This window comes from Rhinatrema bivittatum, chromosome 8 (assembly GCF_901001135.1).
Source record: "Rhinatrema bivittatum chromosome 8, aRhiBiv1.1, whole genome shotgun sequence".
In the NCBI taxonomy this organism is placed as follows: Eukaryota; Metazoa; Chordata; class Amphibia; order Gymnophiona; family Rhinatrematidae; genus Rhinatrema; species Rhinatrema bivittatum.
The window spans coordinates 10,670,525-10,798,382 of record NC_042622.1 but is presented as its reverse complement, the minus strand read 5'-3'; the positions used below and the strand labels follow the sequence as shown (position 1 = coordinate 10,798,382).

The 127,858-nt window shown below is 43.9% G+C and overlaps 1 protein-coding gene across 5 annotated transcripts; it reads right to left on the bottom strand.

The window, feature by feature from the left end:
- Positions 1 to 40,155: 40,155 nt before the first annotated feature.
- On the bottom strand, positions 40,156 to 115,132 carry YTHDF1 (YTH N6-methyladenosine RNA binding protein 1). Of its 5 annotated transcripts, none has more exons than XM_029614919.1 (5): positions 114,651 to 115,132; positions 114,140 to 114,194; positions 112,788 to 112,867; positions 86,487 to 88,016; positions 40,156 to 41,038 (listed from the first exon to the last, which is right to left on the bottom strand). In XM_029614919.1, the coding sequence occupies exons 1-5, from the start codon at positions 114,675 to 114,677 to the stop codon at positions 41,012 to 41,014; spliced, it is 1,719 nt and encodes a 572-aa protein (XP_029470779.1). In that variant the 5' UTR covers positions 114,678 to 115,132; the 3' UTR covers positions 40,156 to 41,011. The 5 variants fall into 5 exon arrangements, with proteins under 5 accessions (XP_029470779.1, XP_029470778.1, XP_029470774.1 ...); XM_029614918.1 differs by lacking the exon at positions 40,156 to 41,038 and adding an exon at positions 70,777 to 72,699 and having other exon boundaries at positions 114,651 to 115,130; XM_029614914.1 differs by lacking the exon at positions 40,156 to 41,038 and having other exon boundaries at positions 84,398 to 88,016.
- Between the last annotated feature and the right edge of the window lie 12,726 nt (positions 115,133 to 127,858).

Below are 127,858 nucleotides of genomic sequence, written 5' to 3'. Positions count from 1 at the left end.
CAAAACTGAATTTAGTGCAGAGGAGTTGCAGTTACATTGAAACAGGGGTACTGGAACTGGGACAGGAGAAAATACAGTAGAAAATTAACTCATAGATTAATAATTATTTATAGAACTGGAGTGGCTACATTCTTTGAATAGGAGGTTTCGGCAGGAAGAACATTTTTCTTCAACTTGGACTTACATTGTACATACAAACTCTTCTCACATGTACACCTTTCATCTCCTGTATTGCCTGGCATACACACATGACACAATGACGTCCCAGGACTGCTGGGGGATCAGAAGACCAAAACATTATTGTCAAAAGTAATGCAAACATGAATCACTCACTTTGAGTACTTGTGGAGCTACAAAGCACTGCTACCCACAAGATAATGTACACATAGAGCATTCATACACCTCCTTCACACAACATAGTAGCTTTCAGTTTACAACTCATATCTCTTCTGCCATTCCCAGTACTTCCAAACACAATACACAAAAGGTAACAACATACACAAAGAATACACAAAATATTTTAAAAAAAAATGTATTTCCCAGGGAAAGCAAATCCTTTTGGCTGCTTGGTTGTGAGTTTTTCCTTCATGGCTGAGAATTGGCAGGTGGTGTAGCTGTGACCAGTTTGTCATGTGTTTCTGCTTTATTATGCATTTTGAAGAGAGAGGAGAGGAAGTGATGAAAGGGAGAAAAGGCTGAGGAGGGAAGGGAAGAGGTGGAGGGAGAAGAATAATGAATGTGCTGGACTAGGAGAGAGAGCACCCGGGAGTCCTGCAGGCTGCATGCTAAGAGTGTGTGGGGGAGGGGCGGAGGGAGTGCACTTGCACTGCATTTTATCTTACACCTATTAAGAGGTCAGTTAACTGTTTGAGTTCCCCTGACTCTTTTATATGTTGCCTCATATCACCAGGTCTTTTAATAAGAGGCCTTCCTCTCTTGTTCCTGCTTGAATCATCAGCCAGTGAAAAAAAACTTTTCCAGTGTTAATTCTTTTACAGCAGCTTCTATTGATAGCAAGCTCTTTTTTTTTTTTTTTTTTTTATGGCCACAGCACTTCCGGAAGAATTATAAGATAAGAAGAATTTCCATTCCAGAAACTGTCTATAAAAATGAAACTATTAAATACCTCAAATAAAACATTTGGTTGTCATTTGTTTGGAGACATTTCTGCCCTCCAATCATCTGAAGCACTATTGCTTATTAAAGGTCTGTTTAATCCGTGCTACTGACAGAAATCGTTCTAGTAAATATTAATAAAATAAAATGAGATTGGATTCTTATGAAAGCTGTAACAGTATGTTACGATTGCACTAAAAGGGCTCATTTTAAAACGAAGGATAAAAAAAGACATTGCCTTTTTTTTTTTTTGTACTATTTAAAAGGAATTTCGAGAATTCTTTAAACTAAGAAACCACATAGAACTTCCTTCAAATTGTGGCTGGAGCCTGAGGACAGTGGTCAGCGACTCCAGTGAGCTGCAACGCCCAGCTTCTTACATGGCAAACAGAAGTAGGAGGCATTAAATCTGACTACAGCATCTTCTAGGGTTGACACACACACACCGAACAGAAAATGTATAAATGTCCCAAGGCAGTAGGAAATGCGGAGAATTCTATGAGAATAGAGGATTCTCTTTAAATTACTTTCCAAGAATTAAGAGTATTTTACTAATTTATATCGTCAGCATCTAGTATTTATAAATATGTACAGACACACACATATATATAAATCAAAACATGCAAGCAAATAGAATTGGTATATATATATATATATATATATATATATATAAAAGAAAGTGTCTTTGTACACAATTCTGTATAGGATCTGCAATATATACAATTATTGGAAAAGTGCAAACATCACTTTTACTAGAATTATTTATAAGATCTGCCACCCCAATATACACACACTCGTCTAGACTGTGTATATAAAGTACTTTCTCATCCATTCAAATCCATTATGTTTTTATAGCTATTAACGGACACGTAGTTTATATCTCCGGGTATAGTAATTGTGTGTGTGTGTGTGTGTGCGCGCCTATGTTTCTATGCATTCACACACACAAGCCAACATGTGTACTGCTGGCAGTTTATTATTTATAGAAGGGGAGTCAACAAAACAAACATTTCCTGCAATTACTGAAAAATTCCTGGAAAATGTATTTTCCTAATTGTTTTTCTGCTCAGACCCGTTTTGCCCACTGTCGCCTGTTGCATTCCTCCTGTTACCCGGGTTTGCAACTCCCGCAGGATGGAGAGCGCTGTACAGAGATGAGCAGCTTACTGAAAACGCGGCTCCTAATGCAGGATGGCATGAGCTTTCGTTTTCTTTTTGTATTGGAAATGAAAATAAAGCCTCGTGTATGAAAAATATGAGTCATAACAAAAACAACGTTGGCGATTATATCGGAAACATATATATATATATATATATATATCCTTAATGTTAAAGGGGGACATGCGTGTTACATGTGTGAAGGATACAATATATTCCAGTGGAAAGTCTGTCTGTAGATATGTATTATTATAATTTATACTCTGTGCTGGGGTGGGAACCGGGCTGTCAAGCCTTTACAGTAAAAGGGACGTTGCAGCTTTCCAACAATATATACAGAATTTACAAATAAACAAAAGAAGAAGAATTAGGGGGAAATGAATGAAGAACTTCTGCTCGACTGAACACAGGTTAAGTCCTCGGGAGATAGCGAATGTAAAATGAAGATCCGCGTTTATTACCAGCTAGTGGCCAACACAATATAACTCCCCTTTTATTCTCAGATACAAAAGTCCAATCTACTGCCTTATTATATAATGCAAGGTTACTTGTTACAAACCCGTGTATTAAGACACATTGAGCTGAGATAGGATGATAAGTATTTAGGCACACAGTTTAATTAACTTGCAGGCACACTGCCGGCTCAGAAATTTCTAGACACATTCGTGCCTGCAAAATGCTGAGACATCTGGAGAGGATGAAAAGACAGACAGACAGACAGAGAAACTTTTCTAAAAGAAAAAAAAAAAGTGGAAAACCTATTCCGCTAGCGACCTAAAAAAAAAAAAAATCTTAAAAGAGAAGGACCTGAAATCTTTCGTCCTTACCTCGAGCAGGGCGGCGCAGGACCCCTTAAGATGCTCTAATTTGTCGTTCAAAAAAAAAAGATAAGCGAGGAGTCCCTTTCTAAATTCAGTGCTGGAATATCTCGGGCTGCCACTGCCCTTTGGTTGAAGGAGAGCCTCTGCCCAGTGGCTGGGCTTGGGCAGCCTTTCTCTGCAGATCTGAAAGGCTCCCCTCGGCGCGCATTGTGCAGCGCAGGCCTCTGCAGGCCTCCCCCCTCCCCCAGCCAGCCCTGCTCTCCCGGAGGTGTCGGCTGCGCCTATTCACAACCCGGGGCTGATGGCACTTCAGGGCCGGCTCCGAGGAATCCGCCTGCCACATCACACCCTTTCCCTCCAGGAGCTGAAGGCCGCGCTTAGGAAAACATTAGCCAGAGGAATCATTGAATTAAAGAAGCTGAAGCTGGGGGGGGGGGGGGAAAGGGCTGGTAAAATGGAACAAAAACAATAAAATAAAAAAATAAAATAAATAAGCCCCACTAGCTATTTGTGACTTTATAGATGAAATAAATGTAAGTTGCATAAATATAATCTGGATCTTAATGCTGAAGAAACGGGTACCCTCAGTGTGCTGTGTGCACAGACGTCCACACAAACAGCAGGCACCGGGATGCAATTTTAAATCGACTGAACAATGTGTGTACTAGATGGAGGCTGTGAACGGCAGGAGTAAGGTTTAATGAAACAGGATGAGGATCTTGCCTTGCTTAGCCGAAGGAGTCTCAGCTTCACGGACAGAGACCCCCTGACACCCCTTTGCCCCGGCTGAATAAAAGTGAGGGGGGGGGGGGGAAGTATTCGGAGAGTGACAGGAGCTTAAGCAGAGGCTGGGCGGAGGTGGAAGGCGCTTTTCTCTCAGGCCGGCACCCAGAGGCCTCGACAACTTGCACACACTGTGCACACAGAAGCTGCGACAAAAGAAAAGGAGGCAGCAAGGAAAAGAAAATGTACTCAAAGCCCAGAAGTGGCACTTGGTCAGCGTTGGACTCTTCCTGCTGACAAAGCTTATTTTGAAGCTTTTGTCAGGATGCCCACATGCGATCTGCTTTCTGCTGCCACATAGTCTCCTTTCCATTAGGATAATGTAAATTCTCCAGGCTTCCTCAGGATTTAAGGTCCCCGGGTTAGGTTATTTGTGCTTCTGAGACCGTTTCTAGCTTCTTTACTCTGATTCATTAAACCCAAAGATTACTCGGCGGATCTCAATCCAGTCAGCAGGCTTAGAGCAGGCAGGACATTGTCGGCATTTTATGACAGTGTCAATCATATTATAGGGGGGTTTGAAAAAGGACAATGTATGAATAAAATTCATATTAGAAATAACATTTTTCAATTTTAAAATCCGTTATCTTGAATGCTCTTCTTTCCCCTTTGCTGTTAACAGTTTGTGTGTCTGTGTGTGTGTGTGTCTGTGTGTGTGTGTGTCTGTGTGTGTCTGTGTGTCTGTGTATGTGTGTCTGTGTGTGTGCGTGTGTGTGTCTGTGTGTATCTGTGTGTGTGCGCGTGTGTGTCTGTATGCGTGTGTGTGTGTCTGTGTGTGTGTCTGTATGCGTGTGTGTGTGTCTGTGTGTGTGTCTGTGTATGCGTGTGTCTGTGTCTGTGCGTGTGAGTGTCTGTGCGTGTGTGTCTGTGTGTGTCTGTGTATGCGTGTGTCTGTGTCTGTGTGTGTGTCTGTGCGTGTGAGTGTCTGTGCGTGTGTGTCTGTGTGTGTCTGTGTGCGTGTGTGTGTATCTGTGTCTGTGTCTGTGTATGCGTGTGTCTGTGTCTGTGTGTGTGAGTGTGTCTGTGCGTGTGAGTGTCTGTGCGTGTGTGTCTGTGTGTGTCTGTGTGTGTGTGTGTCTGTGTCTGTGTATGCGTGTGTCTGTGTGTGTCTGTGCGCGTGTGTGTCTGTGTGTGTGTGTGTCTGTGTGTGTGTACAGAGAGAGAGAGAAAGAGAGGGAGAGAGATTAATGATTGAAAGAGAAAAATGTACATAGGTGCATTACATAAACTTAATTTTACGAAGGCTGTAAGCATATTTAGAAAATATATTCTATGCCATAAATCAAACCACCGCTACTAGATTGTGTGCCAGGAGCTGCTGCTCACCTAACCGCCAACCTCCCAGATGTGAGCATGAAGGCGTTACATGCGTGCGTTATTTCACAGCGCGCCCTGACTCTTCTCCCTGCAAGCCCCACTCATGAAAAGACTACATCCAGATCTCTTACTCCTTTATTTGATGCCTCACAGCTATCTACCTATGAAAATATATGAATACATTATAAACATTGAATTTATTTTATGTACAAATTAAGGTTCGTTTTACTTATCCCTGTGTTCTCTTCTACTTGCAGATATCACATTTATTTTATTTCATTTTTTTGCAATATACACCTCAAGATTTTCTTCTTCGCACTCAGGACAATCCCGGATTTTTGTTCTCAGTAAATCGGAAAAAGGCACAAATGCTCTTTTCGTTGTAGGATTCCTTCACTACAAAGCGGGAAAACATTACAAACCTGTTCCTTCGGTTTGACTTCCCAGGCCTGCGAACTAATCCCCTCCCGAATGTAAAGAAAAGGCAAGCTTGGCTCTTATGGATTCCGTGTGTAAAACCTCTCCCTCCTGGAAGGGAAGATGGAGCAGGCATTGCAACCTCTGCCCAGTTCAGAAGTGCATCAGTCAGATGCACTACAACTGCTCCTCCGCCATTCCCTGCCATCTGGCTTCCTTGCTTTAGCTACATTTTCTGTTCCAGAGATGTTTCTGCTATTTCAGTAATCTACCTTTATTCCTTAACCACCTCCACTATTCTGTCTTGAAGCACTAATTAAACGGCTCAAGAATTCGTCTGCAAACTGAAATAAAAGTTCTTTTTAATATTGAGATGATTTGTGGGAAAATATAAAGTATTTTAATGCCCCATTTCTCGTTCTTCTTCCCAGGCACTGGGACTTTTTCCGGGAAGAAAAAAAAAAGTATAATTTTGCACAAATTAGAGGCTTCTATTTTTTTTTAATTATGATTACCATGTCACAATAAATAGCGTTTTTAAATTTAAATCCTGAAACGCACTTGAATCTGTGGCGACGAATTCGGGCGTGTGAACATCTCGGTTTAAATCAATATTTACCATATGAGCGAAAGCGATTTAGTAGTTACAAAAATCGCAGGACACCTGCCAGTGCTGGGAGTGGCCCTGTCGGAGCAGAAGCACAGGGAAAAGGCGTGATCGAGAAAAAGAAAAGCAGAGTTACAGGATAAGAAAACAAAACGAAACGACCCCCCCGTGCCTCGCTCCCAGTCCCGGTGACCTGCTTCAGAATAACGTCCAGCGCTTCAAAGGGGCAGGGGGAAGCACCGACGGCAAAAGGAAGGTTTTGTTGTAAAACAGCAGATGGACGCGCTCAGTCAATACAGATTTATTTTTTTATACGCACAGAATGGGAAACAATCCTTTGCAAATAAGAGTCCTAATCTGGAAACCCTATCGTCTAAACAGCTACTATAATTGGGCCTTTTCATGCGTCCTGCCTGGTTTTCACTCCTTGCCACGTTGGTGGAGATAACTTCCTTACAGCCTGAGTGACTCGAGAGTCCTTGAAAATGTCCAAACATTGTTTGCATTCTGTGATTGCCAAGCAGGAGAGAAACCCTCGCACTACAGTAGCTGCATTTTTAACAGTCAAAACCCCCGAAATGGCAAATGCCTGTATCGCTCAGCAGCCAGTGGCGCAAAGTGCACAGAGTTTCTTTCCCAATTAAATAATATATATGTGTGATTCTCCTTTCCTTAAACAGCAGGACAGCAATCTCTCTCTCTCAGACACGCACACAGGCACACGCACACAATTACACACAAACATGCACGCAGACACACATAGACACACACGCAGACACACACATGCAGACACATGGACACACACACACAGACACATGCACATAGACACACACACACACATGCACACACACACAGACACACACACACACGCATGCACACACACAAGGACACACACACATGCATGCACACACAATTACACATACACACATACACACGGACACACACATGCATGCATGCACACACACATGGACACATGCACGCACAATTACACACACACACACGCACATGCACACACACACAGACGCACACACACGGACACACACACACATATATGCACACATACACATAATTACACACACAGACACACACACACACACACACAGAGTGTAGTTTGAAAGCCTAGAGTGTCTGTCTCTCTCCTGTTGGGCAGGAGATTAGAAAACCATTAAGGAAAGATGGGAACTGTCCCCGTTTGAGGATGGGGTCTCTCCTCGTGCTCCTCCCGGGTGTCAGCAGTACAACTTGTTTGCTTCGGTTATTACATTTTACATTTGTAAGACAGTGAAAAGGAGAAGGGGTGGGGGCGACGCTGCTTCTGTGCTGAGCTTGAAATGTTCCCGGGATGCAGCTAATGGCCATTGTATGAGCTGAAGGCCGGGAGCGCGGGGGGAGGAGGAGGAGAGCTGTCAGTCCCTGCTATCCAAAGCGCGCTAGGAACGAGTGCGATTCAGGGGCCGCGCAAGCGAGCTGTGGGCAGAAGACGCGGCTTTTCCTGCAGCCGGATCTATTTTTTGCTTCATTTTATTTAAATTGTACTGCAGTTTCTGAAAGAAAAAAAAATATAAAATAAAATCAACAGCAGCCAAGGAGAGTAAAGAAGGAGCGAAAAGGAGAAGCTGACCGCAGTGCCTGCTGCGAGTTGGGTGAGTGACGGAGCAGCCCCTGGTGGGGACCGGGGACCCCGACTCCTCCACTAATGCCCTTCTTCCCAGAGAGACATTGCCCCGAACGCGCGAGCTGTCACCGCGGCGGCAGAGCTGGGCTTGCAGATGTCTTCCCGCTAGCAGGGCACTCAGCATGGTCTTTATTGTGTGTCTGTGTGTAATATCGGACCGCTTCGGAAAATGGGGAAAGGTGACCGATTTCAGGGTCTCTTTGTTCTGCCTGGAAAGCAGTGGGTGGCAGGTTAGGAAAAGACAAGGGCGAGAGAAGAGCGGGCATTTCCAAATCATTCCGCGGGCAGGCTGTCTTTTCAGGTTTTAGCAAACTTCAGGATGTGTGGGTTTCTGCTCTCTCTCACCCTGAAAGAAAGGCCTTTGAGGGAAAGGGTTGGTGGGGTTTTATAGAAAGAAAACAAAATCCGGGGCTAAGATAGGCGAATGCATAAATAAAGCACGAAATTCCTTCCAATAGGGATTTCAGCCCTATGAATGCTACAGGAAACATTTCGATGTTAGGAGGAATAAAATATAAATATTCGTAGCCCCTGCTGATCGGAGAAACGTACCCTAAAGCACCCTGTTTCCGAGTGCAGCGTAATATTAGCGCGTCTCCTGCAGGCAGAGCGAAACAGAACGCACGTTCCGATATCTTTCAATAAACCCTGATGATCTGCCCTTCATTCTAGAACTGGGATTATGAGAGAAGGTGGTGCAAGGTGAAAGTCTTTACACGGGAAATTCCTCCTTGCTTTTCAGTGAAAGTGGAAGGTTGGGAGAGTGAAGCAGGCTGGGGGTCTTCCGTTTCGAGTTTCGGAAACGAGAATTCTTCCGTTTTCATGGAAATTACATCATTTCGACTAAAGAAGCAATGGTTGGGGGTGAGAGAGAGAGAGAGAGAGAGACGAGGGGACAGGGGCGGGGGCAGGAGCTGGGAAGTCTCAGTCTCTCCATTCAACACCATGGACAGCGAATTCCTCTCCCGCAGAGGACGAGGCCGACCTGACGCGTCTCCTGCGGGACAGACAGACGGACAGCGGGCCGCAAGCTTCTTCTTTACCAGGACAGACGCCTTTAGCTTGCAATGGCAACATCCGTGGCGAAGAGGATTTCCGCAAGTCGGTTAAGTGCTGGAAAGCGATTGACTTCTGTGCAATTGCAGCCCGGTTTTTAAGCACCGGTTCCGAAAGCAGTCTCTGCCCAGACTCATGAAACCACAGTGCACAGGAGAGCAAGTGAAGCGGACGTTAGCCAGCATCTTCACAAAAGGCTCTTAAAGGAGGTTCTGCACAAATCCAGTCTTGGGATGGGATATTGAACATCTCTGTGCAAAGGGATTGTAAATATGCGCCCAAAAAAGCTCACAAGTGCATAGAAATCCATCGTATAAGTATTTCAGCAAGTTAACTAGATTTGCTTTCTGAAGTGTAGAGAACGAGGAAGAAATATTTTCGCTTTACCTGATGTACACATGTGCACAAATAGATGTGGAACGGACTGGAAATGTAATGATACATACAAATAGAAAACCAACGTCCTCAATATAGCGCGCGCGCGCGCACATATTCTATTGCATGTAATTATGTCTGAGAATATGCTGCTGATAAAACACCCTCATTAACTCGCCTTAAAATGCCGCTTCTAAACTTCTTTGTAGCTGAGTTCCTTATCCCTGTATTTCTGGGCATCCGCGATCAAACGTCTATAAAATAAAAAAGCAGTAGGAAGGGGGAAACAACATCTGTATGCTTGGGTGCCATTTCGGCTCCCAATGAGAGCACTGGGTATTCTTAGCCTGGGGTCCGCTGTATCTGCCTCCCCAGAGCTGTGGATGGAGTTGCACCCTGCGACCTGACGGGCACAGGGCACACGAGCAGCCTGTAAACAGGTCCTTATCAGAACAAAGGCGAAGCCCGGAAAGTCTTCATTGCAGGAGGAGCCGAGGAAGGCGAGAGAGAGAGAGGACGGGCTGGGCTGGCCACATTTCCAGACTTTGCTAATGCTCAGAGATTGCTAGCAAGGCCCCGCAGGAGTGAAGAAGTGGACGAAGTTTGAGTGGAGGGGACTGAAGCCAGCTCCACGGAGGGCCAGAGGGAAGGAGGTGAGCTAAGCTGTCAGCCGATGTCAGCTGGGACTCTGCTCTCTGTGCCATTTCGTCCCCTTGCAGGGGGCGAGGCTGGCAGACCCCCGGATCTCCCCCGGCCGGGCGTGCATTGCCCTCCTGGGCGGAGCCCGGCAGGCGCGTGCAGGCTTGCCCGGACGGCGAGAAGCCCCTGCACGAATGGGCAGCGGGAGAGGCAGGCGCCTGTGTGCCCCGCGCGCCTCTCAAGGGCGTCTTGGCTGAGGAGGATTTGGTTAATGGGGGAGAACGTGGGTCCCGGCGATGACGTCAGCGGGTCCCAATGTAATCCTCTGGTGCAGAAGGCGAGCAGCAGATGTGCCGAGAGCCTGCACGGAGAGAGGAGGCGAGGAGGGGAGCAGCGAGGCTTTTCTTCCGGGGGCGAAAGGCTGACATGCGAGCTGGAGGACTGCAGCCGGGCTCGGGGGGAGAGCTCTGCGCGTCCCGTCCCGCCCTGGGTGAGTTACTTTGCCCGTCTCTGTTTGCGTGCGGGGGGCAGGGAGGTGCCGAAGGAGCCTCTCTCTGCGTGTTCACAGCGGACCTTGATTTAATGTCCATACAATTAAGGCACGCGGTGAATGCCAAGAGAGGGGCCTCGCTGCTTCGTTCGCTGGCAGTGGGGAGCGGAGGGAGCCCCCTGCACATCCGGAGGCTTTCCGCCCGACCTCCCTTTCTTTCCGCGTTTCCTCTCTCCCCTCCCCTTACAAGGGAGAGTAACAATGGGGGCCGCTTCCCCGGCAGCTGTCCCCTTCGGGAAGGGAGGGGGGGGGGGGCAGTCGGCAGGCCTGACTCCTGGGGCGGGGGGGGGGGGAGAAGGGGCTTAGCCTGTGCAAATGAAGCTTGGATTCCTGCATTCAGCACAACAAAGGCACAAGCTGAGAGGCACAGGAAGAGCAGAGAGGCGGGCGGGGGGGCTGCAGCCCTGTCTCTCCCCGGAGAGAAGCTTTATCCCTGCTCCTTAAGAAGCCAGAGAGGGGGGGGGGGGGGACACGTTTCTTTGTAGCTGCTCTGCCTCAGATCACGCGCACACACACACACACACATATAGAGCTGTTTATATATAGCGCTCTGATATCCCCTAACCTTCAAGTCCCCTTCCTCCTAGCCCCCTGAAGGACTCGTACGCTTAGCAGAACTAATAAACATTTCCGAGATCCACTTCTACCAAAATGCTGTGTTTTGTACCTTCAAGTCATTAATTAGATCTTGGGCATGGTCGATAGTGGTAGGTACTAACCTGGGACCCAACGTTCAAATAAAGATGAACAACCTTTGCCCTGACTGGGTCTTGTTTTTGTTAGGGAGAGGGAAATGGGAGTATTGTTGCCTTATGAATGAGGTTGTACCCGAGAAAACGTCAGAGCTCGGCGCCGTTTGTAATCCGAAAGAATATGCGATGCGCCATTTAGTTCCTACAATGTGGCCTGCTCCTTCCCGCGTCTGCTACCCGCACAGCCAGGACAGTGCGGTAAGAGGCTGCGGAAGGCTGGACTGGGCTACACTTTTATTACACTCCGCTTCGCTCCTTATTGCGCCATCTGCTGACGCCTCTTACGCATTGCACACAGTCACAGTAGAATTCGCTTTGAATCGCACTCTGCTAACTTTTTATTTTATTGCATATCACTGTGATTATGGAAACCTCTTCATAACTATGATCGGATTAGACAGCTGCCTTTGCACGCACAGTGAAATTGTGGTGCAATGCCTTCTCTATTATGCATTTAACTTTTTCACCAATTGCACTGGGGAACAGGTACAAAATATACCATCCTGACCATCGTAATAGGCATTCAAGTCTATTTGAAACAACTTGGGGAGAAAGTTATATGCAATCACTACTGTATCCCTGTACTGGGTTCAGGCACAAGCTCGCCACACTACACTTTAAAATAAAATAAAAAGTCTCATGAGAGACTTTGAAATACGAAAGATTAGATTTCAAGTTTGACACTTTTTGGGGTAATGCTATAGGGCCCTTAACTTGACTTATCTTAGGACCTCAGCATATCTTGATCGGGCTCTCCACACCACTGAAACAGGCGTGGCACTTTAGAAGCTCTCCAAGCCCCGGGGTTTGCAGAAGGTCTTAATAACCCAGTACCTTTAATTCGTATCCCACATACAATCAATTCTGTCAGATAAATTGTGCATGCCTGGATCATGGGAAACAACTTAACAGGAGTGATATATAGCCAGGGAGAGAATCAGGTTTTCTTACCAGGATTCATTTAGAATGCAAATGTCTCCCACACATTCACGTGTGTTTATGTGAGAAACACACATGCATATATGTATAAGATAGATACTTCACTTTCAATGCAAAGCCAGCATAGCTCTCTGCTTCATCGGCAGGGGGGAATGAAGAAACGGGGATCTATATTCAGGCAAACAACCAACAAGGACTGAATTACATAGTCTGGATAAACAGATAAGCATGGGTGTAGCTTGCTTATTGCGGTGGTTAATACCCCTAACTAATTAAGCTATTTCACTTAGATGCAGTTCCAACACTACTCTCTACATTAATGGCCGGGGTGGAAGGGAAATAGAATAAAAAGGTTACTAAGAGCCAAGAGTAACAGATAAGTATGAGAGGAAAAAAAAGTGTTTAAGCTTGCAGACTGGACGGGCCATTTGGTCTTCTTCTGCCGTCATTTCTATGTTTCTATATGTGACTCCTTTTTTTTTTTTAAATATAAAAGGAGCTAATAAGTGTGTCGATCCATTCAGAGCTATGACATAAATCTATGCATGTAAGCTGTACTCAGAAGTGATCTAGCAATGACTTGCTATTTGTATAACCTATTCTTCATTTTGAGCAGCCGGGATGTAAAAAAATACATAGCTACTCACTATTTAATGAAACAGAAATTATATGCATAGGCACAAAAAACAAGATTTTATGAAATGACAATGTAATAGATGGAGAGACAGACGTTTTACCCTGCAGCGCATGGATGGGATGGGATGACAGAAAGTCCACTGTGCTAGAGATTGGCCTAAAACTTTTTACATTTGAGAAGTTAATCATCACCGGTTCCTTTGTCATTAGCAGTGTTTCAGCAAGACTGAAGTGAAAATGAGGACTCTGAACTATGAGTAGCAGGATTAGCTCACCATTTTTGGTCTTCTTTTAATCCTAACAACTCCACCACAATAACTACACTTCCAATTGACTTGTTGGTCTTGACTAGACTGTAAGCTCTATGGAGCAGGGACCGTCTTCTAAGTGTATTTGTAGAGTGCTGCGTGTGTCTAATATCGCTTTAGAAATGATAAAATGTAGTAGATTGTAATTTTGTGGCACAGTCAAAATGTCTGTTGAAGATTCTTGCTGGGTCCTTGAGTTCATGCTCTGTAAACTCGTAACAAGCAAATCTTGTTAGCATTGCTGAGTTTAAAACAAGATTTGGACAAGCTTCTAGAGGAAAAGTCCATAAACTGTTATTAACCAAGTAGACGTGTGGAAGCCACTGCTTATCCCTGGGCGTTAGCAGCAAGGACTCTATCTACTATTTGGTATCCTGCCAATTACTTGTGACCTGGATTGGCCACTGTTGGAAAGAGGAGACTGGGCGTGATGGGCCTTGATCCAATATGGCAGATTTTATATTCTTGAACCTTGTTTTGCCTCTTTCTATTTGAGTTTTGACTTTTTTTGTTTTCTCACTATTACCAAGACTACTTGATGGAAAAAAGATCTTTTCTCCAAATTTCTCTGGCCAGCACCTTATTCCCAACTAACATGGTAAGCCTCTCTTTATAACATCATGATATCTCAAGATGATTACAGGATGCAGATAGGTCTTATTAATGAGTGAGATAGTGGTGTACAATATGCCCAATATAGAATGGCGACATGCAATATTTCTAGAAAAGCACCCTTTGCAGGTCTAGTGGTCTTTTAAGTACATAATTTAACTAATCCTTTCTTCAGACATTTGATATTGAAGAAGCAGTACTAGATGCAATTTAGATGCCTACACACTTTAGAAAAAGAGGGACCAATGTAATAAGCTGAGCGTTAAACTATGCACTGAAATTCAGTGGTTCTTAGCATGCAAATTAAATTCTATCGGGCCGATACAGTAAAATGCACGGGAGAGCCAGCGCTCCAAGGCGAGCGCCGGCTCTCCCGATGCACGCCCAGGCCACTCTCCTAGGCATGCAATTTAGTATTCAAATGAGGGCCCACGGTAATAAGGAGGCGCTAGGGACACTAGCGCATTCCTAGCGCCTCATTGGCAGAAGAGGCGGCAGTCAGTGGGCTTAACAGCTGACGCTTAATTTTACCGGCATCGGTTGTTGAGCCCGCTGTCAGCCCTGGGTTCGGAAAATGGACGCTGGCAAAATTGACCGTCTGTTTTCCAACCCACGAGCCGTGGGCTGATTTTTTTTTAATTTTTGGGGCCTCCGACTTAATATCGCTATGATATTAAGTCGGAGGGTGTACAGAAAAGCAGATTTTTCTGCTTTTCTGTACACTTTCCTGGTGCCGGCCGGAATTAACTCCTGCCAGGAGTTAATTTCTGAGAGTAAAATGTGCGGCTTGGCTGCACATTTTACTTTCTGGATTGCGCGGGACTAACTAATAGGGCCATCAACATGCATTTGCATGTTGCGGGTGCTATTAGTTTCGGGGGGGGGGGGGGGGGGGGTTTGACCGCGTGTTTTCCACGCACTATTACCCCTTACTGTATAAGGGGTAAAAATAGCGCGTGGAAAACGCGCGACCAAACGGGGGCTAACGGTGCGCTCAGTTGAGCGCACCATACTGCATTGGCCCGTATGTAACTCCTGCTGCATTAGGCTAATGCCATACTAATTCATTGGGAGTTTAAAAATGCGCACAATTCAGAAAATGTGTGCAAAGGCTTAGCACACAGAGAAAGATGATTTATTTGCAGAAATAATATTTTATGGGTAGAAAACATGGTTTGTTATATTTTCTGTGCATAAAATATGATTTATGTGCAGAAAAAAATGCTTTTTGCACAGAAAGCACTTTTTGTGCACATTCATAATTTTGTGCACAGAAAATATAATTTCTGCAGATAAAATCCCAACTACATCAGAACTGCAGCTTCTGCTCATAGTCTAACATTAACCTGGAAACTGTTCTCCACCTCAGACAAGGAGTTAAGTTTCCAGCACTATGAGGTCAATGCAATAACAATTTCGGAAAGCGGGCGCTGACTTTTCAGCGTCCGCTTTCTTAACGCGTGCATGGCGCCCGCAAGGGGGGGCGCCATGCAATAAACAGATTAGGTCATGCTAGTAAGGAGGCGCTAGGGTCGCTAGCGTGACCTTTGCACCTCCTTGCTAACGCAACACCGCGGTTACCGGCAGTCTGCCAGTTGTGAACACTAAGGCCAATAAACTCGGCGTCGGTTTTCATTACTGCAGCTGGCCGGTTATGAAAACCGACTCCGAGCATATCGGCGTCGGTCTTCAAAGTGGCCGGCAGAGTTCTCTTTTTTTTAACTTTTAAAAAAGTACAGAAAAGCAGTTTTTTCTGCCTTTCTGTACTTTTTTTCAGTGCGCTCAACGTTAAATATGCGTCTGAGACGCACATTTATTTTTTTGCATTCGGAGTGAATGAGTAATAGCTTCATTCACGTGCATTTGCATGGGATGAGCGCTAACTCATTCACTCCGCGTCGGATGCACGTTAAATAGGCGCTAATCCCCCTAATGCATTAGGAGGTAGATTAGTGCCTATTTAACCTGTGTCCAATAGCGAGTTAAACAGTGCGCTCAGCTGAACGTACTGTATTGCATCGGCCCCTAAGAAAACATGAGATAATCAGCACACCTCTCTGCACTGGGGGTAATAGCTAACACCTTAATTAGCATGAAATTTCTATATGAGGGAGCTAACCTGTGCTCACATTTTTTTGTGCACAACACTCCTTGCTACATCAACAGTAAAGTTTGGCACAATGTGCGCACGACTAAGGGATAAAGTGCATACTCTGCTCAGTGCAGAGTGGGAAATGAGTGAGGCCCTGCTACCAAAGTTAAATAGTTCAGTGCACAGCAAACTGTATGCTCTTTTCCTCTGCATATTTATTTTAATCTCAGGGCACAAAGTTTCTTCCATCTTGTGGCCAGTTCAGGTATATCATGAATCTTAGTACAGGGAGCTGGGGCTGTGCTGAGAGTATAACACCAAGGATATGCTAGACAGCTGAAGAGTGACCTCAGGGATGGAATTATTATTTAAAAAAAAGCACAGTGGATTTACCTCTTATTCAGATAGACTATCACCTACATAATTAATATAATTGAAAGATCTTAAAAGCACATCCCTTTAGTACAAAAGGAACGTGGTGATGCAGAATGTTCTCATAGCAGCCATTACTTACCTGGGATCATGCAGGACCTGGGGAACGTTAGACTGAAAGGCCACTAATTGTCCATCTAACCTAACTTCTAGGGGAAGGCTCAGCTTCAGACTTTGAAAGATATTCTTTATTATTATTATTATTATTTTATGTTTACATTTCAACCAGATAACACGTGAACAAGCAATATAGCATTCAGGTGTATAACAAAATGTAATTCATCATACGATAGTAAAAGAGAAGACAAAATAAACCCAATTAGAGCATATTAGACCCCAAATCATTTATGAGGTGGGGAAAGAAATAGAAAAAAGCTTAACAGCAGGAAATCAAAGAAAAGGCCTTGGCATATTTGTCTGGAATGATTCAAACAATCAAAGGTCACTTGGGGTAAGGATCAGCACTAGCAACCTTTCTCTGATCTAAGAATAATAAAATGGTATCTCGTGCAATACATTTTCATGGGTACTGAAGCAGAACAAAAGTGCCCAGTGCAGGTCTCATGACACAGAGCAAGAAATAACTTTCTCCCATCTTACTAACATCCGGGAATGTCCAGACTTTCATTCCCATCAAACAAATGCAGACTTAAAAAACAAAACAAAACAATGTCATAACCCTAGCAAGGTCTTGCTCAAATACAGAGGAAGCAAGTTCCCCTCCTTCATGTGCAGGACCTTCCAGGATTGCAGCAATATCCGGACTATCTGAGGAAATGCATCCCCTTCAACTTTCATTCCATTTCCAAGCATGGAGATCTTTAAAGATGTTTTTACAAGCTGCATGTTTTATGGACGAGGGTTCCTTTTATGCCTATAATCCACTGTAACAAAATGATTTTGCAATTAACAGCAACACCAGGAAGAATGCCAAGATAGAGCCCGACTGGGATGGGTGTAGCTGGGTGCAGGGGACTCTAGGAGTGCTATTCTTCAGTTCGTCTGTCTGGTTTGTTTGAGAATGGAAGATTTTTAGAAAGCAGGGCTTGCTTTTTTTTTTTGCCTGGTCTTAATTACAACTGCATGAAATACAGAATTAGAAGAAATTAGTAAAAACATTAGAAGTCAGGTATTTGGGGACATTTTTAGTGTGTGAAAGAGATGATCCAGTTTTGAGTCTGACTTATACGAATCTGTAACCTTGACAATAAACCTTTACACTGTTTCTCTTCAGCAGATCGGTGGAACATCTCAACTGTACCAGCCAGGAAACTGCCACTATCAGACATCATCTGCTTCATGGAAAAGAGACAGATGAGAGGGTCATGATAGACAGTCATAAAAGCATGTGTGGGGTGGAACTGGGGACAGTTATTTAAGCTTTCAAATAACACTAAAACAAGGGGACATTGCATGAAACTAACAACCAGGAGATGAAAAACAGATCAGAGCAAGAACTTTTTCCACTCGGTGCACTCTCAAGCTGTGGGATCTGCTGGCAGAGGACGTGGTCAAGGTGATGAGCATAGCAGGGTTTAAAGAAGGTTTGGACAAGTTCCTGGAGGAAAAGTCCAGAACACATCGTTGTTCTTGGGAGTAACAAGAAATAGATTTATTTGTTGGGATCTGCTGGGTACTTGTGACCCAGAGGTGCTGGCAGAAGCAGCACAAGGATATTAGGCACCCTAGGTAAACTTTCAATCTCATGCCCTCTTCTCTTGCCCTGCTCAGCATCTGCCTCTCACTCTCTGCCAAGTCCTGCATCACCCTCCCCTGCTTCCTGTCCACAGTGACTACTATTACCTTTTCTCTATCCCCATGTCCAGCATTGCTCCTCCCCCTAGCAGTATCCTCATTCTCCTCTCCATTTCCTGCTGAGCTCAGCAGCATCATCACAATCTCTTTGCCCCTCCAGAATCCACATTCTCTCCACTCCACCCTCATCCACCCAGCAGGCCAGCACCCTCTCTCCACAACTCCTTCATCCAAGCAGCTTCCTCTTGTCTCCACATCTACCCAGCATCCATCCCCTTCTCTTCTGTGTGCTGTGCCTTAAAAGTAGGTAGGAACTGGAGATTTCCAGGGCTTTTGGCACCCAAGGAGGCCACCTAATGGAAGAACTTGCCCTGAATGATAGACTTGATCTGACCCAGAATGGTATTCATGTTCTTATGCATGCTTACACATGCAAATCCATGCAAATGCACACATGGACTGCACGAAGGAGGGCAATAAGCAGTAGGTTTAGTTTAGGTATATCACCGACATTGTAAGTATGAAATATGCAGCAGAAGGATGGACTCCATGATCAACTATGATCTAAAAGCTATTGCTTACATGAGATTTCAAGACTACAAAGCTCCCTTCAGGACAGATTTTCTTAATAACTAGCTATACAAATGCTTTGAAAAGGGTAGACTGCTCAGCCATTGACAGTGTTCATTGCTAAGTCTCAGACACATTCCATGGGGGGGGGGGGGGGTTGTCAGGTGCCAGGACAATGACCCCCTCCCCTCCTCCCATATCATCCAGGTTCTCAGTTTTAGCCCAAAAAAACTATCATTAGCTCATGGCTCAGTCTCTACACTTAATGTGGGTCAAAAGGCCCAGGAAGCAAAGAGAGGACGGCCTTTATACCAGAAGAAGACTGATGTTAGGCTGCTACTGAATATGCGGCAAAAGGAAAGAGCAAAATGGCATAAGCAGATGGCACAGAGTGGGAGAGAAGCTTCCTGCTTTTGAGTTGTTGATCCTATGAAATGGGCATTAGTAAAAATTAGAAGCCTTCTGTCTCAGACTGGGCAGAAACACAGCACAAACTTCTGACACTGGGAAAGTTCCTATGAGCCACAATTCTACATATAAAAACAATTATATTATAAACCAGTCAATTCTCTTGTGGTAAGTGTAAAAGGGATTCATTGATACAACACCCAGCTACCCAATATATATCAATCTGGTGCATATAAAGGCATAGTTATAATCATATCACACACAAAAAGCACCTGTAAAATAGAGTCAATTCAAATATTCAACATACAAAAACATATTAAAAACAAATCACCCAGGAAAGAGATCTAGGCGTCATAGTGAATAATCATTGAAATCGATGGCTCTCCTGGAGGAGCAGTCCACAAACTGCTGTTAATCAATAGGGAACAGCCACTGCTTGTTACGGCATCAGGAGCATGAGATCTATCTAATGTCTGGATACTTGCCAGGTACTTGTAGCCTGGTTTGGCCACTGTTGGAAACAGGATACTGGGCTTGATGGACCCTTGGTCTGACTCAGTATGGCATGTTCTTATGTTATGTTCTTATGTGATCAAATAATCAACACTTAATATCTTGCTATAAGATGCAATCCTTTATCTCTTCTCCCTCAACTTCCCACTGATAGTAAATCCCAGACTGGTAGTAGGTATAAGGATTATCTATATGTGTAGTGAATTCCCCAACTGGAGGTAGATGTGAGGATTATCCATGTATACAGTAAATCTCCAGACTGGAGGTAATTTTGAAGATTATCCACATATATAGTGAATCCCCATAACTGGAGGTAGCTGTGAGAATTATCCATATATACGGTGAATTCCCCGACTGGAGGTAGATGTGAGGATTATCCATATATACGGTGAATTTCCTGACGGGAGGTACATTTAAGGATTATCCATGTGTACAGTAAAACCCCTCTACTGGAGGTAGATAGGAGGATTATCCATATATACAGTAAATCCGCTGACTGGAGGTAGATGTGAGGATTATCCATATATATATATATATAGTAAATCCCCTGACTGGAGATAGATGTGAGGATTATCCATATATATATATATATATAGTAAATCCCCTGACTGGAGATAGATGTGACGATTATCCATATATATATATATATAGTAAATCCCCTGACTGGAGATAGATGTGAGGATTATCCATATATATATATATAGTAAATCCCCTGACTGGAGATAGATGTGACGATTATCCATATGTACAGTAAATCCCCCAACTGGAGGTAGATGTGAGGATTATCCATATATACAGTAAATCCCCAGACTGGAAGTAGAGGTGATGATTATCCATATGTACAGTAAATCTCCTGAATGGAGGTAGATGTGAGGATTATCCATATATATATTAAATCCCCTGAATGGAGGTAGCTGTAAGGATTATCCATATATACAGTAAATCCCCAGACTGCAGGTAGATGTGAGGATTATCCATATATATATATAGTAAATCCCCTGACTGGCGGTAGATGTGAGGATTATCTATATGTACAGTAAATCTCCTCAACTGGAATCAGATGTGAGGATTATACAGATGTACAGTAAATCTCCCAACTAAGGGTAGATTTAAGGATTATCCATATCTACAGTAAAACCCCTCTACTGGAGGTACATGTGAGGATTATCCATATAGAACAGCAAATCCCCAGACTGTAAGTACTTGTGATGATTATCCATATGTACAGTAAATCCCCTGAATGGAGGTAGATGTGAGGATTATCCATATATATATTAAATCCCCTGAATGGAGGTAGCTGTGACGATTATCCATATGTACATTAAATACCCCAACTTGAGATAGATGTGAGGATTATCCATATATACAGTAAATCCCCAGACTATAGGTAGATGTGAGGATTATCCATATATATATATATAGTAAATTCCGACTGGAGGTAGATGTGACGATTATACATATGTACATTAAATACCCCAACTTGAGGTAGATGTGAGGATTATCTATATATACAGTAAATCCCCTGACTGGAGGTAGATGTGAGGATTATCCATATATATATATATATATATATATATATATATATAGTAAACCCCCTGACTGGAGGTAGATGTGACGATTATCCATATGTACATTAAATACCCCAACTTGAGGTAGATGTGAGGATTATCCATATATACAGTAAATCCCCTGACTGGAGGTAGATGTGACGATTATCCATATATATATATATATAGTAAATCCCCTGACTGGAGGTAGATGTGATGATTATCCATATGTACATTAAATACCCCAACTTGAGGTAGATGTGAGGATTATCCATATATACAGTAAATCCCCTGAATGGAGGTAGATGTGAGGATTATCAATATACACAGTAAATCCACAGACTGTAGTTAGATGTGAGGATTATTCATATATACAGTAAATCCTCTGACTGGAGGTAGATGTGAGGATTATCCATATATATATAGTAAATCCCCTGATTGGAGGTAGACGTGACGATTATCCATATGTACACTAAATCCCCTGACTGGAGGTAGATGTGAGGATTATCCATATGTACATTAAATCCCCTGACTGGAGGTAGATGTGAGGATTATTCATATATACAATAAATCCCTTGACTGGAGGTAGATGTGAGGATTATCCATATGTACAGTAAATCCCCCACCTGGAGATAGATGTGAGGATTATCCATTTATATATAGTAAATCCCCTGAATGCAGGTAGATGTGAGGATTATCAGTATACACAGTAAATCCCCAGACTGGAGGTAGATGTGAGGATTATCTATATATATATATAAAATCCCTAAACTGGAGGTAGATGTGATGATTATCCATATACACAGTAAATCCCCAGACTGGAGGTAGATGTGATGATTATCCATATATACAGTAAATCCCCTGAATGGAGGTAGATGTGAGGATTATCCATATATACAGTAAATCCGCAGACTGTAGGTAGATCATCCATATATATACATAGTAAATCCCCTGACTGGAGGTAGATGTGACGATTATCCATATGTACATTAAATACCCCAACTTGAGGTAGATGTGAGGATTATCCATATGTACAGTAAATCCCCTGACTGGAGGTAGATGTGAGGATGATTCATATATAGAGTAAATTCCCTGACTGGAGGTAGATGTGAGGATTATCCATATGTAAATTAAATCTCCCAACTGGAGGTAGATGTGAGGATTATCCATATATATACAGTAAATCCCCTGATTAGAGGTAGATGTGAGGATTATCCATATGTACATTAAATCCCCCTCCTGGAGGCAGAAATGAGGATTATCCATATGTACACTAAATCCCCCGACTGGAGGTAGATGTGAGGATTATCCATATGTACATTAAATACCCCAACTGGAGTTAGATGTAAGAATTATCTATATATATATATAGATATATATAAATATATATATAGTAAATCCCCTGACTGGAGGTAGATGTGAGGATTATCCACATATATATAGTAAATCCCCTGATTGGAGATAGATGTGAGGATTATCCATATGTACATTAAATCCCCCACCTGGAGATAGATGTGAGGATTATCCATTTATATATAGTAAATCCCCTGAATGCAGGTAGATGTGAGGATTATCAGTATACACAGTAAATCCCCAGACTGGAGGTAGATGTGAGGATTATCCATATATATATAAAATCCCTAAACTGGAGGTAGATGTGATGATTATCCATATATACAGTAAATCCCCAGACTGGAGGTAGATGTGATGATTATCCATATATACAGTAAATCCCCTGAATGGAGGTAGATGTGAGGATTATCCATATATACAGTAAATCCGCAGACTGTAGGTAGATCATCCATATATATATATAGTATATCCCCTGACTGGAGGTAGATGTGACAATTATCCATATGTACATTAAATACCCCAACTTGAGGTAGATGTGAGGATTATCCATATATACAGTAAATCCCCTGACTGGAGGTAGATGTGAGGATTATTCATATATAGAGTAAATCCCCTGACTGGAGGTAGATGTGAGGATTATCCATATGTACATTAAATCTCCCAACTGGAGGTAGATGTGAGGATTATCCATATATATACATTAAATCCCCTGATTGGAGGTAGATGTGAGGATTATCCATATGTACATTAAATCCCCCTCCTGGAGGCAGAAATGAGGATTATCCATATGTACACTAAATCCCCCGACTGGAGGTAGATGTGAGGATTATCCATATGTACATTAAATACCCCAACTGGAGTTAGATGTAAGGATTATCTATATATATATAGATATATATAAATATATATATAGTAAATCCCCTGACTGGAGGTAGATGTGAGGATTATCCACATATATATAGTAAATCCCCTGATTGGAGATAGATGTGAGGATTATCCATATGTACATTAAATCCCCCAACTGGTGGTAGATGTGAGGATTATCCATACATATATAGTAAATCCCCTGACTGGAGGCAGATGTGAGGATTATCCATATGTACATTAACTCCCCCAACTGGAGATAGATGTGAGGATTATCCATTTATATATAGTAAATCCCCTGAAAGCAGGTAGATGTGAGGATTATCAGTATACACAGTAAATCCCCAGACTAGAGGTAGATGTGAGGATTATTCATATATACAGTAAATCCCATGACTGGAGGTAGATGTGACAATTATCCATATGTACATTAAATACCCCAACTTGAGGTAGATGTGAGGATTATCCATATATACAGTAAATCCCCTGACTGGAGGTAGATGTGAGGATTATTCATATATAGAGTAAATCCCCTGACTGGAGGTAGATGTGAGGATTATCCATATGTACATTAAATCTCCCAACTGGAGGTAGATGTGAGGATTATCCATATATATACATTAAATCCCCTGATTGGAGGTAGATGTGAGGATTATCCATATGTACATTAAATCCCCCTCCTGGAGGCAGAAATGAGGATTATCCATATGTACACTAAATCCCCCGACTGGAGGTAGATGTGAGGATTATCCATATGTACATTAAATACCCCAACTGGAGTTAGATGTAAGGATTATCTATATATATATATAGATATATATAAATATATATATAGTAAATCCCCTGACTGGAGGTAGATGTGAGGATTATCCACATATATATAGTAAATCCCCTGATTGGAGATAGATGTGAGGATTATCCATATGTACATTAAATCCCCCAACTGGTGGTAGATGTGAGGATTATCCATACATATATAGTAAATCCCCTGACTGGAGGCAGATGTGAGGATTATCCATATGTACATTAACTCCCCCAACTGGAGATAGATGTGAGGATTATCCATTTATATATAGTAAATCCCCTGAAAGCAGGTAGATGTGAGGATTATCAGTATACACAGTAAATCCCCAGACTAGAGGTAGATGTGAGGATTATTCATATATACAGTAAATCCCATGACTGGAGGTAGATGTGACAATTATCCATATGTACATTAAATACCCCAACTTGAGGTAGATGTGAGGATTATCCATATATACAGTAAATCCCCTGACTGGAGGTAGATGTGAGGATTATTCATATATAGAGTAAATCCCCTGACTGGAGGTAGATGTGAGGATTATCCATATGTACATTAAATCTCCCAACTGGAGGTAGATGTGAGGATTATCCATATATATACATTAAATCCCCTGATTGGAGGTAGATGTGAGGATTATCCATATGTACATTAAATCCCCCTCCTGGAGGAAGAAATGAGGATTATCCATATGTACACTAAATCCCCCGACTGGAGGTAGATGTGAGGATTATCCATATGTACATTAAATACCCCAACTGGAGTTAGATGTAAGGATTATCTATATATATATAGATATATATAAATATATATATAGTAAATCCCCTGACTGGAGGTAGATGTGAGGATTATCCACATATATATAGTAAATCCCCTGACTGGAGATAGATGTGAGGATTATCCATATGTACATTAAATCCCCCAACTGGTGGTAGATGTGAGGATTATCCATACATATATAGTAAATCCCCTGACTGGAGGCAGATGTGAGGATTATCCATATGTACATTAACTCCCCCAACTGGAGATAGATGTGAGGATTATCCATTTATATATAGTAAATCCCCTGAAAGCAGGTAGATGTGAGGATTATCAGTATACACAATAAATCCCCAGACTAGAGGTAGATGTGAGGATTATTCATATATACAGTAAATCCCCTGATTGGAGGTAGATGTGAGGATTACCCATATGTACAGTAAATCCCCCAACTGGAGGTAAATGTGAGGATTATCCATATATACAGTAAATCCCCTGACTGGAGGTAGATGTGACAATTATCCATATGTACATTAAATCCCCTGAATGAAGGTAGATGTGAGGATTATCCATATATATATAGTAAATTCCCTGATTGGAGGTAGATGTGAGGATTATTCATATATACAGTAAATCCCCTGATTGGAGGTAGATGTGAGGATTACCCATATGTACAGTAAATCCCCCAACTGGAGGTAGATGTGAGGATTATCCATATATATAGTAAATCCCCTGACTGGAGGTAGATGTGAGGATTATCCATATGTACATTAAATCCCCCACCTGGAGGCAGGAATGAGGATTATCCATATGTACAGTAAATCCCCTCATGTAGCGGTAGGGATGAGGATTATCCATATATATATATAGTAAATCCCTTGACTGGAGGTAGCTGTGAGATTTATCCACATATATACAGAAATCCCCTGAATGGAGGTAGATGCGAGGATTATCCATATGTACACTAAATCCCCCGACTGGAGGTAGATGTGAGGATTATCCATATGTACATTAAATCCCCTGAATGGAGGTAGATGTGAGGATTATCCATATATATATATATAGTAAATCCCCTGACTGGAGGTAGATGTGAGGATTATCCACATATGTATAGTAAATCCCCTGACTGGAGGTAGATGTGAGGATTATCCATATATACAGTAAATCCCCTGACTGGAGGTAGATGTGACAATTATCCATATGTACATTAAATCCCCTGAATGGAGGTAGATGTGAGGATTATCCATATATATATATATATAGTAAATCCCCTGACTGGAGGTAGATGTGACAATTATCCATATGTACATTAAATCCCCTGAATGGAGGTAGATGTGAGGATTATCCACATATGTATAGTAAATCCCCTGATTGGAGATAGATGTGAGGATTATCCATATGTACATTAAATCCCCCAACTGGAGGTAGATATGAGGATTATCCATATATATATATATATATATATAGTAAATCCCCTGACTGGAGGTTGATGTGAGGATTATTCATATATATAGTAAATCCCATGACTGGAGGTAGATGTGAGGATTATCCATATATATAGTAAATCCCCTGACTGGAGGTAGATGTGACAATTATCCATATGTACATTAAATCCCCTGAATGGAGGTAGATGTGAGGATTATCCATATATATATATAGTAAATCCCCTGACTGGAGGTAGATGTGAGGATTATCCATATATACAGTAAATCCCCTGACTGGAGGTAGATGTGACAATTATCCATATGTACATTAAATCCCCTGAATGGAGGTAGATGTGAGGATTATCCATATATATATATAGTAAATCCCCTGACTGGAGGTAGATGTGAGAATTATCCATATGTACATTAAATCCCCCAACTAGAGGTAGATGTGAGGATTATCCATATATATACAGTAAATCCCCTGATTGGAGGTAGATGTGAGGATTATCCATATGTACATTAAATCCCCCAGCTGGAGGTAGATGTGAGGACTATCCATATGTACATTAAATCCCCCACCTGGAGGCAGAAATGAGGATTATCCATATGTACAGTAAATCCCCTCATGTGGAGGTAGGGATGAGGATTATCCATATATATAGAGTAAATCCCCTGACTGGAGGTAGATGTGAGGATTATCCATATGTATAGTAAATCCCCCAACTGGAGGGTGATGTGAGGATTTTCCATATATACAGTAAATCCCCCAACTGGAGGTTGATGTGAGGATTTTCCATATATATAGTAAATCCCCTGACTGGATGTAGGTATAAAGATTTTCCATATGTACAGTAAATCCTATGACTGAAGGTAGGTATGAGGATGATTCATATATAAAGTAAATCCACCAACTGGAAGTAGATCTGAGGATTATCCATATATATATTAAATCCCCTGACTGGAGGTAGATATGAGGATTATCCATATATACAGTAAATCCCCTGATGGAGGAAGGTATGAAGATTTATTTATTTATTTTATTTATCGAGTTTTATATACTGTCGTTTGGTTTCGCCATCACAACGGTTTACAAAGTTACGATATTTAACAATGTTTCAAAAAACGGTTCATATGGTAGTTAACAAAGTAGATATCATTTATGAACTAGGTTTGTAGATTAATCAATACATATTACAGAGTTGAGTATTAATCGTAAGTTTCTTGGTTCCATCTGTTTTCCTGGTGTTAAAGGAAGGGAGCGGAGTTTTGAATCAGTGGGTGAGTTGGTAGGCTTTGGTAAACAACCCTGTTTTTAGTTCTTTTTTGACAGTTTTTAAGTTTTCTTGTATTCTGAGATCTATTGGGAGGGTGTTCCAGATTTTGGGGCTTCCAAGTGAAATTGCTCTCTTTTGAGTTGAGGTGAGTTGTTTGGATCGTGAGGGAGGGATCTTTAATACTCCTTTGTTTGCTGATCTAAGGTTTCTGTTTGGAGCGTGCAATTTTATGGTTGAAGAAAGCCAGTTTGATTGTTTTTCATTTATTATTTTATGTAGTATGGATAGAATTTTGTATTCAGTCCTAAATTTAATTGGGAGCCAATGTAGAGAAATACGTGTGGGAGTGATGTGGTCATGTTTTTTAGATCCAGTGAGTATTCTTGCAGTTGCGTTTTGCAAGATTTGTAGTGGGCGGATTGTATTAAGAGGTAAGTTGAAGAATAGGGAATTACAGTAGCCCAGGTTGGAGAAAATGAGTAGTTGAAGAACTGATCTGAAGTCGTTGGGGGTGAGGAAAGGTTTTAATTGATGTAATGTTAGGAGTTTGTGATAACCATCTTTGATTTTCGCTGTGATGTGATTTTTGAAGGAGAGTTCTTTGTCAATTATGACTCCAAGATATATATATATATGGATTATCCATAGTTAAAGTAAAGCAAATGTTGCTTACCTGTAACAGGTGTTGTCACAGAACAGCAGGATGTTAGTCCTCACATATGGGTGACATCAAATCACGGAAAACTTCTGTCAAAGTTTCCAGAACTTTGACTGGCCCCTACTGGGCATGCCCAGCATGGCACTAACTCTGCAGCCAGCAGGGGTCCCCCTTCAGTCTTATTTGAAAGCTACAGGCAGTGACAAAAAATAAAATAACAAAACGTTACGAACTCAACACCGCGGGGCAGCGGGTGGGTTTCATGAGGACTAACATCCTGTTGTCCTGTGAGAACACCTGTTACAGGTAAGCAACATTTGCTTTCTCACAGGACAAGCAGAATGGTAGTCCTCACATATGGGTGAGTACCGAGCTGAGGATGTCCGAACATGCACCAAATGTACCCAAAGGCGTGCAACAGGCACAACAACTGGGGTGGAATTTGGTAGAGGGCATCCTGAACCCCACCAGGCAGGCAGAAGGGTGTTGGTACATCACATTGTAAATAGGTTACGAAGGACAGACTGGCCGAAGATGGAATCTTGTCTTCCGGCTTTGTCCAAGCAATAGTGGGCTGCAAAGGTGTGGAGAGAACTCCAGGTAGCAGCCCTGCAAATGTCAGGAGGCGGCACCGATCGTAGGTGTGCTACTGAAGTCGTCATGGCACTCACAGAGTGTGCTTTGACACAGTCTTGGAATGGAATGCCCGCTTGCTGATAGCAGAAGGATATGCAGTCCGCCAACCAGGAGGAGAGAGTCTGCTTATCCACAGGCTTCCCTAACTTGTTAGGGTGGAAAGAGATGAACAATTGAGTGCTTTCCCTATGGGCAGCTGTACAGTCTAGGTAAAACGCTAGAGCCCGTTTACAGTCAAGGGTATGCAGAGCCTGTTCTCTTGGGTTGGCATGGGGCCTAGGAAAAAAGATAGGTAGTATGATGGATTGATTAAGATGAAAATCCGAAACTACCTTAGGTAAGAATTTAGGGTGAGTGCGGAGTACCGCCCAGTCCTGCAGAAGTTTAGTGTAAGGTGGATAGGTAACTAGAGCCTGCAATTCACTAACTCTGCAAGTTGAAGTGATAACCAAAAGGAAAATCACTTTCCATGTGAGATATCGAAGGTCACAGGAGTGAAGAGGCTCGAAAGGTGGTTTCATGATCTGACCCAAAACCAGATTAAGGTCCCAAGAAGGGGCCGGAGGACGTAGAGGAGGCTTGATATGGAGCAAGCCCTTCAAAAAGCGTGTTACAAGGAGTTGTACTGAAATAGGAACATCCCCGACACCTTTATGGAAGGCAGCTACCACACTGACATGCATTCTGATGGAAGAAGTCTTTAGACCTGACTCAGATAGATGCCAGAGATCGTCCAGAAACTTCGAGATTGGACAGGAAAGGGGGGTCAAGGGACTGAGAAGAGCACTATGACGTGAACCTTTTCCATTTGTAAGAGTAAGATTTTCTCGTGGAAGGCTTCCGAGAAGCAATCAAGACACGGGAAACTGGTTCAGAAAGGTTAAGTGGTTGAAGGATTAACCTTTCAACATCCATGCCGTCAGGGATAAGGTGTGAAGATTGGGATGGCGTAGGCTCCCGTCATACTGAGTGATCAGAAGCGGGTCTTTTCCCAAGGGAATGTGCCTGTGGATGGAGAGATCCTGAAGTATTGGAAACCACACTTGGCGTGGCCAGTGAGGTGCTATCAGGATCATGGTTCCCTTGTCCTGATGTAACTTCACGAGAGTCTTCGAGAGAAGAGGAAGAGGAGGGAATGCATAGAGCAGACTGGTTGCCCACGAGAGGGAGAATGCGTCTCTGGGTCGAGAGAGTTTGCTGCGAATGAGAGAGCAGTAGTTTTCCACTTTGCGGCTTTGTGGGGACGCAAAAAGGTCTATTCAAGGATATCCCCATTGTTGAAAAATGGAGTTCGCTATCGAGGGGTTGAGAGACCACTCGTGCGGTTGAAAGACGTGACTCAGCTTGTCTGCCAGCACATTGTCCAGTCCCGGTAAGTAGGTGGCCTTGAGGTACATCGAATGGGAGAGAGCTTCCGCCCAAATCTGTGCAGCTTCCTGACACAGAAGGAAGGAACCCGTACCTCCCTGCTTGTTGATGTACCACATGGCCACCTGGTTGTCCGTCTGAATCAGGATGACTTGATTTGATAGGCGATCCTGAAAAGCCTTGAGAGCATATCTGATTGCTCGAAGTTCCAGGAAATTTATTTGGTGTTTGGCTTCCTCTGGAGACCAAGAGCCAGGCAAGAGACAGACGGAGTGAGTCGGTGATGTGGACAATGGCCGACAGAGGCTAAATAGCTTGAGTCCATTGAGACCTCAGAGTCCAGTGCATGAGTCTCATGGCCAAGCGGGCCATTTGTGTGACATGGACTGAGGACGCCATGTGTCCCAGGAGGATGAGAAATTGGCGTGCAGTCACAGAGTGCTGAGACTGCAGCTGGTGAGCAAGAGATACAAGAGTCAGTGCTTGTTGTCAAGGCAGGAAAGCCTTTGCCTGTAAGGTGTCCAAGTCTGTCCCAATGAACGACAAGGTTTGAAATGGGACTAAGTAGGATTTGTCGTAATTGACGAGAAATCCTAACAAAATTAGAGTGTGTAAGGTTAGATTGAGGGACGACAGAGCAGCTTGCTGAGTGGGAGCCCTAATTAACCAGTCAACCAGATAGGGGTAGACGTGAACACCTTGTGAACCTGAGGAAGGCTGCGATGACTACGAAGCATTTTGTAAAGACTCATGGTGCAGAAGCTAGGCTGAATGGAAGCACTCGGTATTGATAGTGCTTGGGGCCTACTAGGAACCTCAGGTACTTGCAATGAGCTGGACTTATCGCAATATGGGTGTATGCGTTCTGGAAGTCCAGAGAGCAGAGCCAGTCTCCTCTTTGTAGAAGAGATAGAAGGAATCCCAAGGTGACCATCTTGAACTTTTCTCGCTGGAGGTACTTGTTGAGGGCCTGTAGGTCTAGAATAGGACGGACGCCTCACGATTTTTTGGGGATTAGGAAGTACCGGGAATAGAACCCTAGGCCTTGCTGACAGTATGGAATGGGTTCTATTGCTTTTGACTGGAGAAGGAGGGAAACCTCTTGATCCAGAAGAATGGAGTGTTCAGATGTTCTCCACGTCTGTAGAAGTGGGGAGTCCGGTGGCAGGGCGAAAACGTTCAGATGGTAACCCTGAGCAATGATTGCCAATACCCATTGGTCGGATGTGATTGAATGCCACATGTTGTGGAAGTGGCACAATCGCCCTCCCACTGGTATGTGCGGCAGAGGAATCTGGCTGCTGCTCTCTAAGTGGAAGTCAAAAACCTGAAGCAGCTCCTGGTTGAGGAGCTGCTTGTGGTTTTTGTTTACGGGCTTGACAAAACTGCGGTTTTTGATAAGGTCTCATAGCTCGGGATCTGGTTGGTGGCGGGTAAGACTTCTTCGGGTGAAAGAATGACTTCTTAGAGTCCTTTCTGAAGGGCTGTTTTGAGGAGAAGTCGGAAGGCATCAAAGAGAGATGTCTTAGGGTCTCATGATGGTCCTTTAATTCTGCCACCGTCCGTTGAATCTGTTCGCCAAACAGATTATCTCCGACACAAGGCAGGTCGGATAACCGGTCTTGTTTCTGGGCAAAGGTCAGAAGACTTGAGCCAGACCCACCGTCTCGCCGAAATAGAAGCTGCAGACACTCTGGTAGAAGTGTAAAAAATGTCATAAGATGTTCTAATCTCATGCTTGCCTGCCTTAAAACCCTTGTTTACTAGGGTTTGTAATTGTTCTTGAAATTGCTGAGGCAGGGAGTCTGAGAAGTCCTGTATCTGCTTAAAAATGACCCTGTTATATTGGGTCATATAAAGCTGATAGGCGGCAATTCGGGAGATGAGCATGGCCCCTTGGAATACTCGGCGACCAATGTTATCTAGGAATTTCTGTTCCTTTCCAGGAGGAACAGATGAGTGAGGCTTTGACCTCTTTGCCCTCTTTTGTGCAGACTCTACCACGACTGAGTGGTGATCAAGCTGTGATTTTTGAAAACCTGGGGCTCACTGCACCAAATAGGTAGTGTCAGCTTTTCTGTGTACTGGAGCAATTGATCCAGGATGTTCCCAGTTCTTCTTGAGGAGATCGAGAAGGGCCTGATGGATGGGAATAGAGGTGATTACCTTGGGGGCATCCAGGAATTGGAGCAACTCCATCATCTGGTGCCTATCATCCTGTTCCAACTGTAATTGAAAGGGAACCAATTCAGACATTTCCTTCACAAAGTTTATAAAGGAGAGGTCCTCTGGAGGAGAAAGCTTCCTACTCTCAGTAGGTGAAGGTAAATCATCGGTGTCTGTTGAGGTATCATCAGCCCAGGTATCATAAGGATCAGCACCCATCCCTCTAGGAACTAGAGGGGGACAGAGTGGTTGGATACCTGAAGGTCCCGATCTAGGCTCCGAAGGAATCGGAGGAATTCAGAGGCACCGATGATGGCATCGAAGGCACCGGTGCAGGCATCGACGGTATCGATGGATGACTCGGTGGCGCCGACGGACGTATCGGCACCGATGGATGGGTCAGTGGTGAGGGACGTATTGGCATCGATGGCTGAGGCAGGACTCCCGATGGAGGGATGCGGAACAGTGTTTCTCCTCCCGATGATGCTGACAGTGGGGAGGGCATCGGAGCCATCGGAGACCCAGGATCCATCGGTGGAAAATCAGCCATAAGTGCTTCCATCCTGGATAGCAGCGGTGCCAGCGCTGCCGGAATCAGGTCGATGATTGGTTCCACAGGCCGTGCTGGTGTCAGTGCCAGAGGAACCTGAAGACGTTGCATCGTCTTGTCGATGGCCTCCTGAACCATCCGGTCCAGTTCTTCTCGGAGACCTGGAGCAAGCAGCCCCGGCTCCGGAACAGAAGGAGGCAGAGGCATAGCCAGAGGGATCACCGTTAAAGGCGGAGTCACGGCTCCCAATCCCCGATCGGATGAGGGTTGCCTCGGTGACCCGGTCGCAGGAATGGTCGGTGCCTTTCCTGCACGGGGTTTCTTTGACAGCGGCTCGGACGATGGCGAGGTTGATGATTTCTCTCCCTCGATGGTCCGAGTCTTATGGTGTCGATGGCGATGTTTCTCCCTGCGATCCCCTCGATCCTGAGGGGGAGTAGAGGGTGTCAATGACCGAGAAGTCGTCGATGCCGGTCGGTCACCGGTCGGTGGTCGATGCTGGTGCGAAGTTGACGGTGCCGGTTCTGACGACGTCGATGCAAATATGTAGTTGGGGTTTGAGCACGGAAGAGAAGTTCCATCTTCTACATTCTGGCCTTGCTACCCTTCTGTGTCATTAGGGCACATTTGGTGCAGGTCAAGACATTGTGCTCATGTCCTAGACACATTACACAGACTTTATGGGGGTCTGTCATAGACATGGTGTGGGTACAGTCCGGGCACTGACGGAACCCCGACGCCATGGCCATGGAAAAAAATCGAGCTGTGGTACGGTCAACGGCCAGTAGGCCATGAGGGCCAAACTCTACGGTAATCAACGGGAAACGGGTAAAAACTTATTGGAGTACCGCAGACTGAGAAAAGTTAGAGGAGGGACCCCTGTGGGGCAATTTAACTTTTAGAAATTCCGTGAGGAAAAATCCTGTCAGGAATCTCTTCAGAGTTCCTTTACCGTGAGGCTACTGCTGCAAGGAAAAAGGAAGGCTGAAGGGGGACCCCTGCTGGCTGCAGGGTTAGTGACATGCTGGGCATACCCAGTAGGGGCCAGTCAAAGTTCTGGAAACTTTGACAGAAGTTTTCTTTGATTGGGCTCCATCCTGATGATGTCACCCATATGTAAGGACTACCATCCTGCTTGTCCTGTGAGAAATCCCCCGACTGGAGGTAGGTATAAAGACTTACTATTCTAGCAACGGTAGCATGGAATAGACTTAGTTTTTGGGTACTTGCCAGGTTCTTATGGCCTGGATTGGCCACTGTTGGAAACAGGATGCTGGGCTTGATGGACCCTTGGTCTGACCCAGTATGGCGAATTCTTATGTTCTTTCCATATGTACAGTAAATCCTATGGCTGGAGGTAGTTATGAGGATTATCCATATATGAAATAAATCATCCGACTGGAGATAGAAATGAGGATTATCCATATATACAGCAAATCCCCCAACTGGATATAGGTATGAGGATTATCCATATGTACAGTAAATCTCCTGATTGGAAGCAGGTATGAGGATTATCCATATACGCAGGAAATCCCCTGACTGGAGGTAGGTATAAAGATTTTCCATATCTACAGTAAATCCCCTGATTGGAGGTAGATGTGAGGATTATCCATGTATACAGTAAAGCCCCTCAACTGGAGGTAGATGTGAGGATTATTCATGTATATAGTAGATCGCCTGAGTGGAGGAAGGTATGAAGATTATCCATATATGCAGGAAATTCCCCGACTGAAGGTAGGTATAAAGATTATCCATATATATAGCAGGCACTCCATGAAATTAGCAAGTAGCTCATTTAAAACTAATCGGAGAAAATTCTTTTTCACTCAATGCACAATTACTTTCTGGAATTTGTTGCCAGACATTGTGGTTAGTGCAGTTAGTGTAGCTGGGATTAAAAAAGGTTTGTATAAATTCATGGAGGAGAAGTCCATTAATTCCTATTAATCAAGTTGTCTTAGAGAATATCCACTGCTATTACTGGCATCAGTAGCATGGCATCTAATTAATGTTTGGGTTTTTGCCAGGTTCTTATGGCCTGGATTGGCCACTGTTGGAAACAGGATGCTGGGCTTGGTGGACCCCTGATCTGACAAAGTATGGCAATTTTTTATGTTCTTATGTTCCGATCCCCTGAATGGAGGTAGATGTGAGGATTATCCATATGTACAGTAAATCTCCTCAACTGGAGTCAGATGTGAGGATTATCCATATATACAGTAAATCCGCTGACTGGAGGTAGATGTGAGGATTATCTATATGTACATTAAATCCCCCAACTGGAGGTAGATGTGAGGATTATCCATTTATATATAGTAAATCCCCTGAATGCAGGTAGATGTGAGGATTATCAGTATACACAGTAAATCTCCAGACTGGAGGTAGATGTGAGGATTATCCATATATATATATAGTAAATCCCCTGATTGGAGGTAGATGTGAGGATTACCCATATGTACAGTAAATCCCCCAACTGGAGGTAGATGTGAGGATTATCCATATATATATAGTAAATCCCCTGATTGGAGGTAGATGTGAGGATTACCCATATGTACAGAAAATTCCCCAACTGGAGGCAGATGTGAGGATTATCCATATATATATAGTAAATCCCCTGATTGGAGGTAGATGTGAGGATTATCCAAATATATACAGTAAATCCCCTGACTGGAGGTAGATGTGAGGATTATCCATATATATATAGTAAATCCCCCGACTGGAGGTAGATGTGAGGATTATCCATATATATATAGTAAATCCCCCGACTGGAGGAAGATGTGAGGATTATCCATATGTACACTAAATCCCCCGACTGGAGGTAGATGTGAGGATTATCCACATATATATAGTAAATCCCCTGATTGGAGATAGATGTGAGTATTATCCATATGTATAGTAAATCCCCTGACTGGAGGTAGATGTGAGGATTATCCACATATATATAGTATATCCCCTGACTGGAGGTGGATGTGAGGATTATCCATATATATAGTAAATCCCCTGATTGGAGGTAGATGTGAGGATTATCCACATATATATAGTAAATCCACTGACTGGAGATAGATGTGAGGATTATCTATATGTACGTTAAATCCCCTGACTGGAGGTAGATGTGAGGATTATCCATATGTACGTTAAATCCCCCAACTGGAGATAGATGTGAGTATTATCCACATATATATAGTAAATCCCCAGACTGGAGGTAGATGTGAGGATTATCCATATGCAGTGTAAATCCACTGACTGGAGGTGGATATGAGGATTATTCATGTATACAGTAAAGACCCTGGACTGGAGGTAGATATGAGGATTATTCATGTATACAGTAAAGACCCTGGACTGGAGGTAGATGTGAGGATTATCCATGTATACAGTAAAGACCCTGGACTGGAGGTAGATGTGAGGATTATCCATGTATACAGTAAAGACCCTGGACTGGAGGTAGATGTGAGGATTATCCATATATATAGTAATTCCCCCTGATTGGAGGTGTGTAAGTATATAGTTTTCATACCTATCTTCAGTTGGGGAGAATTACTATCAAGTGAAGGTCAAGGAGAATTTGCACTTGGATGACCAACACTTAGGAGGTCATTCTCAATAGCTTTCGCACGCGAAAAGGGACTTTTTGCATGTGTTAGGGTGATCAGGGCGGAGTCGGCCCCGGAAGAGGAGGAGTCGGGGCGGCAGTGGGGCCGACGCTGCAGAGGCATCGCTGGTGGCGAAAGGTAAATGACCCTTATCGCCGCCGTTTCACGCCAAATAACTATACCTTTTATGGTGTCGTTATTCAGTGCAAAAGCTGGCAGCCAGCGCACCACAGTGGTGCGATGGCTGCTGGCTTTTGCAGGCCCGCCCCCTGCTTCTCCCCCCCCTGTACCGTGCGATTTATTATTCTCTGTGAGAATAGTGAATCCAAGCCTTAGTTTGCTATTTTTTCAGTCCTCATTTCAGGATTTGTATAAAATGTTGAATTCTTACATTTCACAGCCAGGCAGGAGTATTTTCTATGAAGAGGGCAGGTGTGATGGTTTTAGCACAGCTACTGATTAGAACCATGAGGTGGCGCCAGTTCCTCATTCTCCAGCAGCCTTGGATGTGAACGATGCTGAGCGTTGAAACCCTATGCTGAAATTCTCACAGACACTCAGTAAAACATTTTTTAAACTCCCGTTGAGGTATGTTAATCCACAGAAACCCAACAATGTACATTAAAAAAATGCTTAGCATACATAGAAATGATGTATTCACAGAAACCAGGTTTTCTGCACAGAAAGCATTTCTTGTGCACATAAATAGTATTTTTGGTGTATAAAATTCTGACTGCAAGTCCTGACGCCAGAATTCTAGCTTCTGTCCGTAGACTTACACTAACCCTGAAAAATGTACTCCACCTCGGTCTAGGAGTTAGGTTTCCAGCTCTAAGAAAACTCGAGTTAAGCCAGCACACCTTTCTATATTGGGGAGGGGGGAAGGTTGGGGGCACTTAATAGCTAAAGCCTTTATTAGCATGGGATTTGCATGAAGGCCTGCTAACATGTATGCACAAAAAAAGTGTGCATAACAGCTGGCTAAACTGTGCACTGTGCAGAGTACATCAGCCGTTTAGTTATCAAAGGAAATGTTAACTTCCTTTAGGACCCAGATATTCACACTCACATACACACCATAACTATATGAGAACATTAGAACCTGCCATACTGGGTCAGACCAAAGGTCCATCGAGCCCAGCATCCTGTTTCCAACAGTGGCCAATCCAGGCCATAAGAACCTGGCAAGTACCCAAACATTAGATAGATCTCATGCTACTGATGCCCTAACAAGCAGCACCTGTTCCCTATCAATTAACAGCAGTTTGTGGACTTCTCTCCAGGAATTTATCCAAACCTTTTTTAAATTCACTAACTGTATAATATCAAGGGCTTCTCATCCTCAGGGTTTATAAATTGAAAATGTAATAGTTTGTCAGGCAATTAGATGTATTTGGTGGGTACTAAAAGTAGCTATTTATTGGTATCTTCACAGCACAAGTTGACATTTTTGGCACATTCTTAGGTGGAAACAATCTCAAATGGCATAAATCAGTTTATCTATCTATGCAGTGTTGCATGGTGTATGACGTGGCTCAGGGTTGGCACACCGTGGAGGGCTGTGCATGCCTTTGGAATTGGCTGATGGTGGTGGTGGTGGAGGGTGGAGCTTGTGTGGGTCCCTCCCCGTCCTTTGGAATTGGCTGATGATGGTGGTGGTGGTGGGTGGAGCTTGTGTGTGGGTCCCTCCCCATCCTTTGGAATTGGCTGATGATGGTGGTGGTGGTGGGTGGAGCTTGTGTGTGGGTCCCTCCCCGTCCTTTGGAATTGGCTGATGATGGTAGTGGTGGGTGGAGCTTGTGTGTGGGTCTCTCCCCGTCCTTTGGAATTGGCTGATGATGGTGGTGGTGGTGGGTGGAGCTTGTGTGTGGGTCCCTCCCCGTCCTTTGGAATTGGCTGATGATGGTAGTGGTGGGTGGAGCTTGTGTGTGGGTCTCTCCCCGTCCTTTGGAATTGGCTGATGATGATGGTGGTGGTGGGTGGAGCTTGTGTGTGGGTCCCTCCCCGTCCTTTGGAATTGGCTGATGATGGTGGTGGTGGTGGGTGGAGCTTGTGTGTGGGTCCCTCCCCGTCCTTTGGAATTGGCTGATGATGGTAGTGGTGGGTGGAGCTTGTGTGTGGGTCCCTCCCCGGCTGCCTGCAGCTCGCTTCTCCCACAGCACATCTCCTGCAGCCAGCAGATCGGAACATCCTGCTGTCCTGCTCCTGCCCTGCTGCTTCTTCCCGGCCCTATGGCATTACTGCACCTCCTAGGCTGGCCTATTTTCCAAGTTTTTTTTCTGTTAAAACCTAAAAAAAAACAAACCCCTCACGTGTTTATCAAGGTTTTTCAGTTTTAACTGAAAGGTCCTAATTCTCCGGGTGGTCAATTGCACCTGTCCAGGCTGCAATGCGTGCAGGGACTGGCAACTCGTCTGGGAGAAACAATAAATGCAGAGCGAGAGCCCACAGAGACTGCTGGATGAGATTCGCACACCCATGAGTTAGTGAGGGGCCGACAGAAACGGCAAGAAAACTGTCAAACTCCCGAGTCAGTGACGATATGGAGAGAGTGAGCAGCCCGCAGAGGAGGAAGCTGCAAAGCAACCGTGAAGCTGCTCAAGACAGCTGAAGGAGGTGTACAATGAGAAGTGCCCATTTTCCTGCACTCCTCACCCCTCAATATATATGTAACCCGCTGCCACCCCAGTCCCCACCCACCACCATTCACTCCCTTCTCTCACTCACACGACTGACACCATCCATTTGCTTCCTCACCTCAAACCCCCACCCAACCACCCCACAGCCATTCACCCCACTGCACACCAACACCACCCCCAACAGAATCCGCATCTCCACCCCCACACAACCATTCACACCACCGCAAACCTGCTGCAACAATTCTGCTTCGCACCCTCAAACCTACTTCCCTACTCCTGCAACTCACCCCTTACGCCACAAAAACATCCCCATCCACCTACAATTTGCACACCCACTCACCCCTTCACACTACTCAACCCCTCACACACCACCAATCATTCTCACACATCTACCTGCACATCCCTGCAAACCCAGCTGTGACACTGAACCCCCTGCACACCTAACCACCCACCACCCTCACACCTCCACACAACATCCCAAACACAGTTCCAACACTTTTCCCCTCCTCCACAGACCTACTTCTTGAGCCCCTTCACACCATAAAAAAAACATGCTTACATACATCCTCACCCAAACCCCAAACCAGTCACGTACACCATGGGCACCACTGGAAACCCTTGCATTTGCTCAACGCCTCCCCCTCCCCACACTCATTCACTTTACACCACCTACTCACCCCTCCCAGTGCACTCAGACCAAAAATTATCACCGATACATATTGCCCCAGACCTCCACTTGCACATTCCTGCAAACCCAGTTGCAGCACTCAACCTTCCTAGGCACCACAAAAATATATCTTCTATCACACAATCCTCACAGCCACTCATCCCTCACACACCAACTCACCCCCTCCCAGCAACTACGTTCCACCTATGCACCCTTCACCCTCATGCCCACAACACACACACAAACCTCATGGGGCCTGCAATAGAATTTGACTCCTGAAAAAGTCAGCAGATTTGTGTGGATTACAAATGGCAAACTTACACAGCTTGTTCCAAACACTATGTTTATTGCAAACCAGCATGCTCTTAAAGTAATGTTCAAAGTTACAAGTCGTTATTTCTCTGCATTTTTTGTAAAATAAAATAAAAAACTGAAAAAGTATTCAATCCTTTCAGGTGAGTACTTGGTAGAACCATTTTTTGCTGCAATAACAGCTCTAAGTCTGTTGGGGTAAGGTTCTACCAGCTTTGCATGGTGTTTGGGAGAGATTTTTACCCATTCCTCCTGGCAGATTTGCTCCAGGTTGTTCAGGTTGGTCGGATGATGCTTATCGACTGCAAATTTCAAATAGTGCTACAGATTCTCAATTGGTCTGAGATCTGAGCTTTAACTTAGGCATTGTAGAACATTCACCTATTTTTAAACTCTTTATTTAATAATTTTTAGGCACACAGAGTTTAAATACAGTATCAACACACAAATCAAGCAAAGGTTCACAGCTTCCTTACAGAGTCAAACAATCAGAGAGCTAAGGTCCATAAATCAAGTAAGGAAAAGATATCTTCTCACAAACAAACTTCATGTTGGCCCGAGGTGGGGTTAGCGCTACCTGTGAGGGAGGACTCCCATAGGTCCCCACCGTCGGGAGGTGAGGCCAGATGGGAAGCAGGGGCAAACAGGGGCTTCGCCAATACCAGCATACGTTCTCCGCAAGTTGAGCTCTTGGGTGCTGGGGCCGGCTGCTCTTAGGTGGGCCTCTGCGTGGATGATCCCGGGAGCAGCCAAGCAAGGAGCGAGACAAGGAGCCACAGTAGACAACAGGAGAAGACCGGTCCAGCCCGAGGGTCAGAGGCAGGCGGCAAAGTCGTAGTCAGGTCCGGTCCAAGGGTCAGGCGAAAGTTCATCCGAGGAGCAAGGCAGAGGAGAACTAAGGCAGGGCCAGAGAAGAAAAGAACTCAGGATCAGGAACAGTCAGGAACAAAGGCTGGAACTCAGGATCAGGAACAGACAGGAACTAAGGTTGGAACTCAGGATCAGGAACAAACTGGAACGAAGGCAAGAACTCAGGATCAGGAACATGGCAACTCAGGAACTATGCTAGGACAAGCCTGAAATACTCTGGGCCATGGATGTCATCACAGCGGGCTGCAGGAGCATTTCCCGCCGCGGCCCCTTTAAGTTTTGGTGCGCGGTGCTCGCGCGCGCCTAAAGCATGATACCAAGGATGGTGGCCGCACCAGTGTGGGCCATGTGTCGGCAGGTGCTGCTGGAGGGGAAGAGGTGCAACCAACGGAGAGGAACCCCCGACCACGTCAGAGGGATTGAGGCGTGCAGCGGTGGCACGGCTGCACAGGGAGCAGCGACTGCACGAGAGCAGGAGGGACCGACCTCGGGGCTTGGCATAGGAAGGTAAGAGGGTCTGTCTGAGGCCTCCTTGGCCCGAATTCATAACACTTCATGACTCTTTTAGACAGACATAGGTACAGACTGGCCATAATGCTGATGGTATATGGCCGATATTAAACTAAGGACTGGCCCTTTAAACCATATCAGAGCCTCTTGCAATCAGCCACATTTCAAACGTAAGCTCTCCAATGGTCCACATTTGGACTAAACGTCCAAAAGGTGGCAATTGTGAATCTAGCAGCTAAAAACATTTGGGCCTTAGTCTATGGTGTTTTTGAGGTATTAATGAACCAGTCCACCTTCCCAGGAGGCCTAATAAGGGTTTAATATGCACATGGATACTTAATCTATTAGCTATCTCCTGCACTACCTGTGACCAAAACTGGCTCACAACCAGGCACAACCACCATGTGTTTATAAGAACCCCTTTCCCCACACCCTCGCCAGCACAAAGGATTAGCCCCATGAATAGAACTAGAAAAATATAAACGTGTGCAGTATATTCTATGCAATAATTTAACCATAAGCTCTGTCCTCTTTGTTCATATTGATACATGATGCGCTGAATACCATGTTTTTCCAGGATCTAAGATCCAGATATACTCCTAAATCATCATTCCATTTCTCAACCAAAGAGGGTGAGGTGGTTGAACCAAATTTCCCTGTAAAAATACCCCTATACAACATAGCAATCCCCTTTCTATTAGACCCTGGATTTTTCTCTACACCACTTAGCTATCACATGGGCCCCTCTAAATTGAAATATTTTGCAAGAGCACCCTGTAACTGAAAAAAAGGAAGCACGAGAGGCTGTATCAAGTTAAAACTTGCTTTCAAGCTCGGAAAAATCCCATGAAAATATCATCATCCTACAGTTGGGAAATAAAACTCAATCCCTTATCTCTCCATTCCTTAAAAATAGATGAGAAGGTACAACTATCCAGGACTTCCCTATCAAGTCCTAAAAAGTTGAACTTGACTCCAAACTAGTAGAGTATGGGCAAGTATTGGGCTTGATCTCCCAATTTTACATCTCAAAGAAGAGGCAGAGGCTAGAAAGGGGAACATAGCTAGGTTAACCAACTCAGCCTGCTCCCTCTCAAGACCCAACCAAGGAGTTTTCTCCCCCACCCATTCAGGCAATCATGTATACTGACTAATCTAGTCGGTATAACCTCAAATACAGTAGAGTAGGACTTCAAATTACGAACGAAAAGTATTGGGAGTAAGCCAATGATGATGAATAACCCAGTGCTCTTCACCTTAAACCAAATATTGTGGACGCTGCACAGCTAACAATGTTCAATGACCATCATACTAGGCTTCCTCGTCTGGGCTTTCGCCAAATCAACTCGGCCTTATAAATAATCATAGGTCATATTAGTAAAGTTATTTTTTTAAAGAATTTTTCTCTTATGCAATTAAAATTCACCAAAACAAGGCAGTATTAAGCCTGAGGTAATATCATGCTTTATGCAAATCCAACATTGAAGATTTCAACTTATCTTTCAGCGCTTCAGTATGTGAAAATTATCAATCTTAAGCCTTAACAATAGTCGCAGTGCTGATGACCCGACACGGAGCCGTGTTTCGGACTGCTTTCACCATCTGTCAGTCCTTCTTCAAGGGTGGTAATTCTGCGTCAAACAATGAATTTACATCAGCATTAAAAAGTCTTAGCTAATCCATAGTAAATTTATGCGTGAACTATAGTTATCAGAGAAACAGCCGTCTGAGCGCACTAGTACTTACACAGTTGTTGAACTCTTTTCAAAAATGGCGCTTCAGCATTTTTCATGGCATTTCCAGTATCTCCCGGAACCCCTGCTTTAAATGAAACTTTGACGTCATACAGCTCCTCCTACCTGTCAAATGACAACCTCCACGCCCCGAAAATTAAATGAGCGTGTACCATTCAATGGAAGCATTAAGCCCAGCAGGGCTGACGGTGTTTAACCTAAAAGTCCACTGCTGTTCTTTTGTGTTGAGAACTTTATTGATATTTCCTCCTCGGGGATGATGTTGAATTTTTTCTAAAATTCTCCATCGCAACATGTCAAATGAATGTTGGAACTCTTTACAATGCATTGCCACAGGAGCTGTCAGTTTTTCTGTAGTGATACAGCTGCGGTGTTCTATTAAACGTGTGCGGATCATCCTCTTTGTTCTTCCTACGTAGCAGAGTCTGCACGGGCATTCAATAAGATAGACTACGTGAGTAGACCGACAATCTGTATAATGATGAGCAGTATGTAAATACCCTCTTGCCTCTGTCCAGGTCTCACCAGTAATAGCTTGGTTACACATCGAACATCCTGTGCATGGCCAGGTGCCATGTGGTAAAATATCTTCTGATGGTTCTTGTAGAAACGAATGTATCACTGTATCTCCAATATTGCGTCCTCTACTGTAGGCAATAATAGGGTTGTTCTGAAACAGGTCATTATGCAATCGTAAGACAGACCAATGATATAGGATTGAACGTGCGATAGAGGCAGCTCTGTCAGAAAAAGGAATTGTGCAGACCAAAGGGGAGGAATTATCAATGGTTTTATCCAACAATAACCAACATCTTTGTGCATTTGTGGCTCTTTTCCAAGCAGTCTTAATATATCGTATTGGATATCCACGTTGTAAAAGTCTTATGGCTAGTTGTTCTGCCTGTAGCTGAAATTGCTCCCCAGTACTGCAAATTCGTTTTAACCTCAAGAATTGCCCTATTGGCAAATTTTTCCGCAACTGATAAGGGTGAAAACTGGAAAAGTGCAACAGGGTATTACGTTCACAAGGTTTACGGAAAATCGTAGTTGCCAACTTGTTAGCATTCTTAGAAATATGAATGTCCAAAAAATCAATGTGCTCGTGATGGTATACCATGGTAAACTGTAAATTACTGTCCAAAGAATTAATCCAATTCAAGAAATGCATAAGTGTATCTTGATTACCGTGCCACAAAAAAAACACGTCATCTATGTATCTAATTGGTTACCAGCGGGCCCAATAGATCCACATATTAAAACCTATATGGAATTGGTGCTGTTGGATGTAGTTCAAATTGAATCAATGTATATTGGTCCCAGGTTTAATCTCACAAAAGGAGAATTTGCTGCAATGTTGTCTTTAAAGAAAGAACAATCTATCATTATTAAAAAAGCTGACAAAGGAGGTTCAGTAGTTGTTCTGAGTAAAACAGCTTATGTTTCAAAAGTGTTACAACACATACAAGATCCAACCAAGTATGAAGTGTTGAGCAGAGATCCCACGGTTGAATTGCAGGAACACATTACGATATTGGTTAATGAATTTCTAAATCTGGGTTGTCTCACCCCTAGAGAAGCGCGTTATCTTGTTGTTGAACATCCGATGGCTCCCACGATTTATATGGTCCCTAAAATCCATAAGGATATGGCGGACCCACCAGGACGTCCAATAGTAACTACTATTGGTTCTCTCCTGGAGCCTCTGTCTACTTTTGTTGATGTAGTGCTACAGCCTTTCGTGTCTCAATCGAAGTCTTTTTGCAAAGATACAAAACATATGCTGGTGAAACTTGATGAAATAGATAATGTGCAGGATACCCTATTAGTCACAATGGACATCCAGGCATTGTATACCAGCATCCCTCAGCGGGCGGCTCTTAATATTATAGAGACTACTTTAAATAAACGAGTACGGCCACATCGCATCCCCACCACATTTTTGATGCAGTTGACAGAGATAGCTCTCTGCCAAAATTTTTTTATGTTTCAAAAAACGTGGTATAAGCAGATACATGGAACTGCGATGGGGGCCACTATGGCCCCCAGTCTGGCTAATCTTTATGTAACACAGTTCGAAGAGTCTTGTTTATATGATGCTGTGGAATTTCTAAATGTCTCACATTGGACTAGATACATTGATGACGTGTTTTTTTTGTGGCACGGTAATCAAGATACACTTATGCATTTCTTGAATTGGATTAATTCTTTGGACAGTAATTTACAGTTTACCATGGTATACCATCACGAGCACATTGATTTTTTGGACATTCATATTTCTAAGAATGCTAACAAGTTGGCAACTACGATTTTCCGTAAACCTTGTGAACGTAATACCCTGTTGCACTTTTCCAGTTTTCACCCTTATCAGTTGCGGAAAAATTTGCCAATAGGGCAATTCTTGAGGTTAAAACGAATTTGCAGTACTGGGGAGCAATTTCAGCTACAGGCAGAACAACTAGCCATAAGACTTTTACAACGTGGATATCCAATACGATATATTAAGACTGCTTGGAAAAGAGCCACAAATGCACAAAGATGTTGGTTATTGTTGGATAAAACCATTGATAATTCCTCCCCTTTGGTCTGCACAATTCCTTTTTCTGACAGAGCTGCCTCTATCGCACGTTCAATCCTATATCATTGGTCTGTCTTACGATTGCATAATGACCTGTTTCAGAACAACCCTATTATTGCCTACAGTAGAGGACGCAATATTGGAGATACAGTGATACATTCGTTTCTACAAGAACCATCAGAAGATATTTTACCACATGGCACCTGGCCATGCACAGGATGTTCGATGTGTAACCAAGCTATTACTGGTGAGACCTGGACAGAGGCAAGAGGGTATTTACATACTGCTCATCATTATACAGATTGTCGGTCTACTCACGTAGTCTATCTTATTGAATGCCCGTGCAGACTCTGCTACGTAGGAAGAACAAAGAGGATGATCCGCACACGTTTAATAGAACACCGCAGCTGTATCACTACAGAAAAACTGACAGCTCCTGTGGCAATGCATTGTAAAGAGTTCCAACATTCATTTGACATGTTGCGATGGAGAATTTTAGAAAAAATTCAACATCATCCCCGAGGAGGAAATATCAATAAAGTTCTCAACACAAAAGAACAGCAGTGGATTTTTAGGTTAAACACCGTCAGCCCTGCTGGGCTTAATGCTTCCATTGAATGGTACACGCTCATTTAATTTTCGGGGCGTGGAGGTTGTCATTTGACAGGTAGGAGGAGCTGTATGACGTCAAAGTTTCATTTAAAGCAGGGGTTCCGGGAGATACTGGAAATGCCATGAAAAATGCTGAAGCGCCATTTTTGAAAAGAGTTCAACAACTGTGTAAGTACTAGTGCGCTCAGACGGCTGTTTCTCTGATAACTATAGTTCACGCATAAATTTTCTATGGATTAGCTAAGACTTTTTAATGCTGATGTAAATTCATTGTTTGACGCAGAATTACCACCCTTGAAGAAGGACTGACAGATGGTGAAAGCAGTCCGAAACACGGCTCCGTGTCGGGTCATCAGCACCGCGACTATTGTTAAGGCTTAAGATTGATAATTTTCACATACTGAAGCGCTGAAAGATAAGTTGAAATCTTCAATGTTGGATTTGCATAAAGCATGATATTACCTCAGGCTTAATACTGCCTTGTTTTGGTGAATTTTAATTGCATAAGAGAAAAATTCTTTAAAAAAATAACTTTACTAATATGACCTATGATTATTTATAAGGCCGAGTTGATTTGGCGAAAGCCCAGACGAGGAAGCCTAGTATGATGGTCATTGAACATTGTTAGCTGTGCAGCGTCCACAATATTTGGTTTAAGGTGAAGAGCACTGGGTTATTCATCATCATTACTGACTAATCTAGCCACCCAATAATATAGGTATAAATTAGGAAGCACTATTCCACCCTGACCCCCCCCCACCCCCTCTTTCTATGTAAATATATTCATTCTCATACCCAACCTGAATTTTCTGTAAATATGTTATGTACTATGTATTATCATTTTCAATTTTCGTAAATATGTTCATATTCCTCTCTGGCTCCTCCTCATAGCCCCTTTTCTGTTTATTGTTCTCATGTTTCCCCCCTCCTTGTTCAATGTAATTTCTACCTTTCATTATGATGTAAACCGATATGATGTGCATTTTAATGTCAGTATAAAAAAGCTGTTAAATAAATAAATAAATACATTTTGGGAAGCCATAATTTACCGTTTCATTCTCCCTCTCCATTGCCTCCAGATAAACTTAGCTATCAACTTGTGCACGTCTTCAAATACCCAAGCGGGTACATTGCATGGAAGGTGCTGAAACAAATATAGTAGCCTAGGCAAAACATTCATTTTGAGTAATTAATCCTTCCCGCTCATAAAACTGACATATGTTCCCATGCAACCAAATCTTGTCTAATTCTGTTCAATACAGGGCCATAATGTTTGTAGTACAGGTCCTTAAAATTATTAGTAATATAAATTCAAGGTACGTAAACCATCAACCACCTTACAAAAGAAACATAGAAACATAGAAATGTCTGCAGAAGAAGACCAAACGGCCCATCCAGTCTGCCCAGCAAGCTATGCACTCTTTTTTTTTTTTTCCTCTTACTTGTTACGCTTGGCTCTTAGTACCTTTTAGTTCTAATTCCCTTCCACCCCACCATTAATGTAGACAGCAGTGTTGGAACTGCATCTAATTGAATACGTAGCTTAGTTAGGGGTAGTAACCGCCTCAATAAGCAAGCTACACCCATGTTTTTGTTTATTCGACTATGTAATTCAGTCCTTGTTGGTTGTTTATATATATGTCCTCTTTTCTACATTGCCCCTGCCGTTGAAGCAGAGAACTATGCTGGCTATGCTTTGAAAGTGAAGTAACAGACTTTCTCTCCTGCCGTTGAAGAGGAGAGCTATGCTGGCTATGCGTTGAAAGTGAAGTATCAGACTTTCTCCCCTGCCGTTGAAGCAGGGAGCTATGCTGGCTATGCATTGAAAGTGAAGTAACAGACTTTCTCCCCTGCCGTTGAAGCAGAGAGCTATGCTGGCAATGCTTTGAAAGTGAAGTAACAGACTTTCTCCCCTGCCGTTGAAGCAGAGAGCTATGCTGGCTATGCGTTGAAAGTGAAGTAACAGACTTTCTCCCCTGCCGTTGAAGCAGAGAGCTCTGCTGGCTATGCGTTGAAAGTGAAGTAACAGACTTTCTCCCCTGCCGTTGAAGCAGAGAGCTATGCTGGCTATGCGTTGAAAGTGAAGTAACAGACTTTCTCCCCTGCCGTTGAAGCAGAGAGCTATGCTGGATATGTGTTGAAAGTGAGGTATCAGACTTTCTCCCCTGCAGTTGAAGCAGAGAGCTATGCTAGATATGCATTGAAAGTAAAGTATCAGGCTTATTTGGTTTGGGGGTAGTAACCGCCGTAACAAGCAAACTACACCCCGCTTTTTTGTGAATGCAAATCCTTTTTTTTTCCCCCCACATTTCCTCTTACTGTTGAAGCTTAGAGCAATGTTGGAGTCGCATTAACCGTGTGTATGTATATTGAATAAGGGTATTATCTCCAGGTAGTAGCCTTCATTCCCGCAAGCCACCCCCTCTTCATTCACGTCCTCTAGACTTGATGGATCCACAGTGTTTATCCCACGCCCCTTTGAAGTCCTTCACAGTTCTGGTCTTCACCACTTCCTCCGGAAGGGCATTCCAGGCATCCACCACCCTCTCCGTGAAGAAATACTTCCTGACATTCGTTCTGAGTCTTCCTCCCTGGAGCTTCAGCTCGTGACCCTTGGTTCTGCTGATTTTTTTCTGACGGAAAAGGTTTGTCGTTGTCTTTGGATCGTTAAAACCTTTCAAGTATCTGAAAGTTTGAATCATATCACCCCTGCTCCTCCTTTCTTCCAGGGTGTACATATTTAGATTCTTCAATCTCTCCTCATAAGTCATTCGATGAAGACCCTCCACCTTTCTGGTCGCCCTTCTCTGTACGATGGACAAACTTCTGGTAATGGCATTTTAATGTCTAAAAAGTATAATTCTGACTTATCAAAATTAGTAATATCCTGAGAGCTCTCCAACGTTCTGTAAAAGTGCCAACAATGCCAGATCAGACACCCGCAGTGCTGTGAGATATACCATGTTGCTGGCATACAAAGATACTTTATGCACCCTCCACCTAAGCTAACACCTTGAATGCTGGGGTTCTGCTGTATCGCCCTGGCCAAGGGTTTAATGGCCAAATTAAAAAGTAATGAAGATAATGGGCACCCCTGCCTGGTTCCCCACCAGTCTTAAAAAAGGGGGAACAATTACCATTACCGGTAATCAATAATCTTAGCCTGGGTGTTTTGTACATAGCCAGAATCCACGCTATAATTCTGCCTAGGATATCCACATGATTCATTACTTCAAAGAGAAAGGGCCATGACAGCCTGTCGAAGGCCTTTTCTGCATCTAAGGATAACACAGGATCTGAGATACCATTTTGCTTAGCCAGATGAAGAACATTAAATAGCCTCCTCGTATTTGATTAGATACCCGCCTCCTTAACAAATCCTGTTTGATCCTTGTGAATCAGACTGGGCAATAACTGTTCAATCCTCCTCTGCAAAACCTTAGCTAGAATTTATATATCAGAGTTAAGAAGAGAGATGGGCCGATAGGAGCCACAGTCTGAAGCATCCTTCTCAAGCTTAGGTATAAAAACAATATTAGTGTATGCCATATACCTTAAAGAATAATCCATCCAGACGGAGTTAAATCAAATGCAAAAACTGTACAATATCAGGGAAAAACTTTTTTTAAAAGTCTATTGGATACCCATCTGGATGAGGACATGTCCCCAGGCAGGTTGGCAACAAAGGATTGAATTTCTCTCAAAGTAATGGGCACCAACAACCCCTCAGCCTTATCTGCCCGTAATTTAGGGATATTTTGTTCACCGAGAAAACACTGTATCTCTTCTTTAGAGGCCAAAGTTGAATCAGTGTATAATTTCACGAAAAATTGAACAAAGGATTATTCAATTTCTTTGGGGTCTGAAGTAAGATGGACATCGGGTTTCTTAACTTTAGAGACATATGATTTGCCAGTCTTCCTCTTCACTGTTGTGGCCAGAAACGCCCCTGGTTTATCCCCATGCTCACAACATTTAAGCCACAAGAATTTTGAGGCTTTCTCTATTTACTCACTTCCAGAGATTGAAGGCACTCCAAGTCGCCTCTATCACCTTCAAAGGATGAGGGGAACAGTTTTGCTTATGCAGAGCTTCTAGTGCATGTATTTTAACCACAAGCTCATCAACTCTTTTTCTCTCTCTTTGGTGGAAACTAGAATAACTGATTATCTTTCCCCTCAGAAAGGCCTTAAATGCCTACCAGTGTCATTCACAGGATTGTGTTCTTTATATTCAGTAACAGCATCTTTTATTAATCACTGAAACTATCTCCCAACAATGAAGTGTTCAGCCTCTAAGATGAGAACCTGGATTTTTCCATCTCTGAGATGAAGCTGTAATTGTACTGGGTGGTGATGGGGGATAGTGCTAGGTAATATGTCACAACTATAGACTTGAGAGACCAGATTCTGTGAACAGAGATAATAATCAATACAGCTATACATGCCATACTTAGGGGAGTAGAAATTGTAATCTCTAACCCCACATTTTAACATCTCCACCCATCCACCAAATGCTGGTGAAGATATTCCCAGTACATTTAAAGAAAGACAATTTAGTGCCATGCTCATTTAAACTGCCCAAGTATACTAAGGAATCCAATGAAAATGCTTACCGGCCATCCTGTAAAACACCACCCATCATGACCACGAAATCTAATCCCAGACATTGGGGTCATGCCCTCAAAGACACATACTGGATCCTGGATCCTGCTCTCATTATTACAGAATATTCAACTTTTTGTTGTTCAACCACTTCTGTGTTGCTTTGGCCTTGTGCTTGGGATCATTGACCTGCTGAAAGGTGAGCTTTCTCCCAAGTTTTAGTTTTTTAGAAAATTGAAGCAGGTTGTCTTGCAGTATCTCCCTGTATATTGCATCATTCATCCGTCCTTCAATTTTAACAAGCTGCCCAGTCCCTACCGAGGAAAAGCATCCCCACAACTGATGCTGCCACCAGTATACGTTACTGTTGGGATGGTGTATGCTGAGGAATGGGCAGTGTTAGGTTTGTGCCACACATAGCATTTTGAATTTTGGCCAAAAAGCTTCATTTTTGTCTCAGCTGATCATAAAATCTTATTCTGTATTTTAGCTGGGTCACTCTGATGCTTTCTGGCAAACTCCAGCTGTGCTTTGATGTGGTTTTTCTTCAGTAATGACTTCTTTCTAGCCATTCTTCCATGCAGGCCAGTTGTATGCACAGCTCTTGAAATGGTTTACTCGTGCACCTCCACGCCAGTCTCACTCACTGAACTCTGTAGCTCCTTCAGAGTGATTGTTGTCCTCTCTGTGCCTTCCCTCACAGGTCTCCTTCTTGCTCTGACCTGAGTTGTGAGGAATGGCCTCGTCTAAGCAGTGTCTAGGTGGAATGATGCAGCTTTAATTGCCTCACAATTGATTCAACATTATTCACTGGGCTATCCAAGCCAAGCACTTGGACATTATTTTGTAACCTTCTCCTATCTTGTGCATGTCTATAACTTTATTTTTAATTTCCTATACTGCTCTTTAGTATTTTCACAACTTTCCATCAGATTCAGTCTGACCAATGGTACTGGAATTAGGGGGGTCTTTTATCCAGAAAAGCTGACCTTTTTCAATGATTCACAGGTAGAGACCAATTGTTAGGGCAAAATTTGATAAGATTGAAATTGGATCTGTGGAGAGAGAGAGTTAGGGATTTAGGAATCTTGTTAGATTCTGATTTCAATTTGGATGCACATATTGCAGGAGCGGCGGAGAGAGCATTTTTTAAACTGCGCCAATTACGCAACATGCAGGCCCCTGTTGAGTGGACCCATATTTTGTAAAGTGCTTCAGGCATACTTTACACCTGTATTAGACTATTGTAATGCAGTGTTAGTAGGTCTACCAGGTAGGTCAACCCGTAAATTGCAAGTAGTGCAGATTATGACAGCATGTTTGATCATTGGTTGCACAAGAAAGGTAAGTGCAGCACCTTTGTTATGCTGGTTGCATTGGCTGCTGGTAAGAATGCAAATAAAACTTAAAGTGTTGCTGCTGGTTTTTCAGGCAGTGAGGGGAAAGGGGGCAGGATACCTGCAGCAAATGTTGAGACCTTATGTTCCATCTCAAAGCCTTAGGTCTGAAAATGATCATCTCCTGCTAATTCCAAACCGGGAAAAAGGATGCAAAGTGAAAAGTTATAAGTGAATGTTTCCAATGATGGGGCCGAAATTTGGCACTCGGCCACTATATATATAGATATATATATATATATATATATATATATATATGTTATAATATACACACAACCTGGAATTATTCTTGTATAATTCTGCCTTCTGGTCTGCTGTACTAGGCCTTGCTAAGCCTGTGCCAGCACATGCCAAATACATGCTATGCTGTTTTCTGTAAGGAATGCAGCTAATTGCAACTACAGAATGTGGGCCTGGGTCAAGAAGAAGTGAAGGCCATCTCACAGGACACGTGTGCATGGGCCACATGAGATTCAACTACAAAGGAGAACAGAGACTGATAAGAAATGATCTATGTCTTTCTACAAAGTATTGCAGGAAAATGAAAAATAGCATGGAAAGAAAGAAAGGAAGGAAGGAGAAGAGATGTTGGGTGCAGGTGGTCTAGGGAAAATAAGCCAGGTCAGAATCACACATTTAGAAATGATCAATTCTTGGCAAAAGTAATTAGAAAAAATGTATATAAGCCTTGTAAGATTGTTACAAAGGCAAGGAGGAATTACAAGCAGTTCAGTATTCTTTACTGATCTGTATTCTCCTTCCCAGACACACATGCTGTGATTGGCAATCATTTATTTCCTATAATAAACATTTTACTAAATTACTAAATTTTCTCTGAGTCGTGTCTGGCATATGGGGCTAAAACCTTACATTGTTGGTGACCCCAACGTGATTCCCAGGTATGGCCTGGAGCACTGCAAAAGTTGTTTTCTCTGCAGGACAGAAGGACCTTGGATACTCTGCTTGAGACAGACGGACCTTGGATACTCTGCTTGAGACAGACGGGAAGTGCAGTGGTACCTTGGCTGAGACTTCTGAGAGGTAGTGAAGGACCTTGGATACCCTGCTTGAAGCAGACAGGAAGTGCATTTGATCCCATATGAAGCTCCATAAGATTGGAGAATGTAAGTCTAATTTTTCTTTGTTGTTTGTAAGTACAAGATTTTCTTTGGCCAGTTGTAGATAAAAGTGCACTATTTACTTTAATTTGGTGTGGGGACGACCACTCATTTTTAGATTCTTTCTAGCAAACCTAGTGAAAGCTTATTATGATTGACTGGTTTGTTTGCCTGTAGATTTGGTTTGCACAGCATTTCCATTTAATAAGCTTGTACTGGAACACAATACAAAGAGGTTCAATGCAGCAAAATCTAGCCCATGTTTGTGTTGATTACAAGGCCGGCTCTTTATCGACAGCCTTTCTTGCAGGGCTCCGAGATTATTTATAGGAGCATAAGAAGGCAAAGTCTCTGGAAAAACATTTGCAAGTTTTGGACTTGTGAGAGAACTATTGTCAGCCTAGTGAGAGAGAAAAGGATAATTCCCCCCAAAATTGTTTGGAATCGGGTTTTCTGTTTATGTCTGATTGTTCAACACTGAATGACTACTTTCCCTACTTCACAGAACTTATAACGCTAGAGATCTTTGACCATCATAATAGGCATCATTGTGTTATGCTTCTTTGCAATTTTTGCACTCTGCCTTATTTATAATCATAGGTCAATATTATCACCTCAAATTCTTTTTTATATTTTTCTATACTTCATCACCCGTGATATTAAAATATGTCCATGATCTATGAAAACTTCAACTTATCTTAGATTTCAATTTTGATGCTGGTGCAATCTTCATATTTACTCCGAACTCTCTGTAAGGTATTGTAATTTGTTGCAGTCTTTAAATTTATAGCCTGCTCCTTGTCCACATGTTGCGATCTCCTTGTCCGACACAGTGCTGTGTTTTGGACTAGATAATGTCCTTTCTCAAGGGCTTGTTTTATATATTCAACATGGTTTCTCTCGGCGTTTTCGGACATATTTTAATATCACGGGTGATGAAGTATAGAAAAATATAAAAAATAATTTGAGGTGATAATATTGACCTATGATTATAAATAAGGCAGAGTGCAAAAATTGCGAAGAAGCATAACACAATAATGCCTATTATGATGGTCAAAGATCTCTAGCGTTATATGTTCTGTGAAGTAGGGAAAGTAGTCATTCAGTGTTGTACATTTATTAGACCGACTATTTCCACAAAAAAAGGGGGCCGTGTAGCATCAAGAGTTATGTCTGATTGTTGGCATGGTATAACTTTATTAATGCATCGCAGTGAAGAACTGCTGTCTGCCCAAGTGGGGATCCACTCCAGGAATCACAACTCAGTCTCAATTTATATTTGCTGTGGAAGTTTTAGAACTTGAAAGGACACAGGAAGCTGGAGAGTTAATTGAGTTAGCAGATACGAGGAAGCAGAGGATTTGTACAGCTGAAAGTAATTCTCATACACAAGTAGAAATAGAGGGGAGAACTTGTTTAAATGAATTGATTTTTCTGTTTAAAAGTTATAAACAGACTGAAGGGGAATTAAAGTTGTGGAGAAATGAGTTGATTTTTAAAGAAAATGAATTGAATTTAGTAGATTGTTTAAGAAAGTCTGGTTTCGTTGGCAGTGAAGTATGTATACCTCTCTTGATGTCTAGTATTGAATTTGTACAGAAACGAATACGGTATGACTTCTTTAAACGATGGATAAATAAATACTTGTTTGTGAGTTAAAGAAAGTGAATGGCTTTGATCAAGAAACAGAGAGAGCAACTGTCTTATCCATTTTCTCTGCATATAGGGGCGGATTTTCAGAGCCCTGCTCGCGTAAATCCGCCCAAAACCGGGCGGATTTACGCGAGCAGGGCCCTGCGCGCCGGGAAGCCTATTTTACATAGGCCTACCGGCGCGCGCAGAGCCCCGGGACTCGCGTAAGTCCCGGGGTTTTCGGAGGGGGCGTGTCGGGGGGGGGCGGGCCCGAACCGCACGGCGTTTTCGGGGCGTGTCGGGAGCGTTCCGGGGGCGTGGCCGCGCCCTCCAGACCCGCCCCCAGGTCGCGTCCCGGCGCGCAGGAGGCCCGCTGACGCGCGGGGATTTACGCCTCCCTCTGGGAGGCGTAAATCCCCCGACAAAGGTAAGGGGGGGGTTTAGACAGGGCCGGGCGGGTGGGTTAGGTAGGGGAAGGGAGGGGAAGGTGAGGGGAGGGCAAAGGAAAGTTCCCTCCGAGGCCGCTCCGATTTCGGAGCGGCCTTGGAGGGAACGGGGGTAGGCTGCGCGGCTCGGCGCGCGCCGGCTATACGAAATCGATAGCCTTGCGCGCGCCGATCCAGGATTTTAGCGGATACGCGCGTATCTACTAAAATCCAGCGTACTTTTGTTTGCGCCTGGAGCGCAAACAAAAGTAGGCTATTCGCGCTCGTTTTAAAATCCGCCCCATAATGTATGTTTTGGTCCCGAATCAGACTGGAGTGCAAGTCATATGACTATGTTCATAAGTTTTTTAAAATTTTTTATCCTTATTATATGTAATGAAATATTATAGAAACTATTTAGTGAAGGACTCTACATTACAACATGTATCGTTGAATGAATTGAAAAACAGAATTTTCAGAGTGCTGTGATCTTTGAGCAGATATTTGTAGCAGATTCTACAGGGATCTGATAGAGATGATAAACTTCCTTTTTACTTTTCTGCTTTTTGCTTGCTTTGCTTAATAAATAAAATAGTATGTAGTTAGAATGGGATTCTTTCTTTTTTTAAGTTGTGTAAAATAATCACAGTAGTTTCCTACTTTTGTTAGAAATGAAAATGTATCCTATAACTGTTTTTGTCTTGCCATGTGATTAGATTTAAAAGATGAAACAAATTTTTCTTTGTACGTGAGATTTTATTTCTGCAGATTAACAAGATGTCTGCTCTGCCAGATGCAGAATCTAAAGAATTTTTCCCAGTATTTTAAACCGATGTTCTTTTATTTAATCTTGACTTTTGTTTTATTTTGGATCAATCCAAATACTTTTTTGGTCTAATTTTTTAGCTCAAACTTTTGTTAATTGTTGTCTGTCTTTATGTGTTTGTGTGTCATTACCAACGAAAAACCACAGAGTTTGATTAGAATGCGATGAATGAATTTATGTAGTCAGTTCAGTGAAATATATATTTTTATGTAATGTTTAAGTACCTAAGTTGTTTGTGGTTTTGAGCATTGTATGTTACCTTATAGTAAAGTGGGAACATTATGCAGATTAATAAGTATATGTAGGGATTATCAGATGCAGGGAGTTATTGACATTATGGAATTTTCTTATTAATTTAAATTTGTTTTACTCTTTTGTTTACTAATGAGGATGTTGGGGAGATACCAGTTCCGGAGATGGTTTTCAGGGGTGATGAATCAGATGAACTGAACAAAATCACTGTGAACCTGGAAGATGTAATAGGCCAGATTGACAAACTAAAGAGTAGCAAATCACCTGGACCGGATGGTATGCATCCTAGGGTACTGAAGGAACTCAAAAATGAAAATTCTGATCTATTAGTTAAAATTTGTAACCTATCATTAAAATCATCTATTGTACCTGAAGACTGGAGAGTGGCCAATGTAACCCCAATATTTAAAAAAGGCTCCAGGGGCGATCCGGGTAACTATAGACCAGTGAGCCTGACGTCAGTGCCGAGGAAAATAGTGGAAACTATTCTCAAGCTCAAAATTGTAGAGCACATAGAAAGACATGGTTTAATGGAACACAGTCAACATGGATTTATCCAAGGGAAGTCTTGCCTAACAAATCTGCTTCAGTTTTTTGAAGGGTTTAATAAACATGTGGATAAAGGTGAAGCGGTAGATGTAGTGTATTTGGATTTTCAGAAGGCGTTTGATAAAGTCCCTCTTGAGAGGCTTCTAAGAAAACTAAAGGATAGGAGGTGATGTCCTTTTGTGGATTACAAACTGGTTAAAAGACAGGAAAGAGAGAGTAGGATTAAATGGACAATTTTCTCAGTGGAAAAGGGTAAACAGTGGAGTACCTCAGGGATCTGTACTTGGACCAGTGCTTTTCAATATATTTATAAATGATCTGGAAAGGAATACGATGAGTGAGGTTATCAAATTTGCGGAGGATACAAAATTATTCAGAATAGTTAAATCACAAGCGGATTGTGATACATTATAGGAGGACCTTGCAGGACTGGAAGATTGGGCATCGAAATGGTAAATGAAATTTAATGTGGATAAGTGCAAGGTGTTGCATATAGGGAAAAATAACCCTTGCTGTAGTTACACGATGTTAGGTTCCATATTAGGAACTACCACCCAGGAAAAAGATCTAGGCATCATAGTGGATAATACTTTAAAATCGTCGGCTCAATGTACTGCAGCAGTCAAAAAAGCAAGCAGAATGTTAGGAATTATTAGGAAGGGACTGGTTAATAAAACAGAAAATGTTATAATGCCTCTGTATTGCTCCATGGTGAGACCACACCTTGAATACTGTGTACAATTCTGGTCACCGCATCTCAAAAAAGATATAGTTGTAATGGAGAAGGTACAGAGAAGGCCAACCAAAATGATAAAGGGGATGGAACAGCTCCCCTATGAGGAAAGGCTCAAGAGGTTAGGGCTGTTCAGCTTGGAGAAGAGACGGCTGAGGAGGGATGACAGAGGTCTTTAAGATCATGAGAGGTCTTGAACGAGTAGATGTGAATCAGTTATTTACACTTTCGAATAATAGAAGGACTAGGGAACATTCCATGAAGTTAGCAAGTAGCACATTTAAGACTAATCAGAGAAAATTCTTTTTCACTCAATGCACAATAAAGCTCTGGAATTTGTGACCAGTGGATGTGGGTAGTGCAGTTAATGTAGCTGGGTTCAAGAAAAGGTTTGGATAAGTTCTTGGAAGAGAAGTCCATTAACTGCTATTAATCAAGTTTACTTAGGGAATAGCCACTGCTATTAATTGCATCAGTAGCATGGGATCTTCTTAGTGTTTGGGTAATTGCCAGGTTCTTGTGGCCTGGTTTGGCCTCTGTTGGAAACAGGATGCTGGGCTTGATGGACCCTTGGTCTGACCCAGCATGGCAATTTCTTATGTTCTTATATTAGTCCTTAATCCGTAATATACACATCTAACTTAATGAGTTAAAAGGCTATGCTTTGATGTCAGAAATGCACCGTACTGTGAGAACAGTATACATTATTTATCATTGATGTCAGAAATCATCCCATCCTTTACCACAGAAGATATCGCGCACCCTTCATTATACGGATTGAAGTGCTCACACTTAAGCCTGATGTTCTGTCTTCATGTTTTTCTTGTTCTGTGGTGGTGGCCTTACCTAGACAGTTTTGCTTTATGAGGGAATATATCTTTATTTGACATGCAATAACTAAGAACATAAGAACATGCCATTCCCATTCCCTTCCTAATAATTCCCAACAGACTGTTTGCTTTATTGACTGCCACAGCACACTGAACCAACGATTTCAATGTGTTATCCACTATGACACCTAGATCTCTTCCTTGGGTGGTAGCACCTAATATGGAACCTAACATTGTGTAACTATTGCATGGGTTATTTTTCCATAAATGCATCACCTTGCACTTATCCACATTAAATTTATCTGCCATTTCGATGCCCAATTTTCCAGTCCTGCAAGGTCCTCCTATAATGTATCACAATCTGCTTGTGATTTAACTACTCTGAACAATTTTGTATCATCTGCAAATTTGATTACCTCACTCGTATTTCTTTCCAGATCATTTATAAATATATTGAAAAGGGTCCCAATACAGATCCCCGAGGCACTCCACTGCCCACTCCCTTCCACTGAAAAAAATTGTCCATTTAATCCTACTCTCTGTTTCCTGTCTTTTAGCCAGTTTGTAATCCTGCTCTGTGTATATGTGTGTACGGTTCCATACGAATAATCCACTTATATGATATACTCCTCCCATGATGTTATGTTATGTTAATAAGTTATTTTTGGTTACTTTCCACTCTCTGTTCAACCTCTCTCTTTATCTCTCACTCTATCTTTACTCACCCCCTGCCCACCACTTCTTCCCACCTTCATGCCTGCTCCCCTCTCCCCGTTCAATGTAATTTCTTTTCTTCTAGTTAATTGTAAACCAGCGTGATGTGTCCTACGAATGTCGGTATATTAAAAGCTCATAAATAAATAATCCTCGAAAGGACATCGCCACCTATCCCGTGACTTTTAACTTTTCCTAGAAGCCTCTCATGAGGAACTTTGTCAAATGCCTTCTGAAAATCCAAGTATACTATATCTACCAGTTCACCTTTATCCACGTTTATTAACTCCTTCAAAAAAGTGAAGATTTGTGAGGCATGACTTGCCTTGGGTAAAGCCATGTTGACTTTGTTCCATTAAACCAAGTCTTTCTATATGTTCTGTGATTTTGATGCTTAGAACAATTTCCACTATTTTTCCTGGCACCGAAGTCAGGCTAACTGGTCTGTTAGATTGTCATTAACTAGGTATATCATAGAAATATTTCGTTATATCTAGTTATGTACCTACTTGCAGATGCCATTATTTAGATTTTCATGTTAATGATAAAACTGCATTAATGCAGACTGTATTAGTGCTTACATCTCCATGTTCACAGTCAGCAACATATTCTCTCTCTATATTTATCTGATATTCAGGTAGTAATTTTTCTTTTTAGAGAGAACTATAATAGATTTTTGACACAGGGATTTTGTTTTCCTTTTTTTATTTTTTAGTAATTTCATAAAATGTTTATTATAGGAAATAAATGATTGCCAATCACAGCCTGTGTGTCTGGGAAGGAGGGTACAGGATCAGTAAACAACACTGAACTGCTTGTAATTCCTCCTTGCCTATGTAACAATCTTACAAAGCTTATATACATTTTTCTAGTTAACTTTGCCAAGAATAGATCATTTCTAAATGTGTCATTCTGATGGAGCTTACTTTCCCTAGAACACTTGCACCCATCTGTTCTTCTTCCTTTCTTTCTTTCATATCCAACTTTCCATGCTATTTTTCATCTCCCTGCAATACTTTGTAGAAAGACATAGATCATCTCTTATCAGTCTCTGTTCTCTTTTGTAGTTGAACCTCATATGGCCCACGCGTCTTGCAAGATGGCCTTCACTCCTTGCTGACCCAGGCCCACACTCTACAGTTGCAATTAGCTGCATTCCTTACAGCAAAGAGCATAGCATGATTTGAAATGTGCTGGCAGTCCAGCAGGCAGAATTATACATACATTGCACAGTAAATATAATTCCGATTAAATTAATGAATGAAAACAAGGAAGATCCTTTGAATTGTAGCAGAGGGAGCCAGAGCTGCTTCAGAAGGTTTTGGTAGCATATATATGTGAACAGTTCTTTTCAAGTTATTTACTCACAAGTCATCATTAGGAACTGATCATTCTTAGATTCTCCCCCCACCCCCTGCATTCCCAAGCACTGCAGATTGTGTAGGTGTGATTTTCACAAGAAATGACCAATTGTACTAGCCTAGCCTACTCTACCCTTCCCTACACCCATGATAGGGTGCAGCAGACTGAAGAGCAGCCTTGCACTACTCATACCAAACAATTATCAGCTACTGAATGATGATAGCTAAAGATTATAACTATCCATTTACCATACTCCTCCTTTATGGGGGGGAGTACACAAAAATGTATCTTTCAAAATAGTTTTAGGTATGACCATGCAAAAACTCACAGTAAAAACTTTAAAAAATATATCCGAAGCAGAAAGCCTGTGAGGGAGTCAGTTGGACTATTAGATGATCGAGGAGTTAAAGGGGCACTTAGAGAAAATAAGGCCATCACGGAAAGATTAAATGATTTCTTTGCTTCGGTGTTTACTGAACAGGATGTTGGGGAGGTACCCGTAATGAGAAGGTTTTCATGGGTAATGATTCAGATGGACTGAATCAAATCACGGTGAACCTAGAAGATGTGGTAGGCCTGATTGACAAACTGAAGAGTAGTAAATCACCTGGACCGGATGGTATACACCCCAGAGTTCTGAAGGAACTAAAAAATGAAATTTCAGACCTATTAGTAAAAATTTGTAACTTATCATTAAAATCATCCATTGTACCTGAAGACTGGAGGATAGCAAATGTAACCCCAATATTTAAAAAGGGCTCCAGGGGCGATCCAGGAAACTACAGACCGGTTAGCCTGACTTCAGTGCCAGGAAAAATAGGGGAAAGTGTTCTAAACATCAAAATCACAGAACATATAGAAAGACATGGTTTAATGGAACAAAGTCAACATGGCTTTACCCAGGGCAAGTCTTGCCTCACAAATCTGCTTCACTTTTTTGAAGGAGTTAATAAACATGTGGATAAAGGTGAACCGGTAGATGCAGTATACTTGGATTTTCAGAAGTCGTTTGACAAAGTTCCTCATGAGAGGCTTCTAGGAAAAGTAAAAAGTCATGGGATAGGTGGCGATGTCCTTTCATGGATTGCAAACTGGCTAAAAGACAGGAAACAGAGAGTAGGATTAAATGGACAATTTTCTCAGGGGAAGGGAGTGGACAGTGGAGTGCCTCAGGGATCTGTATTAGGACCCTTACTTTTCAATATATTTATAAATGATCTGGAAAGAAATACGACAAGTGAGATAATCAAATTTGCAGATGACACAAAATTGTTCAGAGTAGTTAAATCACAAGCAGATTGTGATAAATTGCAGGAAGACCTTGTGAGACTGGAAAATTGGGCATCCAAATGGCAGATGAAATTTAATGTGGATAAGTGCAAGGTGATGCATATAGGGAAAAATAACCCATGCTATAGTTACACAATGTTGGGTTCCATATTAGGTGCTACAACCCAAGAAAGAGACCTAGGTGTCATAGTGGATAACACATTGAAATCGTCGGTTCAGTGTGCTACGGCAGTCAAAAAAGCAAACAGAATGTTGGGAATTATTAGAAAGGGAATGGTGAATAAAACGGAAAATGTCAGAATGCCTCTGTATCGCTCCATTGTGAGACCGCACCTTGAATACTGTGCACAATTCTGGTCGCCGCATCTCAAAAAAGATATAATTGCGATGGAGAAGGTACAGAGAAGGGCTACCAAAATGATAAGGGGAATGGAACAACTTCCATACGAGGAAAGACTAAAGAGGTTAGGACTTTTCAGCTTGGAGAAGAGACGGCTGAGGGGGGATATGATAGAGGTGTTTAAAATCATGAGATGTCTAGAATGGGTAGATGTGAATCGGTTATTTACTCTTTCGGATAGTAGAAAGACTAGGGGGCACTCCATGAAGTTAGCATGGGGCACATTTAAAACTAATCTGAGAAAGTTCTTTTTTACTCAACGCACAATTAAACTCTGGAATTTGTTGCCAGAGGATGTGGTTAGTGCAGTTAGTATAGCTGTGTTTAAAAAAGGATTGGATAAGTTCTTGGAGGAGAAGTCCATTACCTGCTATTAAGTTCACTTAGAGAATAGCCACTGCCACTAGCAATGGTAACATGGAATAGACTTAGTTTTTGGGTACTTGCCAGGTTCTTATGGCCTGGATTGGCCACTGTTGGAAACAGGATGCTGGGCTTGATGGACCCTTAGTCTGACCCAGTATGGCATTTTCTTATGTTCTTATGTATCTTATAGTCAGAGTACTCACCTTATACACCTTGCAATAGCATGTGTGTGATACAAGTGTACATCACACCACATGAATCTACAGCAGGAATAACCAGCCCAGAGTTTAGGCAGATATCTGTTAAAGCCCAACTACAAGACAGTGACCAATGACTCCTGATTACTGTTGTTATTCCTCCAGCAGCCAGGAACTGCAGGCAGGGGGAACACACATTCGAGGACCTAGGAGGGAAGTCCTGGGGGGGAGGTGCAAGGGAGAATCTATCTGTAAATATATAGCAGGCAATCACACTGTTTTTCCAGTCATCCCTCTTCCTTGCTACTGTCCAGCTAAGCCAAATCTGCACCGTGTAAGGCCTGTACCAGCATGTGCAGAAATGACAACTGGGCACCTCACTATATTGTTAAATTAGCGATGAAGAAGGGCATTCCGCCATGCAGAGGAGCAAATTGGGGAGGGATAGGTCAGAATCTCTCTTCTTCCGGAAGTGACAGTAGCAATGCAACAGTGTCCAGCTATGTATTGGTAATGTTTAAAGGTGGGGAAAAGTGAACCTATGTACTCTCTGCACTGCCCATTGCTATGAAAGTTACACCTCTTGTACTGCATGAAAGAGCAGGATGCTTTCCACGTTGGTTATCTGAGGCTTGTGCGTCAAACCCTGTGACAACAGCAAGCAGCAACTGCTGACCTCGGTAGTATGGATAGGACAAGGGATGGTACGAAATTACTTGACTGAAAATTCAAAAGCACATTAAAATGGCAAAATTACAAGTTGAAACACTTTTTCCAATCAGCATTCGTCGATGACTAGCACACACTGACTCTGATGGGGGCCACAGGGAAGTCCATAACCAAAGTAAATGCTGTATCCAAAACGAAGACCTAGAAAACAACCCCATGCTGTCCCTGTACCAACTGTACCTCTGAATAAGGCCATTTAGCTTTAGGCAATGCCATTTATGGACATATTTTAAAAATAAAATACTGTCTTCACATTTTCAAACTAACCAAATTGAAAAGGAATGGAGAAATTACTTACCTGATAATTTCGTTTTCCTTAGTGTAGACAGATGGACTCAGGACCAATGGGTATAGTGTACTCCTGTTAGCAGTTAGAGACGGATCAGATTTCAATCTGACATCAGCCCCTAGTACATATACCCCTGCAGGAAGTGCAGATCCTCAGTATTCTTCCTTGCAAAGCATCATGGATATATGTTTGACTGACTGATTGATTAAATTTATAACTTGAATAACTTTATAACTTAATTAACATTAAAACTTGATTAACCTGATTAATAGATTGGTTGGTGAGCTATAGCTGGAGACCACCAGGGAGCTCAACCTGAAGCGTCGACACCCGGTAGGGTGGATATCCTGGGTAAATGAAAATCTGGCTTACCCTTGAGTCATGTATGTGTCCGGCGGCCAAGAGCGGGATACTGAGTCCATCTGTCTACACTAAGGAAAACGAAATTATCAGGTAAGTAATTTCTCCATTTCCTAGCGTATAGCAGATGGACTCAGGCCCAATGGGATGTATAAAAGCTACTCCCGAACCGGGAGGGAGGCTGCCCGTGACCCACTCAGTATTGCCCTTGCAAATGCTGTATCCTCCCGAGCTTGAACGTCGAGACGGTAAAATCTGGAGAAAGTATGGATGGAGGACGATGTTGCCGCCCTGCAAATCTCAGCGGGTGACATCATTCTGGTCTCCGCCCAGGACACTGCCTGGGCTCTGGTCCAATGGGCCTTAACCTGTAGAGGCGGGGGTTTTCCTGCTTCTACGTAGGCCGCATTGATGACTTCCTTGATCCAGCAGGCTATCATGGCCCGCGAGGCCGCTTCCCCTTGTTTCTTCCCGCTGTGAAGGACGAAAAGGTGGTCCGTCTTTCTTACGGGTTCCGATATTTCTAGGTATCTGGATAAGAGTCTGCCGCCGTTGAGGTGGCGTAGGCTCTGGACTTCTTCTGAATTCTTCAGGGCATCCGCCGATGGGAGTGAGATGGTCTGGTTAAGGTGGAAGTGAGAGACCACTTTGGGGAGGAATGAGGGAACCGTGCGTTGTTGTATGGATCCCGGTGTGAAGCTGAGGAACGGTTCACGGCAGGACAGATATTGTAGTTCCGAGATGCGGCGGGCTGAGCAGACTGCCAGCAAAAATACAGTCTTTAAAGTCAAGAGACGGAGAGACAGGCCTCGGAGGGGTCTGAAACTGTTTCCTGCTAGAAAGTCCAGGACGAGGTTGAGATTCCATAGAGGTACCGGCCACTTTAGAGGTGGGCGGATGTGTTTGACTCCCTTCAGGAAGCGTGACACGTCTGGGTGAGAAGCTATGCCGTCGCCTTTGCTCTTGGAGCCGTAGCACGATAAAACTGCCACCTGTACCTTGATGGAATTGAGGGACAGGCCCTTCTGAAGCCCGTTCTGTAAGAATTCCAGGATCACTGGAACTTTGAATGAGCGTGGGTTGATGTGATCATTACACCAGGCTTCGAATACTCTCCAAATCCTTATGTATGTTAGTGAGGTGGAGAACTTGCGTGCTCGGAGGAGGGTGTCGATTACAGCCCCTGGGTATCCGTTCTTCCTCAGGCGAGCCCTCTCAATGGCCAGACCATAAGAGAGAATTGAGCTGGGTCCTCGTGGAGGATCGGTCCTTGCTGTAGTAGGTCTCTGTGAGGCGGCAGGGGAAGAGGGTTCCCTGACAGTAGTCTTCTCATGTCCACGTACCACGGTCTTCTTGGCCAATCTGGAGCCACCAGAAGAACTAGTCCCTTGTGTAGCTGTATCTTGTGAATGACTGCGCCCAGCAAGGGCCACGGCAGGAAGGTGTATAGTAGAGTCCCCGGTGGCCAGGTCTGCACCAGGGTGTCGATTCCTTGAGAGTGCGGTTCCCGTCTGCGGCTGAAGTATCTGGGTACTTGCGCGTTGGCTCTGCTTGCCAGAAGATCCATGACTGGTGTCCCCCACCGGTTCACTATTATCTGGAATGCTGAGGCCGACAGCTTCCATTCTCCGGGATCTAGGCTCTCTCTGCTGAGGTAGTCCGCCGTTATGTTGTCTTTCCCGGCGATGTGGACGGCATAGATCTCCTGGAGATTTGCTTCCGCCCATGCCATCAGTGGGTCTATTTCTAGCGACAGCTGCTGGCTTCTGGCGCCCCTTTGTCGGTTGATGTAGGCTACCATTGTGGCGTTGTCTGACATCACCCTTACCGCTTTGTCCCAGATTCTGTGGGCGAACCGTAGGCAGGCTAGACTGACTGCCCTTGCTCCCAGGCGGTTGATGTTACCATCCTGCCTTTTCGGTGTTCCACCGCCCTTGGGCGGTTAACTCCTCGCAGTGTGCCCCCCCATCCTCGTAGACTGGCGTCTGTGGTGAGCAGGGTCCACGTCTGGGAGGATAGTCTTGATCCCCTGTTTATGTGGTTGGTCTGTAGCCACCACCGTAGCTAGGTCCGGAGCCTGCTCGGGAGTGCCAGCCGAACAGTGTAGTTCTGGGACCGTGGGCTCCATCTTGATAGGAGAGAGTGCTGAAGGGGCCTCATGTGAGCTCTTGCCCATGGCACTACTTCCAGCATGGATGCCATCAGCCCGAGGACTTGCAGGTAATCCCATGCTGTGGGACGAGGGTCGTTCAGTAGTGTTTGCAGCTGGTTCCACAGTTTTGATCTCCTCATGAGGGTCAGGCTGACCTTGTCTTCTTTGGTGTCGAATCGGACTCCTAGGTATTCCAGTTACTGGGATGGCTGTAGAGAACTCTTGTTTGTGTTAACCACCCATCCTAGGCTCTCTAGTAGAGTTATGACTCTGCTGGTCGCTTGGTGGCTTTCCGCTGGTGACTTCGCTCTGATCAGCCAATCGTCTAGGTAAGGGTGTACCAGGATCCCTTCCTTCCTCAATGCTACTGCCACCACCACTATTACCTTGGTAAATGTCCGGGGAGCTGTGGCTAACCCGAAAGGAAGCACCCGGAACTGGTAGTGGCGATCCAGGACCTTGAAGCGTAGATATCTCTGGTGTTCCTGGTGAATTGGTATATGCAGGTAGGCTTCTGAGAGATCCAGGGAGGTAAGGAACTCTCCCGGTTGTATTGCCTTTATCACGGAGTGCAGGGTTTCCATGCGGAAGCGGGGGATCCTCAGGTGACAGTTGACCGACTTGAGGTCCAGGATGGACCGGAACGATAAAGTAAATGGAATAATGCCCCATATTTGCTTCCTGTGGAGGTACCGGTATGATGGCCTTGAGAGCCAGAAGTCTGTTTAGCGTGGATTCCACTGCCGCCCTCTTGGCGGGGTCGTGGCAAGGAGATTCCACAAACTTGTCCGGAGGGGTTCGCAGGAAATCCAAATAGTACCCCTCCCGAATGATGGCTAGGACCCACTTGTCCAAAGTTATCTCGACCCATCTGCGGTAGAATAGGGTTAAGTCTGCCCCCTATGGCTTCTTCCTTTAGACGGGTCGGCTGAATCTCATTGTGGGGTGCGGCTGGGGCCTGAACCCAAGCCGGTTCCTCTCTTGTTGTGCTTGTTCCGAAAGGACTGGTTTCTGCCTGTGGAGCGTGGTGCTTGATAGCTGTTCCTGCTATAAGGGTTGAAGCGCTGTGATCCTCTGCCCCGGGATGATCTGGGGAAGGGCCGCTGGTTTCTCTTTGTCTTGTCTTCTGGTAAGCACGGCAATGGGGAGTCTCCCCATTTGTCTGCCAGTTTCTCCAGTTCGCTTCTGAACAGGAGGGATCCTTTGAATGGCATCCTCATGAGTCTAGCTTTGGAGGATGCGTCCGCTGACCAGTTTCGGAGCCAGAGTTGTCTCCTAGCCGCCACTGAGGACGCCTCCCCTCTGGCCGCTGTGCGTATGAGGTCGGAGGCAGCATCCGTTAGAAAGGATAATGCTGGTTCCATGACTTCTCCTGGGATGTTATTCCTGGCTTGGGATAAGCAGGCACGTGTTACCACGGTGCAACAGGTCGCGATTTGAAGAGCCATGGCGGTGACGTCGAAAGACTGTTTCAGGATGGACTCCAGGCGCCCGTCGTGGGCATCCTTGAGCGCTGTCCCTCCCTCCACTGGGATGGTGGTGCGCTTAGCTACCGCACAGACCATGGCGTCCACTCTTGGGCAGGTAAAGAGGTCTTTGGTTGCCGGGTCCAGGGGGTACATGGCTGCCAGGGCTCGTCCCCCTTTGAAGGTGGACTCCAGGGTGCGCCATTCCAGGTCAATTAGCTGTTGTGCAGCTTGTAACAGCGGGAAATGGCAAGAGGTCTGGCGGAGGCCTTCCAGTAGGGGGTTCGGCTTAGGTTCCCCTGGAGTGCCTGGGGCCGGGATGGCGAGCTCCTTAGAGACATTGTGAGACTAAGTCCGGGAGTTCGTCCCTTGCGAAAAAGCGTCTCATGGTGCGGTGAGGTTCTGTCCCCGGGGGGAGTTCTCCTTCTTCCAGGGGTTCGGCCTCCTCTTCGGATATGTCAGAGTCCTCATAAATGGGACTTCTGGATCTTGGAGGCCTGTATCTTTCTCGAGAGGCCTGGTGCATCAGGGTCCTCTCGTGGAGCATGTGGATGCGAAGCTTCAGTTTGCATTCGAACAAAGGTGTGGATCCCCTTGAAAAATTTCACCCATGAGAGCGACGCAGGGTCCAAGCCGAGTGGCGTCGGCTCTTTGGGGGTCCCCGGCTGAGGGGGTGTCCCTCTGGGATTTACAAGGTCCGGGGTGTCACCCGAGGAGCTGGTACTCGGCCCTGGGTGCGCAAAGCCTTGGCCTGGGTCCCCCAGGGCGTCCTCACACTGGGAACATAGGGCATCAGCCGCCTCGCTCTGTGCAGCCCTAATGTGGCATGCCGGGCAGAGATCTTGCGCTTTTAGCTCAGTTTCTGGTGGTACCATAGTTGACTGCGCGTAAATCTTAAGCGCTCCTGTGCGCCCGGGCCGAGTGTAAGATATGTGCGCGGCTGAGCGCCCAAGAATTATTTATGCGCACAGCTCGTGGCACACGTAATCTGTGCGTCTCGCCTATGTGCGTGTAGCTTATGCGCACAAGCTATGTGCGCGTACGTATGCACAAAAGTAGATTTGTGCGCCTAAAACTAACTTTGTGCGTTCGGTTGTGCGGCGAACGGAGCGGCGAATGAAGACAAGATGGTGACCGCCTCTGAGGGTCTCCACGTGGCAGACCCTTGGGCTAACCGGGGTCTGTCCCTGCTAGGGTGGATCAACCAGGTGGCGCTGGTCTCGTCGCTGACCTGCGCTTCTCCTCGATCCTCGGAGACCAGGTAACAAATGAGGATTTCTACCTTACCTTGTCTTCGGCGCTTCCCGGTTTCGCTCCAGGCGGTCTCCGGCTGCGGGGGGTGAGGGTAAATACCTTCACCGCCACGCTCGAGGGTGCACCCGCTGCCTCTCAGCCACGCCCGGCTAGGTCCCCGCCGCGATTCGGCCGCCGGACAGAGGGACCACAGAAATCACATCGGGAATCTCAACTGGGGGAGGGACCCGAGGGTATCACCACAGGAGAGCTGGGCTAGTCTTCCGTAAGTATCTTTTCTTCTTAAATTTGGGTTTCTTTGTAGTTTAGTTCTAACACTCTGAGAGCGTGCAGATAGTCCCTAACTGCTTTGGAGACGGAAAATACTGAGGATCTGCACTTCCTGCAGGGGAATATGTACTAGGGGCTGACGTCAGATTGAAATCTGATCCGTCTCCAACTGCTAACAGGAGTACACTATACCCATTGGTCCTGAGTCCATCTGCTACACGCTAGGAAATGTCACTTTTTTTTCCAGTTTGAAACTACACCAAATGTTATTGTAAGGTGGATATGATCTAAAGAAGTGAGCCATGTAGGCTCAAGAGTTCACATACCACAGCTTTAGCTAATTCTAAGAAGTGACTTCAATAAAAGTGATTACAGCCAGTAAGAAATCAATTTTCTCTAGGCCTGATACAGCTACTGGTGGTGGTTATAAATCAATGTCTCCATTGCATATTATACCTTTTCCACATTAATTCTTCAATTGTAAGGCCTATACTAAGTGGAATAAATCATCAACCTTGGTACAGTCCTGGTTTGCTAGGGTCTCACAGTTGAGAAAGCACCTGTTTTCCCACAGGCTGGAGGGTAAACAAAGGAACACCCCCCTCCCATGGGAATTAAAGACTTGTCCAATTTGTCCATCTTCAGGGAAAGGCTAGTGGTGCTCATTTAGTGACTGATCTACAAAACTTATTTCATATTGCCCATCACCTACCAGTTTCCAAATTCCACAAAAAGCTGTTCATTCCCACATAAGCACGTTCCATCAGTGTTTACACAGAGTGCTATGGTACTGTTCACCATCAGAAGCCCTGGATATTCCTTAATTTTACAATTCCAGCTTCATGTGGCTTATACAAGCTTTTGTACAAAAGAGATCTATGTGCCCCCTTCCTTGCCAGACCCAATCCTCCTGAAGTATAAAACTGTCACATCTGTATAACATAACCAAGTGTCTGTATCTAAACAGCTCCCAGGGGAGTTGGGGGTAGCGGGAAAAGGTCACCTAGCAGCCACCCCGGCTCACTGTAGTTGATTACATGGTTTAGGTAGTTTAGCAGCATTAAAAAAAATGAGCACAAAAAGGGGGAAGTACGACGTTCAACTTGCTAAATAGATATCGTTTATTAAGGCTTGTAAGTCTCCTAGAGGAAAGAAAAGTTAAATCCAATGTCATCCATTACTCCATCCAGGTAGCAACAGTCCGGAGACAGAAATGATACGAGCTAAATACAAGTCTAAATGATACACTTTAAACTTTCTTATTTAAATCCAAGGTCCTTTTTAGAGTAAATAGTTTTCAGAAGATATTTGCTTTTCTAATATAGTAAAAGATCCTCTACAATAAAAGGCGTGCAGCTTTGCGTGTGCTAGAGCATCAGAGAGGAGCACCAGCATCCCATGCGTTAGTTACAGATCCAGCTTCTGCCCCATCTCCAATACATTTTCCCTTCTTCATGTTCAGAGAAAAATTCCCCAAAACCAAAACAAAATTTCATTAAAAAAAAAAAAAAAGGTATTTTGCAATGGTGCCAATTAAATTCCATGTCCTCATTGGATGTGAATGCGGCCCTGGCATGCTTATCCGAAGAGCTGTTAAACAGGAGCCCAAGAATCTTCTTTCCAAAATGTGACCTTTTGTGATGCAGCATCCTTTCCTCCAGACTACTGCAGTCAATTCAGCTCCCCCCAACCCTACTGCCCCAAAACTCTGTCTACCGTCTAAGTAGCGAGCAATAGATTTATTTTTGGTAAAATCACAAGGACACCTAAATGAAGCATGATTTATTTTTTACTTTTTAAAAAATGTCCACGGAGGAGCTGTAGAATGCAGGGGCATCAGGAAACCAGTAAAAGATCTCATGTGAAGAGGCCAGTTAGGTTGTCCACACTAATTTTACCAAGCCAAAAAAACATAGGGGTGAAAATGGACCAGCCATACCCAAAGCACCACTCTGTTCATTCCACACCTCCTACAGTAACACTTATTTCAATTTTAAAACAAAATAATTGTAAATGGCAAAAAAAGAGAGGGAGGGTGAAGAAGACCAAAACGCCCCAAGCCTGACCAAGAGAAGGTCCTGAATGCTTTAACATATTGTCCAAAAATGGCCTGAAATGTCAGCCTCGCATTACTCGAGTCACAAACTCCATAGAAGCAGCATAAGGGCTGCCAGTAAGACAGCAGCACCCGTGCGTGGCAGCAGCAGTCCCCAATGCGCATGTGAGCAAAGGTGACAGCAGCTGAAGGAAGCAGACTCCTCGCAAAACTACTTCACCTATAGGAATCAATTTTTTTTTCTTTTAATCTCAAGGGGATTTTCCTGACCAGGTGAGAAGGGAGGGAGGAGAAAAAAAAGAGGGAAGATAGTTAATCAAAACCAGCAAGTTAATTTTGAAAGTTAAAGACAAAATGAGGGGTGGTATACAAAAGAACGTCAATATTTCTTAAATGTGGAAATGTTTTATATGCAATGTCACACACGCAAAAAATCAAAGGTCCGTGTAGAATGTGCATGAGGTTTGGGAAGTGAGTGAACAGGAAAAACCAGAAGCATAATTTCTGGCAAATGAATATTTTTAATTTTTAAAAATCTTTGGGAAGCAACTGAAGTTGCTTTTCCTAATTTTGTATTTGGTAAGCATTATTTACTGCCTTACAAGCGAAGAGGAACAACAGATCCACCTTTATTAAACCGGATTCTACAGAATTTTTAGAGCAATACATGAGCACAGATCCACCTGGGTAAGAAAACGGGAGGAGGGGGGAGGGGAGAAGAGGAGCACCCTCCTCTAAGTAGTACAAAGCGGGAGGGTCTTATTTTCCCCTGCAAGAGATCTTACACAGAAGCAAAAGCTTTTGTCTGTCCCAATGCCAGGATCCAGCACCAGAATTTCAGTTTAATTCTATTTTAAGAATATTTCTTCTCTCCCCCTCTCCCACAGTTGAATCTGAGATCAGTTCAGGTTACACAGAACATTGAATAGGCTTATTGCTATTGTTTGTTTCGGGTCTGGCGCTCCTGTAAAAGAAAAGATAGGAAAAAAGGTTATAAAAGCTGAAAAGGAGGCATGAGAATATTGTGCAGCTCTACAAAGCAGGCTGTGGGAAGGACACCAAGGAAGGGGCAGAATGCAGTACGGCCTCACGCCCATGCATGCATACAATCCTGTGACTGGCACTGCTTCCTGACAGGGCGCTGGACTACAAGAAGCAGAAAGTTATCTGACTCAAAGCTTCACTAATGCTCTTAGTCCTGGGCAGGGCACTGAAAACACGGGATGCCTTTGATTTTAAAGTTTATATGCCCCTTTTAAAACTCAGAGTCAAGTAAGGTGGTTACATAATATTAGACATTACAGCACCACAGTTTCCACTGCCATGCACTGCTCAGTATCAAAGGGAAGCGTTCACAAAAATATTAAAGATAGTCCACTGGTTCCATGTCACCTCAACTTAGCAACAGGCCTAGATGCACCCATGGGTGATGCTACTGTCATGGCCTCATATGCATTTGTAGGGGCTGAATGGTAGGAGAATGAGGAACGATTTGTAATGTGACCCATATTCCCAAGCTGCATTGTCAGTGTACAACACAGTAAGGGCTACGGGACAAAAAAAAGGGAAAGAAGCCTCAGCTGTCAAAAATGAAGGCCCACAACTCCTCCTCTAATATCAAAGCTTCAACTGGACTGGAAGTCCAGCCACTTGAGGATTTAAGGTACTCCTCCCTCCCCCTCTTCCCCACAAAAAGAACTAGATGATTACAGCAGAACTAGCAGAAGTAGGATCTACTTGTAAGGATGAGGGGAAACAATTCTGGGTTTCTCAGAATAATGTATGGCACATGCCAAGGCTGAAAAATCAGAAAATTCTAGATGCCAACATAACACTTAGGAGCCACATTTTCATTGAGTAGATCCTGTAAGCCTGTTTGCAGCACATAAGGACCACGGTTCTTCAGCTCTGAGTCAAGGAGACATGCACTATCTCCTCTCCCCACACTGTTCCTCTTCCCCATCATCTCACAAATATGAAATTGTAAGGTCAACAGCAAGGTTTCCGTGGACTAGCAGGACAGCAATCACAGATGGGATACATGATCAGACTGCGTCCTGATGCACAGCTGAAACTTCTGGAATCATCCCGTACCGCTGCAGTAGATAGGTACCAAGAGCCATTGGATGTTGCATATTCCTCCCTCCTCAATTGCGTTCTGTCCGCTTTCATGAACAGTTGGTTCTATTCTTTTCCCATTTTGTTGCCTTACCCGAGGTAAGCTCCCGCAAAGGGATTTGTCCTTTCCATCTTTGTTCTCAATGCCACAAAAATGTCATCGAGGGATGTTTATGTCTGTCTCCCTCTGCTTAGGACCTCAGCATGACTCATGCAGCTGCATGTCTCCCAGAATGCGTTGCTAAAAGGATCTTAAGGTCAAGTATGAATTCCTGCAGGCGAAGTCTTCTAAATGGAAGTTGGATGATTTCCCCACCCGACCGATGTAAGTCTTGCCCATTCAGCAGCCGTGACTCCCGCAGTGACTTCAGAGGTCCACTGGCCTTATCTCCCATGCTAGATCTCACTTACAGCCCACATAAAGCGCATTGCTTGCTTGTGGGTCAGCCATAAACCACTGAGAGCAATCACGTCTCTTTTCTGGCATCCTCTTTTATGCCAATAGTGTCTGCCATACCTCTTCAGGACACAGAAGCTCAGATTTGTCCATGACACACAAGAGCTCTGAGTGACGAGACCATATGTCTTCAGCATCACTATCCCATGTGCCATCGAAAAGCATTCAGGCGCTGAAGGGCACTGCGCCAAAGGCACTTAAGGATACCGTGCCATCAATGGACACCATGCCAAAGGCACCGCAGAAGTCTGCACAGCATCAAAGGCAGTGACATTTTCAGTGCATTCTAAATTTCACAACCCACCTCACTCCATTGTGCCAAGGAAAGTGAAGGACAAGTCAATTGCATCACTTGTGGACTCCTTTCGTGAACCAACTCATGGGTTCTCGCCCATGGTTCCTGTTCAACCAGATCTTGAGTCAGCACAGAACTGGTTTGCTCCTTCTGATCATTTGTTTGACTCATCTTCTTCAGTCTGCAGCCCAGACACAGCACGACTACCGCCAGACCTATTGGATCCTCTCACCCAGAAATCCTTGGCAGGCGTTCTTCCAACATTTTTTCATGGACATCCCGAAATATCCTTTACTCCATCTTCACCAGCTTTCTGCACACCGCCGGCTCACTTCACACCAGTATCTACTCCGTCTCCCTCTCTGCCTTCCTTACGTTCTCCTAGATTACCTGGCCTGGATAGGCCTCAACTATTGCCTCCCTCACCATCTCCATCACGGAAAAGACCACGGTCCAGATCCCTGGACTTATTGGATTCTCCAGTGTGTTTTTCTGTCTCATCTTCTCCGTACCTCTCAACTCCCGCCTCGTCCCTCCCCGACGATTTTACCTATTCTCTGCTATTCTCTGTTCCTTGCCAAAATGGCTGTGGCTAACAGATTCAGTCTTTTGGGGAATGAAGCACCAACTAAGATGTATGAAGGGGTCTTCCAGTTCCTGCAACCACTCAAGAAAACTAGAGCGGGTCCCATTCATGATGCTTTACTGGATGCTTAACTAAAAATCTGGTCCATGCCATTCACTGGTCTCCCGGTTTCCAAATCAGTGGACGTGAAGTATAAGGTTCAGTCCTGCCTAGGTCATTGTCATTCTCAAATACCTCCGGATTCCGTTATTATGAAGACTGCCCTTCTTCGAGCAAAGCGCTCCAGGTCTCATGCACCAGCCCCACCAGGGAAGGACCCTCGCTGGATAGCATGGGAAAATGAGTTTTCCAATCAGCGGCTTTCATCTCCTGCATCGCGTCTCACAAACTACAGGTAGCACAATACTTATATGGTCTCTTGCACCAACTTCAAGTGTTACTTCCTGACTCCCTGAACCAGTGTCAGCTGAAGCTCAACAATTGCTGGCAGATGCTAAACACAGTACAAAACATCTTACCAGGTCCTCTAATGAAGTTTTTGATTTAGTGACTTTTGCCACAAGACATCTGGCTTGGCTCAAGGCTTCTAGCTTCAGGAAGGACATCCACGAGAAGTTGGTGGATGCTCAATGTTCTGGGCTCACTGATTGTGGATAAGGTGAAGGAGGCTATTACACACCTCAAGGTTAGGCTATGGATATGCACTCCTTGTCCTAACCCTTTCTATCTCACCAATACAGACAGCAGCCTTACTATTCTTTCTATAAATAGCCTATCAACAAACATCGCAGCTTGCAGCCTTTTTACTCTCAAAATTGCCCTCACCAATCTCCACATTTCTCCTCTCAAGCTCCTGCTGCTTATTCTCAAGGTAGTCCTTGTCCCAGGGATCAAGAACCTTGCCAAGGTCCACAATCTATTTGGCCAAACTCTTCCTTTTTTAGTCCTGCCTTGCCTCCAAATCCCTACCCATTCACCCCAGTGGGAGACTGCTTGTCATTTTTCAGAGGCATGGCAAGCTCTCACCTCAGATTGTTGGGAACTGAGCATTGCTTCCAGAGGCTATTTCATCGATTTCTTTGCTTCACCTCCACCTACTCTGGCTTCATTTCCCACCAGATCAGCTCCCCCTTCTTCGCCAGGAACTACAGTGGCTTCTCATGGGTGCAGTAGAACCAGTTCCCAACTCACAACAGGGCCAATGCTTCTACTGCTTCTTAATCCCCAAGAAAACGGGAGATCTCCACCCCATTCTGGATCTCAGAGCACTCAATTGCTTCATTCACTATGAAAAGTTCCACGTGACATCCTTGTCATCCATTTTCCTGCTGTTTTGACCCAAGAATTGACTTGCCTCTCTTCTTAAAGGATGCATACAATCACATTGCTGTTCACCTCTCCCATTGTCACTATTTACGCTTCCTGTGCAGTATCTTCATTTCCAATTCAAAGTTCTCCCCTTTGGCCTCTCAAAATGACCCCAAAGTGTTCACCATGCGTCTCGCTGGCATAGCAACTCACCTTTGCAGCCAGGAGAGTCTAGTGTTCCTCTATGTGAACTAGCTGATAGCAAGCCCTTCAGAGCCTCTGGAGTCCCATCATGCCGCATAGGTTGTGCATACCATGCAGCAATTGGGTTCTCTCAAAATTTCCCGAAGTCTCATATCAGACCAAGCAGATGCCTTGAATTCATCAGTGCCCTTCTGGATATGACATCTTTCTGAACTATTCTTCCTCTCAACAGGGGGCCTCACCCTTTGGGACCTCATTTCTCATCTGCAAAGGCGTACTTCCATGACAGCCCGTCTTTTTCTCCGATTCTTGGGTCATATAGCATCCATGATTGTGGTTGTCCCCTCTCACTCACCTCTTCATGAGACCATTTCAATGGCACCTCCATCTTTATTGGAACCAACTCTTTCATACAAACTTCTGTCCATATTTGCATGGGGCTTCAACACTGGCTCTCAGATGATTGTCTTCTCTGAGAGGGGCATTCATATGCCTCCTGTGAATGTTCGTCTGATGACTAATGCCTCAGTCAGAATCTGACAATACAAGGGTCCTGGATGCTGTCAGAGCAGTGTCTTCACATCAACCTGCTTGAGATATGGGTAGTCAACGGGGTGCTTCTAATCTTCGAACCGTGGCTCCTTCAATGATCGTTGCAGGTCCATCTGAACAATATAGTTACCATATACTAGCTGAACAAGCAAGGAGGGTCAGGTTCCCTTCTATTATGCGAGGAAGCCCTTCTCATCTGGAAGTGAGCCCTTAGAGGTTTTTCCCTGTTGTCAGCTTACCTTCCTGGACAGTTGAATATCCTTGTGGATGCCCTCAGTCTACGACTTCAACCGCACAAATGGAGGTTACACCTAGAAGTGGTTAATTGCCTTTTTCTACACTGCAGTCTGCCTCAAATAGACCTGTTTGCATCTCCCCAAAATCATCCCCTCCCCAGATACTGCTCCAAACTTCTTGCCCCGGATGCGATGACAAGATTTATTTGCCATCTCATGGTCCAGGTCACTGATGTATGCATTTCCTCCTCTTCCTCTTATCACAAGGGTTCCCCTCAAAGTATGAATCAACAGTGCTCGAGTGATCATCGCACTGGACCAGTCAAGCCCGTTTCCCTGACAATGACACCTGTCAATGGCTCTGCCTGGAACTTCTCAGGGGAGTGCTCCATCATCCCAACCAGGGCCTTCTGAACCTCAAGGCATGACTCCTTCAGGCATCCTAACTGGCCTTTGATGCCCTTCCGGAGGAAGTGGTGAAGACTAAAACTGTGAAGGATTTCAAAGAGGCATGGGATAAACACTGTGGATCCATAAAGGCTAGAGGATGGGAATGAAGAGAAGAGCTTGCTGGAATGCTGGCTACTACCTGGTGATTACTACCCTTACTCAATAAGCCTTCACACGGTTAATGCAACTCCAACATTGCTCTCTGTTTCAACAGAAGGGGAAATGTGGCAAAGGATTTGCATTCAGGCAACCTAAACCAATTAAGCCTGATACTTCACGGATATACAGCATTGCTCTCTGCTTCAACTGCAGGGGGAAAAGTGGAAGAGAGGATTTACATTCAGACAACATCCAACAAGGCATTGATCTGTGCAGTCTGGGTAAAAAAGCATAGAGGTAACTTGCTTGATGCGGCGGTTACTACCCTTAACCATTAAGCCTTCTGCTTTACCCTGGATGCAACTCCAACATTACTCTCTGCATCAACGGCAGGGGGTGGCAGGAAATTTGAATCAAACAGTTGCCAACAAGGGCCCTGAACTTGGTGGTCAGTGAAACAGATAAGTATGGGAAAATAAGTGTGGGAGAGCTTGCTGGGCAGACTGGATGGGCCGTTTGGTCTTTTTCTGCCATCATTTCTATGTTTCTGGGCATGCATCAGCAAATTCAAGAGATACTTCAGGCTGCCCGCAAACCCTCAACACGCCATTCATATTCCAGCAAATGGAAGCAGTTTTTCTCACGGTGTTCTCAGTGTGTCAGTCTCAGTGGATTGCTTCACCTCCCTACTGCTCCGTTCTCTTCCATCTCTCAGCGGCTGGGCTACAAACATCTTCAGTGAGAGTTCATTTGGCAGCAGTTGTGGCTTATCGTGCTTCTGTTCACGGTCACCCCATTTCCCAGCAACCTGTAGTCTCCCCCAGGTCATGAAGGGACTTTTTAATGTCAAACCTCCTCGTCCCTTGGTTCAATGGCAAACTGCCTTACTTGCTCATCCTTTGAGCTCTTAGAGGATGCCTTGCCCTTATCCTACTCATTGCGGTGACTTCAGCTCGCAGGATCAGCAAACACCGGGTGTTGGATTTATACTCTCTCCACACAGTTCTTTCCAGACAGGGTGGTCTTACAAACTCATCCGAGATTTCTAACCAAAGTGGTGTTCAGGTTTCACCTACAACAATCTCTTTGCCTGTGTTTTCGCCTCTTCTGCATGTCTTCAAACCCTGGATTGTGTTTGTGCTATCAGAATCTATCTTCAGCAAATCTAAGCCTCCAGATTGTTCTCAACTGTTCTTGCCTATGACCCTAAAAGGCCTGGCTCTCCTGTTCTCAAACTGTCCTCGTTGGCTTATTTCTTGTATTGTTTCTGTTACTCTACTTTTGCTCACTCTTCTCCTAGCCGTGTCATGGCTCAACAGGTCTGTGCTTGGGCCACCACCACTGCTTTTCTTCACTCTGCTCCTATCCTTGATATCTGTAAGGCAGCAACAAGGTCCTCCTCCACACATTCTCCAGACATTGTTTTCATGAAGATTCTGCTTCTGACGCCTATTTTGACTCTGCCATCCTCTGTGTCCTCCCCCTTGAGGGTTTCTGGGACTCTTCTCCTGAACTTCTCAGCTAAGGAGTCCCATCTGCGAGTGATGTCCCGCTTGTCCACGGAAAAAGTGAAGTCACTTACCTATAACAGCAGGACAATCATTCACAAGTTCCCACCCTCCTCCCTGAAGCATCTAATCTCCTGTTACCTCTTTGCCTTGTGTTCTCTGTTCTCTTCTCAACTATCATATTGACTGAGAAGGGAGGAGCATGCAGCATCTGATGGCTCTTGGCACCTACCTACTACACTGGTGCAGGATGATTCCAGAGATTTCAGCTATAGATCAGGCCCGACGACACTGTTGGATGATATATCCTGTGACTGATTGTCCCACTGTCCACAAAAGCCACCTATTGCAGTTGAGCAACTTCACTTTCCCAGTCCCTGATGCTACTCCCCTCACTCCCTGTTTAGAAAGGAAGCATGCAGAACCGGGCAGAGGCAGCAGAGGGAGCTCTCATTCTGTCTTCAGATTCTGCTCATAAAGAGGTGTGGAGAGGAGGAAACTAACAAATTAAATGTCCTTCCAGTCTGCTAATGAGATTTTATTTTGTTTGTTTTAAAAGAGTTGTAACTATCGCTTTGTGAATGTCCATCTTCCGGCCTTCTGTTTAGGATTTTAACAGCCATTTTGTGCAGGTTATACCATGCCTTCTGTTTATAGTCTTAGCTACCACTCTGTGCGGCTTATCCCCTCACTTTCTGTTTAGGGTTGTAACTGCTACTCCATGGCTATTTTGTAGCTTTACTTTCGCATATGTCAAAAGGCATATGCTGGCCACAAACAATTCCCCTCACCAGCCCAAGTTACAGGACTGCCCACTTTGAGCTCTGGGAGCTAATACAGAATTTTTACGGCCCTACCACTTGCTGTCATTAGTAAGCTGACTTTGCACTGTAACAGAGGAGCTCTGAAGCATCTCAACTCGTGCATGGCCTATAACAGGAGGTCAGATACTCTTCTCATTATAGTCACTAACAGCTATGCTTTGGTCGGTTTCCAAAAATGGTGCTTGCAACCTACACAAGTATAAAGGTAAAAGCCTGCAGGGATTACCAAAACCCTTTCAAGGAGAAAAATTATTCAGTTTTAGAATGAAGACACTAAAGCATTCCTGACAGTTCAGCAATGAAATGCTTCAACCATTAGAAACCAGAACAAGAAGGTACATAGAAAAGAAGTCTTATGAGCAGAACAGTGATCACAGAATGATGGAAGCTTAACAGATTGTGTGAGCTGTTCAGGCATGTAAGTGCAATATCATCCAAACCAAAAAAAACAAACAACTGATATTGCTCTGCAACAAAATCTGAACCAGCAGTGAATCACCCATCACACCAGAGGAGGTGCAAATAAATCAACAGGACTAGATACAAGATGACCTAAAGTCTTCATTTCCTTAAGGTTCATGCAACAGGCTTAGCACAGAATCTCTGATTCCCTCACACACTTGGGAAACCCAACTCAGTATCAGATCTGGCAGAAGTCCAAACTGGCTGTTCCTCAACTGCCAGATGCATGAAACCTACAAAACTGGCTGATAAACCAGTAGAAAACTTCTTGAAAAGAATGACATTTCAAAAACTGACAAATAGGAAGGAAAATTACATCTGTGTGTGTTGTAATTGAGAAGCTAGGGACTGAGTTCAGAGGATACGCTGATGATTTCCAATTGTATTTCTCTGTAGATAACTCCCTTGAGACCATTGTTACAAACATTTCCAACTGCTCGTTTAAAATTAATTTTTGGATGGAACAGAATTATGTGCTATTAAACCTAGATAAATCAGTGGTTGTCTGTTTCTCCTATAAATCATGGCCTTCACCTGACATCAACCCCCCCCACCCCCCCCTATTATTAACGGGGCTAAAATCTCAGTTGAAACAGTGATAAAACATTTGGGGGTTATTTTTGACTCGCATCTGACTTTACCTCAGTTGCAAACAATTCTCAAATCTGGGGTTTTTAAGTTACGGACACTGCACCGTGTAAGATATATACTGGACAAAAACCATTTCCGTACCTTAGTACAGTCATTTGTACTTTCAACGATTGCTTGTTGGCCTTCTCGTCTCAAGCATACGAGCACTGCATGTTTTACAAAATGTGGCAGCCCATTTAATAACACGTGCTCAACCTGGAATCATATTAGCCCAATTCCGCATGAACTACACTGGCTACCTGCCTACCAACATATGCAGTTTAAAACATTGATACTGGTCTTTAAGGCAATAAAAATGGATGTCCTCGTTATTTGGAGCAATAATTGATTCTCTATAGCCTACTAGAACAATATGTTCACAAGAAAAAGGATTCTTAGACTTCCCCTTTGTTATGTTTGAAAGAATCCAGAAGCCAGGCTCTCTCTCCTACCAGACCAGCGATGTAGAATGTGCGCCCTGCATCAATCTGAGCTATTAATGATATAAAGATCTTTAGAAAGCAAGTGAAGCCTCTTCTCTTTAGAAGTTTTTGGAGATGTTGATAATGAGTCTGCTTGAGATGTTTATAGTTTGTGCTTCTTCCAGGGCAGAATGTTTATTTTTTAGGTAATAATGGGAAATGTTTTTAATGTATTGTTTCATATGATTTTTATGTAATTTTATACATGTTGTAACCCGCTCAGCAGATTCATTTAAGGCGGGCTATAAAACTTCTGAAATAAAATCTGAAAAGTCTTTCAAGACATTTCAAAATGTAAAACAAGTAAATCTGATTTTATAGCTCCATCTGGTGACAGCTATTTCTCTGGGTAAAACTACCTCAAGACATTGTTTATATAGACCACTCCATGCACAAGGCGAAACACAGGACTACAAGGCTTACATCGACACCAGTATGGACCTGGGGATGTATGACAAACTGTGTTTTGTTTTATTTTTCAGCCAATCTAAATGTCTACAGGAGGTATTTACAGAAACACCACCAGACTACTCTAATCACTGCCCAGAAAGCAGAAGAGTTGTATAAAATGAAAGTGATATACATTACTAATGGACATGACAAAGCACATTATTCTTGTCCATCCAAATGTAGGATAAACCAATACCCAACAAGGCATATTGTTCATGTATAGTGTGCTACACTGGCAGAAATAATGAATATAGGCTAAATGCACACCAGGTAAATGCAAGAGCCACACTCCATGGTACTCCAGCCTTCTACAGCAGCTAAGGCCCTGCCTTCATATGACAACTTTTAATAATTCCCCAGTGCAACGTTGTCAAGATATGATCTTGAGCAGAGCTAGCTCAAAATTTCATAAAATGAATTTTATTAATATATAAAGGATGCAAAAGACCCCAAATGATTAAATATAAAGTAAATAAAACCTGCACTCGAGAAGGGTAGAAATGATACAAATCTGACCTATGTTAAAACACGGCACATTCAGAGTTATAAGCGAGATATAATACTCAGTATGAGTGCAAAGAGCTGAGATTACTACAATATCTAACTTCATAAACATTGTAAAGCACAGATTTTTACAGAAGCTTGTATATAAATGATCTTTATATGATTCAATGAAAACATTGTCTTGTTTTTAAAATAATTGATTTTGGATATTATGTTATGTTTGATCTGTAGTTGTAATTTTAGCCTTTTATCTGATATTTGGATTTTTTTTTTTTTTATTGTATGCCGCCCAGAGTTGAGATTTTAAATTGTGCCACTTAGAAATACAAACTTTCATCAGTTACAGCATGAGGGAAACTGGCCATCTGATCCGAGTATTTTGAGATTTCGCCCAAGACTCCATATTTGGATGGGACAAAATGTGGGCTAGCTGTTTTCTCTGGACATATGCCAATTTATCCCACCAGTGGTTCCATTCTTTAGAACACCACAGCAATCTGCCAGGCTAAACTTCAGACCATTCTGTTTTAGTTTTATCTAAATCAAATTGAACCTCCATCATGAAATGTGCTGCATTCAAGCTTCTTTTCATCTTTGGAGAAGAGGGGAGATGAACTAGGAATTCCTGTTCCATTAATGGGCTGTGACTGATGCAATATTTAAAAATTGTGAAGCCAGTGGCATAGAAGTACTATCGTAACTTGAAACTCTATGAAAACTGAGGGAATCTCATTAAAAAATGTGAAGATTTCCTGGCTCTCTGACAAATCAAAGACTGTTACAGACATCGCAGGGGAATTGAGGATTCTCTCTAAAATCATCTTCTTGGGATCAAAGGATATATTTTTGTGTGTTGCACAAAGCTCAGACTGAGCAAGATTTCTGATTTTCTATGCAACAGCACAAAATCTATTTTCCCAAATGTGAATAACAAAGCAAGTAGAAATTTAGGTATTAAGGCAGTTTTTCAACCGAACTTTCAAACTATGAAAGCAGATGACCATTCAGTAAAGGTCATGGCTGATTCTCGCTTTTACCTCCTAAGTTCTCTCTCTCACATGTTCATGCTCTGCTGTATGTCCTGACCTAGTTATATCTGGAGGGCTACAGCTCTATTTCAGTTCTATTTGCATATTTGACCAAATATAATAATTTTTTTGTTTAACTCACTGCAAGGCAACTCTACCATCGGAGCACATTTTTGGGGATTAGATCACTGCATCAATGATCAGGCTACTAACAGGGAAATTCAGAATAATAGGAATGGAAGCCATGTGAAGGTAAAATGATCAAGTACTTCTGAATTCACAAAAAAGGATTTAAGAGTTTCTTATTCTCTCAGAAATACTTCTACAATCTCATCTTATCACTGACCCATGAACTCCTCCTTCCCCTTGGAATGTATTGTGATTTGCTGGCATCCTTTGCTCATGCTTTTTGAGCTCAAGGAAGGATGTGTTAACTCCCGAAAACCAGTCACTAAATGTTTTAAGTTAGTCCAATAAAAAAGGCATCACCTTATGTTTATTAATTTTTATTTCCCATTGCTGAAGAAATTTGGCCATGCTCTGCGTTATCACACGCCAAAACCCAGAAATCACTGTGGCAAAAATACTGAAGAGACTCATTTTCCCAGAATACATTGTTTCAGCCAGCATGGGGGGCAGCTCGAGGATTAATGCTCAGACTGTATGCTTTAAAAAAATAAAACCAACATAAGTCTGACATTTACAAAAATAACTTCTAATGCATCTCCTTTGACTTCAGTCGGATGACTAAAAACTGATTACAGACGTTGGCTTGCTGGTAGTGGTGTAGTGACTGGGAGCTGCTTTGGTCAGAGAGCAGTAAGCAATGAAAACACTTCAATAGGAATGTACTTTCATTGAAACATAACACAGAAGTTTCAAAATTGAAAGACGAACAAAATTGTTCATTTTTCTTTCATTTTCAAGAAGGCACCAGCTTCAGGACCTCCACCCACTAAAACAAACCCACACCACTGCTAGCACTCCAACATAAAGAGCCTGAATCCACCGGGACCATCCCTTCATGCTCATCCCCAGGATTTCCCATCCTTGGGAAGGAGCAATCCCCAAGCACTCCTGCCCTGCTGGCTCCCTTCCAAACAAGGATACCTCTGAACAATAAATGGTATTGGGGGATCACTCTTGCCTAATATGGATGGAGTAAGGAGACTTTGGTGGGGGTGGGGCAGGAGAAGGAGGTGGCTAGAGGGGCTTCAAGTTTTTTAAATTTTGGGGCACTGGCACCATTTCTGATTTGGTGGAAGAGTGGAGACCCCAGCTCTGATTTGGTGGAAGAGTGGAGACCCCAGCTCTGCATTTTGTTTTCCATTCCATTTAAATTTATTTCATTTTAAATAAGCCACAAACCAAAAAATGAAAAACAAAGCAAAACAAAAAACTAACTACACACCCATACCTCTATGTTAACTTTTGTTATACCCCACTGGGTGTGACTTGATACAGACTAAATAGATTATAAATTTAACAAATAAAGCTCTCTTTAAATTTTTTTTTAATGTCCACAAGAGTGTATAAAAAAAGTAAGGCATGAAAACTGAAAGAGGAAAAATTAATGTGGACACCCAAGTAGCTGGTTTATTGTAGTTACATCATTGGATTTAAAATTCTACTTTTCTATCTCCAATACTACACAAATCTCCAAAACCTGTGTGCATGATGTGCACACACCATTGGCCAGGCACGCATTCAGCTAACAAAGATGGAATATGTGCTCTCTTTCATGGCTGGCTCTTTAAGCTCATGTCTGGTAACCCCTCTCATTAGTCCTTCAAAAAGGCCAATGCAGCTTCTAGAAGCCTACACTATAGTCCATGGGCTGTCTCAGTGGCAATGCTGCCAGCTGCTATGTTAGAGGCCCAATTTCCATTCCTCAGCCCACAGTTTGATTCTTGGGAAGCCACGGTCTCTAGCCCCTGGGCAAGATTTGTCATTAGCCTAAATGGGAATGGGTATTAAAAACAGAAGGAAAAACAAATAGGTAACTATGAATGAAAGCTCACAGCCCCATAGCTGTGAAGCTTAAAGAGGAAGGAAACTGCCAGGTAAAAATAGGTGGCAAGCAATCCATACCAGCTAATTAGCATTTATAAAACACAAACCTGAAGAATGGAAATCCAGCTTTTTTTCTGGTGAGTCAATGCCTCACACAAGAGACAGAGGAGATGAAGATCTGAAACCTACATTGAGCTGCCCCCATATTCATACCTAAAGCATTTGGATAAGTTGTACTTTGTGCATGTCACACATCGGTTGCTGCACATCTCACCTTAACCCTGTTTACCTCATTACCACCTGACTGATTACTCCCCCAAGCACAGCTCTTGGACATCCAAAGAGTGCTTCAGCCTAGGCCACTAGCGCTAACATGAAGCATCATACTCAGTTTCCTGGACATGCGAAAAAGAAAAGCAAAAGGCCTTGAAAGTTAAGCCTCAGAAAAAAAAAAAAGGCCTTTGTTATGTTTCTCTCTTTGGCGGTCACCCTTTAAACCCAAAATGACAATTTATTTCTAGCTGGTTAGAAAGTTGTATGTTTACCTTGCGCACAACTTCCTCCTCCTCTTGGCGCTTTTCGTAATGGGAAAAGTCATCAAAGATGGAGGTTGTGTGCTTGTAAGTTGCAATAATTTTAAGCACTTGTTTTGCTTTTTCTAAGGGCACCTCCTGTGTGTCACGGGAGTTTGTAACCGGTTTGTTGTCATTGTTCTCCAGTCGGATGTGCCGCAGCTGATTATTGGGTACGTCCTTGACAAACAGCCATTTCACGTCAAACTTTCCCTTCCACTTGTCCTGAGACCAAACACCAGCACTGGTGCCATAGTCCACAGGAGACTTCATCTCTGCCACGCCACAAAAGTGTCCACTCCCATTGACGCTGAAGAGCAAGTAGACAGGGCCCTTGCTACTCATAGATCGAAAAGCACTGTCCAAGCGTTTGTTGCCATGCTCTGTACTACACCAAATGGAATATTTGATAGAGCGATGGATATCGTCCTCTGAGTAACTTTTGATAATGAACACACGGCCATTTTTTAGGTTCCAGTCAAAGTCCTTGGGGTTGTAGCTGTGAGCAGCTTTCAACTTTTCCAGAACAGGGTGAGACTCGCCACCTGGGATAGAGCTGGGCTGGGCACTGCCTGCCAAGCTGCTGTCATTCCCTGCTCCTCCACTTTGGCCGAAGGCAGCATTGCGGTTGCGAGGTGCCACCCAACGATTCTGGGGAGGCTGCTGTACATTCTGATATTGTGGTTGGGAGAGTGAAGGTGGTTGAGCTGGGATGGGCTGTACAATCTGTTGCGGCTGTGGTGGAGGGACAGACTGTGGTGATGTCACCTGCTGGGGAGCAGGTGGCTTAGCTACAGGTCCCTTGTTGTCCCAAGTACCTATATCCATATTGTGTTTTATTGGAGGCGGTGGTAAGGCTCCTCCAATAACAGGTATGGGTTTTGTTTTCATTTTAGGTTGTGGCTTTGCTGGTTTGCTGGCGATAGCAGCCCAAGAGGTGGGTTTAGATGTTGGCATGCTTATGCTTGGTCCACCATTGCCAGATAACGCAGCAGCCATTCCAGCACTGTTCACAACAGATCCCACAGTCTTCACTGCTGATGTTGTCACATCTCCACCGATCTTAAGTCCAACCATACCCTGCTCAATGCTGTTCATTCCTGGGGCCTTATTTAATGTATCATTGTGAAAACCAGTCTGTCCATCGACAATGGTCCCACCCAATGAACTAGGAGGATAGCTGTAACTGCCCCCATAAGCTGAACTTTGCGTCTGCTGTCCTTGGGAGCCACTGGTGCCCCAGGCAGAAAAGGCTGGGTTTTCAGGGAAGAAATTAAACCTATGTTGGTAGATGTTGTTTCCCAGGCCCCCAGGCTGTCCAAAGACAGCATCATGCACAAAATGATGATCACCATTACTGAGCTGTCCATAGGTGGTGAGGTAAGGGATGGGAGGATCGCCACCAGTTGACCACGGTGCTTCACTCAGGGAATAGGGAAATCCAATGGATGGTGGGTAATAGCTGGACAAGTAGGGATCAGTCATTGAAGGATAGCTATTACTCTGTTGGGGTAAAAATATAAAAACAAAAATGTTAAATCATATACACACACACGGTATATTCCTAAAGTGTGCTGATATGATTGCATTTACACACAAAATATGCTAAATACAAACAGCAACATTTAACACAAAACCTACAAATCTTAGTTTGTTAATATTGCTTCTAGTAAGCAGTATTGGCCCATAATATATGCTTACAGAGGATTAATGTTGGCAACAGAAGAGTATGCAGTGTTGGCCATGGGACATTATGAATCTGACTCCCAATAGAGATAGATACGTAATACAGTATGAACTTTCCACAATGGTATAAAGTCAAGAATCTTCTTTCAACAGGCATTAAAATCACAGAGAATTCTTCTCACATTCAATAGCTTCAAAATATTAACCCATTGGGAACTTCAGAAAGAGGCCATTCACATATCCAATGGGTTCCTTACTCAGTGTCCACAACAGATTGCAATCAACTTCCCAGCAGAGGACTGTATGTTCCTCAAATATCTGGTTTCCTTCACACAGTCTGGAGTAAGAGTGCAGACTGTGTGACCTGCACATTTGTTTGACAGCATTCATAATCCTGGTGGATCACTAGATTTTTTTTTTTTTTTTTTAAATAAGGACTTTGTGAAAGGATTTCTGACTAGGCCCTCTAGATAGTTACAAAAAAAAAAAAAGATTTTCATAACAAAAACTAACCACCAGCTCTACTTCCCTAACAAGATATTTTATAGCTGAAGCATTCCAAAAAAGAAACGCAAACTGTGATGGCAAGAACTACTGGAGAGCTGATTCCTTTTAGGAGGGTATGAGAGCTAAGAATTTTATTTGAAATTCATATAAACAGATGAGGCCCCAAAAATGATCCCCAACAATCCATGACACATCCTGTTTTCAAGGTACATGCATAAAATTGGTTCAAGAACCAGGATAACCTGCATACTTGGTTCACTTGAAAACCATACTTTAGGGGTTTTAAGGTTCAAAATTGGGAACCCTTGCTGTAGAGCTGCAGAATTCCCCAGCACTGAACTGCAAAAAACCAAAAAAAGAGCCTGACTGCTGATTATAGCATGATAGGAATGGAAGAAAAGGAAGGGACACATGCAAGCTGGCAGTTTTTCCCCTGCATTTCAAAACATAATATTGAAACTACTTTTATCAAAATCAAGTAAAATAAGGAATGTAACAACCTGTATGATGTAAAAAAGATAGGGACATTGAAAAAAAAAAAAGTCATACAAAAATGACATTTCCTTCAAGAAGGGTCAAGGACCTGCTCTCGACTGCTTCTCTCACTTTACAACGAGTACAACTATACAATTCTGAATGCCAAAAACAAAAAGTGATATATATATATAAAACAAAGTTAGTATATAAAAAATCTTTTTATAGTACAATACATGTAAAAAATCAGGAACAGTTTACAAATCTCAATTATTCAAATAAAATCACACATAATTTAGCAAAAACTCCCAACTCTCTCAACATGTTTCGCTACACAGAGCTTCTTCAGGGGAATCCACTCAATTGTAATCCACAATTAAACTGAAGTGCCTGTGTTTTCTACAGACGACACTTGTATACTTTTCTCATAAGCGCTTCTCCACTTCTTCAGACAGCACTCATATACATGTATCCTTTGACTCTCAGATCCCAATCATTTATGCTTGTAATATACCTCAATGAAAAAATCCTTCCTTACATCCTCCCAACTGATTCACATCTGTGGGAAGTTAACGATTCATATCAAAAGCCAAAACGCTTGAGAAAAACGGAACCCTTCAGGGAGGGATTGATTGTCACACCAACACTGCCATATTGTTTTCTGAAGCCAATTCTGAATGCAGCAATGATTACGTGCAAAGTTTAGTGAATAAATCCAACAGCCTCACCATAAGAAGCTTTACCCAACGCCAATGGCAGTGCACCACGAAGGTGCGCAATAAAAAGGTGCTTGCCCCGTGCGGGACACCTGAGTGGTTTGGACTGTAGTACCTGGAGGAAGATGCATTTAAGTATGTCTGCCTGTCAGGAAGAATTTCCAGCTACTGTCATGAATCACTAGCCTTGCTCAAGACATGCGCTCTTGTTCACAGCAAGGGCCCCTATCATCTTTATGCAAACAATCTGAGTCCCTTTAAGAAAAGAAAATCATCATTTCTGCTAGTCTTCCACTTGTTCCTAATTTGATCTTTAAATTTCCTATTTCACATCCCTAATGGGTCAGTTTTCAAGCTATGGCACCTACTAGAACTCTACAGATCACTAGTGCCATGAATTCCAGATCTTGCCCATTAAATCCATGCCATACCTGTGCATTAAAAGGTGATATGACTGTGCCAACTCTTACCAAGACCAACAACCTCTCTTTTTCCAACGGAAATCTACCATTCTTGAAGCGCGCCTGTCTGACTTATTTAATATAAAAAAAAAAGTTGGGTTGGATGTGAATCTGCTGAATTATAGACCTATTTCATCATTGAATGTGTATGGAAATGAAGGACAATCGGTGCTGCACCAGATGGAAGATTTTCTTCAAGAGAACCAAATTTTAGATCAATTTCAATTCAGATTTCGAAAATCCCTTATCACTGAGCTACTATTACTGTCTTGTGCAGACATGATCAGATGTGGCTTTGATCAAGGGCAAAGTTTTGTGCTAGCATGTTCAGACATTTCAGTGGCAATTGTCAGCGTTAACCATACAATTTAATTACATCGGTTAAGGGACTGCAACATCGTTGGCATGGTTCTGAACTGGTCTCAGAGGGGTGTAGGTCATCAGAATACTCCTCTTGGCAAATGTTGCAGACTGGTGTCCTACAGAGCTCGGCATTATCTGCCACTTTATTTTACATCTGTATGACTCCACTGTGCAAACTTCTTGCTGGGCTCTGTTGAGGATACCATCTCTACGACGATGACATCCATTTCCATATTCCAGTGCCATTGCCCTGTTCTGAAACATTTGAAAGGATTTCTGTTTATCTGCGGCGAAACACTGGCTACCATTTAACATGCTAGCACTAAACCCAAAGAAAATTGAAGTAATGGTCTTAAAGAGATCAGACAGGCTGACTGTTCCACCTTCTTTTCAGTGAGGTAATCCCTATTACCACAAATATCAGAAGCTCAGGGGTTATGCTTGACTCAAAACTTGAACATGTCAAGTCAGCTCAAAACAATTCTGAAGTCAGGTTATTATAAATTACGACTTTTAAAGACTTGTGTTCTCTTTTGGGAGATCATGAGTTCCAGTCCATGGTACAGGATTTGTTGTTGCCAAATTTGGATTATTGCAATGTTCTACTGATTGGGTTTCCCATGAATGCTATAGGTGCCCTACAAACTTTCCAGAATTCGGCTGCAAGGCCAATATGTGAATTAAATCAGAGAGTGCATGTTTCTCCAATACCAAGAGCTTCATTGGCTGCCCATAGACGAACAAATCCATAAAATGCTGAAATAAGAATTTACCATAGATAAATCAGTTACTTCACATTGAAAATCCTAGCTATGAACTCCAGCCATGCAGAAGGGGCTTTTTAGATATACCATCTGTTTGGCAGGTACGGCTGGATGAGTCATGAGAGAGACTTTTCTTTATTGCCAGTCCTTTTATTATGGGATAAAAATGCTAAAAACATCTTTTTTGCCAGGCTGTGAGAGCATATATAAGAAACTCCCTTAGAACACTTTAAAGGACCAGCCATACATATCTGGCACAGTGCTCCTTAAGACCAAAGCCAGCAAGGATCCCTGCAGCCTAGAATAAAAGGGCAGGGCCCAGAAGGGTGGAAAAGGCCCCAAGGAGAACGATGCCAGCCTATGCCAGAATGATGTATATCTGTTTTAACTCAAGAGACTGCTGAGGTAAGCAGCCTTTTTGCTCTATTTTTGCTTTGTCTGTAAAACCATTGTGTGGAACCAGTCTAAGTTTGGCCTCCTTTTTATACCTGTTTCCTAACGCAAGGTTGCTCCTGAGTGACCACATATGGTGGTAGCACAGATCTCCTGGTCTAAGCAGGAAGCAGACAGGAGCGCTCTGAACAGAAAGGGGGAAAAAAAAGCCTACATAATTTTTTTCCTCCTCCTTGTGCCTAGCTGCAAGAACAGCCTGGGGATTCAGTTACAGCAGGCCAAGGGGGCTAGCTCCACTTGCGGCAGGTTGGGAAGTAAATAGCAAGGACTGGACAGGTCAGAAAGGTTTTGTTTTTTTGTTTTCTTGTTCTCTTCTTCCAACGGAAAGCCACCCAGCTTTACTATTTGCAGTGTGAGACGTGGAGAAGATAGAGCAGATAATACAACTCCTCATTGACAGGCAGCAACAGCTGCAAGCCTCTGTGCAAAGACAAACTGGCCAGCAGCAGGCACTGCAACAGCAAGTTATGCAACAAAACATGGTGTTGTCCCAGGTGGCACAGGCCATGCAAACCACCACAACCTTGTTGCCAGTAGTACTTAAGATAGCCCTGAGAGAAGAACTTGATTGTTTTCTGAAGAACTCTGAATAGACAGATCAATTGGGGGCATGGCTGGAAGATAATGGACTACCTATCTGGGGAAGCCAAGTTGGCTTTCAAACTGACAACCCGGAAGGAAGGGCTAAATATCCTGAAGTAACAGCCATCTTAGAGAGGCTACAGACAGCGATTAGTTCTTCAAGCAGAGAAAAAGCTGCGGAAGCTTTTCCATAGACTTAAGGATGCGGCTTGAAGTGGTTGTATCTGGAAGGGAAGAATGGGGTACAGGTCGCCAAAGCCATTTTTTCTGGAACTCCTCCTAGACCTGTGGTCCCCAAACCTTTTCTGTGTCGTGGCGCACCTGGCATTGGGCTCATTTCATCATGGCACACCAGCACCTTCCCTAACCCCCACCCACCTGGCATCATGACCTTTCCTTCACTCACGCCCACATCATCTTTTCTCTTCCCTCTCCCCCCATCTGTAACCCACTCAGATTTTCCTCTCTTCCCTCTCCCTTCATGCCACTGCAATCCTCATCTCTGCACCACCCTTGGCAACATCGCCTTCTCTTCCCTTGCCTCTCCACCTCTGGTATCATCCCTTCTCCTCCCATCCTTCACCCCCAGCATCTCCTTCTCTTCTTTCTCTCTGCCCCCTGGCATCAACATCTCTTCCCTCTGCATTATCACCATCTTTTCTTTTCTCTCCCTTGCATCATCACTTGCTCTTTCCTTCTCTCTCCCCTCACCCCCTATTTTATCACCTTTCCTCTTCTCTCTCCCTCAACCATCTCCATCACCTTTTCCCTACCCACTCCCCTTCCACCCCTTCCCTAATATAATCTCCACCAACCTCATTCTACCCTCTCCCCCCCTCCTTGGCATCAGTACTCTTCTTCCCTCTCCGAAACACCCCAAGAAAATTCAACTGCCTCTCTTCTATGCCTGTTTCCCCCTGTAATCAGAACCGCATGGGGCCAGCAGGACTTGGGAGACTAGCGCCCCCAATCCATTCCAACTGCAGAGGAGGAGCATAGAAGCAGCAGCAGATAAGTGCTGCTTTTTTACTCCCCCTGCTGGCGGGAGGATATCCTGCAGGCCAGCTGTTGAGGATAGAGAAACTGAAGACTGTGGCGGCACACCAGAGCTACAGCTACAGCACACTGGTTGGGAAATGCTGTCCTAGAAGGCCTAGAACACACAATACTGTAGTGGGTGTGCTGACACCCGAACCTTACATTAAAAATGGCACTGAAATAGTAGAGGCCTATTACCCAGCCCAAGTCCATGCCTGAATCGCCATTGTCTCTAAGACCACCCGACCCAGGGAGAGGACGCTGAAGCCCTAAGGGCTTTTTTTATTGCCATTGAGCTGGATGGCATTACGGGACTCTGGTAGTATAAAAACAAACACTCATTTGAAGAGAATGAGTGAAGAGAGTCCAGATTGATGACAAATATAACTCTGGCATGCAAACATGGAGACCAAACGGCAATATCCAACAAGCCATGTACAATTGAAGACCCTGGTTGGCCAAGAGAAGAAACACGGGAATTTTTCCTTGGCTTCCATATCCAGTAGGGATAAGACAGGACAGTCCAAACTTCAAAATCCCGTGGAATCCAATTCACTCACACCCAGCAATGAAGAACTGGAATTTCCAGAACTCTTCCCTTTAGAAGATCCCGACCTGTATCAAAGACTGAAAGATTCCTAAATCCCAGATGCGACGCAGACAGGAAAAATACAGTTATGCTACTAATTCTGGGACAACTGGGGAGGAGGAAGTTAGAGTCAGATTTATACACAATTACTCGAAGGAGGAATCTCTCAAGGCTCTTGTTAAAGAAAGCTCCAGAGAAGGTCAAATGGTCAACCGAAGCAGAGAATGCCTTCCAGGATCTGAAAGAGACTTTATGCTCCAAATCAGGCCTTATAAGTAGACTTCACTGAATCCTTTACGGTGCAAACCGATGACTCAGAGATAGGCCTGGAAGCAGTCTTCGATCAAGAAAAAGACGGCCAAAAACACCCTGTGGCATACATCAGCTGAAAGCTGATGCCAAGGGAGAGGCGTTAATCGAGAAAGCCTTGGCAGTCAAGTGGCCCTTAAAGGCCTTTTGATATTGCCTGCTACGATGGCAGTTCACGCTTGTTATAGATGATCAACTGCTCATATGGATAAACAGAAACAAGGAATCCAATGCAAGGGTAATGAGGTGGTTCTTTTCCCTGCAACCCTTCAACTGTAAGATCTGACATAGGGCAGGAAGGAAAACACCATTGCAGATTTTCTGTATAGTAAGATGTCCCTAGTAAAGGCAGGCACTCAGCTTAGTAAGGCTGAGCTGAGGGAGAAGGTATGTGAGGGACTATATAAGAACTCTCTCAGAACACCTTAAAGGACCGGGCACAGCTATCCTTAGGACCCAAGCCAGCAAGGAATTCTGGGCCCAGGGAGGATCCCTGCAGCCTAGAATAAGAAGGCAGGGCCCAGAAGGATGGAAGAGGCAGCAGGGAGAAGGCAGGAAGCCAGCCTATGCCAGACGACATATTTGACTGCTCTGTTAATCCAAGAGAATGCTGAGATAATTGGCCTGTTTGCTGTATTTTTGCTTTGCCTGCAAATAAACCATGTTTGTATGGAACCAGCTGGAATTTTTATACTCCTAGCTCTTTCACAACCCATGGCTGCTTCCAAGCTACCATACAGACATTTGGTGACAGTATTTCTCTGTTTCCATTAGGACAAATGTAGATAATCTTTAAAAAACAAAAAAAACCCCTTAACAAACATCTTTCCACTGAGGCACTTTGGTGAGCGAGTGTAATCATAGTTGGTCTGTCAAAGAATGTCCTGTTTATTGTTTTAATGTATGTAATTTTGTAAGCCACCTTGAATTATGCATAGGTGCCTATAAATTAAAAAAAAAAATGGTTCTGTGGAAACCATACGCTGCCTTTTCAGTTTAAATGGGCGATAATTTATCCAGCATTTAAGAAACAAAAACGTATTCAGATTATTCTCAATTTTCTGGACTGTGGCCTATTTCCCATGTCCCTTTTACTGGAAAGTTGATAAAGTGGGTGGTAGAACAGCCAACCATCAGAATTTTTCCAGAAACAATTAAGTTCTAACAGATAAGCAGGCACTCTTGGGGGGGAAATAAAACAAAACCAGCACAGAAAATGCATTAGTAGTAAGCAATGATCTTGAAAGGAGCCTGGATTTAGAGAAAAAGTGTTTTAATTTCACTAGATCTTTTGGCTTTTGATACCATAGACCTTGGAAGACATTGGTAAGGAGTACTACTCTTGCATGATTCCACCGCTTCTTTTCAGATTTCAGAGGGAGCTGCTGGAGTTCTAGGACTTCCCCCCAGGGAAGAAGGAAGTAAGCCTGGAACAGACAGAGAACAGCCACTCTGCTCCCTCCTATTATGCAGAGAACAGGAGGAAAGGCTGTGATCTTGCAGCCTAAAGGTCAATCACAAGTTTGACATTACTGCTCACAAGTTTCAATCAACAAGGCTTCAACTCTGGCCATTATATTACTGCTCGCAAGTTTCAAGTTTGTGCTGATTTGGTGCTTTTTTGTGTCCGTTACCTAGGGCTTAATTTCCACCAGAACAAGCTAGAATGATATTCTTCTACCTTTTATCCAGGATCCAAGGAATTGAGCAGAGCTGATGTGTTAATCAGTTCTGTGGGTGAAGAACAGTTGGGTTGAGAAATGGTGGGGGCTGAGGATGGAAGATGAAGAGTGTGTGAGATAGTGTTGGACCAAGACCCAAATACATACTATCGCACATGCCACTCCCAGATCCGACCATCTCCCTTTTTATCTACAAATTAAGCCCTGCTCTCACAGATATTGTTTAATATTTATATGACCCCTTTTGCAAACCTGACTGGATTCGGTGGTCTGTCTATGTAATGTATGCAGATGATGTACAAATATTAGTTCATGGAATACCAATCAGTGTGCATCTATGCTTAAATAGCGTTGAACAACGGCCGGTGAGTAATAAATTGAAGCTAAATGTAGCCTAGTGGTTAGAGCAGAGGGCTACAAACCAGGAGACCAGGGTTCGAGTCCTGCTGTCTCTCCTTATGACCTTGGGCAAGTCACTTTACCCTCCATTGCCTCAGGTACAAACTTAGGGCCTTATTTTCCAATATCGCATTGGTAACGCATTAGGGGGCGTTACCAATGCAAATGAGGCTTCTTTCGTGCAGTGGGGAAAGATCGTGTGCGGCGATGTTTTCGCCATTCGCGAAAACATTAGCGCCGCACGCGATGTTTTCCCACTGCCTGTTGCAGGCTCGAGAGAGAGAGAGAGAGAGAGAGAGAGAGAGACTTACTATAGTGCCTATGCCCTACATAGGTATTTGAATCCCTATGGGAGGGCTACCTACTAACTCGGGGTGGGGATTAGGTATGAGCGTCGGGGGTTGGGGGCCACTTTTGCATTCCACATGAGACCTACGGACAGAACAGTGGTCTCTAGTGCAGATTTGCTGGCCGTCGGAGAGTGGAATGCAAAAGTGGCCCCCAACCCCCGACGCTCATACCTAATCCCCACCCCGAGTTAGTAGGTAGCCCTCCCATAGGGATTCAAATACCTATGTAGGGCATAGGCACTACAGTAAGAGAGTCTCGCTCTCTCTCGCTCTCTCTCTCCAACAGGCTGTCCGGAACTACCGTGGATGGCGATAATCCTTTTCTGGCCCGTAGCGCAGTCCATAACGCGAAGTTGGAGTTGTAGTTCAAATCCGCAATAGCAGCCGCGCTAACACTGCGGTTGTTTCGCCGCACACGATACACAGGTTCCTGCTTTACATATGCTCCGCCCCAACTCCGCCCCCTGAATACCAAATGACTAATTTGCATTCGCGAATCGCGTTAACAGCTGTTAACGCGATTCGCGAATTTATCGCACGCGGTAAAGTGCTTTGAAAATGAGGCCCTTAGATTGTAAGCCCTTTGGGGATAGGGAAAATACCTACAGTACCTGAATGTAATCCACTTTGAAGCGCTGAAAAAGAAAAAGTGTGAAGCGGAATATACATCTTAAAAAAACCCAAAAAAACAAACAAAAAAAAAAAACCCAACTACAGAAAAAACCCCCCCACACACTGGAAACTAGATTGTTCTGAGGTATAAAATGGTTCTAACCCTATTTCTCCAAGTGTGGAAGTGAAAGACCTAGGCATATGGTTAGACTCCTCGCTAGCAATTGAACAAACATTAATATGGTAGTAAGAGCCAGCTTTACCATTTATGGAACAAAGTATTGCTGCCCATAACTGGGTCAGGATGAACTCAGTACCGTAGCACAATCAACTGTCCCAGTGCGAACAGACTACTGCAATTCACTTTTGGTGGGTCTCCCAAAATATAACATTTATAGGTTCCAAACGATCCAAAACACCACTGCTTGTTTAATCATCAATACTACAAGGTACAAGTATATACAACAAGTGCTTAGAGCACTCTACTGCTTACCCGTTTACAGAATTCAACCTATTATGTATATATATTATTCATGGCTGTCTGCCACAGTATTTGACTGTTTCTTGTTCTCAGCCAAACAGAGTTTTATTCTCCTCACAGCAAGCGCTGCTCACCATTTCTGTAGCCAGATTAACTGAAACCAGTGAAGAGCTGTCTCCTGTGCTGGCCTGGCACTTTGGAATGCCTTGCCATTAAGTTTCTGGTTGCTGGATAATTATACTGCATTTCGCAAACACTAGAAGGGTTGGTGTTTAAGAAAGCTGCTGAACAGATTTATCATGATATTTGTTTGTCATAAAATTGTATGATTGTACATTGCTTTGCAGACCTATGGGAAGAGTCGATTTCAAGTTTTATATTTATCAACTACATGGACACCACACATGGGAGAGTAAGAGCTGTAATCTCATGCATTACTCTAATTTCCTTTACTGTGTACCATTTAGAGGTCAAAAGTTTACACCAGCAACTATAGTACAGGTAAAGCAGTCAATAAATCACAAAAGCACTAGAACAAAGTAGATATGAAGCATTTCCTAGAAGTGCACCCAGACCACGTAACATCAGGAGGGAAATGGTGGCGTTAAAGTATGTGACATTTCCATATCAATAGTCATATCTGAAAATAGCATATTGTCACTCATTCTGAGAATCAGAACACACCATGCACTCAGAGAACCAAAAATTATTAGAATTAGGTCATAGTACCAGCACTAACTTAAGCTCCTCTTTGTGATGAATATATCATTGCCTGTTCCATTAAAAACCAAAGTGGACATTTTATTTACTTTGCTGACATATTAAGCAGACCTATTCCTGATATCGGAGTCTTGGCATTTGGCAATATTAAATCAGGTATGTGCCTTTATTCACCACATGAAGTAATCGTAAAACAAAAGGTGTGTGTGTGTGTGTGTGTGGGGGGGGGGGGGTATTTTGATTTATAAGTTATTACCCATACAATGTATGCAACATAAAATTATCCAGGGAGGAGTTCTCATCAGAAGCTGGGCTATTACTCTGATAAGCCGTTCCCCTGGACGTGAGGGAACCCCAGTGGAGAGTTTTAGACTCTTTTCTTTATAAGGAACTTTTAATAATAGGGGCTTTTAATATTAGGGTTAGATCGTTCTACTCAGAAAACAGTTCATGACTTCCTGGACACTTTCATACACCTGGTTATGTTCCCTATCCTTGACTTAATTTTAATACCTACTGATTTGGGCTCGAAAAACTTTATTGCTGACTTATATGCTACAGAAGTAGGATAGTCTGACCATTTTTTGATCAGTTTCAGCTTTCACACTAGCTTGTCTTTTGCTGTTGGATCAAGCTAAAGATCATCATCAGTCGAGAGGAGTTATAGACCTCAAATTTAAGGACGCGTGGAAGTTATTTCTTCAACTATTGTCCACTAATACTGTTTCCTCCCTAGCTGATTCGCTGTGTGCTTCACTAGCTGTCATTCATAAAGGTTGTATCTTTCCCTTTACTCCAACCATGGGTCCCATGGTATAATTTGCCCCTTGTAAAGAAGAAAAGATCAATGAGATGTATAGACAGCCATATAAGAAAATTATTTCTCACCTGCTAATTTTCGTTCCTGTAGTACCAAGGATCAGTCCAGACAGTGGGTTATGTCCCCCGACCAGCAGATGGAGTCAGAGCAAACTTCGGAGGGTGCTGGCATATAAGCTGGTGCACCCTCCCCAGAACCTCAGTATCGAGAATATCAAAGCTGCTAAAACTGAGAAGGATGGATCAAGCTTAACAGAACTGAAACTGCTGAAAACTAACAATGCAATGCAACTTGCAAATAGAACTGTCAACCAACCCAAGAGGGAAAACAGGGAACAGGGTAACAGGACCCAAACCAAATGAAAAGCCAGAAAGGACAGGAGAGACAGGACGAGCAGGCGTTACCCCCAAGTCCGAACAGAACCAGGGTGGGCGTCTGGACTGATCCTTGGTACTACAGGAACGAAAATTAGCAGGTGAGAAATAATTTTCTTTTCCCTGTACGTACCAGGATCAGTCCAGACAGTGGGATGTACCAAAGCTTCCCTAAGTCGGGTGGGTCCCTGAGAACCCTGCTCGGATCACCCTGTCGCCCAGAGACCCTGAGTCGGAGACCGGCAAATGAAGCCGATAATGTCTGGAGAACATGTGCAGGGACTTCCAGGTAGCTGCTCGACAAATTTCTTGAGATGAAACGCAATGAGATTTCGCCCAGGTCGACTGGGCGCGCAGCGAGTGAGCTTTAACCTCCGCCGGGGGGGCCCGGCCGGCGCCTATGTACGCCGATACCACTGCTTCCTTGAGCCACCTCGCTATTGTAGTCTTCGAAGCCTGAGAGCCTTTCCTGTTGCTAGACCAGAGAACGAAGAGATGGTCGGAGACCCAGAAGTAGTTAGTTACCTCCAGGTAGTGGAGTAGGGTACGCTTGACGTCCAGATGCCGGAGAGACCTGGGGGCATCCCCCGGAAAGGACAGGAGCTCCACTGTCTGGTTCAAATGGAACGCGGAAACTACCTTGGGCAGAAACGAGGGGACTGTATGCAACGAGACACCCGAGTCCGTGAAGCGCAGGAAGGGCTCCCTGCAGGAGAGGGCCTGGAGCACAGAGATACGATGCGCCGAATCTATGGCCACCAAGAAGACCGCCTTGAGCGTGAGATCCTTGAGTGAAGCGTGTCTTAGTGGCTCGAAGGGGGCCCCCGAGAGAACCCGGAGGACCAGGTTGAGATTCCACGAGGGATAAGGATTCCGCACCGGAGGTCGCAAGTGTTTAGCCCCCTTGAGAAACCTTGTGATGTCCGGATGAGATGAGAGGTCCAGCCGTCCCGCGGTTCAAACGAACGATCCCAGGGCGGAGACCTGTACCTGCAGGGAATTGTAGGTGAGACCCTTGTCGAGGCCATCCTGGAGAAAAGCCAGAATCTGAGCAATCGAGGCCGTGGCCGCGTGAGATCCGTGGTCGGAGCACCACACCTCGAACACCTTCCAGACTCGTACATAAGCGACCGACGTCAAGACCTTGCGGGCCTTGAGGAGAGTGTCTACAACTGGGGCCGAGTAGCCCTTGCCCTGGAGTCTCTGCCTTTCAAAAGCCAGGCTGCAAGACAGAAGTGTTCTGCCTGGTCGGAAAATACTGGACCCTGATGAAGGAGCCGAGGAAGATGGGCGAGACGTAGGGGACCGTCCACCACGATGTTGAGCAGATCTGCGAACCACGGACGCCGCGGCCACTCCGGAGCCACCAGGATGACCGCCCCTTGGTGGTTCTCTATTCTCTTTAGAACCTTGCCCACCAGGGGCCAAGGTGGGAAGACGTAGAGCAGGATCCGGGTCGGCCAGGGAAGCACCAGGGCATCCACCCCCTCTGCGCCGTGTTCCCTCCTTCGACTGAAGAATCGAGGGGCCTTGGCATTGGAGAGCATTGCCATGAGATCCATCGCTGGAGTCCCCCAGCGACGGGTGATGAGTAGCATTGCGTCGCCGGAGAGGGCCCATTCCCCGGGGTCCAGGGTCTGGCGACTCAAGTAGTCCGCTTGGATGTTGTCTACCCCGGCGATGTGTGAGGCTGCCAGACGCTTGAGGAAGCGCTCTGCCCAGACCATCAGGCGAGAGGCTTTGAGGGCCACCTGTCTGCTTCTGGTGCCGCCTTGACGGTTGATGTAGGCCACGGTGGTCGCATTGTCCGACAGGACTCGTACTGCCTGGTTTCGTAGGAGAGGGAGAAAATGCTCGAGTGCCAGCCGAACCGCTCTGGTCTCCAGATGGTTGATGGGCCAGGCTGCTTGGTCTTTTGTCCACTGCCCCTGCGTCAAGCTCTGTTGGCAAACTGCTCCCCAACCGGTAAGACTGGCATCGGTGGACCAGGAAATCTCCTGGTAGAGGGTAAAGCTTGTCCATTGCCCTGCCGACCCGGAGGGAGGCCTCCGGAGTATCCCACTCTCTCACCAGGAGCTGTAGAAAGGAATCGTGAATTGGAAAAGTCCAAGCCAGGGGACGCAGACCCGCCAGTAACGGGTCCCCCTTCTTACTGGCAGAGGCTACGGTGGGAGCCGGGGGCCCTGGGGGCTCGACTGGAGGGTCGAGGTCCAACTCCTGCAGGACATGGGGGATGAGGTCCACGAGCTCTTCCCCCATGGGGGATGACCCCCACGGGGGTCATCGCATTCCAGATGAGAGGGCGTGAGAGGGTCGTCAGCCAAAGGCGAGGACGGATCTCCCCCCAGATCCTGGAGCGGAGCCCCTCCCCCCCCGGGGGGAGGGCAAGATGCACCCTGGCTCCCCCCCGGGGGGAGGGCAAGATGCACCCTGGCCCCCCCCCGAGGTTCCAGGGATTGCGCCCGCTGTGTCCGCCAGGCGAGGGACCTTGCAGGGAGATGGAGCTGAGGCCGGGCCCCCCGGCTGCTGAATGGTCTGGGGCCCCGGGGGGGGGGGCATGGGGGGGAACCTTGGAGGGTCCGGGGAGGGCAGAGCGAGACCCTGATTAAGGGCCGGCGGTGACGAGCCCGCCAGATCCTCCTGAGCTCCCTCTGTGTCCGAAAACGTGCTGTCTTCCAGTTCCAAGATGGCCGCCGCTGCTGCCGGAGGGGGCGGGGCCGTCCCCCGAGGCACACTGCGCTTAGAGGAAAGCTGTGGCGAGGTCGCCTGGAGCTCAGGGCTGCTCTCCCCACCAGGGAGACACCTACGGCAGAGCCCCTCTCGCGATCCTCCCCGGCCCCGGGCCGCCGCAGGAAGAGCAGCAGGCGGGGTGTTGCATGACGTGGGCCAGGGGGAGAAACGGCAAGCGTGGAAAAATTAGGCGCCGAGGGAGGAGCGGGAATGAAACACCTCCGCTCAACTCTGAAGCCCCCTGTTGAGAGCAGCAGGGGAATGCCACTTCCCTACTGCGTCAGCCCCGGGGAATGTCACGTCGCGGGGCCGAGGTGGGGGGGGGAACTAAACCATGGCGAGGGGGGGAGGGGCTGGCCCCACCAGCATCCACCCCCTGATCCACCAGCGAGAGAAGACCTGTACAGGAGCAAACCCCACAGGATAACAACTTACCCCCCGAAGACAGAAGGGAGAGGAGGGAAAGACTGATGAAACAGCCCTGCTGGCAAGGAGACGGGGCTCCAAGGAGCCCGACAGAATACCAAAAAATTTGTATCTTTTTTTAAACTAACACTGTGACTAGTGCTACCTAGCTTGATCCAACCTGAGGAAAATAATAAAGAGTGAATGTGGGTAATGTCCCCTACTCGCATCTGCTGAGTCAGAGAGATACTGAGGTTCTCGGGAGGGTGCACCAGCTTATATGCCAGCACCCTCCAAAGTTTGCTCTGACTCCATCTGCTGGACGGGGGACATAACCCACTGTCTGGACTGATCCTGGTACGTACAGGGAACATTACCATGTTTCCTCCAGGATAAGGATAGCTACACTACTGCACGCAGGTCTTACTGGGCTGAGTTTGAATCAGTGCAGGAATCCTACTTCTCTAACCACTTAAGTTCCTCATTAAATCGCCCACAATAATTGTTTCAGATAGTTTAATCATGCCAGCTGGTACAAAAAGGAACAAGGCAAGGGAGAAGAAAAAGGGTTCGCACTCAAAAAGCGGGGAGTAGCTGGCTTGTTACGGCGGTTACTACCCCAAACCAAATGTGCCTGATACTTCACTTTCCATGCATATCCAGCATAGCTCTCTGCTTCATCGGCATGGGAGAAAGACTGATACATCACGCATTTCCAGCATAGCTCTCTGCTTCAACGGCAGGGGGGAAAAAAAACAAAAACAAAAAACTGATGCCTCACGCATATCCTGCATAGCTTCAACGACAGGGGTGAAGAAATAAAGGATTCACAATCACAAAGCGAGGAGTAGCTGGCTTGTTACGGCGGTTACTACCCCAAACCAAATGTGCCTGATACTTCACTTTCAATGCATATCCAGCATGGCTCTCTGCTTCAACGGCAGGGGAGAAGAAAAAAAACCCAACAAGGGCTGTACAACATAGTCTAGGTAAAACAAATAAGCATGGGTGTAGCTTGCTTATCGCGGTGGTTACTGCCCCTACTACCCCTAACTAATCAAGCTAGATATTTCACTTGGATGCAGCTCCATCACTGCTCTCTACATTAATGGTGGGGGTGGAAGGGAAATAGAACCAAGAGCTAAGAGAAACAGATAAGAATGAGAGAAAAAATGTGTGAGGCTTGCTGGGCAGACTGGATGGGCCATTCGGTCTTCTTCTGCCGTCATTTCTATGTTTCTATGGCGGCTGTAGACGGATAAATTTGCTCAATACTGTGAAGACAAACTAGAGCAAATTCATAAGGTTGGTGGAGATAGTGCTGAACAGATATTGGATGTAAATTGCCATAACAGAGACTGAACCGGTCCTATCCAAGTTAAGCACATCATTTTTCTTATTGAACCCATGTCCTTTTTGGCTCTTAAACAGGCTGAAATTGTTTGATACCCTGAATAAATCGGTTAATGTCTGTCCGAGGGAGTGTTTCCACCCTGCTTTAAAAAGGCTATAGTTCGTCCAATCTTAAAGAACTTAAGTTTTCAACCAGATGATGCAGTCATATAAACCAGTTTCCATTCTTTTTGACATTTTTCTTAAAGAAAATGTTTTGCATGAGGCACAATGCAGCTTTCAAGCCAGGAATAGTACTGAAACCCTTTTAGTATCAGTGTCAGACTTCATTTTAGAAAAAATATATCAGAAACACCTGGTAATTGTGATTTTCTTGGATGTGTCAGCAGCTTTTGACTCAATTCTTCACCTGATCATGATACAGCATTTGAAAGAAATCGGGACAGGAATGGTCCTGGACTGGTTTCATTCATTTCTGGCAAGTCGCTTTCAGATTCAAGTAGGCCAGAGATTCTCTTACTGGTTTCCTGTGGTTTCACAGGAATCCCGTCTCTCGGCTTCACTACTTACTGTATATATGTGCCCATTATGTGCACTATTACAGGAATTAGGGATTGCCTTTAAAATGTACATAGATGACATCCAACTATTATTCCCAGTCTCTAAAAATTTAGTAAGACATATACAATTTGGTCCATCATACTTTAGACACCATCAAGAAATGGATGAACAATAAAGGCCTTTTGTTAAATCTAAATAAGACAGAGGCTATACTGATTCCTCACAATAAAACTAATCTTAATGTCCCCTAGTTGATTACAGATGGGAAAGTTGTACCTTTGTTAGACACCGTCCAGAATTTAGTATTTATAAAATCGATGATTCTTTTAAATTTCAATATCAACTGAAACTAGTTGTAAAAAAAAAAAAAAAAAAAAGGCTTTTTTTAAATTGAGGATGTTATGGCATCTCAAGTATATTTTAGAACTTAATGTTTTTCTGTGTGTTATTCAAGCTTTTGTTCTTTCTGTGCTTGATTATTGCAACAGCTTGTATTTGGGCCTACCTAAGTGTCAACTGGCAGCCTTACAACTACTGATGAATGCAGCACCATGACTGGTTTCCAGTAGCTCCTTATAGGATCATATTTACACCCATCTTGAAGACCTTACACTGGCTTCCCATAAAGCAGAGAATTAAATTTAAAATCTTAACATTGTTTCAAGCAATTCATGAGGGATACCCTAAAACAGCCTTACGATCTAAGGAATTATTTCTTATTAGGTTCAACAAGTAAGCATAAGTTTGTCTAAAGGAAACCTGACACCGTGCATTTTCTATAGAAGCACCAAGTTTATGGAACAGACTTCCCCAAGCAATTTGTAAGATCAATGACTATAAAAGCTTTAGAAAATGCTTAAAAACGCATTTATTCCAGGAGGCATTTGCTAACTGCAGATAAATCCTCAATTGATGTGGGCTACATGAGAATTTTAAAAAAATATTTATAATCCACCTATAGCAGACAATCCGTGCTAGGCAATTTTATTTCATGAATATGATTTTTTAACTTGTCGTCTGCATGTTTATTTTTAATGTTTTATTGTTATAAGTTATAAAAAGTTTGTAGAATGCCTGGAATCTGCCTAGAACAGGTCCTAGGAATAGGCATAATACAAATTATTGCAAGTAAATAGACGCCTTCAGTCAGGTCATTAAGGACCATATCCATTCACTGCTTTGGACTAGTACCTTGTGGCTTACACCCAACAGGGAAGACCAGACAAAGATTAAAAGAGTATGACCAACCGTGCATAAGGGAAGGAAACAAAAGACTAGAAGAATTCAGTGGCTGGCATTTACCTGTTTTTAGTTTATAAACTACAAAATCCAAGGTTCTAAATGGTGAACAGAAAAGTGGTCATAGCACAACTAAATGACAAAAACTAGACCAGACAAAAAATTACAAAGAAACCTTATTTTTATATAGCACAGCCTGACTTCTGATCAATAAGCTTATCCATATACAGATTTTCTAAATAAAACCTTCGACAAATCCTGCTCCCTTTTGGTAACCTTAACCCTGCTGCCCAAAAGCCTGTGCAAACATCGCTTTAAGACTACGTTGTTAAACAGGTTTTTACTCAAAAATGAGCAATGGTATTCCAGACATGCTATAGAGGCTTTTTCTTGCATCTCACAAAGACATGCAGACTTCAGTGATGGCACATCCAAAAAATTCTGCCCCGATGATCTAAGTCTGAGTAGGCCAATAAATTATTAGCAAGGAGCTAAAAACCTTGGGTGCTTCAAAGTCTAAAGCCTTACAAATCAGTACCACAAGGTCTTAAAATTCACCCAAAAAAAAGAACTGGGAACCAATGAAACTCAGCCAAAATAAGAGAAATATGGTCATGTAGACTAGCACAATATTTTGGGCCATCTGAAAGGCCCTGATGGTTATAGCTGGAAGGTCCAAATAAACTGAATTTGCATATTCTATATAACTGAGTTCCAACACCTACATAACTGAGCACAAATCATTAGATGGCAAAAAAAAAAAAACACTTCACTTTATGCAGAAGGCTAATCTTAAAAAAGCCAAGCTTGATCACATTTTTAATTTAAAGGAGAAAAAAATAAATCAGCAACAAAGATAAGTGCCCAAGTTACATACACCATTAGAGAAAGGAATATCTTGGCCTTCAAAATAAAAGGAAGGATTAGACAGACAATATGCTATAAAATTAAGATTCATTTCTTAAACTGGCCCTAAATGTAGGTCCTCACAGCCAATTAATAGAGGTTAAACATGATTTTAGCAGATGCCTTAGAAAAAGATAAGGACCGAATTGGAACAAACTGTACACCATCTGCATACAAACAAGTACTCAACATCCAGACCTGCCAGAATCAAAGAGGTGAAACCTGTCTGTATCACATGCTATCCCTCTGGCCCTCCCCTCAGCAAGCTGATAACCAAGAGAGCTTCCAGCACAGGTAAGTCACATTTGTCACACCTACAGGCCGATACAGTACAGTGCGCTCCGGCGCACACTGTTAGCCCGCGTTTGACGTGCTAGCTTTACCCCTTATACAGTAAGGGGTCGAACATGCGCAGCCAAACCCCCCCCTCCCCGAAACTAATAGCGCCTGCAACATGCGAATGCATGTTGCAGGCGCTATTAGTTATTCCCGCGCATTTTACTTTCAGAAATTAATGCCTGCCCAAAGGCTGGTATTAATTTCTTCCAGCACCGGGAAAGTGTACAGAAAAGCAGAAAAAACTGCTTTTCTGTACACCCTCCGACTTAATATCACAGTGATATTAAGTCGGAGGCCCCAAAATGTAAAAAAAAAATCAAAAATTTAAAAAAAAGTTTTAAATCGGCCCGCGGGTCGGAAGACGAGATGCTCAATTAGGCTGGCGTCCAGTTTCCGAACCCATAGCTGTCAGCAGGATCGAGAACAGACGCCGGCAAAATTGAGCGTTGGCTGTCAAACCTGCTGACAGGCGCCGCTGTCAAAAAGGAGGCACTAGGGACGCGCTAGTGTCCCTAGCTCCTCCTTTTACCGCGGACCCTCATTTGAATACTCGATCACGCGCCTAGGAGAGTGGCCTGGGCGCTCGCCCGCGAAGTTTTCTGAATTGGCCCGCTAATTAGGTTTGTAGGTTCCATGCATGAACAGTTCCTCTCTTTATGCTACCCCTCCACAAAAAAAGAAAGTCCATGACTGCAGAGATCAATTTTCAATGCACAAAGAGTAACCCACAAAGGTGCAACAATCTAGGTGGGGGACTTTGAGAACAATTTTCGTTTTGCCATCCCTCCCATTTTCCTGCTCCAAGGTGGAGAATGGAAAAATAGGAAGTTTAGGGAAATTCAATTACCTACCAGTCTTAAGAAATTACTATATTCAGTTCCACTTCTGCCACACTATGGCTTTAGTGCAACTGCTTTTTAACCCTCTGGAGCATCTGTGCTCTGTTCACTAATTTTAATCCAGTAGAAAGTAAGTTTAAAATTCTAAACTAGTTACTTGGGGATTAAAAAGGTTTTCATATAGCATTCAAGTGGAGATTAAAAGCAGCCTTTCCTCATGCCTACAGCATGGTTCTTAGACTCTGCTTCTCTAACCTTAAGGGTGCTGTTAGCACCCTGCAATAGCCTCACTCTGCCATGAGGTTTGTGGAAGGCTTTTAATGGAAGTAGGACAAAACTTAAATCTGACATTTCTAAGTAGCTGCAAAACAGTTTACACATTAAATGGAAGAAGGCTTATAATATACCAGAAAAATCTAGGCGGGGTAATTCAGTGGAGTTAGCTATGTCTTTAAATCTACAATCGACACCCTTCCTTCAGGGTTTTCTGAACAAACCTGCTGAATGAAAACTAAAATGAAATAACCTGCATGCAAGGAAAATGCAATAAACATCTTCAAGGAGCCAGGCAAAGTGTGTGAGTAAGAACAGCCATTTACTGAAACCATACTGCCTTTCCTTACTTTATTATCCCACCTTGCCAGCTTTATTCTGAAGCTGTTTCCACATCAAATAGAACAGCTGCAATTACACAGCTCTAATAGATATGACCCTCTGAACAAGGCATTTTCTAGCTGTTGATCCCTGGGCACAGTTACTCACATATACAAGATATGCTCTATCACCCAGCATTGCTAAATTATAAAAATAGCTCTGTAACACTGAAGATGAAATGGACACACCTGGATGACCAAAATGACTTCAGAGCCTCCAGGTTACAAGTGTAATAACATTTTCTTCCTCAAAATAATTCTTGTATAGTTTTATAGGAATCAAGTTTAGCTATAACCAATTTTTCTTTATAACACGTGAACTCTGCTTGCTATTGAGGGACAATTAAAGTTTTCTGAATTTTAAAATATTTTTTTTAATCAAGATACTGATGCAGTACAGATATAGTCAATGTATGTACTTTAGTGCCAGAAACTAACAGGTCACCATTCCTCTGAAGCATGAATAATCTTCCTGATTTGCATCTATTACTTTTCCAGTCTTATTTTAAAGTATGTGCTACATGTTTTCAAAGAATCTTACTGGTCTCCACAGCTGTTTTTGGAATTCTACAGAACTTAAGGCAGTATTTTAGCCATGATGTGTACATATGTACAACAAGTTTTGTAATGCCTTTTAAAGCAGAGCCACCTTTTACCGCAAGTAGAACTAATCTTACTGCAGTAAGTCAGCAGAACTGCCATACTTGTTTTTTAAAAAAGTAGTTCAAATTATCTGAAAACTGAAAAGACAGTCAGGTCCTGGGGCTCTCTCCTCTAAGATATAGTTGCGATGGAGAAGGTACAGAGAAGGGCAACCAAAATGATAAAGGGGAATGGAACAGCTCCCCTATGAGGAAAGGCTAAAGAGTTCAGCTTGGAGAAGAAAAGGCTGAGGGGGGATATGATAGAGGTGTTTAAAATCATGAGAGGTCTAGAACGGGTAAATGTGAATCGGTTATTTTCACTTTCGAATAATAGAAGGACTAGGGGGCATATCATGAAGTTAGCAAATAGCACATTTAAGACTAATCAGAGAAAATTCTTTTTCACTCAACGCACAATTAAGTTCTGGAATTTTTTGCCCAAGGATGTGGTTAGTGCAGTTAGTGTTGCTGGGTTCAAAAAAGGTTTGGACAAGTCCTTGGAGGAGAAGTCCATTAACTGCTATTAATCAAGTTTACTTAGGGAATAGCCACTGCTATTAATTGCATCAGTAGCATGGGATGATCTTGGTGTTTGGGTAATTGCCATGGTCTTGTGGGCTGGTTTGGCCTCTGTTGGAAACAGGATGCTGGGCTTGATGGACCCTCGGTCTGACCCAGCATGGCAATTTCTTATGTTCTTAAGTTGTCATTCTCCTGATCACTAAATTGGACTTAAATAATGTATAGTTAAAGACAAAAATAAGAATTAAAGAGGAGAAGTTATTGGATATTCAAGTGGCTCGTTTTGTCTTAACCATCTTAAATTATGAAAATGGACTACTACTTTGCTTGGGGACCTTTCAAAACATCTGCTTCAGGAATGGATAAGAACATTATTCAAGTTCAAAAATAGTGAACTGATGGCATGCAAAGGCACAACTAACTGAAGAGTGCCACTGATGCTGGTGCTCACCAGATGTTTCATTTCATGGTCTCTAGGTTCTTAAAGTTCCACATCATTACTTGCACTGAAATTGTAAGGTAGTACTGGACAGCACTTACCTACATGGTAACATACATGCCGATACAGTACAGCCATTGGACGCGCATTTTCCATTACCCCTTATTCAGTAAGGGGCTGAAAACGCGCATCCAACCCATATATAGCGCCCTCAACATGTTGATGGCCCTATTAGGCATCCCTAAAATAAATAAATAAATTCCCGCACGATTCAGTAAGTAAAATGTGCAGCCAAGCCGCACATTTTACTTTAAGAAATTAGCGCCTAACCAAAGGTAGGCGCTAATTTCTGCAGGCACCGGGAAAGTGCACAGAAAAGCAGTAAAAACTGCTTTTTTGGGCACCCTCCGACTTAATATCATGGCGATATTAAGTCAGAGGTCCCGAAGGGTAAAAAAAGTAAAAAAAAAAAATATATATATATATATATTTTAAAATGGGCTAGATGTCGGATCGAAAACCAGATGCTCAATTTTGCTAGCGTTCGGTTTCCGAGCTCATGGCTGTCAGCAGGCTCGAGAACCGATGCTGGCAAAATTGAGCGTTGGCTGTCAAACCCGCTGACAGCCGCCGCTCCGGGCCAAAAGGAGGCGCTAGGGACGCGTTAGTGCCCCTAGCGACTCCTTTTGCCCGTTTCTACCGCCAGACCTCATTTAAATACTGAATCGCGCACACAGGCAAGTGGCCCGTGCGCGCGCCGGGAGAGCGGGCGTTCGCCCGCGGACTTTACTGAATCGGCCCGATATAGAGGAATTTCAAGTGTCTAGTATTTCACAAATGACTTAAAAATAGAAATTTACAAGTAGATATTCAAAAGCTACTTAGCCGGCTAGGTAAGACTTATCTGGCTAAGTAGCAGACGCTATATATCTGGCTACATTCAGCAGCTGACACTTAGATGCATAAGTCAATCATCCAGCTACGTTTTTAGCCAAATAATTTGTGAGCAGGCAATGGGCGTAATGAGGCACAGCCACTTAGCCAGACAATTTATCCAGCTAAATTGCAATATTCAGACTTAGCCAGATAAGTTATCTAAGTTAGACCTGCAAATACATATATCCAGCTAACAATAACTATTCAAAACATAGCCCGTTATCTGTGTATGCTGTGTCACAAATGGCGCAGTACAGAAGTATTGTTTTCTGAATTAATCTCATATTGAGCATGATAAATAATATAAACGTGGCAGCAACTAAAAAGATTATTATTAAATTCCCAGACATCTTAAAATATTCCACCACCACCCTCCCTTTTTTCTACTGGGCACTTCTGGAGAGATTACAGCACTTCTGAGTAGTGTATCTGAAGTGACATTTTGGAACCCCTTAAAGATGCACTGACTGTTACATCTTATCCTATAAATGCCCTTCCTCGTGTGAGCCCCATTAACAAAAAGTTTTCTGGCACAATATTTCTGATTCCTTACCACTCTACTCCAGCACGCTATCTGCCATCTTCCATTGTGTAAAAGACTGGTTAATTCCCTTTGTAAACAGCACTTTGAAAGGTTTGTACATAAAAATGACTTGAATTGAGCAGTTTGTCCTGGAATACTGCCTGTCTGACAGCAATTCTTTGGATTGTCATTATCTAAGCAACTACAGCAGGGAATTCATTTCAATAAGAACAGCAAAAGGATTAAAAAAAAGTTATACTGAATATTCTATTCTACATAAAAGCACAATAAGTGACGTGAAATAAGTATAGCAAGGTCCACCTAGTCTGCCCATTGCCTACCCTCTCTCAGGCTTTACCTTACAGCTAAGGATCCTGTTTGGCTACAGAGCACATGGTATAGTGTTAAAACGCTGAAGAGGATAACTCCTACATTGCATTCCCATAGTTCAAATTATCCAGTGTTTTTTACTCATATGCTTTTATATGTATATTAACTGTGTTATAAATTCATTTTAACAGTAATGGGCTCCATGTAGTTTCCTGTTATCTTTATTCACCGGGGATGGGGAGGAAAGAGGGTAAATCTAGGATTTCCAACTACATTAGATTGCATTAATTACATTTTTTAAGTAAAAATACAACAGATTCAAGGGAGATGACTTGTAAACACCTTAGACCTCTCAAAGAATAATTTGTTTTGAAATAGATGAGGCTGTTTCTGTTCTAGGAACAGCATGAAAGTATGCTATTTTATTATTTTTATAATCTATGCTATACAGCTCACAATAATCAAATATACTAACCTGATTTGACTGTCCAGAAAGGTAAGGTTCAAAATCATTGTCATGAACAGCGTCCTTCTGATGCAAGGATCCATTTTGCACTACAACAGTAAATTGCTTCCCATTAGAATGTATTCATATTCCTGTTTAATCAGAAAATAAATGTACATCCAGTAATTCCTGGTGTACTGAAGCTGTCTTATTTCACAAAATAAAAAAATTAATCTACCGGCATGTTTTGGTATTACTTCCACTACTTGCTATATTGAATATATGCAACACTGGCATGGGAGAACTTTCAGCAGATGTGGTAACAGCACAAACCTTTTAGACAACACATGTAAGATAACTTTCCATAATGAAATCCTCTTTGAACAACCTGTGTTCACTTTTATAGTAGTCATGGCTTTTTATTTTTTTTAAATATTTGATCCATGTGGCCTCATACAGAATACCTTGAAAAACTGTGTATTTATGAGGGTACCAAGGAAGTGAAAAACAAACTATTGTTAGGAATCCAGGGATGAATGTGAGGTTTAACAAGCTTAAAGGAGATAAGATAAGAGGATGAGATGATTAAGTATTCAGAGCAAATAAGGGAAAGGTAAGAAAAATGTTATTTTTATCCTGAATATATATTGAACAAAAGTGGTAAGGAATCCTTTTGTTCAATATATATATACATACACACATACATACACACACACTGTGACAGTATTCTAAAATGATGCATTTTATAAGATTTATAAATTCTTGAAGAGATGTCTTGTAAGATATTTGGAGACAATGATCTTGCTCTAATTTCCTAAATGAGGCAATTCAAGACATCTCATAATATCTTTAAGCATTCAAGCCTGCAGCCTTTTTTTTTTTACATGTCAATTTCTTATTACATTTGTAATAAAATGTGTTTCTGGACATATACAAATCTTCACAACTTGGCACAGAACACGGAGATCAGGTTTTCAAATAAATATATACTTAATTTAATGAAATAACAATACATTTACCTTGACAGCTGTTATCAATTATTAGCCAATACCTACATATTTTGATAAGAGAAAAGAGGTAATGGGCATAAAACTGCCTAGTACGGAAACAATCTACAATATAGTGCTTATCACTCATTTTACCCTCCTCCTCAAACGGTTCCTTTACTTGTAAGTAGTTTCTATGCCAAGTCTATTCACTTTAACCTTCCATACATTGTATCTATCCAGCAAGCAATAAGTGACATCTGGTTCAAATGCAGAAATAAGCTATTTATAATGTAATCGTTTTTTAGTTATAAAAGTGAACTGAGTAATTTATGCTCTGTATACTTTTATCTTAAATAATATCAGCCTCGCTTACAACATACACACCTACCTTACCTTTATTATCTTGGCCTTTTGGTCTCTGCAGTTTCACATCCCACCCATGCAGAATATGCAAACAAAACAAAGTCAAGAATAAAAAAATGTGACTCAACATATGCATGCAAGAAAGACAAAATATAAATATAAACACAAATGTTTATACCCAATTTCATTTTACTTTTACTGCTGTAAAGCGATTCTATTTTACAGACAGAACAATTACGTGTTGAGAGTTTCCTCCTCTCTAGAAAGGCAAACTTTAGAAAACTAGAGAAGGAAAATCAGAAGCATTAAAAAGGATGAGAGCAAAGGGAAACAGAAAGGAGAGAGAGAGAAACAAAGGTGGTGAGAGTGGAAGAGAAACACAGATCCAAGTGAGAAAGGAAAAAAACAGTCGAAGACGAGAATAAAGAGGCGGATGTGCTAAGGGTTTTATCCCAGCGTGTGCCCAAAGAGGGGAGGGCCACAGGAGAGAGGGACGCGGGGATGGCGAGAGAAGGCCCCAAGCCCGGCCGCCTACACCTACCTGAGGGTCAACGCTTGTGGCAGACATAATTCATGAACCGGCCCGTGGTGAGCGCGCACGACTCCAAGGGCACGGCGAGCGTGAGGGGGCGAGGGCGGAGCAGGCCCCGGTCCCGGCGGTGGCAGCTCGGGCCTAGCTCAGCGCGCTCACTCTCGGACTCCCGCCGGCTGCCGGCGCGCGCTCGCTCGCACTCTCCGGCGGTGGCCCCCGCTCCGCTCTCTCACATTCCCGCCTGGGCGGCCGCTTCTCCCCGCGGACGGCGGGCTGTGTCCGCGGAGCTGCGCTGCGAGCGGGAGGGGGGAAAGGGCGGCAGCAGGGCTCGGAACGGCGGCGGCCGGGGCAGACGACGATGATGAAGAGAAACCTCTACTCCAATGGCGGCCGTGGGAGACGAGGCTGAGCGCCGGTGACGTCAGCAGCCGCGCACTGCACGCCGGGATCAGCCTGGGGCAGGACCGGGGAGCGCTGGCGCATGCGCATGCGCCACGGCCCGGCCCCCCCCCCCCCCCTCCGCTCTGGGAGCCGAGCGGTGTGCGCGTGCGCGGAAGAGGGCGGACGTCCAGTGGTGCTGCAGTTACGTCACGAGGGAGGGGGTTGGCTTGGTCTGTGCTATTAAGTCGCGCATTTCCCTGTTTCTCACCTGAGCCTCAGAGGGTTTTACTAGTGGGAAGGTAAAACTATCCTTTACGGAACGAAAGGTGTGCCAAGGACTATCTTTTCGTCTGGAAACGTCTTAGATGCCATTGGACTTTGCAGCAATGGGGGCGTTTGGATATTATTCTCTCTGTGTGTTGGCTTAGACCACTGGTTCTCAACCTGACAGGTGCTGATCACAGGTGTGACACACTGAACGCAGACGGTCACGGGGCTAATCAAACATACACTCTGCATCCACAGGAACTCCTCCACCCCCAGCAATGGGTGCAGAGCAGAACTAGGATATTTCCCAGTTCCACTCACCCTACAAATGGGCCGATACAGTGAAAATCGCGGGAGAGTGGGCGAGCGCACAGGCCACTCTCCTATGCAATTCAGTAAATTGATTTATTTAAATTAGGGCCCACGGTAAAAAGAGGCAGCAGTCAGCAGGTTTGACAGCCAACGCTCAATTTTGCCAGTGTCTGTTCTCAAGCCCGCTGACAGCCACGGGTTCGGAAACCGGACGCCAGCAAAATTGAGTGTCCGGTTTTCAACCCGCTGTGCACAGAAAAGCAGTTTTTACTGCTTTTCTGTGCACTTGCCCGACGCCAGCAGAAATCAATGCCTACCTTTGGGTAGGCACTAATTTCTTAAAGTAAAATGTGCGGCTTGGCTGCACATTTTACTTACTATATCGCGCGGGAATGACTAATAGGGCCATCAACATGTATTTGCATGTTGTGGGCGCTATTAGTCTGGGGGGGGGTTGGATACGCGTTTTCGATGCGCTATTACCCCTTACTGAATAAGGAGTAAAGCTAGCGCGTCGAAAACGCACGTCCAAATGCGGGTTAACAGTGCACTCCGGCGGAGCGCACTGTACTGTATCGGCCTGTAAGAAAGATATTCCTTTTTTTTTTTTTAATTTATATTTTATGAAATTTTCAACAGTTTTTACACTTCATGAAAACAAGAAATTAGTGACATAATGTGATATCATTTCTATAATATCATCTTAATATTGAAATTTAAACATAATCATTCAAATCACATTCCCCTAAACCCCATAACTGGAGGAGACAATACCTCATAATATATTAAACATATAATTTTAACAATAATTCCAGGAGTGAGGAGTAATACTATTTCTTAATTGGCTTCTGTCTCTGATAATGAAATTTGACTTTTATCTGATAGAAAAGTTTCCAATTGAATCGGATCTAAAAATCCATATCTCTTTCCTTTATAATTCAACAGACATAAACAAGGGAATTTCAGGAAGAATGTAGCACCTAGTGCTATCACTCTAGGTTTTAAGGTCAAAAAAGTCCTCCTCAGTGCCTGAGTGGCTCTTGCCACATCAGGAAAGATTTGGACTCGATGTCTACAAAATAAAATATCTTTTACTGCAAAAAATTTCTTAAACAACTTTTCTTTATCCTGTTCTGCTATACACGAAACTATCAAGGTAGCTCTATTATTAATCAGGTCCACCGACTCTTCAAGAAAGGTCGATAGACCTGGTGAGGAGGGTTCTTCCTTTTCAACTTGTCCTCTAGTATTCCTAGAGGCTTTCTTTGGCAAATAATAAATTTTAGAAAGTTTAGGAATTTCCTCCTCCTCATATAACAGGTTTTCCTTGAGAAATTTCTTAAATAATTCCCAGGGTGAGAGAAGTTGCGTTAAAGGAAAATTAATAATTCTTAAATTCTTTGCTCTAAATAGATTTTCCATATATTCCAAATCTTTGTGAATGGTCAAACTATCCCTAAAAAAAAAAAGCATCTCCAGAACTTTGCATTAATTGTAATTTATTAGTGACCACCACCATGTCTTTTTCACATTTCTCTATTTTCTTTCCCTGAGATTCAATAGACATCTTATTTTCCTTAATAACAGATAACAAAGAATCATTCATCTTAATTTTATTCCCGTCTAGTTTCATTTTCATTTTCCCTAAATCCTCTAGGGTTAGATTCCCCTGAATGCCTCCAGGGGAAAAACTACCCTTAATACCCGGAGGTTCTATCTCTTGAATTACAGAAGTAATATTATTCTCAGTCCAAATGGCTTCAGCTTGGTTCCTCAGGCTGATATCCTCTTGGACTTGTCATACCGGGTTTCCAGCTGAGTCCATTGATGTTATTCCAGCTGGCTGCAGGGGAGACTTTGGGCCTTCGCCAGGACTTAAGGAAGCAAAAGAAACTGCTCCCAAGCTGTCCTCTCTTGGCGGTTCCACCATCCTCACCACGCGATGGTTCATGGGTCCTATGCGGGGGTGATGGCTTGGAGAAGAGGTTAAGATCCGGGCCTTCCTCTTTCTCCCCATTAAGGGGGAAAGTATCCACCTAAGGAAAAAGAAAAAAGCAACAGAGATTCTTGCCGGCCTCCGGCCTTCTCCGGCCTAAGCCGGCCCAAGCTGCACGCCCCTTCGGCGCGCATGGCTTAGGCGTGGCGCCGACGGCAGCGGGGCGCCACCCCTCCACCGATTTTGTAGTCGGAGGGCTGGGGGACGTCGGACTGACGTCACTAGGCGGCGACCACTTTCGCCTCAGCTGTTTCTCAAACCGGCACAATGTTCCTGAGAAGGAGCGGACCTTCTCCTCACTGCTCCTTCGCATCTCCTCTCCTAAGAAAGATATTCTGATTCTGGTGTCATCTCACTAAGGGCAACACAAACTCCCTCTACTACTAGATGCAATAGCCCTACCTATGAAAAGGCACCAGTTTGCCACCAATGCATGTCCCATTGAGAAAACACAACAAATAAGACGGATACAAATGCCTACATGGGAGTAAAATACCTCATCTCGGTCACCCGCACAGAATCAACCTTCACTAAATACAGAAAAAAAAGACTGCAAATTGCAAATGTGGAGACAGAAACTGGAATGAAAACCCAAAAAATGCCACTCTGCATGCAGTGCAAACCTGGAGAAATGGAAACAGAAATACATTTCCCCCGGCACTAAGCAAAGTACAAAGAGAGAAGAAATGCACATTCCCAAAACTGTCATATGGATCTCTCACCCTGTAATTCCTCATTCTTCATCCCCTCGCACTTACACACCCTGCCCAACATTCCCCTGTCTCCCCGCATCCTCTCCTGTGTCTGCTCAACTCTCCCTGCCCTCTTTCTTCCATCTCCCTCCTTGCTCAGCAGCCCTCTCTCTTCCACCTTCCCTGCCTGGCATCCCCAACCTCCTTTAGGGATTTCCCCCTATTTTCCCCTATTCTTCCCCCCGCAGCATACCCAGTCTGCAGAGATGACAACCTCCAGCAGTTTGTAAGAGGGGAATCTTTAGCAGGTGCCCTGACACCAGCTCCAGTTTTCAGCCCTGTGCTTTCCACTTTCCTGCACTGTATGCCTGGAGTAGACTTCCTGGATTGGTGCGTCCTGCTCCTTCAGTGGCCTCCAAATTCATTCTAAAATCCACCTTTCAAATCTGCTTTTAAATATTAACCCCAATTTATAATGTGGTCTGAGCCCTAGGTGAATTACAAATTTAGGTACAATTGCAGGTCCCTTCCCTCAAGAAAGCTTACAATCAAAGGACCTCATTTATGAAGCATTTTTCCCACAGACACAGAATGGGAGAAAAACCGCAGTAAATCAGGCCCTTAAGTTTGTACCTGAGGCAATGGAGAGTAAAGTACCTGTAGGGGGCAACTGGCAAATCTCCTTCCTCCTGCCATCCCACCCCATTCCAACCTATCTCTCCCTCTCTCTCTCACAGCAATCTCCCCCAACCAGTCTTTCTCTCTTTCACATACCAGTCACCCCCGACCAGTCTCTCTGTCTCTCATTGGTTACCTCCTCCCTGAACAGTCTCTCTCTCACATACCATTCACCCCTTCAACCAGTCTCTCTCTCTCTCTCTCTCACAAACTAGTCATCTCCCCCAGTCTCTCTCTCACAAACCAGTCTCACCTCAATGAGTGTTTCTCAATCACAAGTCACCTCAACCAGTCTCTTATACACACACACAATATTCCCTCAACCAGTCTCTCTCTCCCTTTCACATACCAGTCACCTCTCCCCCTGAACAATCTCTCTCTCACAAACCAGTCACCCATCTTGATCAGTCTCTCTCACACACACCAGTCATCCCTCGACCAGTTTCTCTCTGTCACATACCATTCACCCCCAACCAGTCTCTCTTTCTCTCTCACCCATGATCAGTCACTCTCTCACACACCAGTCACTTCCCTGACCAGTCTCTCTCTCTCACACACACACACATCATCGACTGTTTTTCGAACATGGGTCACTTTAATCCCCTGCTGGGCCTTCCTTCAGTCCCGGAATTGGCGAAGCTGTTTCTGAAGAACATTTTTCGCCTTCATGGACTCCCCAAGGAGATTATTTCTGATCAGGGACCACAGTTTGCTGCCAAATATTGGCGTTCCCTATGTAAGAAGTTTAACATTTCCTTAAGCTATACATCAGCCTATCATCCATAGGCCAATGGTCAAGCTGAAAGGAGCAATCGGACTTTGAAGATTTTCCTCCATTCCTATGTGTTACGTTCATGCCTGTTCTCGCCCTCGCTCCACCCTCTCTACCTTGGTGGCGACTCCCTTCGGGTCTGACAGACAGATGCTGCTGCGGCTTCTCCTCGCCGCTTCTCCCCGGAATCCCCGGGCTGACCTGATGCTGCGGATCCGCCATGTTCCTGATGATGTAAGGGCACGCCCTCCAGAATTTGTACCGGCAACGGCGCGAACCTCGGGGGCGTCCCTCCATAGTGATGTCATCAGCTTCTAACTTAAAAAGGTCTTTGTTGCTACTATGAATCGAGTTAGCAAGGACTTGAATCTTACTTTTCCTGGTTATGATTCGCCCAAGCTACTCTGCCTTCTTGTACTATCCAGGGGTACCCGCTCCTTGGGTGCTCCGCTCTCTCTTCTTGATTTCAGACTGCTACGACGTAATCCGGTACTCGCTCCTCGAGGGCCTACGTCCCTGAATGCTCAGAAGACTCCCTTCTGTCTAAGACGTTATCGCAGGTATGGAGATCGTGAGTTGTCATTGCAGATTGCAGATAGGAACCGGTATTTGCTCCACGAGGGCCCATGTTCCTAAAACCCTTCACAGACTCTCTTCTATCTCAGAAGCTATCGTATACCTATATCTGGTACATTACTATTTCATATTGCAGATAGGAACCGGCACTCGCTCCACGAGGGCCTATGTTCCTAAAACCTTCCAAAGACTCTCTTCTATTACAGAAGCCACCTCATACACAGATACTGTGAGTTCTTATTCCAGACTGCCTATAGGAACCAGTACTCGCCTACGGCTCCTGTTCCTGAATATACTGAAGACTCTGTTGCACTGAAGCCATTACAAGATATCTACAATTGTGAGTGTATCATCTACTACTGGTTATGTATCCAGCATACCCTGTCTACTCACTATCTATAGTCTTTCTCTACAGCTCAGCAATCCAGAGATCATAGTTCCAGTATCTGAGGGACTTCAGCCATCAACTCACTGTTGCCTCCTCTGGTGGTTCTACTTCCTGTCTAAATAAAGAACTATCTGTGTTTGTCTCCATACTCCAGCCTAGCAGGTGGTCCCTCTCAGGATCTCCTCCTGGGGGCGCTGTCATCTGCCATCGGCCCAAGGATTCACCAATTTCCATTAAGTGTTTATTCCTTACACTACTAGAGCGGTATCACAGACTGCCACTCCGTAGGAGTCAACCCACAACAGATCATGAACTCCGCCTACGAGTATTACAAATTGCTAGCTCCTCCCCCTTGGGGAGCAGCACAGAACATCAGTATGGCATGTTCTTATGTTCTTAATCCGAGGAGTGGGAGCTGTATCTTATCAACTCCAGCTACCTCGTGCCATGTGTATCCAATGAAACTTGCCAACATGTATCTTGAAATTATCAAACAGCTCTTAAATCAAATGGAACTGGTAATAAACATCGACAAAACGGAATTCTTACACCTTGAACGTAAAAATATACATCACATTCAACCAACACTCACAAACAAAAATACCCAAACCGTTAAACTAGCAACAAAAGTTCGGAATCTAGGAGTAATAATTGACCCTGAACTAAACTTGAAACAACACATCTCATTGAAAATAAAAGAAGAATATGCGAAACTAATGATCCTGAGAAGACTAAAACCTCTCCTAACACTAAACAATTTCCACACAGTTCTGCAGGCAATGATATTCGCTAGCACAGATTACTGTAACTCCCTACTTTTAGGTCTACCACAATCTACAATTCGGCCACTGCAAATACTACAAAACTCAGCTGCTAGAATTTTGACTGGCAAAAACAAGAGTGACCACATTACAGGAACACTCGCCGAATTACACTGGCTTCCAATTGATCAAAGAATTCAATATAAGGCTTTATGCATAATTCACAAACTAATCCACGATGAAAAAGCTGACTGGCTTAACACCGCACAGCACGTACATGTCCCGCAAAGAAACCTGAGATCTGCTAATAAAGCTCTACTAACTATCCCCTCTGTCAAAACAGCCCGCCTCATGCAAGTAAGGGAAAGAGCACTGTCACTGGTTGGCCCCATGCCATGGAACACCATGCCAATCGAAATAAGGCTGCAGAGAAATTTGAAAATATTCAAAACCAATCTGAAAACCTGGCTCTTTAAACAAGCTTTTTATAAAGAGAAGGAGAAATCCAGTTGATTGATAAAGACGCACAAACTAGAACTTATTACCTGTAACCTACAATTGCATATTAATGTTAAATTCAAACCGCCTAATATGTTCCCAACAGACAAGCTTAACTTACACAGTTTTTTGTATTAAATTTTTACCATACTATGATGGCATATGTTTAATTTGTAATCTATACCACTCATATTTTCATTATCGTACATTGCTGTAAACCGTTGTGATGGTTATCTAACTTAACGACGGTATAAAAGAGTTTTTAAATAAAAATAAATAAATAACATGTTCCATGTGTCCCTGTTGAAGCTTTTGGTCCTCTCCTGACCCTCACATTTATTTATTTATGTATTTATTTATTTGCGTTTTTTCTATACCGGCATTCATGGTTAGAAACCACATCATGCCGGTTTACATGTAACAAGGGGTGAGAACAGAAAACGGAACATAAACAAGTGCAGGGAGATCAAAAGTTACATTACAACAAGGGTCTTAAACTTGGAGGAGAGATAAGAATAAGAGAGCCGAACAATACACATACAGAACACATAGAGTTCCCTCTCCTCGGGTCTCTACAGAACCTGACTCTTCCCTCCAGGTAAGAGAGGTCCTTGACATTCGGCAGCGGCGAGGAAAATGGGAATACCTCTTAGCCTGGGAGGGTTATGGGGCCAAGGAGAATTTGTGGGCGCCTTTCCACAATATCCTTGATAAGGAGATCCTGAAAACCTTTCATAGGACTCATCCTGATAAACCACGACCACGTAGGGGGAGGCCTAGAAGGGGGGTACTGTTACGCATCCTGCTCACCTTCATTGTTCCATGGCAGGTCCCGGGTTGGCCTCCCTAGCGGCAGCTGAAAGCGCTTCCAGACCCCAGCATCCCGCGGCGGCGGTCACCGGGTCTTCTATTGCACACCAGGCCTCAGCCGGAGCTCGGCGTCCTCGGCTGCATTGGCCACGCCCCTACGCGACCGCCCGGCCTCTTGTAGGGCCAAGGGCGGGTCTTAGCTCCGCAGCGCGCCCTGATTGATTCCCCGTTATAAGGAAGTCATTGCTTGAACTTCCTTGCCTTGGCAATCGGGTTGGCGTTTGTGCTAGATTGTCACTGCGTTTGTTTCTTGCTCCAGTCTTGTTCCAAGTCTCATTCCAGGATCTTCTGTTCCAGTTCTGTTCCTGGCTTGTTCCTGCATCCTAGTACTCCAGAGTCCTTCAGTTCCTGTTCGTCTGTCTGTCTCCCCAGGTAGTACCTTCGGACTGTCTCACTGGTATTGACCTCAGCTTGCTCCTTGACCTGCCTGCCTGCCTGCTGCCTGCCTTCTGACCTCGGCTTGCCTGTGACCTCATCTGACCTCTGGTACCTGACCTCTGCTTTGCTGACTAGCCCTCGGACTGACTCCCGGACTTTGACCTCTGCCTGCTTGACCATGTCTCTAGATTCTGGTTCTGTTCCTAACCTTGTCATCATCGACGCTATTCTGGTCCTCCTTGTTCCATCTGACCTCCAGTCTCAAACCTGACCGCGCTCCCCCTTCTGCCTGTGGGCACACCAGTCTGCCACTCTCCCAGGAGACCCTGTGAGGCCCACCTAAGTCCAAGCGGCCCGGGTCCCTAAGGGCTCCTCCCGGGGTGACCTCAGGCTTCCAGTGGTGAAGCTCTTCCTAGCCTCTGTCTCCTCCAGTGCTCCGCCCCCTGGGGGCAGTTGCTTCCTGGTCCCTACCAGGAGGCAGTTCTCCACTGCCTCAGGACAAGGGTCCACCCCTGAGCGCAACAACATTTTTATTTAAAACTAGTAAAGTTTCCCAAATAACCTCTAAAGAGAATACCGGCGGTCTTACAATTGGTAATATTTCAGTTTCATCCCAACCTATAATATTTTCTTGTGACAACAACAAACCCTCTATAACTTTGCCCTCTGGAAAATTAACCATACTGGTCACTCCTGCAGATTGAGCCAAAGTTGTTCCCAGTCCACCACCCTGTTCTCCACTCTTTTCAAGAGGTGACGGAGTGTCCTTGATTGGTTCCGATCTTATCACTGCAGGGTTCTCAGGAGGGGTTCTCTGATCCAGGGATAGTGAGATCTCCCAGTCACGAAGGGGTACCGTGCCTTCCTACACTCCTTCAAGTAATATTTCACCCAGTATTAAGACTTCCCTTCTGATGTGGGCATCCATGGGGCCCAACACCGGACTCACTATTGTACTTTCTATCATAGGCCTCTCTCTTGCCCTATGTTTGCGGACTGAGTGAGGCATATCAAAAGACAAATGTCAGTGGAAAATAAAAAGTACTTAGCTGAGTGGATCGCCTCTCCTCGAATTTCCCCTGGTGGAGACGAGAAGGTTGGGGGAGCTTCTTTGATGTAGCAAATCCAAGATGTTAACCAAAGCCGTGTGCCCCTTTGGCGAGCGCGGCTTCAGCGACGCGCCGGTGGTGGCTGCATGCTGCCAGGGAGGTGGTTTTTATGCCTCCTCCGACTTCGCATGCTGGTGCTGTCTCTCGGGGGGGTGTCCTCGGTCTGCCTAGTTGGCGTTCTGAGCTTTCTCTGGCCCTAACAGACCTCCGGTCTCCTCCACAGATACCCTCTCAGGACACTCACACCTCTTTCCTTCCCGGTCTCCTAAAGCCCCTTTCCCAAGGGGTCAATTTTAAAAAGTCCGAGCGCGCGTCCATGTGTGCGCAGTTCCCGGCATGTGCACAGGGATGCACCGATTTTATAACGTTACTGGGGAAATTGAAATAACCTATTATTACTGTGCTGATGATGTTATTTTCCCTAATTTCTTTTAGCATTTCACTGTCTGTTAATTCATTCTGGCCAGGTGGACAGTAATACACCCCCACTACTATTTTATTCCCTTTTACACCTGGAAACAATATGCTGGGCTTGATGGACCTTTGGTCTGACCCAGTATGGCAATTGCTTATGTTCTATCTATAAAGATTCAACATTGCATTTTGTTTCCTGCAGAACTTTTATCCTATTTGACTCAATGCTCCCTTTAACATATATAGTGGCACCTCTCCATTTTTTAAGATGGCGCCAGCCGTCCATTGCTCCTACCATGAGACAGGGGCCAGCCAATGGCACCGATAGCCCCTGTCACATGATAAGGGCAAAGGGCCACTGGTGCCATTTTGTTTACTGGCAGCCAACGGCCCAAGAGCAGGAGATCGCTCCCGGGACCCTCGCTGGACCACCAGGGGCTTTAGTCAAGTTTTGGGAGGGTCGGGAGGGTGGGGGATTGTAAATAATTAAATGTGAAGGATCGGGATGGGGTTTTTTTTTGGCTCAAGACAGCCGAAAACAAAACCGGCCAGAACTGCAGGAAACGAAATTTCCCGTGGTTCTACGAAAATGAAACCGGAAATGATTGCCAGTATGATACACATCTCTATTAAATAGATCCCATGCTATTAATGATACTTTATGTAAGTATTGTTATGACTTTGTTGTAACCTCAGAGATCAGGTTTTCAGATCGGTGGCCTAAAATTATTTTAAAATAAATCCAGAAATTATTAAAGGAAGTTCTCATTAAAAGGTTTTTGGTTTTGGGAACAATTAGTTCTATATCAAACTCAGTTACCTGCATATTTGCCATATCCCATCCACCACTCAAGTTCTGCAAGATGGGATTCTCCAAAGCTTGTGATCAGTTTCTTCAATTGCTGAGAGTATCTCAGCGGGAAACCCATTTTTGGGTGAGCCGAAACAGCCTCTGGTTCTGCAAACTCCACGTTCTGACACCTGCTCAGGGTGCTCCACATCCTTCAGTACCTCTGCGGCTGCCTGCTGACTCTTCTCCTCTGTCTCTGAGATCAGGTGCTCGATGGAGGAGCTTTGATCTTCTAACTGGGTCCCGTTTACCCCGATTCTCTGCAGAATCTTCTTCTCTTCCTCCTGCAGTCTGGAGAGAAAGATCTGCTTCTCCTCAGTCAGAATATGCTGTGTCCCCTCAAACTCAGACTCTGTCTTCTGTCTCTTGATCTCTGTCTCACTCCTTAGCTCCTCAGCTTTCTTTTCCCCGTTGGGTTTAAACTTCAGAAGCTCTTCCAGCTGCTTTCTCAGAGGTTCTGGGTTCTTTTGACATTTTTGCTTGTATTCCTGCACAGTCTCCTCTCTGGGGATCACAGTGTGAAATGTATGCTCCTGGGACTCTACAAATAACACAGATTGATCTCTCGTCTTCTTCCCAGAAAAGCTTCAGATTCTCTTCATGCTCTTCACCAGATTCTCTCTTTTTGTCTCCTGAGCTCTGAGCTTTCTATTTCTATCACATGAATATTAAGTTTCTTTTTTGAAACTTAGAATGAAATTATTGAACCATTAATACTGTGTTATATGTTTCCATCTCAGAACTTATTGAATTTATTTATTTCAGGGTTTTTTTTATCCCACCTATCCAAAGATCCTAAGCGGGTACCAAATAAACATACATATCATATCAGCATAAGACTCTGCCAGAGACGCTGTAATGGAATTATTTAGCCTGACTCTATGAATGAACTCGGAGAGCAAAAAAGGGCCCAGGATCCTGTCCCTGCAGTCATAAGACCTCTTTGCTTGTATTTAGAGAAATAATGAAAGGCTCGCTGCCACTGAGCTACAGCTATTTTGGGTAAATACTGAACTTGTGAAACCTGAAAGTGGTGCTTCGGCTGACAGAGGGGGATGCTTCTCACAGAACGATATAAAAGTGATCATAGCTGTCAGAAATCAGATCTCCTCAAGCAATCAGACTTCCAGAGAAGTCTGCACAGACAGATCTCTTGAGCCCTTGTTTTTAACAGGAATGTAAGTTCCGTACCTTTATATGTAGGTGTATACATTCTGCACAAAATGTTAACTGGCACTTGGCTATATATAAAATATATAAAATATAACCATACAGAAAAAAGTCAGATATACCCAAACACTCTAAACATTAGAAAATTGACTTAATGCTAACCCACAAATGCTTTATTGAACACTTATATGAACTTCTTATATTAAAAAGTCTTCTATTTACCCTTGCTTGATGCCCTAACCCCCATGATTTAAACATTCATACACACCATCCACTCTACACTAAAACCTCACACTACAGGCAGTACAAACATAAAAACAACATCTAAAGTGTTGCGCGTCCCGTCCGCGCTAGGCCCGCACCTGGGCCTGCTCATCCTGCTCCTGTGCTAATGGGCCCCGGGTCGTCCTCTCCTGCTGCCGCTGCCAGTTCCTCAGGCCCGCAGCACTCCGCGGCGGCATCTCCCAGGCCCTCCACTTCAGGCCTAGCTCCACGCCGGGGCGCAGTGTCCTCCCCGGCACTGGCATCTTTAAAGGGCCAAGGGCGGGAACCAGCTCTGCGGCGCCTCCGTATAAAAGCGAGGCCCTGTTCCCCAGGACCTCGCCTTGGCAAACGGGTCGACACCGTGGTGTTCTGAGTTTGCCTATCTCCATGTTCTAGTGTTCCTTGTTCCAGTGCTTCCTTGTTCCAGCGTCTCCTTGTTCCAGAGTCTCCGTGTGTTCCTGCATCCTTCTCTGGTACTGACCACTGCCTGCCTGACCATTCTCTTGTCTTCTGCATGGAACTGGCCACTGCCTGCCTGACCATTCTCTTGTCTTCTGCATGGAACTGACCACTGCCTGCCTGACCATTCTCTTGTCTTCTGCATGGAACTGACCACTGCCTGCCTGACCATTCTCTTGTCTTCTGCATGGAACTGACCACTGCCTGCCTGACCATTCTCTTCATCTGCCACCTGGAACTAACCCTCGCTCGCCTTGACTACCCTCGGACTGACCTTGGTATTGACCCCTGCTTTGGCTGACCTCTTCTGGACTGATACGCTGGCTCTGCCCTTGCGCGTCACTCGGACACTCTCTTCTGGACTATAGTGACTACCATTCTA

Bases quoted from the DNA above. Each gene is read 5' to 3' on its own strand.
- YTHDF1 (XM_029614914.1), bottom strand. From the start codon at position 114,677: ATGTCTGCCACAAGCGTTGACCCTCAG. The intron at 114,195-114,650 runs GTAGGTGTAGGC...TTTTGTTTGCAT, and splicing joins CCACAAGCGTTGACCCTCAG to ATTCTGCATGGGTGGGATGT. The intron at 112,868-114,139 runs GTAAGGTAGGTG...TTACTGTTGTAG, and splicing joins AAAAGGCCAAGATAATAAAG to TGCAAAATGGATCCTTGCAT.